We start from the raw sequence: 138,713 nt of genomic DNA on the forward strand, positions 1-138,713 counted from the left end.
ATGACTGAGGCACTGTCTTCCTATTTACATCATGGATTTGCATATTCTTCCCATAATTAAAAGAAGTAATATTTGTGACTCCAATCCTCATCTGCTACATTTCATATTATTCTTAGGCCTCTTATTGCCATCTACTCCCTGGTCCCTATGACACACAGAGAATGATGTTTGTGTATCTACAATTCTATGTGTCCTGAATTAAATTCCCCCACCCCCTTTTATCTCACATATACAGTACAGTACTTGTTTAATTTGCTATACCTAAAGGGGTATTCGCCTGTTAACCAACTTGCAGGCTGTGTTCTCTGTTCACTTCCTGGTTTTCTCTGTGAACTGGTGGGCAGGGTTTCACTTGCTCTGCTATCTCTCTTCATAGCAGTACATGTTTGCAAATAATGAGGGATGGTTGTAAATAAATTAGCACAGTATCACTGGAAGATGCACATTATGAAGCTGATGTAGCAGACCTGGATTTGACAGGTGATGAAAATCCCAAATTTAGATGCTACAGGACCAAGAGCCAGCTTGCAATAAACTCAATTTTAGGTCTGTGCTTACATACAGAGGCAACAGACTCCCTGTCTCAGCCATTATCAGCAAAAATCAATTAGCCGACCTAGTAACTGGAAGAGGGAGATAAACAGCTCAGAAATACAAGCACGGAGCACTCAGCTCCCCCTACCCTATCTGAGAGCAGGGAGCTAAGTCACTTGTCCTGGGCGGAGAGATAAGATAATCCCCAAGACCGTGGTTATGGAAACACAGTGTAAACAATGAAGTGAATAATCTCAGATAATAGCCAAACAAAGCCGTTTTGATGCAGCAATGTATTTAGGAAAAGTCTTAAATCCACATAAGCTAGCAGTATAGATAGGATCTTTGAGCTGGGACAACCCCTTTAAATACGAAAAAACTCAAAATATTTGATCAAGATAGTCAATGGCTTCTACTAGCCTATCCCAGGTTTACATAAGCGTAGGATATATAAAAAGATACTTGCCCTCTATTAATAGCCCCCATGAATACCATATGAGGTCCAGCATTTGGCCTTGGACAATTATTTATATCCCCAGTCATCTCTAAGAGTATGGTGTATGCCTAGAAGCAATGGGATTAGTATCAGTAATAGGAGTAATACTTCCTTTCTCATAGACAGCTGGTTTCAGGACCTTCTTGCAATGGCTGGCATGACCCCAAGTAGATTTTCCTTAAAAAAATAAAATAAATAATAATAATAATAATAACAACAATAATATATAATAATACATTTTATTTATATACCGCCAATATATTCCACAGCACTGTACAATTTGTAGGGTTCAAATACAGACAGAAAGATACAAAGAAAGTCATTTCACACAATGGGATTGACGGCCCTGCTCGCAAGAGCTTACAGTCTATGAGGTAGAGGGGGTGACACAAGAGGTAGCAGGGGCGGCATTGCTTATGCAGAGGTCAGACAGTTTTGTAATAGAGGTTACTGTCATTGCACAAATATAAAACTATATGAGCCGTCACCAGTTGTGTCCTTTAACATGTGGATGGTGCTTGGACATATAAAGTTAGCCTGAAATGGCATCATATCATGTGGGGAAATGTGGCAGCGGGGACAGAGAAGGGTTAAATTTTGGGGATTCTAATAACGGTACGGAAGGGTTTACATTAGGAATTGTGATAGGCCTGTCTGAAAAGATGTGTCATTAGTTTGCATTTGAAGCTGTAGAAATTGGGAGTTAATCTGATTGTCCGGGGTAGAGCATTCCAGAGAAGTAGTGCAGCTCGGGAGAAGTCTTGTTTACGAGCGTGGGAGGTTCTGATAATAGAGGATATAAGTGTTAGGTCATTGAGTGAACGGAGAGCACGGGTTGGGCGGTAGACAGAGATGAGGGAGGAAATGTAGGGAGGTGCAGCATTATGGAGAGCCTTGTGGATGAGGGGGATAACTTTATATTTTATTCTATAATGAATAGGCAGCCAGTGTAGTGACTGGCACAGACCAGAGACATCGCTGTAGCGTTTAGACTGATAGATGAGCCTGGTCGCTGCATTCAGAATAGATTGTAGAGGGGAGAGTTTTGTGAGGGGAAGACCGATTAGTAAGGAGTTACAGTAGTCAAGGAGAGAATGAATCTGTTGTGGTCTGGGGATCTCTGACCATGGACCGGCCCCTGACTGATAACTTCTCAGTCAAGTTAAAGGGAAAATACAAAAGAAAAAACAAAATCAGGAGTATGGAATACTAGTGTGTGATACTCCTATACCCTGCCTTGCACACTAAAAGTAGCCATGGGCCCAACTAACTTGCCTGATAGGGCGCGGACACAGCCGGAGAAATAACTCACCTATTAGTGAAATAGAAACCCCTGACTAGTTTCACATTTATAAGGAGAGAAAAGATACAGAAAAGCCCCCACAGGTGTCCGACTGGACTAACGGTGAATATGAGGAACACAAAGTATAGAGGAGGAAATAAATGTGAAACACAGAAATACTGCCACTATGCAAAGGGATAGGATAAACAGAACTTAGTATTACACACAAAAACCACTACAATAATCCAAACCTCCAAACAGAAAATTAAGCTAGGGTTCACTGTACTGTTCAGAGCTATGGACAGTATTGTAAGGAGGGGCGTTCCTCACGGCCTAGCTAGACTGTCCGAAACGTACTTCTTAGGGTGCCTTCACACGGAGTTACACTCCGTGCTTTTTGTCCATTTTACACGTGTAAAAATACATGTGTAAAATGTAGTTAGCCATTGAGTTCAATGGCTTTTTTTTAACGCGCATCTATTTGTGTGCACAAAAAGACGCGTTATACTAAAAAAAATTGAACTCAATGGCTTACTACATTTCACACGTGAATTTTTACACGTGTAAAATGTAGCAAAATGAGCGGAGCGTTACTCTGTGTGAAGGCACCCTAACAGTGAAGAGATATTGGTAATGTTACCGATAGCTCTTTACCCGAGGCACATAACGGAAAAGCCTACAGTGCGCTGAATTCAGCGCACTGTTGGCTTTCTAGTGTTATATAAAACCGCATGTGCTATGGTGTTTAGCATGCAGGATAAATAATTTTATATTTTATTAGTTTTTATCTTTTTTTTTTGGACATTGTGATAACTAATAATATTTTATTCATTGTTTAACTAGATGTATTTTTTAATACTTTTTTAGAATTTTATTTTAGTTTCTAACTTATGATCACACTTCTAGTTTTCAGGGTATTGTGCTCAGATCAGCTTTCTGTTGCACTCGAGTGTGTAATAATGTCACAAAGGTGTAACTGCTGAGATGCCATGATCACAATTGTCTACAGCAAATGAGGAGTTAAACTACTGGTATCGAAATGTGTTCTTCTGGCATGTGTCTGCTGTGTAATACTGCCATCACCGGCCGGCCGTGAATGAAGCTGGCTCACCCTATAGTTTCAGTTTGATGTTATAGTATACGTGTGCCAAATGTTTGGAGTGTTTTGGAAAATGATGATTTTTTTTTGCCCCCTGGTTCTGGTTCTGCGACATATTGAAACAACGTAAGAAACAAGGGTAGTGTGAACCCAATCCATGCCAGGCATGCATTTACTTTCTGTTCAGTCCCTTTCACTTTCATTTTCCAGTAATGCTGCCTCTGAGAGGTAAGATTATACTCTTCTCCATAATATATGTGATCCATAAGGGAATTCGGAGAGGGATTAACCCTTACAGGTCTTGCGAGGACTGATATATCACATGCATTATTTCACAGGATTATCTGTACTTTCCACTGTTTGCAGGTTTGTCTTTCTTACGTCACATTTATAGACAATAGATGATACATAAAAATATACAAGTCTGCAAAGGGAAACTGCAGAGACCAATCATTTATATTAAAAATGCACATAGAATGCTAAATAATGTTATTACTTACTTTGTTTTTGGTTTATTTGCATGATCTTCATATACATGATATGTGCCACACCTCTGGAGTCCTCACCTATGGGGAGAATGAGGATCCCAATGAGAATAACTTGTTCATTTAGAGTACCAATGTTTGTTCCCAGACATCAATGCATAGTGGAAGGTTAGTAGCAGAGCTAGTTTAGTAGATCACGTCTGTCCGTGTAGTCACTGACTCTTTCCAAGGGCAACCAGCAGAGTATTAAATGCATCTCTAGATGAAGACAAAGTGAGAACATGGTGTGAAATAGCTCAAACTGGATAACAGCCCGTGGTTATTCCGTAAATTACTTTCATGTATATACTAGTACCGGTAGCATCTTAAGATGATGGCAATTATTGATCACGGCAAAAATTATACACATCTAATGTGGGACCTAAAGGGGGTTAATGTCTGTGAGGCAGCATTCACACTGAGTAACGCTGGCGTTTTTTGTGCTTATTTTTGCACATAGCGCCGCGTTAGCACTGCTGGTCTAGGGCAGTGAAGGAGGTAATATCAGTCAGCATACTTAGTGGTCTAGGATAGTGGAGGGGATAATGTAAAAATCCCTAGTGGTCTATGACAGGGAAGAACATCCTTAAATCTATTACTTTCAAGTCAACCATGATTTCCTTGTGTAGCAGCCACCAGTAGGTGGTTCGTCACAGTGGCACTTGCCATAGTCTTGTCATGGTAGCGGCTATCTTGTTTATCAGAGGCCTGGGGCGGTACAGTGATGCACCAATGATGAAGCTGGTGCTTATGGTTCCCTCAGGCACACCCTTGACTGATGTTCGATGTTAGGTGAGTTGTCCTTGAGGTTGAAATGGTTTTATGACCCAAATAGTCTTTTGTGCATGGCCCTCATGTGTACTTTGTGCTGTGTTTAGGTCCACACATAGTTTATATTCAGTTTCTGCAGACCATTTTCTTTTTGTAGCATTATGTATTGCCAAATCGGTTGTTTACATAGAGCACTTCTGCCCTGTGGCACTTTCACTCCTATCTAACTGCTCCCTGGGGGCCGAAAACTCCTCCCCGAACACTCCCTAGGTTCTTCAGTTAGGTCTGATCAATACACCCTCCAACTTCTGGTCTAGTCCACCCCTCACAGCTTAGACACTAAGACTGTCAGTCAAAGTCAGGTATTTGTGGCCCTGTCCAGCCTAATATGCTTCCATTCATCGCCTGTGATACATCCATCCACTTGCAGAAGTTCCAGGGCTCTGCTCATGGACGTGACAACAGTGGAAGCTCTGGGATCATGTTCTAGAGGGGCTTTGTAACCAGGTAGAGAAGTGGGGATTGGCACAGAATTGCAGTAGCACGTACATTACAAAGTTTTGTATTAGGAGGAGCTGGTTACCTACAGAAATGTTAGATTTGTCCTGGAAACCCATTGAAGTGCAATAAAGAGGAGAAAGGCCTCATGGTAGATAACATGCATAGGTCAGGGCACTTTTTTACTTTTTTTTTTTTTTTTAGTGACACTATTTCACACTATCCCATTATTCCACTTTTTTGGTAAGAGGGATGTGGTCTTTGAAGACAGTGATCTTCACCGCCACTTGTAATAACTAACTTCAACTGTCTCTATTTCAGAAGAGAAAGGGGCTGACCTAAATGTATAATGCAGTTAAAGGCACAGTATGAAATAGCACCAGTGCCAACTATTGTAAAATAGCATAGGATATATAGATATACATTTCTGTAGATCTCTCAGTTACATTACAAATACAGAGATGCATAAACCAAGCCACATCCTCTAAATATATAGATTAAAAGGGCTGCTATAATTTATTTGGTTTTTAGATTTTCCGTTGCAGATAGCATTGTGAAGTCTGGATGTTTTCTTTCTGGTTATTATATTTATAGATAGCACACGGTAAGCGAGGGCCACCTTGCAGATTTTCTATTAGGACAGAGGAGCTTAAAATTACACCTCTGCAGTGGGGCCCAAGAGTCTCTCTACAATATAAGAAGTCAGTATTATAGATAGCACACAGTAAGTGAGGGACACATTGCAGATTTTGCATTAAGGCTCCGTTCCCACGGAGTAATGCGGTGCTCATTGTGACACGTAAACACTAGCCGATCCGAACAGCACGCTCCCATAGAAATGAATGGAAGCACCTGCCGGCGGCCGCTTAACCCCCCGCGTGCCAGCCGCTTCCATTCATTTCTATCTGAACAGTGTTCGCTCATCTCTAGTAAACACGTGTCAGAGTGAGCGTTGTAAAAGAGAATCCCATTGACTTCAATGGGTGCCGTCTTACACGCCTACACATTGAAGTCAATGGGTTAAAAAATCAACGGGATTCTGTTTTACAGCGCTCACTCTACACGTGTTTCACCTGTAGAGTTAAGAAACTGCACTACAAACTATATCAAAAGTACTTGCATGTTTTTCTGATGCTGTTTTAATGCAGTTTTAACTGCACCCAACTACACCAAGTGATGCAGACATATAAGTCACATATCATTTTAAGCCTATGACATGATTCACAATGATGTGGCATTAAGGTACCGTACCGTACGCCATGAAATAACCTGCAGCACTGAACCAGTTAAATGATTGTCAGTTGCAAAGCTAAATGTTAAGTGAAACCGAAAATCCTGCACACATAACATACAACCTATTGTCTGAGCACAACTGAACGGCAATTCACCTTCTCTGCCTGGTTTGAAGATTTAACAAAAAAAGAAAGAGAAACACAATGAAAATCTTTTTTCCTTTTTTATAATTTTTAGCTTTTTTTCCGAACATATCTAATGAGCGATTCTACCACTTAGTATCATATAAAGTCACACCCTTTTCAACCAGGACGGGGCTTTCCATCTTTTATTTTGCTTTCTCTTTCCATGTATTAATAACTTGGCTGTGAAGGTAGAGAAATGCACCATATACATCATACAAAAAAATAATAGTAAGTACAAATTCTGTGTTTTATTGTGTTCATGTATAACTGGATGAACTCAGACAGTGGTTTGTCTCTGCTCCATTCTCAAACACATTACCAGACATATCCATGTGTCTAAGTTACTCTTCCCCAGAAGCAATTGTTGTAGGGGAGAACACCGGGATACAATTATTGCCAAAAGAACGTGAAATTGTAGACAACAGACATACAGTACGGCCCTATATAAACCTATAAGTTCCCTGTTACGGTTGTACGAAGCACTAATGTGACCATGTAGATGAGTATGTGCATGTGTAAATTGTCCTAAACTGGATTTTACCTTGAAGCTTAGACAATATATTATAGACTAGCTGTTACCCGCGACTTCATCTGCGGTGATTGTAGAAGTGGGTATATACAGGCGTGGGTAAGGTTTTCGTACTGTGTATAAGGTATGGGATATGAAATGTAAGTTTGTATCTTGTTTTTGCTGTAATTCAGAGAATACATGAGACTTTTGTGTTGAAGTTAATTTGTATTTGAGCTGCTATATGGTGTTGTGAGAAACTTTACATAGTGACTTTGGGACAGAGGTATTTGAAGTTAACCCTTTACCGCCGATGGCATTTTGATTTTCATTTTTGACTCCCCTCCTTCTAAACCCTATAACTTTTTTATTTCTCCACTCCCAGAGCCATATGCATTTCTGCAGCTTTCTTACGGGCTTTGGTTTTATGGCGTTCACTGTGCAACCAAAATGACATGTCCCCTGTATTCTGTGTTTCGTTACGATTCCGGGGATACCAAATTTATATGGTTTTATTTACATTTTGACCCCTTAAAAAAAATCCAAAACTGTGTTAAAAAATAATTTTTTGAAAAGTCGCCATATTCCGACAGCCGTAACTTTTTTATACGTGCGTGTACAGGTATGTATAGGGCGTCTTTTTTTGCGGGACCGGGTGTACTTTGTAGTTCCTACCATTTTCGGGAAATGTTATTGCTTTGATCACTTTTTATTCAATTTTTTATCAGAATCAAAACAGTGAAAAAATGGCGGTTTGGCACTTTTGACCATTTTTTCTGCTACGTCGTTTACCGAGTAGGAAAAATATTTGTATAGCTTTGTAGAGCGGGCGATTTTGGACGTGGTGATACCTAACATGTATGTGTTTCACAGTTTTTAACTACTTTTATATGTGTTCTAGGGAAAGGGGGGTGATTTGAATTTTTAATCCTTTTTATTTTTTTTTAATATTTTTTTTTTACTTTTTTTAAACTTTTTTTTTTTGCATTTATTAGACCGCCTAGGGGTATTGACATGGGTGGGCGGTGTCACGGATTGTTAGAGCGGTGGGGGTCGGCAAACATGGCTGCTCTGGAGCATTAAAGAGAGCCCCCTGGAGTATCATTAAGGTGAGGGGCAAAGTGGTAAAGTATATGTACACTCACCGGCCACTTTATTAGGTACACCTGTCCAACTGCTCGTTAACACTTAATTTCTAATCAGCCAATCACATGGCAGCAACTCAGTGCATTTAGGCATGTAGACATGGTCAAGACAATCTCCTGCAGTTCAAACCGAGCATCAGTATGGGGAAGAAAGGTGATTTGAGTGCCTTTGAACGTGGCATGGTTGTTGGTGCCAGAAGGGCTGGTCTGAGTATTTCAGAAACTGCTGATCTACTGGGATTTTCACGCACAACCATCTCTAGGGTTTACAGAGAATGGTCCGAAAAAGAAAAAACATCCAGTGAGCGGCAGTTCTGTGGGCGGAAATGCGTTGTTGATGCCAGAGGTCAGAGGAGAATGGCCAGACTGGTTCGAGCTGATAGAAAGGCAACAGTGACTCAAATAGCCACCCGTTACAACCAAGGTAGCCAGAAGAGCATCTCTGAACGCACAGTACGTCGAACTTTGAGGCAGGTGGGCTACAGCAGCAGAAGACCACACCGGGTGCCACTCCTTTCAGCTAAGAACAGGAAACTGAGGCTACAATTTGCACAAGCTCATCGAAATTGGACAATTGAAGATTGGAAAAACGTTGCCTGGTCTGATGAGTCTCGATTTCTGCTGCGACATTCGGATGGTAGGGTCAGAATTTAGCGTCAACAACATGAAAGCATGGATCCATCCTGCCTTGTATCAACGGTTCAGGCTGGTGGTGGTGCTGTCATGGTGGTGTGGGGAATATTTTCTTGGCACTCTTTGGGCCCCTTGGTACCAATTGAGCATCGTTGCAACGCCAAAGCCTACCTGAGTATTGTTGCTCACTATGTCCATCCCTTTATGACCACAATGTACCCAACATCTGATGGCTACTTTCAGCAGGATAATGCAATGCCATGTCATAAAGCTGGAATCATCTCAGACTGGTTTCTTGAACATGACAATGAGTTCACTGTACTCCAATGGCCACCACAGTCACCAGATCTCAATCCAATAGAGCATCTTTGGGATGTGATGGAACGGGAGATTCGCATCATGGATGTGCAGCCGACAAATCTGCGGCAACTGTGTGATGCCATCATGTCAATATGGACCAAAATCTCTGAGGAATGCTTCCAGCACCTTGTTGAATCTATGCCACGAAGAATTGAGGCAGTTCTGAAGGCAAAAGGGGGTCCAACCCGTTACTAGCATGGTGTACCTAATAAAGTGGCCGGTGAGTGTATATGTGATTGTGTGGGGTTAGGGGCTAGGCTGTAGAGGGTAATATGAATTTTGTGGCTTGCTATGGTCCAAAGTGTGTGAGATTGCAGAGATGGTGGTGTGAGTTTGAGTTTTGTGGGGGTCCTGGCACAAACGTATGTGCGTTATTGTGACGAAAAGTAGCCTATTGCGCAATCGGGTGTATTAACTATGTTTGTGGAAAATTTCAGCCAAATCGGTGGAGCGGTTTTTCCGTGATTGAGGAACAAACATCCAAACATGCAAACATCCAAACACACAAACCCACAAACTCACAAACTTTCACATTTATAATATTAATAGGATTATACTCTACTTAATTTTTATTGTGATGCTGTCTTATTGGTAATGACTTTGGTGTATACACCTTGTTGTATAGATATATTACCATGTCTTTACTATTATTTTTGTTAATATCTGTAAAGTGATGGGGTATTTGGTCTAATGCTATACAGGATATGCCACAATTGACATGTCTGATAGATGTGGGTCCTACTGTAGAGGTGCGGGCCTCTCTAGTTAGCAACCCTAGGTAGGTAAACATTGATGGCAGTATACTGTACCCTTACCCAAGACAGGTTAGCAATCCCTTTCTAGCTATGTAGTGTTATGTTTGTTTTACTTAAGTTTGATTTGTTGTCTTTCGTTAGCGGTTGCTAGTGGTGAGGCAGAACTGTGGTTGTGCATAGGTGTTGAACAATTTGGGGGAGTTACTTGTTGCACAGGCAGCTTGTTATTTGGGTTACGCCATAGTACCGGCTCATTGTATGACGCTGGGTTCACAATAGCACTTGTACTACATTTGGGGATTCTGTTCCCCCTCCGCATTTTTTGCCCTTTTCGAGTGAAAACCTAGCGAACCACATGGACCCCATTATAGTCTATGGGGTCTGTGGGCTTCCTAAGGTAACCACTTTTTATGCAGATTAGGTTTATGTTTGGGGAGTCTCAAAGCTGGCTTCCCGAACAAAAAACGAATGCAGATGTGAACCTAGACTTAGGGAAATTTCTTGCATTTTGATGGTATTTGGCGCTCCAGCCACCTGTTGTTCCTATCTGGTCTGCGTCATCCCCGGAAACAGCCTGCTACACTGCAAAACACTGGAGAACTGAGTCTGTGAGAGTGAGTGTGAGTGTTCTCTGTGAGAACAGTCGCCTTATGCAAAATCCGGGTAGACGTTGTTTTAGAGTGTTGCGACACTTTTCATGCTAATGCTCTGCAGGCTCTCCCCCTGCTCAACAGTCTATGTAGTCCAAGACACTACCCTGAAAGGGAACAACCCAGTGACATTTGCAATTGCAATTCAAGGTGGAGTAAAACTTTTATTTTCTGGGCCATCTAAGTATCATGTCCTTCAACCCAGGATGGTTTAGGCTGAGTTCAGACAGAGTATTTTGATCAGGATTTTGAGGCGGAATCCACCTCAAAATCCTGACCAAAAAAACGGCTCCCATTGAAATCAATGGGAGCCGGTCATTTCTTTTTTCCGTGAGTAGTATGTTCGGGGTCTCCCGGAAAAAAAGAAGCGACATGCTCATTCTTCAGGCATCCGTGTCTGGGCGTCTGCCTGAAGACACTCCCTCCCGACTAGGCCCATTCACTTGGGCCTAATCCAGAGCGGAGTGCCGCGGCTGGATGCCAATGCACTGCATCAGCATCCAGTCATGGCTACCCATTTTTTGGTCTGGAATCTGAGGCATCCTCCGCGTCAAATTCCAGACTAAAAAATTCTGTCTGAACTCAGCCTAAGACTGCTTTAGCCTCATCATCTAGTGCTATCACCTGGGGTTAAACTGTTGACATACACACTTTAGGGGGGGGGGGGGGAGGCACATAAGGTCAAAACCTATGGTTTTGTCAATGGACATTTTGTACAAGCATGGTGTATATGGATAAGTATATAAAACAAACTAGTTGTTCTTTGTCTCAGCCATTACACCTTTGACACAAAAGTTCAGCACATAGTGTATAATTATTTAGGGGACGTTCATTATGACCATTCATTGCTGTCATCCATCTTAGGATAAGAGCAACAGACTTTAACAGTGAAACAATGACGGACACAGATGGAGCCCCATCCCATGACAGGAAAAAGCTTCTGTTATTTTCTTTTAACATGAAAATGCAAATGGACACCAGATGTTGGGTTCTCCATCTGCATTCTATGGTAAATGTCCATTGCTCTCATCCTTTAATGGATGAGACCAACAGACATTAATAATGGCAATGTGAACCTAATCTTAGAGCATAAGCTATAGGGTTATCTAAATGTAGAACTCAACAATGCAGGTAAAATCATAGAAATTGTTAAAAGGTTTTTAAGCTATTGTTATATTAATCAATATTTTAAACATTTGAATTTTGTACTAAAAATAATAAAGTATCATTAACATCCATAAAAATCCATCATTTTTCTTACAGTGTTAGGATGGAAGACACAGAAGTACAAGGAGAAATAGATATTATTATGCCGCAACTGGTAGACTTTCTTTGTCAAGATGTAGACTGGGTGTTTGGCAAGGTACAGGCCTTGGTGCCTAACGTAGATCTTACTTATCATTTACCAAAAACTGATGATGACAAAGAAAAAGTATCCACAATTCTTCAGATGCTATGGAAATCTGATACAGCAGCCTGGAAGTCACTGATAGGAACCATCTGCATGGAGTGTGCGCTTCCCATGGATCTAGAGGTCCCATTACTAAGTCTAACAGGAGAAGGTTAGCACCTAAAGTTTCACTTATATTAAGGATGACCTGTCATTTTAGCTTAGGTGCCTAAGGTAGTAAATGCTTGAAGTTTCTATAAAATGACTATTCTGGACCATCTTTTTGTAGAACTCTTCAATATGTCCTCCTCTTGCTTGAAATCTATGAATTGACAACTGACCATTGGAAATACAATGTTTTACTAAAAAAAAAAAATGTCAAGTTTAGGTGACAGATCCTCTTTAAATGTAATAATAATAATAATAATAATAATAATAATAATAATAAATTTTATTTATATAGCGCCAACATATTCCGCAGCGCTGTACAATTTGTAGGGATTGTATGATTTTTATGAGCTATGTAGTATTATCTTTATTAAAGGGGATGATTGAAATTAGAATTTTTTTCCCCCAGGATCAGCACTTGACAATGTTTGTCCTATCTAAGGGCAGCATGTCACATGTAGTGGTGGTCACCATGTTACAGCATTTTATCACTTACATGTTTTCCTCCATTACTCAGATAGGGCAGCATAAACCTGGTGACAGATTTCTTGTAAAGTAAATACGACTGAGCTGCCATATTAGACTCTTCCCATGCACCACAGTATCAGTGTTTCTAGACAAGAACTATAAAGGCCCAAGTAGGTTTTGGCTTTTGAGTAGGTACCTATCTTTTAGATTATTTAAGTAAAAGTTAAGTTTTATCCGCTCTGCTATTTTGATGTCAGTGTTTCTACAACCAACCCAACCCTCTTTCCTAGTTTTATTCCACCCTTTTACTTTAAAGGAGCTATTCAGTTTCTAATATTGATGACCTATCCTTAGGGTAGATCATCAATATTAGATCTCCGAGGATCCAACTCTAGCGACCCGTACAGATGTGCCGTTTGGGGACATCACAGTTCCCAGTAATGTTTATGCTTAGTAGCCGTGGGGTTTGGTGCTCCAACGATACTCCATAGACTTCAATACCTAAAGCCACCACCACAGCTTGTGTGGCAAGTGAGGAATCTGTGCTGTCCTGGAGTAGGTTATCTGTGAAGGTCCCAGGTCTCGGACCCTCGCAGATCTAATATTAATAACCTATCCTAAGGATAGACCATCAATATTAGAATCTGCATAATCCCTTTAATCTAGATACTTGTAAACATAAGAAATACCTAAATACTTGTGTATGGCACCTAAAAGCACGACAATGGAAACAAGTCATTAGAAGGTTGTTCATACATCATATAGAACATCTTTATAGTTGTAATATTACCAATGTGACGTTCCTACATTTTAAACTGTACTTTAGGGTCAAATGAAGTGGGTTGGAGAAACTGTTTGTCATATGAAGAAGACAGACAGAGAAGACTACAAGGTAATTCCGGAACGTCCATGTGCTACCGGTTCCATGTAATTGACATTATTTCCTTGTGCTAAATGTTAATAACTGTTTATTCTCTTAGAATCGACAAAACGCTACAAACAGCAAATCATAGATTCCCTGCTGGTAAAGTATTGCTTTAAGGATGTACGAGATCCTAGAGGACAGTGTAACCCAATGTTTGTTGAACCACTGATTAAAGGAACCAAAATGGCCAAGAATAAACCAAGAGGTAGGGAAGATCCAGAAAAATCCTCAGTTATGGAGGAAATCTTTGACACTGTAAAAACAAACAATCTCTTCAGGAGAATGAGCTTAGTTAAGACACATGTTATTCTTCTGGTGGGTATGCCTGGCACTGGAAAGACAATGTTGACCCATCGAATCTGCTACGATTGGGCACGTGGAAATTTCACTCAGTTTATGCTGACATTTCTATTTGAGTTTCGTCAGCTAAATCTGATCAATAGGGATTTGACTCTCAGGGAACTTCTCTTTGATTTGTTTCTGACGCCCGACCTATATTCAGAAGAAGTGTTGGACTACATCATCAAGAACCCCATGAAAGTTCTGATCATATTTGATGGCTTGGATGAGTTTTTGGGTCATTTTACAGACAATTCCCCAACTAATCATGACATTTTGCAAAATACTTCCATTTCTCAATTGTTTACGAACATTTTTTATGGTACAGTTCTACAAGGATGTACCGTCATTGTCACGTGCAGGCCAAAACTATTAAACAGTGTTCCACTATATTCTGTAGACCACGTAGCCGAGGTTCTGGGCTTTGACAAAAAAAGAGTTGAACTGTATATTGATGACTTTTTCTACTTGAATCCCTTGAAAGACAAAGTGTTATCTTATCTAAGAGACAATAACAAGTTGATGCACATGTGCTTTGTTCCTGCCTTATGTCACATTATATGTGTTTGCTTGGAACATTTGCAAAGCACTTTCTCTTTCTCCCAACTTCCTCAGACAATTACACAGTTCTATGTAAAAATGCTGATTATTTTCATTCAGAAAAGGATGACGCAGTGTATGGAGGAAGCGGCAATAATAAAAACATTCAGTTCTCTCATCCTTGAGTTGTCTTCTGTTGCACTTAATGGACTTAATAAGAAGAAGTCAGTCTTTTACACTGAACAAATTTCCAAGGACCTTCACGGATTTGCTACAAGTCATGGACTTCTATCAATTTTTGATGTCAAAAAGTTTGACAGCTGCACTGATGTTGGATACTCCTTTGTACACCTAAGTTCCCAGGAGTTTTTTGCAGCATTGCATTTGATGGTTAGCGAGACAATCACAGAGGACAAACTACAAAAAAAGCTGTCTCTAAAGTCAAAGTGGTCCTTGAAGCAAAATGCTACCGGTGAACTCACGGATAATCTTCATATATTCCTTTCTGGGCTGTCAGCCAAAGATTGTCAGACGTTTTTGTATGAGTTAGGGGGCCCGAAGAATCTGATATTAAAGAAACAAAATGTTATTACAGAATTTCTCAAGAGACTGGCGGACACGCAACTCACCGGGCCCAAGCTTATTGAGTTGTGTCACTGCGTTTACGAAACTCAGAACGAACTCCTAGCCCAATATGTTGGAAAGTTCACAGCTATGAAATATGAGCTAAGAAATTTTAGGATTTCACCAGTTGATATGACTGCTTTGATGTTTGTTGTTAAACATGGATCGTGTTTAGTTTCATTAGATTTTGCAGGTTGTCCAATGGAGCTAGAGTGCTTAAATATTCTTGCAACATGTAAACTGATACAGACTTTAAGGTAAAGTGGCAACTTCTTCACATCTCAAACATCTAAGCCAAAGTGTTACTTATGCTTATGTTCACATTAGCAATGACATTATGCTGTATAGATCTCCTCCAATTAGTAATAAGATAAGATAAGATAATCCTTTAATAGTCACGCAGTGGGGAAATTTCAGTATGTTACAGCAGCATAGTAATACATATACAGGATAATACACAGTAATATATTACAGAAGTAGGCACACAAATGCTGAGAAGAGAAGATATACTAGGAGTCCATAGCAGCTAAGGAACGGAAGAGAAAGAAGGAAGACTTCATAGTCACATTAGTTTTCTGTGCGGAGTGATCTTCGCTTGGACTGATGTAGATTATACAGCCTGGTCGCGGTTGGAAGGAAGGACTTGCGATAACGCTCCTTCTCACACTTGGGGTGAAGCAGACGGTCGCTTATTTTAGCAATTGGCTATAACTTATAGTGGGAAATCCTCCTAGGGATATGTTCTCACAGTATAATTTGGAGCTGATTTTAGGCTGATTCTATCTTAAAATCAACTGCAAACTCTGAATTCCCATTACCTCCCATTGTTTTCAATAAGAAGCTGCATATTTTTTTTTTTAAATTTGATCCAACATTTCTGACCCCTGACATCTGCAGGCAAACAACAATCAGGAGGCATCTATATATAGTTGTTGGATAATCCCCTAGAATTTGATAGTCTCCTAGAACCTGTTCAGATTTACAGTATTTATCAGCTTTAGTATAATACAGGAACTTTATTTAGTAGAGTTGTTTAGGAGTGCAGGAGATGGTTTTACTGACATGGTAAAACTGGAGGAAGTCATCTGTTTTCTCATGTGATTGTGACTACTAAAGCCTGGTTCACATCCGCGTTCAGTATTCTGTTCAGGGAGTCCACTTGGGGATACCCCAAACGGAATACTGATCGTATTGACAAGCAGTGAGCTAAGAAAGCACATGGACCCCATAAACTAAAATCGGGTCCACGGTGTCCGCACGGAGCATGCAGAGAGAAAAGTACTTCATGATCTACTTTCCTCTCCGCATGACTTGTGCGGACACCGTGCAGAAAACAAATGGACCCCATTATAGTCTGTGGGGTCTATACGCTTTCATCGCTCACCACTTGTCAAAGCATTAGATATTCCGTTCGGCGGTCCCCAAGCGGACTCCCCGAACAGAATACCGAACGCAGATGTGAACCAGGCCTAAGAAATATTCCACATAAGGGTAGAAAAGGTTATTGAAATGTGCATTATTATCTAATATACAGTATGTTGGTTGCTTCATTTTCTCCTGTATCATGTATGCTAACTTGTACATATTTGGCTTAGTTTCAGACACCGCAAGTATGGGGATGTATTTGTGCAAGCTCTTTCCCCTGTGATATCTGGCAATGAAAAGATGAAGAAAATCAGGTACTTTACAGACCGCAAGCCTTTTACCTTCTCACACACAAACATGGAAAACAAAAAAAACTTTGCAAGTCTTCAGTAGGTGATACCTTTTTTAATGGCTAACTCATAATGATGACAGAATATGACGTTTCGAAGCTTTCCTCTGAGCTTCTTCTTCAGATATAACATATGTTATATCTGAAGAAGAAGCTCAGAGGAAAGCTTCGAAACGTCATATTCTGTCATCATTATGAGTTAGCCATTAAAAAAGGTATCACCTACTGAAGACTTGCAAAGTTTTTTTTGTTTTTTATATTTTATAACCACTGGCTAACACGGTACCAAAACATACATTTTCCTTTTACACAAACATGGAGTGTAGGACTATATTTTAGGCTTTAAGCTTTTATCAAAGGGTGAAATACATTTCTTGCCTCTTCCTTTACTATGCAGTAAATCATTTTATATTGCTTTACAAGTGGTCATTTATTGTATAATGAAGCAGCTACACGGTCATTGTAAAAGAACATTAAAAGCAGAAAATACATCCATGAGACATCAGCCATGTCCCCCTCCTCCCTGTCCTGTGTCTGGTGGTAGAACAACTGTCTGGAGCAGGAGTCCTCTCAATGCTTTGTGTACATTAAGACAAAAAAATTGTTAACCCCTTCCTTCTTGGCTAAGCCCCACCCCTCACTAGCTCAAATGTAACTCATCAGTATCAAATTAACCCCTGTGTTTCCTCATGGATTGCTACGAGATCATGACAGTGGTATAAACATTATCTGCATTTTTAACTGTTGTCCTTCAATCCATGTTTAGTGTTGCTTTTATATTCTGTTTACATCTGGACTATATTCAAATAAGAATTTTAATCTACTTAAAAAGAAATCATGTTAGCATATTTCTCCTGCTATAATTGATGCAAAAATAAATAAGGAAATCTATAGAGTTTTTATACGTGTCACTAAAAAAGCACATAGTAAATAGACATTTCCGTTGTACAGTTCTCTTTTCATCAGAACCATAAAGATAGAATATTATCATTACGTCACCTACCATCAGTGGTGTAACTACCGCCATAGAGACTGCTATGGGGTCCAGGACCTTAGGCTGGCCCCCGCTATATATATATATATATATATATATATTTTAATATTTTGATACCTGCTGGACTAATTCAGCAGGAAACGGATGAATTTCACTTACCTATGCTTATGCATACCTATGTGTATGACTATTACGTCCTGCACATCGTGCCCTGATGCTCTTCAGCATCAAGACGTAACATGCAATGCCCCATGCAGGCCTGAGTGGAGGCAGCCATGGACAGGAGCAGGAATAGAAAAGTGAAAATCGGTTGCTACCTTCCAGAGAAATCCACTAGCTAACAGCCTAAGGTTACTCTGTGGAGCCTGTATGGTGGGGCACTATATATACTATGTATATGGGGGCCTGTAACATATGACATTACTGCATGGGGACCTGTAATGGAGACTTTACTGTAAGGGAGCCTGTAAAACAATGGGCTTTGTTGGCTTCTTGACACAGATTCACTTCATTTTCCTGTGGCCACCACTAGGGAGAGAATGGTGTAATGAGATCTTTGCAGTGTACAGTTCAGTAGTAGTTGTATTAATCCATATGCAGTCAGCTCCCACTAGTGACGGCCGTAGGCAGCAAATATTTTTAATCACAGCTATATAAAGGACATTATCAATGTATTATACAAGTTTTTTTCTGTCTGTTGTAAATATATTGAACAATATGAGAGCTGATTTGTACAAAGCATGTCAAAATAGTAATCTTTGGTGCACATGAATAAAATGGCAACTTTTACCCTATTTATTCATAATGATTTTAATATAATTCTGGCACATTTCACTCCAATATGGCTGTTCATTATGAGTGGCATACTATACTCCAGTCTTAATAAATCGGCCTCATGGTGTTCATAATGGGCCATTCTGAGTGTGATTTTTTTTTTGTTATCCTTGGCTTTATAAAAACTTAACGGACAGAGCAAGGATGTACTACAATTCACATTTGTTTCTGCATTAGATTTTTCCATTACAAGAGGATGGGGTTAAATTAACAAAAATGGGTAGTTTAAAGTGAACCTATGTAGTAATTTATTCTGCCCTGTCTCTGTAAACCCACAGGGAACCTCATATGGACAGCATGGAGGGGTTTCCCATTGATCCCTACTTCTATAATTTAGACTGGGGAGTAGTAAGAGAGGGAAGCCATTAATATGAATGAATGTAATACTTTGCTATAGTAACATGTTTGATCTTCCATTTAGTAATAGACAAGTGGTTGTGTTCATGAGTCAACCTCCTTCACATTATGTAGACCTATTCACCCGTCAGTCAAATTAGGAACATTTGCCAGAAGAGGCTACAAAGGAAAAATACCAAACCTATTCTTTGGAAAAAAAATTTGTTTCATCTTCTTCTTCCATAAGCCTTTTTGTCAGTAACATAACATTTTGGAATGGTTTTCTGAATTTCTTTAATATACCCTTTAAGTTTCTCTATGTCTGGTACTGCACAGAGATATTAAATTCACCTAACAGAGCAGGAGATGGGTATGACATAGGCGGTATACTAATATAAGCTCTACTTCTTCTTGTTTCCTCAGCGTGACAGTGGGGCGGCTCACGAAGGATGGAGTTAGCACTCTGATGCAGTCTTTTCCTCTCTGTTCATCACTACAGGAAATCAAGTAACTGCCTTCTATACTTGTGAAATATACTGTACAACTACACTATTATTTGCATCAAACTTGTATGCAATAATACGCAGACATATTGTACTAGGAACGGAAACTAGATATGAATGTAAAGTCATTTGCAAATGTGAAAATCTTATTATCAATTTTTACTTCCTGGTTTCAGTAAATTTCTGAATTTCCCTATAGAAAATAATACAAGAGGGGATGCACATTATCCCACTAAATTATAGTTTATGAATGCATTGTCCACACCAGATCCCTCTAATATGAGCTGTTAGAAATGTGTATAGAAGTTGAAGTTGTACGTTTACATACACCATAGCCAAATTCCATAGATTTGAAAGTATGGTTCCAAAACAAAACGTGTTGTCCAGCAAGCAGATGATTTCAATGGTTAATAAAAAATAACTTTTAAATAAGAAAAAATGCTGATGCGTTTTGGACTTAGTGACGAAGGAGGAATATCCTCCGAAATGCGTCAGTGTTTTTTTCACTATTTTACTGCTCATGGAAATTTTGTGATTTTATTCACTTTTTTGTGATGTTCATTTAATTAAAAGTTGTGTTTTAGTAATCATTGAAATCATTTGCTTGTTTAACACCACATTTTTGTTTTGGATTCATCCTTCACCTTTGGCTGGGAAGGTTTTTCAGACTGTCTATCAGAGACCTCACGAGGACGGAGCTTTCTTTGATATGTGTCAGTGTGAGTTGGGCTGAGTGTTTTTATCTTCAAATTTGAAAATATTTTTGGGGTCATTTTCCATTTTGAATATCCATTTGTGCCCATGCTTTAACTTCATAGCTGATATCATGAGATGTTGCCTCAGTCTTCACATCGTGTTCTTCCTGCAGATTAATACTTCCACAACATGAAACTCCTCCGCCTCATTGTTGAGATAATGTTCTTTTTTCATGCAAGTCTACCTCATATTTCTCTATACTCAACAATGATGACTATAACCAAACAGTTCAATTTTTGTTTCAATAGACTGGAGGACATTTTTTCAAGTAATATTTTTATCCCCATGTGCAGTTGCGAATTGTAACTTCTTAAATGTCAGTTTTGGAGCAATGGTTCCTTGCTGAGCACCTTGTAGGTCATGTGTATAGGACATGCTTTACTGTTAATATGGATACTTACAGTTATGTATCTGTCCTCCATCTGTTGTTATTGGATTGACTTGCACGTTCTGTGTCTCCTTCCTAAATAGTACGATGGTTGAATGGTATATGGTGGTCTTGTGGTATTTGGTAACTTGTAAGTTATCAATCGAACAGATGAATGAGTTTGGGATCTTTACGAGTTTGGAAATTGTTCCAAGGATGCACCTCCAATGAATTAACTTGACTTCATTTATCAGAAGCTTGTAAAGCCATGATATTGTTTTCTGGAATCTTTTTTTTAACTATTTCACCCCTTTATACTCTGCTGTACTATTATATCATGCTGTGCATATATTTAACATTCAGCACTGTAAAGTATGGCACATTGCTGCAGCATGCACAAGAGCTTTGCCTGTTATATGGCTTCCGGGTTCCAGCTGTATTACACATTTGATGCTTGGTACTAGCTGCAGGAGTCAATAGCAATCATGGCATCTAGGTGGTTATGAGACATTCCCCCCCACACACCTATCATCCTGTTGGGTTCCCCACAGAAAGACTGCAGGGTCCAAGGTGTTGCCATGGCAGGTAGGAGACCTACCAATGGACTCCTGGTTGCATTTTTCTTTTACAGAATACATGTACTTTTTGTGCATACCATTTTGGAGAAAGTCTTTTGCTTTGATCACTTTTTATTAAAGGGATTCTATCATTAATTAGACTGATTAGTCTAATTCAGTGTCGCCAAGCACTATCACTGTGTTATAGAGGGTGCAACCACCCCTAATGTTATTCTTTGTCCATGTATTATGAAATTATTAGAGAACAAACTCGTGAGGAGTTACATTAGAATTTATGTTATCATCTGAAACAAATTCTCCTCTAGATTCCACCAATTATAATAAGTCAATTCAGGAGGTGTTACCAGAATGTTAGCATACATTCTATAGTGATTATAAATGTTTGTTCTCATTGAAAGTCCATCAACACACAGCCTTGCTTAGGGAACAGGGGTAACACTTCCAGTGCTCCGTGCAGGATAATTAGCATATCAAGAAAACCGGGTTGATTAAAAAAGAAATGGCTGCGAGGATCAATGAATGAAAGGTATGCCTAGAATGGCCTTTCTAAAGACTATGTAAAGATATACTTATTTAAAAAACGATCTAGCCAATAATAGACTCCCTTTAAGTATGTTTAAATGTTAATGCTAACATACAAAGCCATCCACAACCTGTCCCTTCCATACACCTAATCTCCAATCTTCCTAAATCTTCTATTCTGCTCTGTTCATATCCATTTTTCACACAACCGCTTCCAAGACGTGTCCCCCCCATACTGTGGAACTCGCTACCAAGACACATAAAATTGACCCCCACAATCATGCGCTTCAAAGACCACCCTGAATACTCACCTATTCAGGAAAGCCAGCAACCTCCAGAAACCCCTCCGCAACCACATCATCATCTGAACAGTCTCTTCCCTCAGCTACTGTCCATCCCCCTTCCTTCATAGATTGTAAGCCCTTGTGCCAGGGCCCTCTTTCACACAGTACCAGCTGATCACCATGTTAGTATTGTATTTGTTGTGGGTTTTTTTTGTGTTTTGTATGTAAATCTTCAAATTTTCAGCACCATAGAATTAACAGTGCTCCAAAAAGATATGGTAATGTTAATAAACAACTATGACTAGCCATGCTCATCAGAGAGAGTATTTGGCCCAAAACTGCCTTTCATGGCTTATCTTCCCAATAACAAAAGTATGGGTATGTTGAAACTGAACATGTCTGACCCTTCCTTCTCCTGACCTTTGTAGATGGAGAAAGGAGAGGTTCCCATACACTTTAGATTGGTTGGCTGTTCCCTCTAAATCAAAGGTTTAGCTAATATACATGTAATTTGTATGGCCATCTTGTCTCATATTAGAGAATTAAATATATCCATGAAATGTATATATACAAACAGCACAGTGGGCGATCTATTCATTTGAATATTTTTGTAACTCATTGGCATATATCCCTCTTCCCTAGCTTGCAAAATAACCATCTGAAGGTTGAGGACATGACTTCACTCATGGAATTGTTTTCACAGATGGCACAGTTGAGAGTCTTAGAGTAAGTGACATACAAAATCCTTTGTGTTATAGATTGTTGTAAATTTTCTTTTTATGAGTTATTAGAAACTATAGCTTATTAGATTACCCAGTGATGCCTAGACTTGACTTTTATATCAAATCCTCAAGGTCTACAGTTTATAGCATATAGTAGCTTCTGCTGCAGAAAAACTACAACCTGCCTATAGACAACTCCTGCCATTCACCCTATTATGGCATATGGCCATCATGTAGGGAGAGGCACAGTCTTGGAAGAATAGGATTGCATGGACAATCATTCTTCTGGAGTCTGGTGAAGTGTCTGGCCAGTAAAGGCTTCTCTCCATAAAATCAGCATATACTGGAAGAAATCCTATGAAGTTAAAGTTCAGTAAGAACAATTTACCGTTTATAATTATGCAAAGAATAGATGCAACAAGAGGGTGAGAAGCCATAATGCCAAGCTCCTGTGTGACTGGTGTTGTCATTTGTAGAAGTGCTGGTGAGACCTTAGGATGAGAAGTCCGGGAATAAAGACTACAAGGAGACATTCTTTCTAGCTTCATGTTTCTTGCTCTGACTGATTCACATTAATGAATCAGATTTCTAAGTGTCAAATGATTGTTTTAGTACCATTAGGTTACATTCGTATCACATTTATTCTCTGTTAGGGGCGATGCTGAATGTGCACACTGAATGTAGTGTCAACACAGTTTTATTCTTCACCATTACATCCATGGGCAAAATATATTTCCCTGGACAACATTTAAATGGGTATCTCATATCTAAAGTTGCCTACAGATAATTGACTGACAATAGATGCCCAGGTAGTCATTTCTGTCAATGCTGGCATGCTGTATGAGCAGTGTAATGTAGATAACCACTTCACCGCTAGGGTGTAATTGCGTCTCCCCCAAGAGAGTGGTCACAGCAGGGTACAAAGCTAAATAGAATTATATAACTCAAAAGGGAAAAAGGAAAATATATAAGTAAAGTATAACTTTTATTGCATCTAACATTAAAATGGCAAAAAAGGCTTTGCATTAAAAATTGTATTATATAAGAACAAAAAGCCTCAATAAGTGTGAGGTCCCCTAAAATCCAATCTGGACAGATTATATTTGTACTCCACCACGCCCAGGTAATGAGCAGGGCTTCAAACTCTTTCGCCCCTTACACCTCTGGGCCCAGTCTCTGTCGCCCCTCCTGTGACCTCGATCTTTACACCCCTGATGGAAGAACTTTGTAAAAACAAGAACGGAGCAATTGACTTATTTCTGGTTCCTAAGTCCCCAAACCCCAATGAATGTTATATATCATGTTTTGAGCGCAGTGACTAATGGTGCTACACAGACGGCTGGTCTCCTTTTACCCCCAATGAGAGGAGCTCCACAGACTGCTGGTAAGGGGAGAATAGAAAGCTTTCTGGTGACTCAGTATACATGACTATAGGTCATCTGAGGTTATAAATGGCAGCAGTTCCATCAAACGAGATACTATAGCTCCAGAACCTTCAAGAACAATGCTGTTGTGCAAAATATCAATATATGATGTTTTTAATATTGGTAGTGTTCTTTTCCCAGGGCTACTCATAGTCAATTATAAATGAGCTACGGACTGCAGCCAAACATATTCCATGAGCCCTGTTGAAATTACAGCAGTAAACTGAACTGGCTTGAATAACTGAGATATAAATAACACGGGTATGAGAAATGGGTCCTTAATAGAGATGAGCGAACAGTGTTCTATCGAACACATGTTCGATCGGATATCAGGGTGTTCGCCATGTTCGAATCGAATCGAACACCGCGTGGTAAAGTGCGCCAAAATTCGATTCCCCTCCCACCTTCCCTGGCGCCTTTTTTGCACCAATAACAGCGCAGGGGAGGTGGGACAGGAACTACGACACTGGGGGCATTGAAAAAAATTGGAAAAGTCATTGGCTGCCGAAATCAGGTGACCTCCATTTTAGACGAATAGTGGATTTCAAATCCGGGTCATATGAGAATGTGAACTTTGTGACTATGAGACAGGGATAGCTGTACAGGCAGGGATAGCTAGGGATAACCTTTATTTAGGGGGGAATGTTATTAAAAATAACTTTTTGGGGCTCTATCGGGTGTGTAATTGTGATTTTTGTGAGATAAACTTTTTCCCATAGGGATGCATTGGCCAGCGCTGATTGGCCGAATTCCGTACTCTGGCCAATCAGTGCTGGCCAATGCATTCTATTAGCTTGATGAAGCAGAGTGTGCACAAGGGTTCAAGCGCACCCTCGGCTCTGATGTAGCAGAGCTGAGGCTGCACAAGGGTTCAAGCGCACCCTCGGCTCTGATGTAGGAGAGCCGAGGGTGCACTTGAACCCTTGTGCACCCTCGGCTCTGCTACATCAGAGCCGAGGGTGCGCTTGAACCCTTGTGCACACTCTGCTTCATCAAGCTAATAGAATGCATTGGCCAGCGCTGATTGGCCAATGCATTCTATTAGCCCGATGAAGTAGAGCTGAATGTGTGTGCTAAGCACACACATTCAGCACTGCTTCATCACGCCAATACAATGCATTAGCCAGTGCTGATTGGCCAGAGTACGGAATTCGGCCAATCAGCGCTGGCTCTGCTGGAGGAGGCGGAGTCTAAGATCGCTCCACACCAGTCTCCATTCAGGTCCGACCTTAGACTCCGCCTCCTCCAGCAGAGCCAGCGCTGATTGGCCGAATTCCGTACTCTGGCCAATCAGCACTGGCTAATGCATTGTATTGGCGTGATGAAGCAGTGCTGAATGTGTGTGCTTAGCACACACATTCAGCTCTACTTCATCGGGCTAATAGAATGCATTGGCCAGCGCTGATTGGCCAGAGTACGGAATTCGGCCAATCAGCGCTGGCTCTGCTGGAGGAGGCGGAGTCTAAGATCGCTCCACACCAGTCTCCATTCAGGTCCGACCTTAGACTCCGCCTCCTCCAGCAGAGCCAGCGCTGATTGGCCGAATTCCGTACTCTGGCCAATCAGCACTGGCTAATGCATTGTATTGGCGTGATGAAGCAGTGCTGAATGTGTGTGCTTAGCACACACATTCAGCTCTACTTCATCGGGCTAATAGAATGCATTGGCCAGCGCTGATTGGCCAGAGTACGGAATTCGGCCAATCAGCGCTGGCTCTGCTGGAGGAGGCGGAGTCTAAGATCGCTCCACACCAGTCTCCATTCAGGTCCGACCTTAGACTCCGCCTCCTCCAGCAGAGCCAGCGCTGATTGGCCGAATTCCGTACTCTGGCCAATCAGCACTGGCTAATGCATTGTATTGGCGTGATGAAGCAGTGCTGAATGTGTGTGCTTAACACACACATTCAGCTCTACTTCATCGGGCTAATAGAATGCATTGGCCAATCAGCGCTGGCCAATGCATTCTATTAGCGTGAACTGAGATTGCACAGGGGTTCTAGTGCACCCTCGGCTCTGCTACATCAGATTGCTACATCTGATGTAGCAGTGCCGAGTGTGCATCAGATGTGTAGTTGAGCAAAACTGACTCAGCACTGCTAAGTCTCTGCATTCGCATAGGAATGCATTGGCCAGCCTTCGGCCAATCAGCGCTGGCTCTGCTGGAGGAGGCGGAGTCTAAGGTCGGACCTGAATGGAGACTGGTGTGGAGCGATCTTAGACTCCGCCTCCTCCAGCAGAGCCAGCGCTGATTGGTCGAGTTCCGTACTCTGGCCAATCAGCACTGGCCAATGCATTTCTATGGGGAAAAGTTAGCTTGCGAAAATCGCAAACTGACAGGGATTTCCATGAAATAAAGTGACTTTTATGCCCCCAGACATGCTTCCCCTGCTGTCCCAGTGTCATTCCAGGGTGTTGGTATCATTTCCTGGGGTGTCATAGTGGACTTGGTGACCCTCCAGACACGAATTTGGGTTTCCCCCTTAACGAGTTTATGTTCCCCATAGACTATAATGGGGTTCGAAACCCATTCGAACACTCGAACAGTGAGCGGCTGTTCGAATCGAATTTCGAACCTCGAACATTTTAGTGTTCGCTCATCTCTAGTCCTTAACTGTCCAAAAATGCCATTTGTAAATAAAGTAACTGAAACCTTACAACGTTATTCAACATTACTATATGTGCTAGAAAAAGTGGCTCATTGGCTTCATAAATTAACTGGTAAGCCCAAATGCAATATCTGTTATATATAACTGGGAAATGCAACCGTACAAAATCCAAGTTCAATATCTGTCCAAACGGCATAGGCACCTTTACTTATACAAATAATGAAATGTGTATTGCTAATGCTCCAGAGACTTGATAATAATGTTGAAGAATAACAGAAATCCACGATGAACAATAATTTCCTTGTATTCTATTCTCCAGCCTTAGCAACAATGAGATGAACGTAACGGGGATTCTAAAACTGCTGAGGTCAGCTGTTAATTGTCCCAGCATAACGGACATCCAGATAATGTGAGTAGTGGTACTTATATACAATGGACAACCAAATAATATGAGTAGTGGTACTTATATTCAATGGACAACCAAATAATATGAGTAGTGGTACTTATACTCAATGGATATCCAAATTGTATGAGTAGTGGTACTTATATTCAATGGACATCCAGATATCCAAATAATGTGAGTAGTAGTACTTATATTCAATAGATGTCCAAATAATGTGAGTATATTCAATGGACATCCAGATAATGTTAGTAATACATATATTGAATGATATCCAAATAATATTCTAATTAAAATGAATGTGATTAATATACGTGCATCCATTTCTGCTCTATAGAGGGGACACTGCCACCGCCATCTTCTCCTCGAAACATTTAGAAACTGTAAGGTAAAAAACAAAACCAGCCTATCTCTATTTTACAGTAAAACATGTCAAATGTATGCTAAGCTGAACATTTATAATGAAAAATCAGTATGAAAACATCCGACATTTATATTTTGCTTTACTGTCTATACTGAAAAATATAAAAGGCAAAACATAAGGTTTGAGGTTAAGTTCACGTTTGTGCCGTGGTCTCTGTTGTTTGGGACTGCCGATGGAGAGCTGTACACACGGACACTGGAGGACCCCATTAACAATAATGGCTTCCGTCTGGTGCCTGTCGTTTCAAAACAGAAAGCAGCGGAGAGAAAATTCCTCAGTGCAGGTCCTTTCTTTCTGCCAATTCTCGGCGGTTTCTGTGATAGAGTCTCGAATGGAGAACCCAGCCTAAGTTAAAAAAAAAAAACTTCACAACTTCTTTTTACATTTGTGGCCACAAGTATTTGCTCCTTTTTCTATATATTCTATCTCATTTCAGTGCTCCGAAGGTCAAAAAAGCTAGAGAAGAAAATACTGATATAAAAGTGAAAAAACTGAGGTAAATTCTCAGAGATGTGTAAGAGTATTGATAAATTTATATATAACAAGAATGTGACAAGTCTTCATGATGGCACCAACATGTTATAGAGCTGGGCCGATTGATATATAGTTTTGTGTATAACGTGTAATTTATTGATTGACATTAAAGGGGTTGTCCGGAAATTTTTTTTTTTTTTGCAAAACTTGATACTTACCGTTATTGTACATCTTTTCAGAACCCAGAGTATAATAGGTGAAGACCCAGAGGAGGTGACAAAAATAGAAAAACATTCATACTCATTTTCCGTTTTTGGGCCTCACGGTGTCCAGCGCTCTCTCTTTAGACCTAATTGGTGATATCATGTCTCCAGGGTCATTGCTGAGACCTGTGACCCATGCCCAATCACAGGCCTCGCCAGTGACCCTGGGCAAATGATGTCACCAGGACAGGCCCAGGGAGGTAACAGATGAGTATGAATTTTTTTTAAATGTTTGTCACCTACCCTGGGCCTTCACCTATTTTACTCTGTGGCGTGAAGAGACCCCAGAGCATAATTCGGCACACATTCTAGTTTACCTGAAACAAATCTCCTGACCATGACTTATGGTAGTCACCTTGACATCCTTACTCACCAGACAGCTATAAAGAGCTGTGGACCAGATTCATTCAGTTTCATAAAAAAAAAGAACAATTTGGAATATTCAGATCAAACCTGGCTTGATAAGAGTTCGTTCACCCATCTCTAGTCAAAACTAAAGAAACCTGACTACTACCAAGATCAGTAAGTGAGAACAGGTAAAATCACAGGTGGCAAACAGAGGGTTAAACCAGAAGCAAGATCATAGTCAGGAAGGGCTCATAAATCCAGCAGTCAGCAGGTAATTCATAAATATAGTGCAAAGGAGTTATACGACTTAATATAATAACTTGCAGTAAACCGGTGCATAGGGAGGATCTAGTAGAGCACCAAATACTATGACTGGTCCGCTGACAGAAGTCCTGGTTGACTATTGGCCATGCTCAGTTATGTGTGCTGTCTGGCGTCTCATAGGCATCACTTAGAGGGGACTGAGGACTGGAAGGGAGAGAAGGGAGCTAATTTTCACCTTAGGAGTTCAGTGTATGGTCCTAAACTGTGGCTGACAGTGATCTTTCTATGCATATATAGGGAAGGCTGTCAATGACTGACTCACTCATCCCAATGAATTACTAAACCCAGAATGAATAGGGATTTTAATGAATAATTTCCAAGTTATACTGAGTCTTATTACACAAAAGTATTCATACTGTATCTGTTCAGCCCCACATACTCTATAAAATGATGCTGATAGACAACAGATTGTAGGTGATGATACTAACAGTAGATATTACACAAGCTAGACTTCTATATGGTCATTTTACCATATGGACTGCTTTGTTTTTTTAAGAATTTGTGTTTTTAATTTAAGGTACAATACAGCACACATTTGTAAAGTTACAAGCATGTATAACATACAGTTTTTCCAAATCGTGAACCCTGTATAAATATTATGTAACAAATTTGGTGAACAAACATTAAGGGAGATAATACTGTCAGCAAAGAGAGATATATTAAGGTATAGGCTCGGTTCACATCTGCATTCGCGTTTCTGTTTGGGAAGTGCGCTTGGAGACTCAACTAATGGAAACCTATACACATTAAAAAGCAGATACCTTCAGGAAACCTGCGGTCCCCATAGACTATAATGGAGTCTGTGTAGCTTCCGCACGAAACATGCGGAGAGAATCGTGCGACTTGCAGGAGTTTTCTCTCCGCATGTTTAGTGCGGAAAACGGACAGAAACCACACAGACCCCATTATAGTCTATGGGGTTTGCAGGCTTCCCAGATAGCTGCTTTTTAATACATATAGGTTTCCATTTGGGGGTTCCCAAGCGCACTCCCTGAAAGGAAACCCGAACACAGATGTGAAGATGTGAATAGGGCCATACATGCAGGTAATTAAAGGAAATAAATAGTAATAAAAAGGAACTGGGTTAGAATTAAAATGGGAGCAGAGAGAAGCCAAAAATTCTAGGAATTTATAGGCTATATTGGCTACACATGTATATTTATTCATAGTGATAGTTTCTATTAATTCTTTGTAATATGTAATTTTCCATTGGGATGTTATTTGATTTCCAGTTCTGTGTTAGCCCTGAGACTGTTGTTACAAATATATGGCAAAGGAATGTTTTTTGGAATTGTATTAAAGAAGTTGTCCAGGTTTTTTTTTTTTTGTTTTTTTTTTTATGAGACCATTTATAGGTATGGGAATATTGTTTTCTACACTCTATTGACACTCATTTACATTGTTTGTTGTGGATATTGTTTCTTCCAGCCTTGAAAACTGCAGTCTGACCTCTGAAGACGTTCCTGCTCTGGCTGAGATACTCACAGGCCCCCAGTTTTCTGATGTGAAGTACGGAAATAATACTTAGCATGTCCTATAGTACAAATAAGCAGTGTGCCCATATGCATGTTACCGTATGTATTGTCAGTGTGCTAACTGTGTTTTTCACAGGTGTGGGTAATTGCTCTTAAAGGGGTACTCAAGGTAAAACTGATACATACTATGTTACTCGTAATTCAAGGGGACAGTATATCACTCAGGAATCTCTCTTTGGTGTTCTTTGAATTACTATATTACAGCGTACCTCTGATTATAAAATAACTTTACATAAATAACTAGTGTAAATTTGTAGGATCTCTTATTTAATCAATATGTTTCCTTCTTCATTTATCAAGTCACTCTTTATATATGCGTCTATAGAGAGTAGAGGGGAGCAAAGCTGCTGTTAAAGGGATTCTATCATTGGTGTCAGTGGTTTTGAGATAAAGACATTCCTGGATAGCCTTTAAAAAGCCTATTCTACTACTACCTTCTTTTTTTCGATTCTCCCTGTCATTCCATTGTAATCCTGGTTAATTAGATTATGTAAATGAGCCCACAGAGCACCCTGGGCCTTCTCCAGGGCCCACGAGCACCCCCCCCCCCGTCATACCTTTATTCACGACCCTCCATTGCTTGTCCCCCATCTGCCCTCTTCCTCCCTGGATGTTCTTCTGACAAATCGCGCTGCTGCATTTGAATTCTTGGGCATGCGCAGTTCTACTCTGTTCAGAGCAGTACTGTACATTCCTGAGTGCCATTTTGTGTAGCTACCTATAGGACTCAGCATACAGCTCAGTATGCTGTTCTATAGTGAGCTACACCAAAATGGCGCTCGGACACATGGTACTGGCCAGTTTGGTGTAGCTTGCTACAGAATCGTATACCGAGCAGTATGCTGAGTTCTATAGGTAGCTATAACAAAATGGTGCTCGGACATGTGCAGTACCGCTGTGAACAGAGTAGAACTGCGCATGCTCAAGAATTCAAATGCAGCAGCACGATTTGCCGGATTTGTCCCTCAATTAGGGGGGGAGAGAGGGAACATGTAAAAAGGTCGCTGAGCACTAACGTACAAACTACCCTGCGTCCCTAAAGGGTTAAACTCTGCTCCCACAGGCCCTGTATTATGTGCATGATATATTGGTTTGCCCTTGAGTGTTCCTTTAAATTTCTCATAAAATGGACAGAACAATTTCATCTAACTGTTGTGTTCATGTTAGTAAGGTGAGGCTGTACTGTATACATATTTAAAGTACATATATAAGATCTCACTTATTTTTCCTCTTTCAGTTTATCTGGTAATCCTTTTGGAGATCATGGCTGTAAGAAGTTAATAGACAGCCTTCCCAATATACACATATCAGAGAAACTAGAGTAAGTTTATTGCAAAGTTTGTTCTATATCCTTCAGTTATTACCCCGATGAATTGTGTTCTATCCTCCGTTACAATGACCAGCTCAGGAAAAGTATTGAATGACACCGTTCTCAATAAATGCACAATGCTGGGTTCCCAAGATCTGCTTTTGTAGAAATAGAAATATTACAGTCCCCATTTGTAGATTAGGGTTTACTGTATAATCTATGTACTGTATGTAATGTTTCCCCAGAATACACATTATATGTATGATGTTCCTAGGCTTAACAGGACAATGTTATCTGAAGAAGGAACATCACTTCTTCTTTCCTCCATGGTGACATGCCTCAATGTAAAAGTTGTAGAAGCCAGGTAAGTAATTTTGTGATAATCATAATTATCAATCCATGTAAATGGATCTGAAGGGGTCCTATTTTTTATTGAGAGGGGTCCGAAGCAAGTCATTATAATCTATAGTATAATCAATGTAACATAATTCCTCGGCTTTCATTTCTTGCTCTTCTTTTAAAGTGGATTGCACCAGACGGCAAAGGTCCTTTTCACTGCCAGTGAAGACTGCCATAGAGAAATCAGGTAACATTCTCTTTACTGACCAAAAGTGAGATATAATTTTTGGGTTTTGAAGACATACTGACCTTACTGATCTCCATCCACTCCTGTTCTGAATCTGGCCACATCTTTCTGAAGTCTGTAATTCATGGTACAGCAATGATGTCCTAACATAGACACTTGAACTCAAGCCCATTGCAGCTTGCAGCGGAGGCCCACTATAGCAAATGCTTTGGTTGCAGTGGTCCAACCACAAAGTATTAAATGGAAAACAGTCCCACATAGCAGATTGCAGCAAAAAAAAAGCACTGTGGGAAAAAACATGGGACAAACCGTGGCGGCAAAGCATTGTGGTTTTTCCCCCAGAAAGTCCCCAGAGGTTTCCTCTGCAGACTGGTCTCCTATAGGGAAACCACCAGCGTTTCCTTAGGTAGAACTGACATTTCTAAAACTGCAATGTATATTTTTCCTCAATATGAATATCACATCCACTTTACTGTAAAACGCCCTGGCCCCATTTTTAGTTCATCCATTAAAACAGATGCACTAAGCCAGTGATAGCGAACCTTTTAGAGACTGAGTGCCCAAACTGCAACCCAAAAGCCACTATTTTATCACAAAGTGCCAACACGGCGATTTAACCTTAATACTGTGCAGATCTACAATTGTGGACAGTATGCTTTACAGACCTGCAAAATACAGTTGTGTGAAGGCGGCTTTACAGAGCTTTCAATGATACAAAACACCTTTGTACTGAAGGACAAAAGTTTGCATTTTGCATAATTTTTAACAATTAATGTTCACTATTTACATTGCACAAGGTCTGTTTTATAGTTACCGTGTAATGATATTACAGTCTGTAATAATATCATATGTCTGTTACAAATCAGATACTGTGGAATGAAAAAAAAAATGAAGGACCCACACACAGTACAATCTGCACCACAGTAGCCCCCACATAGTACAATCTGCTCCACAGTGGCTCCAACGTACTACAATCTGCCCAACACTGGCCACCAAACAGTACAATCTGCTCCACAGTGATCCCCACACAGTACAATTTATTCCTCAGTGGCCCCCACACAGTACAATCTGCTGCAAAGTGACCCCAACACAGTATAATCTATTCCACAGATGGGTGCGAACAGAGAGTGCTTTGAGTGCCACCACGGCACTAAGATGATAGAATCATGGTTTTAGCATATCCTTACAAGGGTCTAACAAGTTTTTTTCTGAAATGTTGCACATGTGGGTATATGAAGTAGCCACCTCTTTGTACTGTAACACATTCTGTTGATTTTTGATTCTTTGTTCACATCTTCATTTTATGTTCTAGGATAACTGGTTTCAAGTATCACAAGAACGTGCTGGAGAAATTGTGTGCACTCCTTCCACAATGTAACAAGATAATACATTTGGAGTAAGGCCACATGATTTCTTAACATTTTTATACTGTATCTCACATTGTAATTCTCCATGATGTTGATATATAGGCTTCAGTAAAAGATTGCCTTCAATTTATTTCAGTTTATCTGACAACAGACTGGAAAATGCTGGAGTCACTGAAATATCTCAGATCTTGTCTACGCTAACATGGCTTCACTCAGTAAAGTAAGTTATGCTAGCATAGTTGTAATCCATTGTTCTCACATTTTAAACATTTTATTCATATAAGCCAAACCCTTGAGGACCCATTATTACTAGGGAGTGATACTCCAGCAGATAATAGGCAGCCTCTTATATGTTACTCCTTGTCTCGGTACTAACCTTGACTAGCAGAGCTGAGGGCTAAGAGGGCATTCACACGGAGTAAAGTGGCGCTCATTCTGCCATGATAACTCGCGGCAGCATCAGCACTGATAAAAAGCCTCCTATTGATTTCAAGGTGTTCCACATGGAAAACAGAACCCATTGAACTCAATGGGAGTCTTTTTTATCAGCACTGATTCTGCAGCGAGTTATCGTGGCAGAATCAGCGCCACTTTACTCTGTGTGACTGTCCCCTAATACATTGGTTTTGTGCAGACTTTATAGACCTGTGGAACAGTTGTAAAGTACTCAGTGAGGACAGCTGAAGTGTTTGCTCTTGGGGTAGTCAGGTAGAGATGTAAAGAGAACTTGTGTCTCTAGTAGTTTTGACTATCCCTATCTTCATTATCATGTAGAAAGTTACTTCCCCATCTTCTTTATCGTTTAAGAAAGTTACAACAGCTGAAGCTCTAGCTGTTGTACCTTGATACTGACCACAACTTTGTCAGGATCAACACAAGAAAGAGGATGGAGCAGTCTGCAGAAGGCATCTCAGTTACAAACCACACCTTGCACTGTTCATTGCAGCTCTTTCAACTCACGGTGATACGAGAGCTCTGCAATAGATGGAAATACGTGTAAATATATATGTGAGTGAAGTTACACAGTATGGGGATAAAGCGTTTTTTTTTAAAAGGTAAACAAATACCTAACTGCAGCTAGGGCATAGAGATTTTGATATCAATTTTTTGGAAATTTCCACCCGTTCTTGGAGAGTTGCCATTTATGAAGTAAAATACTTTGTTTGCTATTTGTTTTGGTTGCCCTAGTTCTGTTGGTGTTGAGAACTCGTGGACTTTGACACAGGTCTCAAACTCTGTACCTCAAACTTTACCAGGGCAGAAAACTCCCTTTCACTGTTGCCAGTACCATAAAGGTGTGCCAGCTTGAAGGAATAAATATAGTAGATATAAAGTGAGATCATCCATCATGTGACTACTTCTGGCAACTAGATTTTATTACTTCCTAGGAGCTCTAATCCCGAGAAAGATATCTAAAAAACTACGCCATACAAACTATTTATGTACCTATTTGCCTTAAATAGGTTTTTCCAAGAAAGCAAGTTACCCATAGGATAGGGCATTTCTTGCAGATCGGTGGTAGTCTGCCCATTCAGACCCCCACTGATCAACAGAATGGGGAACTTTTCAATAGCAGTTCCATAGACAACCAAAGTACAATGTCCAGCTATACCCAGCACTCTCACTAATATTAATTCAGCAATCCACATGTTGCACAACCACTGTTCCATTTAAAAGTCCCTTGTTTTCTTGATAAGTGGGGGTGTGAGTTATCGGACCCCCACCCATGGCAAAACCCTTTGAAGTAAAACAGTGCTAACTCCTTGCTTGCACTGTTTATGAAGGTACTCTGCTCATTCTGCTAATTACTTTAGGTATTCTGCTGCCATTGGTTTTGGCAGGTACTTCTGCTGACACTGTATTGGAGGCACTATGCCGCACTGTGTGTTGTTGTATATGGAGGCATTATAAAGATGGGACCTGTATTTATGAATGGACTTGATGGACGTGTGCTATGAATGCTTTACTGCAGGAACACCTATGGAAAGATATTGCATACATCATTTCAGTGGGACAATTCTAGTAATATTATTTTACAGGATGTTACAGCATGTTCATTATAGTTCATTCACTGAACCAATGCTACATGCCAGGAATTTCTATTGCAGATAATATTTACAAACCACAGTAGAAATTTCTATTGCAAATCCTATTGTATATCTTGACCATGTGAACCTTACTATTAAAATGCTTCTTTTGTCTTTTGCATTGTTTTTACACTTATATAATTTCTTTTGTTATAGTCTAAGTGGCAATAGGTTCTCTCTGGGTGGCATTATTTGTCTGGCGGAGTCTTTATCTACAGTGAAGAACCTGACTGATGTCTCCATTAGGCAAGTTCATGCTTTATTACCTCTTCTTTCAGATTGATATCTAGCTCAACATAAAAATTTTTTATTTTTTTTCTGTAGATTTGGAACTCATCGTAAAGTGCTGTTAACATTTTTAGAGAGTGACAGGTAAATATATATAAAAAAAAAAGTTATATGGAACGCAGTCATTAATGCTGAAATACTGTACGAGACAATTACTGGTGTCATGTTAGGTATTGCAAATGATATTCATATGTGCGGTGGGCAGAGATAACTACAGTGGTCACTGCAAGGTAGCTGTATTGTATCACATATTTGGAAATCTCCCATAGCAGCCAGAACGTACATAGAGGAGATGGAGCCCATGGCAAGAATAATTTACAGCCTGTATTGTTCTTGTTCATGTTTGTTCCATTCTCATAGAGATACCCCTGATATTATCTTGCTGAATATAGGTAATTGTATGACATCCTTGCTGCGTGTCAGGCAGGCAGGAAAGATACTTACCCTGGGATATATATGCACTTTTGGTCTTTTTACCTACTTTTTACTGTTATTACACGCTGGTATAAGTGCTGCTTTGATGTTTTTCACTGTGAAACTTCATGATACTGATGAAGACTGGGGACACACTTCGTGAAATCTCTGCAGATTAGTTACTGTGAATTGATTGATGGGTAACCTGTCTACAGTTGCAGCATAGCGGATGAGATTTAAATGAATCCTATTCACATGCTGCATAAAAAAAAAAAAAACTTAAACTACAGTCTATCTATTATTGCTGATGTTTTACTGGTAAATTTCAGCCATTGCAATACACAGGTTGAAAGCCATGGGGGAAGAGAAATCTTATAAAGGAAATCAGTGCTGAACTTCTTTGTGTACATTTGGCCACTGTATGTAGCCTCAGCCTAATAAAGAAGATTTTTTTTGGATTTTTTTTTAACTTTTACATGGCCTGCAGTTGTATATGGTAAACCTTAGCTTAGGTTCAGTTTGCATCTCCGTTTGGGGATTCTGTAGCCACACGGACCCCATTATAGTCCATGGAGTCCACGGGTTTCCCAAAATAACTGCATTTTTATGCAGATTAGGTTTTCGTAAGGGGGTCCCCAAGCGGACCCCCCAAAAAGAAACCCAAATGCAGATGTGAACCTAGCCTAAGCTGGCCGCTGAATTGAGGAATCTATTCACTTTGTTCTCTATATTGAAATAACAGAGACATTTCAACCACACAACTTTGCTTCTCAATAGTGGTAGTAGGGCCAATGGGTCTCTGTCAAATGTCATTTAACAAAGTGCTCAGTTGAGTGCTGTGCCCTTTCGGTTCTGAATGGTACTGCTTGGATCTCCTCTGATAGTGAATGGTGTGCACATTTACATAGACTTTCTATGAGCCAGTATACCGATCACTCCCCTCTCTGAGATAAGAATATAAGGGTGAGAGAACCATCCGAGGGCTCCTGACTATGCTTTTTAGAGATCTGCCCTCACATATCAAAACTTCTCAGAATGCCATGTTTTATTAAATGATAAAAGCCCTTTAACTGTTTTTGTTTTTATTTTTCTTTACAGGAAAGAATCTTTCCTGATCCAAAAGAAAACCAGATCAGCATCACCTCAGAAGTCCTTCAGGTGAACAGAGATCATACCTATAGTTTTTATGTTTTCTATGCATTCACATTGAGCAATGACTGTTCTGTTCACATTGACACATACAATTATTACAATAGTTCTTAAATGTAAATGGGCCTTATCCTATATTTACTCGATAGTGAAAATTTAATTCACCGTCTGTGAATGAGGACTATTGACATGACTGATATTTTGATGATCCATTGTGCCCTGTTTTTGTCCATTTTACAGATCCCTCCATACAGGGGTGAACTTACCTGTGTCACAGCCCGAGGCGGACGACAGAAAGCCGCCCCACCCCGAGGAGGGAGGGGCGGAGCGAAGGGGGGCGGGGAGGAGCGGCGTTAGCAGGCAGGGAGAGAACCTGCTCTCTGCCTGAGCATGAGGGGAGCCCGCTGGAGCAGCGCTACTCCAGCGGCCTCCCCAATCCACTGCTCAGTGACGGTGACGCTAAGCCAGTCCAGGACAGCTTGTCCTGGACTGGCTTAGCCTGGTAAGCAAAAATGCTGCCCTCCCCGAGGCCCTGGCATAGCGCCGCCTGAAACGGTTGCTTCAGGTCGCCTCATGGGAGGTGCGGCGCTGCCTCCCTATACTACAAACTATGAAAACAGGCGCCTCTTGGGTGTAAAATGGACCTTTTCCACAGCTGTTTTCACCCACAGCCATGAGAACGGATGATAATGCTAGCTTCACACATGCATTCAGGTTTCCACTCTTTGGGTCCACCTGTGTGCCCCAAAAAAAGAAACCCAAATCGCTTAAAAAGCAGTTACCCGCAGAAACCCATGGACCCCATGATTATAATAGGGTCTGCCCAAAAAATGTGGAGAGAAAAGTCCTGCTTGCAGGTTGCAGGTGTGAATCCAGCCTAGATGTGTCTGTTTACCTGGCAGATAAACCCTGGAGCTGGAGTTTAGTTACTCTATCATCCATTGAAAGACTACTATGGAAAATGTGTGAACAAGATAAGATAATCCTTTAATAGTCCCACAGTGGGGAAATTTCAGTATGTTACATCTGCAAAGTAATACAGATACAGGATAATACACAGTAATATATTACAGAAGTAGACACACATATGCTGAGAAAGATATACTAGGAGTCCATAGCAGCTAAGGAACAGAGAAGAAAGAAGGAGGACAACAAAGAACATTACAGTTATTAGGAATTCTGTCTTATATTCAGTCTTTACTTGTTTCATTTCAGCCTGACAGAATACCGCATGACTTCCCAGAAACTAAAGAGTCTCCTACTGGCACTGATCCAATGTTCTGATCTCACCCAGATAAAGTATGTACCAGTTTCACAATGTGGTTTCATACATGTAGAGGCACATTTTAAGTACGGCAGTTATATATTGTTATTACTCTTGCTTACATAGCGCCAACATATTTTGCAGTACTTTATACTCATTGTTATCACTCATCGTGTATAATAAGATTACCGTAATAATCTACATACCATATAGGTATGCTTTTTGGAGTTTGAGAAGAAACCTACTCAAACAGGGAGAAAAAAAAAATACAATCTTGATGCAGTTGTTATCCTTTGCCCGATTTTACCCCAGGCCCCCCAGCACCACAAGGCAACAATGCTAACCACTGAGTCACCATGCTGCCATGTGCAACGGGTGTTATATTGAGTGAGACAATACTATATCTTAAAGGGACTGTAACACTGTATAAAACCTTAAACAATACAAAACTTCAAAATGTAGAAATAAGCAATATATGTTATTCATACTGTCATGGGGACAGGGTTTGGCCTTCACTATAGCTTTAGCAGTAGGCATAATGTATATGCATGCACAATTGCAAACAGGGGAACCTATGGTCATTATGTGACTACTACTTTTGTTACATACAACTACCAGAGTTATATATAATATAGCCTTGTACCACAGTTTTCTTAGCAAATCATGAAAACCACGGAAAAAGAAAGCATACCTGGAGTTAAAGCAGCACTCCCATCTGAAGGGTATGGATTATATTCATGGAACACCATTTTTAATTACATTTTAAGTGCCATGACATCTTGTAGAAACTGTCCATCTTCCTTATATGACCTGATACCTAATGGTAATTGTTGATGCTCTACCAGGGGTGCAGCTGTAGTAATCGCTACCAGGCCCCTGACATTAATGGGGCTCCAAAGCTCCTTCTGCTACATAAAATATACCACTATTGTAAATAGCACAAGGTAAGTAAGGGCCCCACTACAGATCTTTCAGTAGGGGCTAAGGAGCTTCAAGATACGCCTTTGTGTTCAATATAATTAAATAGTCTCATATAAAGAAATACAGCAGAAGAAAAGATTATCACGACTCGCTAGATAATCCTAATCTTTATTAGAACCACTGACACCAAGTACCTTGGCATCCTGGTACCTGTGGTTCTAATACACCAGAACAGGATTAGCCAGTGACTTCCGCTACTCTCCTCTGCTGGATTTCAATTTGATAGATTGAGCCCCACTGTTAAGGTGGGCAGACACATTAGATTAATGTGAACTGAACCCAGCAAAGGTACTAGCAAAGGGTGTTTAGTGAAACTGACTGTCAATACAATTATTCAGCCAGCAGATATCTCTGTGTATGACCAGAGTTATTATGATCAGCAAATAATAAGGAAAAGTAAGCATGGTATATGGTAATATTTTCTATCCTATAGAGAATCCTTTAATGGAAGATACAGATGACCTGAAGTCATATCACTAAAAAGCTTCATACGTCATATTAGCAGTTATGTTGCAGATGTCACCACATATTATGAAATGAACACATCCGAAGCAAAGACTGTATAGTTCCTTTACATAGTTGGCAGGATTCCTGAGCGGCCTGGCATTTCAGTTTGTGGATTTTTTTTTACTGTCAATCGCTTCATTAAACGTTAATAAAGTTATTGTTTGAGGATGGACATGTCACCCAGCGTGATGTCACCACCGCCTCATGCTTTTTCAGATCTCGAACTATAGTTAGTAGATTACTACATCAACAATATCCACTGCAGTAAAAATTATATGTGGGTTAGTATACTGTAGGCTGTATATAATAAGAGTGACATACAGTACACACCTCCTAACATTGGCGATAATTTCACTAGTATCCCTATAACAGTACCAGCCGCTGTTATTGTTCTCCCATAATAGTCCCTCAGCTCCCTCACAACAGCTCTGTCTTTTCTAGTCTAGTCTTTTTATAACAGAGGATAAGAGGCCTGGTATGATAATATGGGGAGTCAAGTAAGGGAAGCATCACAGAGATCAAGTGGCCATACACATTAGATAACAGACCAGATAACCATTTAATGTGTATGGTGGTATCCCAACTTTTCTTTGATGGTAGATTTAAGGCCCAGTTCACATCTGCGCTCGGTATTCCGTTCGGGGAGTCCCTGAACAGAATACCGAAAGCATTAAAAAGTGTTTAGCTAAGAAACCACATGGACCCCATATACTATAATGGGGTCCGTGTGGTTTCCACGCGGGGTGTGTACGAATCATGCAGAGAGAAAAGCACTGCTTGCACTCCCCGAATGGAATACTGAATGTGAACCGGGCCTAAGGGAATGGAAGGATCAAGAATGTTGACTTAAAGAGGACCTTTCACCACTTTTGGGCACATGCAGTGTTATATACTGCTGGAAAGCTGACAGTGCGCTGAATTCAGCGCACTGTCGGCTTTCCCGATCTGTACCCGGTGTAAAGAGCTTACGGTGCCGGTACCGTAGTGCTCTATGGTCAGAAGGGCGTTTCTGACCATTAGCCAGAGACGTCCTTCTGCCTCGCGGCGCCAATCGCGCTGTGCTGTGGAGCAGGGAGGAACTCCCCCCTCCCTCTCCTGATAATGCTCGTCTATGGACGAGCTGTGTGAGCAGAGGGAGGGGGGAGTTCCTCCCCGCTCCACAGTACAGCGCGATTGGCGCCGCGAGGCAGAAGGACGTCTCTGGCTAATGGTCAGAAACGCCCTTCTGACCATAGAGCACTACGGTACCGGCACCGTAAGCTCTTTACACCGGGCACAGATCGGGACAGCCGACAGTGCGCTGAATTCAGCGCACTGTCAGCTTTCCAGCAGTATATAACACTGCATGTGCCCAAAAGTGGTGAAAGGTCCTCTTTAACATATGCAATTCTTTGTTCACAATAGCGATAACCCGCCATAAGTTTCTGCCAATAGCCTATGACCCATTGCTTACTGAGAACACATGTACACTTGGCAAAGTAGAATATACATATGTATAGGGAGGTCTGGAAAAATAGCTGTCGGCTCAATGGGTAAGGTTTGGTTCACACTAGCGCTTGTATTCCATCCGGAAGGAGTCCGAATGGACACCCCCAGGACGGAATACAATCGCAATTGCAAGCGTTTGTGCTGTCAAAGCACACGGACCCCATAGACTATAATGGGCCCCATGTGCTTGCCGTGCCCTGCCCGCATGAATGATTATAGTCTATGGGGTCCGTGTGCTTTGCCAGCACATCGCTCACAATTGCGATTGTATTCCGTCTGGGGGGGTGTCCATGCGGACTCCTTCCGAACGGAATACAAATGCTAATGTGAACCAACCCTAAGGGACAACATCTATCTAAAGATTCTGGCCAGATTTAGGATAGTCAGAAGAGTAGAGTTTTCCAGCATCCCAGAGTTCTTATGTTATGAAATAAGTATATACAGAATGCGATGTCTTATGTTTATATTCATTTCTGTCTGCAGTTTATCCAACAACGCACTAAACGCTGAAATGATCGACATCCTGCTAACTCACTTTCCACAACTCTCCCACCTGACAAAGCTCAAGTAAGACATCCACTATCTTTACCGTCAGTCAGTGTGCTAGTTGGTGCTCCATATTGTATGAAGCATGGACAGTAAAGGAGCACAAGTGCATTGCAATGTCTTACCAGGTTTTTACAGAAATAAATTGAATACACTGTTTTGTGTCATATTGTTCTATTATGTGAATCTGCAGAATCCACTGAAAAAAAGATCACAAATTTTAAGAAAGATGTGAGAACAGACTTATAAGATGATTGGCCGCAATGTCTTAAGCTGTGAGGCAATTGATAACAGATGTCCCAGGTATGGGGAAGGAGTAGCTTGGCAGATAGGACCTTGGGAAAGAAAGGTATGGGACTGGAGGCATATTAGCAAAGGAATGATTTGGCACAGAAGGGTTTTCCTCAATGACAAGAAGTAGGTGGTGCTATGAGAGTAGCAGTCTGTCATTGTCAGATAAGGCCTGAGGAAGGAGTGGGGTCGAAGATTAGGTTGGGAAGGAGTTGTCCAGCATATAGAAGGCTAAAAACGAGTTGTTGACCATATAGGTCCCAGGGAAGGAGTGATGTAGGAGATAGGAGAGCTAAGCAAGAGTAACATGACACATAGGAAAGTTGGCAGATAGGAGTCAGAAGAAGTGGGTTTGTGCAATGTTAATACAAACTTGTCTTGTACATATGAAATGTGTGAAGGAGCTGTCTGGAAGGAAGTGGTGTGCGCCTTAGGAGTTGTAGTTAAACTCTTATAGTACTAGCAACTGTCTTTTATGATAAAAATAAATATCTATATATAGTCTAAAATAAGAACAATGACCATTTGATTTTTGTAGGGTTGTCCGCTGCTTAGTAAAATGTTAGGATATTGATCATGTGGTATTTAGTAAAATAAATGACTGGTGAACCTTCCATAAGGAAATGTGCGTTACTTTTCTCTCTATAACTACTCGTGATAAAAATGTCTATAGGTGTGCGACAGCAACTTCTGAATAATTCACCCATAATTGTTTCTCTACTGGGTTCTTAGATTCAGTACCGGTGACCTGTCCCCAAACTGTGTGTTCTCACTGGCCAACTCTATTAACAATTGTGACCGGATTACTGAGGTTGTTGTGAGGTAAGTCGTGAGTTTTTTTTTATATTACATCTTATATCCTTATTCTCCAGCTTTTTTCGGATATGTCCACACAGGATGGTTACATTGCAAATTTTCAATCTAGATTTGTGAGTAGACAACCTGCAACATATTACAGTATTAGAGTTCCTTCACACAACGGACTCGGTCAGTGAATTTGACATCGATTCCGCCCCAAAATAGTGGTAGATTTCTCCCTGATGATTCTCTCGTCCATTGTATTAAATGCAAAGCAGTGATTGAAAAACAAAATAAAAAAATAAGTTCTGTTTGATCTTGCTGCGGACTTCATCCAAATACTGTGCAAAATATCAAAAATGGAAATAAACTTGCATTGTCAGTCTATAAACCTGCAGCATGTCAATTGATTCTCCAGATTTTCGCCACAGATTTCACCCTTTGCCGTGCAAAAAGTAAATTAAATGGGTAGTCTAACAATACACCAGATTTATCAAACAGAATCAGACACTTAGATAAATCTGACACAGCCTAAAGAGGGAAAAAATATTTTTAAAATAGGCTGAAGGAGGTGGGAAAAAAAACCCCCCAAACTCACCTGTCCCCGATGCTCCGGTGTGCTCCCACCACGGTTCAGTCTTTCTGCTGGGTTGTCTTCTGAAAGTGAAACTGCTCACTGGCTGTGACATTCTGGATCCCTTCCACTGAAGCCGCTGACCACATGACCACTGAGGCCAATCAGCGACCTCAGGAAGGGACCCCAGGACGTTAAAGGTAGTGACATCACATGTCCTTCACTGAGGCCTTTGTTTGGCCTCAGACATCATGTGTGTCGGGGACTTCCACTGGAAGATAACAATAGACCTACAGGACCGGTCTGAGCTGGGAGGCATTGGAGAATCGGGGAAAAGTGAGTATGATTTTATAATTTATTTATTTTTTTTACATTTTTCGCACTTTTCGCATTTTTCTAAAATTTAGACACTATTAATAAATCTGCCCCTCTGTTTGTTTTGACAAACAAATAGAATAAGCCATACATGCTTACAGTATTTAATGGTGGTCTGATGGCAAAGTCTGCCAAAAGTTTGATTAAAAGAGTGACTGCTCTTCTCAGAGAGTCATTGTAGGTAATTGCATTTTAAGGTGTTAGTACAGGGGCAGATTTATCATACCTCCCGACTTTCAAAGGACTGAAAGACAGACAGACTATGAAGTGCGCTGCGTGTACCACATAATTGAGCCCCACCCACTTCAACTTTGACTCTGCCAATTCTCAGCAATTACTCTTTGTGCCCCCACACAGTATAAGGCCCCTACAGTGACCCTCACATGATATCTCACAGCATAATGTGTCCCTCCAGCTGCCCCACAATGTCCACCTTCAGTTGCACCCACAGTACAAAAACCCCCACTGGCTATCCCCACAGTTTAATGTCTCCCTCCAGCTACCTCTACAGTATAAATTTCCCCTCTAGTGGTCCCCACATTTTAAGGTCACCCTGCAGTTGCCCCCACAGTATAAAGTCCCTCTGCTTTTGCCCCATAGTATAATGTCCCTCTCCTGCTGACCACATGGCATCATACACACAAAACAAAAAACTAATACTCACCTTTCCCCATTCCCCTGCTGTTCTGTTCTGTCTCTGCTCTTGGAGGCTCCTGGGAGCAGCAATCAGAATGTAAGTGATGTCCGTACATCATGTGTAGTGTTCCCATGACCCCGGGAGCAAAGACAGGGGCTGAATGGTAAAGCAGGAAGGAGACGTCTCCCTGCTTCACCATTGTATTCAAATCATCTGTGTCAGAAGAGGAGTTGAAGTAAGGACATACCTCCTACCGACTGGAACAGCACCCGGAATTCAGGATGGTTGGGAGGTAAGGATGTATTAAGACTGGTGTTTCATATGCCAGTCTTAATAAAGGCCCCACTGGCAAAGGGAACAAGTGATTTATGAAGAGGTTCCTGCCTCTTAAGAACTGGCACATACTTCCATTATAACTCATGCCAGAAAAGTAGTGTGAATTTCAATAAATATGGCACACCGCCACCAAGGCATCCCTACTCTCCCTACTCCCACCCAACTCGACTTACATTTGCACAGTGTGGTGAAGAAAGCACAGGGGGTTGGGGGTTGTGGTGCACATTTTGCTCAATAAAGGGCCTTGTGCCACAATCTCATTGATAATGCTCTTCCACTGTGCCTTAATAAAGTTTTCTGATTGTAGATCTGCTGAATACATCAGTTTGCGATTACAGAGGCAGCAGAAGGCCAATACTGTGATTTGTAGGTATGTAATACAAGGAAAAAAACACTCACACACAAGCTATTGTAGAAATGCAGCCTTGAAAAAAATTTGTGTATAAACAGAATCTATATCTGACACATGGTGGTAGCACTGCTGTAATTAGCTAAACAGGTCACATAATTTTAGAATATTTATTGCACATATTTATTTATTTTCAAATTCACTTTATTATTTTTTCAAATAAAAACAAAGATAGGACAAAGAGTCCAAGAACAAGGGAGTGTGTCAATCCGGGGGGGGGGGGGGGGGGGGGGAGATACAGAGTGCAGAACCTACAGATGTTTTTTAAAAGAAAATGGTTGGAAGGGTGGTGACCCTTGTGTTGGGGTGCTCACCTTGTAAGGTTGTGTCACAACAACAACAAAAAGTTTGATAGGTAGGGCCTGGGAATTTTGTGACCACTGATGAATGCTCCTGGAATCTTCACATAGAAGAGTATTCACATAATAATAGGGATGTGATTCAAAGGATTAATCATCAAAAATACTAGGCTGTGCCCTCTTTTCCAAATAATGGCATCCAATAATAGTATCCAAGATTGGCAATATTATCTCAAAAAGCTGCTTCATTAAACAGTCTAGTGATCACGTGTTTCAAGGTGTTCAGGAAAACCCTTCCTCATATCAAATGACAATATTTGAACAAGGGAGGGTGCAGACTGACAACAAAAACATGAACCAAATTAAACAGTTTGAGTGACAAAATGGAGAGGATGGAAGGGGGGGGGGGGGGGCCACCATGTTGAACACTTGGAAGGAAAAAGCTAATGACTACTTGGTGGCACCAGCGGGGCGCCAGACAAACCCCAGGATACAATAAGAGACGTGCCTCCAAAGAAGAGGTTAAAGCGCAAACCATAAATTAAGGAGATGGCGTGGAGGGAAGGAGAGGACGATATTACACACTTTTATCTATCAGTTTTCTATATATGTTTCATGATGACCACTAGAGGGGGATATGTACATTTTATATTTTCACAGCTTTGCAGCTGTATCAGAAAAAAAAAAATCAGGCTCACAATGTATTAATAGATATTTGCTCTAAAAAATAAAATTAATAGATGAACAAAAGTGAATATCAACTTGGTGACAACCTGTTAGTGAGCTATAATGGTGGTCATGTGGTTAACATTAATATAAGGCTAAATTCTCTTCTGCTTCTCTGATCTATTATAGGATTCAGAACAATAGACTGAAAAATGAATATAATAACGGATACAGATGAAGCACATTCTGTCTGTATTCATCATCCTTCACTCTAATGTAAAAAAAAAAAAAACAACAAACAGACGTTTTCTTCTGATGTGTTTGGATTTTGTCTTCCATCTGAAAAGTAAATTTTTACATTACAGTGAATGCAGATAGAATGTGCTCCATTTGTATTCACCATTATATTGGTTTGTTCTGATACTATGATGGATCAAACAATGGACTGAAATTTGGCTGATGTGAACTTAGCCTAACAGGTTACTGTCAGAATTTTTTTTTTAATCTTGTCAAATACATTATATGGGCATTTTGTTTCAGCTTGATAAATTGTAGCTACGGTATACATCCTAAACAGTGTGAAAACAGCAGACCACCTTTCATCTCATGTTATGCTAAATGTCATGTTTTGGTTGTATGTTGTAAAATTGTAAATGTGTGAATAAGCTGCCGAGAAGCAGAGAAGCAAAGTAGTATTACATGACAGAGCCTCAGTCAGAATGACAGCTACTAGATTTACTCTAACTACAATGGTGATAACATTGTTCTTATATTTTAGATTTAACAATTGTAAAATTGGCAAGAATGATATCCCTAACCTGATGAACATACTGCAGCAGAACCCTAACCTATCTGAAGTCAGGTACGTTCTTGTGTTCTCATGGGCTGCTTTTATTTAACATATTTTTCTTTTGTATGGTGTATTTATTAGGGGGTATTCACTCTACTGTTCGTAGTGTCTGTAGCTAGATGTTATCAATGGACATTAACAGATCCATCATAAATCTGTTAAAAATCCCAATGTATTTAATGGGACTTGATCTGTTATCCAATATGTTCCATTTTCACCAAATCCGTCACGTGTCTGTTATTTTAGCAGACATAATAATGGGGGGGTGCAGGACTTGTGTCCCTTCAAAATAATAGACTTGTGATGGACGTTGTAACGTAAATATCTGTGGCTAATGGAAGGTTGTCCATTACATTGTCCATTATTACTGTCTATTGTTGTTCCTTATTTCAGCGCATGTTCCGAAAGCAAAAAAACGGATGGTGTAATATTGTCATACCATCAGACATTAACGGAAAATAACTGATGTCAATGTGTCCGTTTTTTAAATTCATCCATTAAATGGATCAAATGACGGAGAGCCCAGCACAGGTGTGAACCTAGCTTTAGGCAACAAATCTGAGAATCACAGTACCATGGAGCAACATACAGTGCTGTGTGATATGTTATAAGCCCCATTTTCTATAGTCTCTCATCAGATACTTGAATCTATAAATAGTGTAATGTTTTTATGATAACATTGATTTAATTCCAACATTGACCAAAACATTTCACTATACAGTGATGAGAATATAAATAATACCGCAAATCAGTGACAGAATAATACTAAAACAAGGCTATAGTTATAGGAAGTACAAAAGTAGCAGTCGTACCTAAGCCCTGGTTCTTGAAGGGTCCGAAATGTCCATTCTGCAATATAACAATATACTGGTATTATAAATAACACATAGTAGATGGGAGCCCTGTTTGTACTGGCACCTAAGCGGTTCAAGTTATGTCTCTGTGCTAGCATACAATGCCTGAATAACACATACGCAATTTTTGTGACTTTTTACAAAGTTGCAATACACTCACAGATATGAATGGGAAGCGCTTGCGTGTACGGCTCGCTGTGTGAAGGGGCCCGGCGCTTGGCTCAGTCCGAGCCGTACACGCGAACGCTTCCCATTCACTTCAATGGGAGCGCTCGTAGAGTAAAAAGCAGCCCATTTATTTCAATGGAGAGCGCTCGTATGCCGGCTCCCATTGAAATGAATGGGATCTGCTTTATACGCACTGATTCTGAACGTGTTTTAACGTTCAGAATCAGTCAGTGTATCAGTAGTGTGAATGCACCCTTAAACGTAAAACTCTGTCCTATCTGCTTTCAGGGGGTTTTTTTAGTGAGAAGGCAAAAAAAATCTGAAAAATGTTATAAATCTGAAAACAGGAGTTGGTCAGAAAAATATTTGTATATATACAGTAGGTACTGGCCATTTGGAAATAGCTTGAACAGCAACTAGTTTATATAATATTATCAAAATTGTTCCACAGACTACATTCACATCCCTCATTGGAGTCTGTCGCAGCATGCGTCGTAAAATGTTCATTTTTCAGTTTAAAAGGACATATAAGTGATGAATCTCATTATAGTCAATGGGGGCATCAGGCAGTATTGGTGTCCGCTATTTTTATCGCTATTTTTGCCCCAATGGACCTGAACAATGGACATAGTGATGCAAGGCAGTCCATGTAAATACAGATTCCTTGCAAGTGTTCTAGGAAGGGTCAAATAATATAAAAGGCCTTTCATCAGTATTCTGTGAGTATATGACATTGCTGGCTAGGTCATTAAAAAGAGAGATATACATTTTTTTTTTTTTTTTAAGAATATTTCAGCTTTGTGCTGGTGGTTTATGGGGAGGCCGTGTCCCAACCCAATACTTGTCCATAAATGTAGTCTTCTCACCCCTGGGAGCTCTAAAAGATTTTTTTATGATGGTACCCAGAGCTCCGACTGCTATAGGCAGAATCTTGGCTTTGGTCCTCACATTCTGCTCACTTCGATCTTAAGATGTTTGCATGTCATTCTATCATTATTATTATTATTATTGGAATTATGTTTAAGCAATATTTATTGTGCATTCAATGCAATGATTTTTTCCAGCATGTGCTCAAACCATCTATCAGAGGACGGCATCCTGCAGTTGCTATCGTCTGTTAAAAATGTTACAGAGATCAGTGCCAGGTAAGAGGAATCCTTTCACAAAAACTCTAAAAGTAGTATTTTATTACATATCATATCAAGAAAACGTAAGGGCTCGTTCACATCTGCACCCGGAAATCCGTTCTGCAAGTTTCCGTTTCCTGCGCAAAACAGGGCAGGAGACGGAAACCTGGCGGCATCTTTCAATCCCATTCATTTGAAAGGGATTGAAAAGTGTCCGACCATGAGCGCTGGTAAGTGTTTTATGCGCTCCGGTTTTGCCACGGAGAACATAAAACACTCATGGCCGGACTCAGCATGCATGCAGAAGAAGGAAACCTGAGAACGGAGACCGGACGCTGGTGTGAACCCAACGTAATATAAATATAAAGATAAAGTGGAGCACTACAGCCTTATAGTAAGCAATAAGAAGTGAAATCTGGTTGCTATAAGTTGTTGTTTCACATGAGGTGTAGCAATAACTTCTGAATTGATTATGTCACTATTGTAACTGCTCTCACACCAGTGCTTGGCCAACAAGTAACCTCTGCAAAGAAGGGAATAGAATCAGGCAATACAGTGAAATAAATGGCTCATATAAATAAGATAGTAAGAAATAAGATAATCCTTTAATAGTCCCACCATGGGGAAATTCATTGTGGATAATACAATATAGTACAAGAAAAGAACACATACAAGCTCAGAATAGAAAATAGAGAAGATATTAGGAGTCATAGCAACTAAAAAGAAATGAAAGACTCAGGATCATTTAGTTCTCTGCGTGGAATGATCTCCGCTTAGCCTGATATAGATTATACAGCCTGACCATGGTTGGGAGGAAGAATCTCTGATAGTGCTCCTTCTCACACTTGGGGTGAAGCAGTTGGTCACTGACAGTACTGTCACGGTCTCATACATGGGATGGGAGTTATTCTCCACCATGTAACTCACCACAGACAGTATTCTTCCATCACCCACCAAATTGTGATCATACATGCAACATGAAGTATGTTCATTATGTTACACAAAACAAACACTTATTTACACTCACCCTTCCTTCCATCGCTCCCTCGCCGCTCCTCTCTCTGACGCTCCTCTCACTCCACTGACAGGTGTAAGCGCGATGTGACGTCATCACATCGCGCCTACACACGCCGAAGCCGAGCGCAGCATTAAAGCAGGAGCTGAGCTGAGCTCCTGCTTTAATCGCCTGTGTATTCAGCTCATCGGCATCCGATGGACGCCGATGAGCTGAAATCGGGACAGGCAAGTGCCGGGGGGCCCCAAGAGGCTCTGTGGGCCCCGGCACTTGCCCAACTATACTACAGTGATGCCGGCCCAGGGCACAATTGCTGCCAAAACCGGGCCCCCCCCCATTTTTCAATTTGGCCAGGCCCCTGACGCCAGTAGCAGTAATACTGGCCTATCAGCGGCCCTGACCCCACATGATATGATGTCTTTTCAGGCTAACTTTATTTGTCCAAGCTCCATCCACATGTTACAGGACACCACTAGTGATGGCTCATAAAGTTTTGTTTGTGTAATGACAGTAACCTCTATTACAAAATTGTCTGAATACTGTATAAGCAATGCCGCCCCTGCTATCTCTTGTGTCACCCCCTCTACCTCATAGATTGTAAGTCTTGCGAGCAGGGCCCTCAGTCCCATTGTGTGAAATGATGTTCTTTGTTATGTATCTGTCTGTATTTGAACCCTAAAAATTGTACAGTGCTGCGGAATATGTTGGCACTATATAAATAAAATTTATTATTATTATTATTATTATTATTAAGGCACAGGTTGTTATGGTCTGGGGATCTCCGACCATGGACTGGCCCCTGACTGATAAGTTCTCAGCAGTGGCGTAACTAGGAATGGCGGGGCCCTTTTGACATAGGGCTCCCCCCCCAAGGTCGTAGACCTTGACCGACCGACCCCCCCCCCCATTCCTGAGCGCTCTATTACGTCCCTCAGTGGCCCCTGCACACAGTATTATACCCAGGGCTGCACCTCTAATGAAGCGACGTGAGGCAGCCACTTCAGGGAGGCAGTTTGGGAGGGGCGAAGCCATGGGACCTTTTTTTTTTTTTTTACCTAAATAGTATTAAAATTTAAAGGACCTTTGATGATGTCAGTGATGATGTCATCAAAGGTCCTGTTGCAATTCGCCATCTATCCGGGGTCGGTGTTAGGAGGAGAGGCAGGGGCAAACATCCTCAGGGGCCCCATACAAATTCCATCAGGATTACATCGGCAGCAGATAAATCACTGTCATTTGCAGGGGCTGCCCATTGCTATTTGTAAAAGTTTCCTTGCACACATCAGCTTGCTGTGCCGCCGCTCCCCCTCAGCATCGGAGTGTGAGGGGAGAAGTCTATTGCAATGTCACAGCCAGGCAGAGCTGCACAGGAGTTTCCTCCATGTCCTGTGCACCCAGGTAAGTATTTGTTCTTGGGTAAAATATGTGTATATGTATTTACATTATGTGTCTTATATACTGTGTGAGTCCTGTATGTGTGTAGATAGGTGTGTGTATGTTGTATATGACTGTATGTGTGTGAGTAGATGGGTATATGTGTAAATATATACAACTATCTATCCATCTATCTTTATTTGCTTCTATACATGTCTACCATTATAAATACTAAAATTGTATTTTAGAATGTGATGCTTAGGCCCGGTTCACATCTGCGTTCAGGTTTCCGTTCGGGGAGTCTGCTTGGACACTTCCCAAACAGAAATCTATATGCACCCCCTGCGTCATACCTTCAAACCGCCCTGTCTTGCTTGCACTCCGAAAATTCCTCTTTCTCTCCCCTTGTAACCGCCTCCAGCGTCTCTCATCCCCATTTCTTGCGTGCTTTCTTCGTCTGTCCACAAGAAAATGGCGCTTGGGCATGTGCAGTAGTGCTCAGAAGGGAGTGTTACTGCGCATGCCTGAGATTTCAATGTACAGGAGTGAGATGAGAGACGCTGGAGGCGGTTACAGGGGGAGAGGAGGAGTAATTCTCAGCGCACAAGCTAAAGAGGGGCCGGTTTGAAGGTATGACGCAGGGGGGTGCACAGTGGCTTGGAGGAATGCCCAGGGTGCACAGACAGGCTCATTTACATATCAGTTTTACTGGTATGTTATAAAAAGGGGGGGGCGGTCCTTTGAAAAAAAAAAAAAAAAAAAGAGTAGCAGCGTCTCTCTGCAACCACTATTATGCCTCACAGCGGCTGTGGAGCATAATAGAGTTGGGTGGGCAACTGTGGGGCATAATAGAGGTTTCAGGGGGCCGCTGTGGGACATAATATATAGACGCACACCTTCCCCTGCTATCTGCTATTTGATTGACCACCTCAGGCAGCAGAGGGGCTAGGTTCACCACTGATTATACCCCACTGTGATATAAGATAAGATATGCACAAGGATGAAGGCGTGAAGTACTCGGGTTCCTTTGAGAAAGAACAGCTCTTGCTCCTATATTGGAGGCATCAACGTCCACAATGAAGGGAAGTTCCAGATCAGGCTGTCTAAGAACCAGATCTCAATGGGTACTGACTGCTACAATTTTGACAAAATAAACTAAATTTAGCATAAAACATAACCTTTAATATAGTCAGCTAAAAACATTGGACAATGTAGCTAGGGCTAAAAACAAAAAACAGATACACGAATGGGGACAACATAAGGGTGTTTCTTTCCTCCTATGTCCCTCCTGTTAAGCACCAAGAATGTAATTAGATAGTTGAGCTTCAGGGAAAAGTAAACCCCAACTTTGCAGGTACTAGTCAAAGCTGGTAGGTACGCCTCAACAATAATGTAACCTGACTGATATCGTTGGTGTATAGCGTGATTTCCTCTTTCCCCCGCTCAGATCTCAATTAAACTGTCCTAGAGCGTCCGCTCATATACACAGCTTACTGACACCTAAGCACACTGAATAAATCCCTGCCTGTTCTGATCTTTGACAGGACATCTGGGTTCTCACTTTGTGTGCATCTCAAGTCACTACTCTCCACGCGTTTCAAATTCTCATTCTCATCAGGAGAGGATGATGGTGTCAACAAAATAATAAAGATATTGCGGTTAAAACCGCATTTCCCGGTTCCCTGATGGTGGGAGCCAGTACTGAGTGTAAAAACAGAGAACCCAGAACACCAACGATATCAGTCAGGTTACATTATTGTTGGGGCGTACCTACCAGCTTTGACTAGTACCTGCAAAGTTGGCGTTTACTTTTCCCTGAAGCTCAACTATCTAATTACATTCTTGGTGCTTAACAGCAGGGGCGGACCCAGGGCCGGGCGAGCCGGGCAACCGCCTGGGGCCCCGCGCCCAGCGGGGCCCCGCGGCAGGGCCCGGACCTAACAAAACTTGGGACGGTCGGCAGGGCAATTGTCGAGGGCCCCAGCACTTGCAGGGGCCCCCTGTTGGTCCTCTATCAGTAGCTGCAGCTCCCTGCACACAGCGTGCTTCACACATATACTTTCCCTATTAGGAAGTATATGTCGGAAGAACACTGTGTACCTGCAGCGGCTAATAGACAGCAGCCAGCCAGGGAGCTGCAGCTACTGATAGAGGACGCTCCCTCCTCACCCCCCTTCTCTGGCTGCCCTCTGTCAACCAATGAGAGGGTGAGGAGAGCCCTGTCCCTCACATTAACCCCCTGTGTACTTCACCATAAGGGTTACTGATGTGTGAGATATATGGGGTACTAATCATGAAGATACTTCATTATTACCTCCATGTCTCTCACATATCAGTAACTCTTATGTGAGGCACACAGGGGGTTAACTGCTAATAATATGAGGCACATGGAGTATCTTAGGGGCGTTCACACTACCGTCAGTGTCCGCTGCTAATGTCGTGCACTGACATTAGCAGCGGACACTAGCTGTGTCCGTGACATTCTGCATTCATTTAAAGGGGCTCTATCAGCAAAATTCTGCTAATAGAGCCCCACATATGCGTGAATAGTCTTTAAAAAGGCCCCATAAATATTATATTAAACCCCGGTTCCATTTTTAAATAAAAGCATTAAAACATATATGCTAATCGTACCTGAACGTGCACCATGGGCGGGGATGCACGATGCTACGTTATCTTCGGGCACGCCTGCCTCTTCTGTCTTCTTGTAGTTACGCCCTCTGGTTCCGTGTCTTCTTCCGTCTTCTTGTCTTCATATCCCGCGCCTGCGTAGTAGCGCTTCCCTCCGGAGCACTACTGCGCAGGCTCACTTGCCAGTCCCCGTAGAACTACACGAGCGTACTGCACGCTTGCAAACTGCCATTAAGTAAAATGGCGGGTGAGCCTGTGCAGTAGCGTTCCGGAGGGAAGCGCTACTACGCAGGCGCGAGATTTGAAGACCTCAAGCCGGAAAAAGACCAATAGGAAGCCGGCAGAAGAGACGGGACCAGAGGGCGTCGCTCCAAGAAGACAGAAGAGGCAGGCGTGCCCGAAGATGATGCGGCATCGTGCATCACCGCCCTCGGTGCATGTTCAGTAAGATTTGCATATATGTTTTTATGCTTTTATTTAAAAACGGGACCGAGGGTTAATATAACATTTATGGTGCCTGAATAGCCTTTTTAAAGGCTATTCACGCATATGTGGGGCTCTATTAGCAGAATTTTGCTGATAGAGCCCCTTTAAATGGACATCAGGTGCATTGTTTTATATTCTGTGCCTGTCCTAAAGATGTCTGACTTTTCAAGCGGACAGAAAAAACCTACTTGTCGGGTTTTTGTAAGTAGGGCCCCACCACAGTCAATTGCCCAGGGCCCCGCAAAGCCTAGATCCGCCACTGCTTAACAGGAGGGACATAGGAGGAAAGAAACACCCTTATGTTGTCCCCATTCGTGTATCTGTTTTTTGTTTTTAGCCCTAGCAACATTGTCCAATGTTTTTAGCTGACTATATTAACCCCTTCCCGACATGCGCCGTAATAGTACGGCGCATGTCGGGTCTGTAACTATGGCGACCGCCCGGGAGCCGGGCGGCCGTCATAGCCGCCGGGTGTCTACTGCTTTAAGCAGTAGACAACCGGCTTTAATGTCTCCGATTGGTCCCCGGACCGATCGGAGGCATTAACCCCTCCGGTGCTGCGATCAAAGGCGCCGGAGGCGCCATTTTCCCGGCGGCGCATGGGCGCCGCCATTTGGCCGGGATCGCCGGCTCCTGGAGCATGCTCCAGGGCTGACGTCCCGTTGCCATGGCAGCCGGGAGCCTTGTACAGGCTCCCAGGCTTGTCTGCAAATCCTCTCTTTTGCAGGCTGGTCTATGCAGCCTGCAAAAGAAAGGATGCTTTTTTGCAATGCATTGCAATGCATTAGCATTGTAATGCATTGCATTAGTGATCAGACCCCCTGGGGTTCAACACCCCTAGGGGGTCTAATAAATGCAAAAAAAAAATAAAAAAAAAAAAGTTACAAAAAAATATAAAAAAATATAAAAAGAATTAAAAGTTCAAATCACCCCCCTTTCCCTAGAACACATATAAAAGTAGTTAAAAACTGTGAAACATATACATGTTAGGTATCCCTGCGTCCGAAATCGCCCGCTCTACAAATCTATAAAAATATTTTTCCTGTTCGGTAAACGCCGTAGCGGGAAAAATAGTCGAAAGTGTCAAACCGCCGTTTTTTCACTGTTTTGATTCTGATAAAAATTTGAATAAAAAGTGATCAAAGCAATAACATTTCCCGAAAATGGCAGAACTAAAAAGTACACCCCGCACCGCAAAAAAAGACGCCCTATGCATCCCCGTACACTTACGTATAAAAAAGTTACGGCCGTCGGAATATGGCGACTTTTAGAAAAAAAATTTTTTAACACAGTTTTGGAATTTTTTTTAGGGGTCAAAATGTAAATAAAAACATATAAATTTGGTATCCCTGGAACCGTACCGAAACACAGAATATAGGGGACATGTCATTTTGGCTGCACAGTGAACGCCGTAAAACCAAAGCCCGTAAGAAAGTCGCAGAAATGCATTTTTTCTTCAAATCCACCCCATTCTGAATTTTTTTCCTGCTTCCCAGTACATTATATAGAATAATTAATGGTAGCATCATGAAGAAAAATTTGTCCCGCAAAAATTAAGACCTCATATGGCTCTGGGAGCGGAGAAATAAAAAAGTTATGGGGTTTTGAAGGAGGGGAGTCAAAAACGAAAATCAAAAAATGCCATCGGCGGGAAGGGGTTAAAGGTTATGTTTTATGCTAAATTTAGTTTATTTTGTCTAAGAACCAGAGTTGTCTGGAAGGCCTCCTTAAGCAGCTCAAAGGAACGGATGGCCTCAGGGGACCAATTCTCCAAATCTGAATCTTTCTTAGTCATATCAGTCAGTCAAAGGCTTAGCAATTAAGAAGAACCCCTTAATACACTTCCTATAAAAATTAGCAAAGCCCAAAAAGCTCTGTAGGGCTTTTAAGGAAGTAGGATGAACCCAATCCCGCATTGCCTTAACCTTGTCTGGGTCCATCTTTAAACTAGTGGGGGCCAAAACATATCCCAGAAAAGTAACCTCCTGTACCCCAAAAAGACATTTTGGACCTTTGACATACAAATGATTCTCTTTAAGAACCTGAAAAGTTTACCTGATATGCTGAACATGTGACTCCCCAGTAGGAGAGTATATAAGGATATCATCTAAGTAGACAACCATGAACCTTCCCACATACTCTCGGAACAAATAGTTTACAAAAGACTGGAAAACTGCAGGTGCATTTGACAGTCCAAAAGGCATCACCAGATATTTGAAGTGACCTTCTAGAGTGTTGAACGCAGTCTTCCACTCATCACCCTCTTTAATGCTAATCAGATTATATGCACCTCGCAGGTCTAACTTAGTAAACCAGCGGGCACCCCGAACTTGATTAAACAGATCAGAAATCAGAGGGACAGGGTATTGATATTTGATGGTGATTTTATTCAACTGCCGATAATCTATACAAGGTCTCAGGGAGCCATCCATTTTAGCCACAAAAAAAGAATCCCGCACCCATAGGTGACACCGAGGGGCGGATATGACCTTTTTCCAGACTCTCCTTGAGGTTATCTTTCATGGCTTCATGTACAGGCAGAGACGAGTTAAATATCCTTCCTTTAGGATACTTAGCCCCAGGAAGTAGTTCAATGGCGCAGTAATATTCCCTGTGAGGAGGTAGCTTTTCAGATTGAGATTTGGAGAAAAAAAAATCAGATAAGTAATCTGGAATTTGATCACTTTCAGGAAGTATGGAAGACATAGTGACAGGCAAATCCATACACTTACAGCCCCAGCTGGTTAATTTCTGGGACCGTCAGTCAAACACAGGATGGTGAGGCTGCAGCCAGGTATACCCCAAAATTACCTTATTTAGGAGTCCCTGCAAAACCAAGAAGGTACATCGTTCCTCATGTGTCCCTTCAGTAAGCATTTTCAGTTGCACTAAGAACTGAGGCTTAGAGTCAGCAATTGCAGAGGAATAAATAGCCTGAAGAGTGATATACTGAGTTATCGGGGTAAGAGAGAAATTATAGTGACGTGCAAAATCATAATTCGTGACATTAATCATAGCCCCAGAATCAACTAAAGCCATAGTTGTACCTGAAGAGGACACACCGGAACAGCCAGGAAAAGTCAGACAAGCAGAAGCGAGAGGGTGGCCCAAGACAAACCTGAGGATTGGACTTTACTGGAGTGCGTTTTATGCATTGCGAGATAAGATGACCTGGATCTCCACAATAGAAAACACATTTTATCTATATGCTGATAGTCCAACCGTTGTTCGGGAGTTCTGAAATTATCTACTTGCACGGACTCAAGAACATCTTCATTTATAGACGGTAACCCCGAGTTGTTTGTTCTCTGTCATAATCGGTGGTGTACCTGTATGGCTAAAGACAGATTCATTCAGAGATTTAGGTTTTGGAAACCCCAACATGAAGTCTTTAACTGGATCAGACAACCCTTTTTTGAAAATGGCTGCCAGCGAGGAGTCATGCCATGTAGTCTGAACAGCCCACTTTCTAAATTTCTGACAATATAATTCCACATTATCAGAACCCTGCTGTAAATTAATGAGAGCATGTTCAGCATCAGGTTCAGAATAAATTAAGCCAAGGCTTTCAAAAAATGAATCTAGATTTAGCAAAGCTGGGTCATTAGGAAGTAAAGAATACACCTATTGCTGGGCATCACCTCGCAGCAAGGAGATGATGACCTGAACCCGTTACTGAGGTGTTCCAGCAGAGCGAGTTTTAACAGAAAAATAAGTCCGACAGCTATTCTTGAAACTATCAAACTGAGTATAATCTCCTGAAAAATAGTCAGGTAACTTTATTTTAGGTTCCACACATTGTGGCAAACCCGCAGTCTCAAGCACTTTCATACGCTGACCTAATTTCTGAGTTGAGTCAGTCTTTTCACCTGCTCAAAGAACCAATTGCTTCAGCCATATCAGAAAAATTTTGAAGGATCCCACTTCCCAAAAAAAATAAAATAAAAAAATAAATAAATTTTAAGGAAGAAAAGGTCAGCGCAGTATTTTATGGCCAGTCTTACTGTTATGGTCTGGGGATCTCTGACCATGGACTGGCCCCTGACTGATAAGGTCTCAGTCAAATTAAAAAGAAAAAAAAAAAAGAAAGAAAAAAAGTCAGGAGTATGAGCAGTTTGGAATAGCTAGTGTGTGATACTCCTATACCCTGCCTTGCACACTAGAAGTAGCCGTGGGCCCGACTAACTTGCCGGAGTGGGCGCGGACACAGCCAGAGAAATAACTCAAGGCTCGTTCATATCTGCGTTGTGGTGTCCGTACTGCAGGTTTCCGTTTCCTGCCTAAAACAGAGGCAGGAGACGGAAACCTGCAGGAGTCTCTCTCACCCATTCATTTGAATGGGTGAGAGAGATGTCCGGCTGTGAGCGGCGGTGAGCGTTTTGCGCTCTCCGCCGCGAAACCGGGTTTTATAATCCAGACACAGAGTCGGACATGCAGTACTCTGTGTCCGGATAAAAAAATCCGGTTTCGCGGCGGAGAGCATAAAACGCTCACCGCCGCTCACGGCCGGACCCGGTCTGTGCTTTCCGTCTTCTGGCATGCAGAAGACGGAAAGCACAGAACGGAAAGAAGAACGCAGGTGTGAACCTAGCGATACCTATTAGTGAAAGAGAAACCCCTGACTAGTTTCACATTTATGAGGAGAGAGAAGATACAGAAAAAGCCCCCACAGATGTCCGACTGGACTAACGGTGAATATGAGGAACACAAAGTATAGGAGGAAATAAATGTGATACACAGAAATACTGATACTAGGCAAAGGGATAGGATAAACAGAACTTAGTATCACACACCAAAAACCCTACAAAAATTCCAAACATCCAAGCATAAAAAAAAGACTAGGGTTCACTGCACTCAGAACAACTATGCTTGGATAAAGAAGCTCAATACTTAGCTGTAATTCAGGATAATGTGAACAGGCAGCAAGGAAGCAGAATGGGCCAGGACTCAGATGCAGATGGAATAGCAGGCTTCAGACAAACAGACCATGTCTGGGACACAGGAGCTGAAGATTAAGACCGGCATCAGACAGCATGAACAGCGGATCTAAATAGGAAAGAGCAGGTCTCAGAACCCCCCACAGCCTGTAATAGCCCTCAGCACTGCAGGGGACTTAACCCCTTCAGAGGCCAAGACACACCAACCATTGATCCACAAGGCATCTCATCATGTGATCCATGCTTGAGTGCTACTGCAGAAACAGCTTGCTTAGTGTGAACATACCCCTGTGGTGCATTAGATGATCCATGCACAGAATGCCGTTCAGACACTCTATGCCCGCCTGAACCTAACAGGCTGAGACCGCAGAGACTGGGTCATAACATTAGTAAACCAAGATTAAAACTCTATGGTATCTTTTTTTTTTAAATAAAAGATTGCTCTGATCCTCTATAACAGTGGTGGGCAATTAATTTTCCCATGGGGCCACATGAGAAACTGAAATGGTTCTTGAGGACTATGCGTGTTGCAGCAAATTTAGCTCCACCCACTTCTACATTGACTCCGCCTGTTCTGATCTATTTTTCCATGTACTTCCACACAGTATAATCCTCCTACAGTCACCCTAACATTATATGCCCCCACATTATAATGTTACCCTCCAAATGCCCCACAGCATGAAGTCCCTCTCCTCATGATCCACTGTTTAAACTGGCAGATGGAGGGGGACATTAAACAGTAGGTTTATTGTCCTCCTCCATTTGACCCAACTTTAATGTCACCCTCAATCTGCCCCCCCCAGTTTAATGTCCCACCTCCATCTGCCTTCAGTTTAATTGCCCCCTACATCTGCCCCAGTTCCCTTTTCTTGCTCACACATACTGTCTCTTCTCTCCTCCTTATCTTCCATCAGTCTCCGTTTCCGGCAGCTTGCTCTTTCTGGGTAACACCAACCACACAGTCCTGTATAATGCAGAATAGCTCTGCCCACCCAAGAGTCTGATCATATCCTAGTGGGCATGACATCATTAAAGTGGTCATGACATCATTAAAGGTCCTTTTGCCCACTAGGATTAATCATCTACCTTTAGCCTACCATTTAGCCTATACCCTGCCCTGGCAGGTCAGAGACAGTTAGAGGGCCAGATTTGTCCCACGGCCCATACAATGCTCAGGTCTGCTGTATAAAGAGGTTGAGCAAGAATATAGACAGGTATATAGATATTTTCCATGTTCTGGCATGTATGCCAAATGATCCCTCACACCAGGTTAGACTACTTGCCTCTATAGTATACTGTAGCTTTAAAAATAAATCTCAGTACTCGAACCCAATGATATATAAGTTAAACATCACTCATCTTGGGTATACTGAGAAATAAATATCCTGCCAGGCCCATCTGTCCTGTAAAATGAAGCCTGCATAAGACAATACAGACACATTGATTCTTTGGGCTGATTCAGCCTATGACACCAAACAAGAGTGTTCTCATCTAGCAGATGGGTGTGATAAATATGCACATACTGCACTTATTTAATATCCTTTTGCTTAAAATGAGACTGCTAATGAGCTTGGTAAGAGGCCAGAAGTTGTGAGAAACCTTTGCATTGACATGGGGATGGCAAGTATTAACCCTTCAGCAAACAGAAACATAGAACAGACTTTAAGATTATGTTGTGGTGTACCTCAGTTACAATAGAGTTTGGACTAGCCTACTAGAGTACCCGAGAATCCTCCTGTGGGTCCCTATCCAAAAGTCCAGCAGAAGGCAACCCCATTTAGAAATGACTTAGGATCTAAGGTCTATCTCTTATGGGTTAATTGACAAATAGTGTGTTATTATCTCGTACTGATGATATGTCCCATAGGTGCATTTGTGTTCAATGATAACAACAAAAATTACAATGCCGCTTCATATGTTCTGCATAGTTGGAGTCTCTTCCTATCCTAAAGTTACAGTATGACACTACTTGTTGAATTCCTGAGGCACTTGAGCTTCATTTGTATATTTCTAAAATTGCCTTTTTGAGGAAATAGTGCATCTATTGGATTATCTGAAGGTACAATGGTGCAGAGCATAATATCCCTACAATGCACTGTTACTGGTTTAATATTGAGTTTCCTGGTACAAGACTTCATTTAAAGGAGTTTTGAATGGGACAAAGCTGCACTACCCTGCACAGCTACTATTGAGTAGATACCAAGCAAGCGTATGGAGCAGTCTGATCAATGAAACAAATGCTGCAGATCACTTAGAGAGTCCAACTCTCGCCAATTGTATATTGATGGCCTATCATAAGTATAGTATATTGATATTGTGAACCTGGAAAATCCCTTTAAATGGTCACTAACTTTTCAGACAAGTTAGTATCATTTCATAGAGCATGTGATTCTGGGCCAACATGCAATGCACTTTTATTAGAAATGTGACTGCTTTGTGCCTGAAAAGCCTCTCTAAAGTACCTGCCACTAGGTGTCTTTCTTCTAGCTAATTTGCAGTTCACTCTCTGTTGCTAGGGCAAGTCTGTCCATAGTGAGTCACCAACTTCAGCCTCCAAATTTCAAATAACGTCTGCCTAGAGGGGAACTGGGATTTAATGCAATTTATTAAAACCAGGTGGACCATCTTCTTAATCTTGGGACCCTTATCCCCTAAAAATGTTTGTTAAGGGACCTTCCAATATCCCCTTTAAAGGTGGTTTTATTAGCCCATATTGATTTTTCATACTGATGACTTATAGTTCATTAGACTAATGACTAATAATCTAGACTGATGACTAATAGTGACTAATGACTGATGACTAATAGTTCATTAGATTGTGAACTGCAGAGGTCCAACCCCCAGACCCTGAAAGATCAGCTGTTCCGGCAACCTCTGGGTGCCAAAAGATGCTAACGGACAGGGAGAATTGCCAATGCTGGACAGTTCAGGCAAGGTACACTTCTATAGCATTGTGTTAGTATTGCAGATGACATAATTGCCTTACATAACTTACAATAAAGATTAACTAATGGCCATCTTAATGGGTGTTTTTTTTTAGTTCTAGCCCAGATGAAGCAATCCGTGTTGTTTTCTCATCTTCTGCAGGCTCGGCCAGAAAAATAGGGTAATTATTAAGTCTTACAATTATTGTGCCATTCTTTGTAATGCTTTGAAGCTCATTTTGATTCTTTGACACCATGTGAATGTTTTTTCTCTCCAGACGTTCTTTTTTATGTGTGAGCTCCCATCCCTTATATTGCTGGTGGTTTCTTAAGTCTTTATCAACATCAAAGTACAAGGGCCATCGCACATTTCCTGCCTCTCTTCCTATTGCTCTATTTTCGCAGAGACTTATCTTTGCATTTATCCAGACATCATTGTATTTGATGATATTTTCCAGGGCTTTCATTGCTACCCTAACACATTTCTTAACTGCTGCTCTTTTGCTTCCTATTTCAGATTATCTGGATATACTTTTCATGCAGACCATCTTAAGAAGCTCTGTGCTGTGTTGGAAAACAGTGAACATGTTAACCATTTGAAGTAAGTTTATGAAACATAATATTTCAGGGTATGGGTATTGGGTGCCAGTAGATGCACCAACAAGCCACTGTGCCTTGGCTAGGATATTGTGATACAGGGTTCAGGCAGCAACCACACATGAAAATTCTCAACATATACCAGACATCTTCTTCATGCCATTAGAAGTAGGTGCCCTCTTTGTTCACCATGAACCACTGACATCTTTGAATCCTAATGAACTTGATGAATGTATTCTTAAAGCAGGGGCGTAGCTGGGAAGGGTGGGCAACAGTGGTATGTGCCCCAGGAGCTGAATAAGGGGGGTTCATCCAGTCTCTTTGCCTCAGTCAGAGTATTTAAATACAGGGCTAGGGCCGAAAACTTTTCCTTTGCCCAGATTCAAGAAATTCTAGCTCTAATTCTAGGCTCATCTGTGCAAGTCTCCTGTAGCACTTATTATGTATTCTGTTTTTGCCTTTATGAAGAAGTTCAGCATTTATTATTTAGTATCAGCCAAGAATTGTAGAATTTCTGTCAATGGTTTGGATAGACATTGAAGTCATTGTTGACTTCAGTTTCCCTAACTTGTATATGAGAGACCAGGACAGGCCATCAGTCACTTGCAGTTTATAACCATAGCATGGATAAAATACACTTTTTTAGGTTCTGTTTTCTGTTTAACTGCAGATATAGGCCTGTAGAGGGATTCAAAGCAAAGCTTTATAGATCATGAGCCCACTCTATATACCGTACATACTTAACCACATCTATATTGGTAATATAGGGATGTTTAAACCCTGGCCCCAAATCACCAGGGGCCATTGATTTTGGGCATTGTTTTTAAGGGTCATGGCAAGGATATGTCAAATTTGTCAATATTATTTCCAAAAATATTGCATTGTACTAGGAAATTCATACAATTTTCAACTGTATATATGTGTGTCATAATTCAAGAAACTCAGGAAAAACATCCTTTATTCATCCCTGACGCCCTCTTAATTGTTTTTGACACGGTGCACTGGTTCTATGCGTTTTATTGCACTGTATGCAGTTTCCGGTCCTCTACCTTATGGTCTACCTTATGTGATGATGTGTTCCAATCTACAGTAGCCTTGGACTTGGTCGGCTGTCAAATCAAATCAAATAAGCTTTATTGGCACGTCCGAATAGACATTTGGCACTGCCAAAGCAAATAGTGTGGTGTTTGTGGGGGGGTTTGGGTTGGCGGAGGTAGTGGTAGGTATGGGGGGATGGGTTTAGGCATACATGAGGTGGATGGGTGGGTGATTGGGGGGTGACGGTAATGGTATTGCAGTCCATGGGTTCTAGGGTATCATCTTTCCGTCAGTTGGTGGCAGGAGGACATGTATTGGGCGCCGATCTCCAGAGTGGACTCCTCTTCTCCTAGTAAAATGTAGAGTTTCCTCTACCTCATCTACAGAGGTGAAATCCAGGATGTAGGCAGAGAGTCTTTGGAAGTAGAGGGCCCTCACAGCTGACTATTTGGTGCAGGGTAGCAGGAAGTGGGCCTCGTCTTCTAGGGCCCCCTAGTCACAGTGCTGGCACAGTCTGTTCTCTTGTTCAGCTTGTACGTCTGCCTGTGCCGCCCCGTCTCCATCTCCAGGCTGTGGGTGCTCAGTCTGTACAGGCTCAGGGTCTGTCTGTATTTGGGATGGGTATCTTCTCTAGATAGGTGGCCATGGTGTAGTCCCTTTGCAGTGACTGTTACACGGTGAGTTTCTTGGAGTCGTTTATTGCGTTTCTCCATTCTTTGACGTACCGCTCTTTGCCTCTTTCTATGGCCACCTCTACTTGGACTTTCCCCTAAACATATGTAGGGCTTGCATGTCAGGTAATAGAGGCAGAGTGGGGGTATTTCAAGCACAGTTGAGACCTCTTTAGAGGTTTTTGTAATACAGTCCCTTTGTTATATGTTAGGGTCACTGCATAGAACTAGGGGTAGAGATGCATGGGTTTTGAATTTTAAGGATTTTATATGATTAAGGGGCTGAAAGCCATTACTGGGATTCATGAAAGAATGAGAAATGTATTTCACATAAATTTGGCTATTAGTATCAATGCTAATTGAAATAATGTATACATGCAGATTAAAGAAGAACAACATGTCTCCGAAAGAACTGGTGCAGATTGTTACAGTTCTGTCAAAAAGGCCTCATTGTTTCACCTTAAGGTGAGAAAAAATCTAAAAGCAAATCTCCATACCTTGTGACAGTCCTCCGTCAGCGATACCATGAACTCATTGGTGGGCTGTGATCTACTGATGTTTCTTTTTGTTTCAGTATGGATGAGCCATGGGTGGGTGGAGAACATTTAATGTCACTTATGCATCATTTTATTCACTTTCTTTTACGACTTCATTGTATCAGGTAAGTGCAAAGTAGAGATATTGTCATAAACCTTCCTAGAGAAGCTTGAAAAAAAGGGCTTAGAGGGAAATTTACAAGAACACAAAGTCTGTAAGGTTAGGGTGCAAAACCTTAAAAAGTAACAATTTAAATTTTTTTCATTTTTTTTGCAAATGAATAGTTCAGTTGAATACAATATATTTTAGCAGAGAAAAGAGCTCCTATTTGCTGTTATCAGCTCTTCTTCTCTATGGAGCCATAGTAATGGATGGGTCAGTGTGCCAGCTGTGAAAATATGGCTGGCACACTGACAATGGACATGAATGTGCATGAAGCCCCATAGATTTCTATTAACCACAGTCTCTATCTCAGTTTACCGGGCAGGGGGGAAGTCTGATAACAGCAGATATGATCACTTTCCTCTCATAAGATATATTACAAAGTTTCTTATATTATATTTCTTGTATTACCTGAACAAAAGCAAAGAATATAGGGAAGGAACAATCCTTACTGGTATGATTCCTCCCCCTTTACCCGTATTGATTATAGGCACTACTATTAAGCTATATTCATACAGCCATGTGATGCCCGTTCTTTTTATGGCTGTGACACTGTTTGGGGGCTATTCACATGACCATTATTTTGATGGTTTTATTTTTGTCTGTTTTCATGGATCACCCCATACACTGTTAAGCATAGGGAATCTGTGAAAACGGCTGCCCCTCATGTTCAAGATGGCTGTGAAAAATGGACAGTTTTGCACCTTGGTCAAGTGAAAGGAGCCCCTCAGACAGGGAAATGGAACTGTGAATAATACAGTTTATCACAAGGCCACTTCCATTAATAGCCTATTAAGGTGGGATAGTTTCCATCCGTTACTCTTGAAGCGAGGGATGCAGAAAAACTGTATGGGAATCTGGGAATTTGAACATAAAGCCAGGGATCTTGAAAATATGTTAAAACACATGGTTTACCCACCAGATATTATTAAACAGGAACATAAACACGGTATGGCCAGGAATAGGAAAGATCTTCTTACCCTCAGAGAAAAAGAGAAAACACCGAGCAACCCAAAATAGTGTACTGTAGATCCGTTGTGTCTTTAGGATCAAAGATTAATTAAAATAAAAAAAGACCATGGGCCCCTCACCTGGAGGGGTTGTGATACGTCACAACTAGAGATGAGCAAGTACTGTTCGGATCAGCCAATCCGAACAGCACGCTCGCATAGAAATGAACAGTACTCGCTCATCTCTAGTCACAACCACATCAGAAGCATATAGCAGTAGTACAGGCAGAGGAGGCAGCAGACCCCACTGAGGACACCAAGACCACCACATGAACGGGAAATGCAATGGGTATATACCAGGAGAACAGGGGAGCGCACTCTGGTCAAGGAAGTCGAACCCACGTGGAAAATTGCGTACACTTTATTGGAAGGTGCCTTCCAATAAATTGTATGCAATTTTCTATATGAGTCCGACTTCCTTGACCAGAGTGCGCACCCCTGATCTCCTAAAGTCCCTGAGGGACTTTAGAACCAAAGAAAAGGTTATATGCCTTATAGGTACCTATGTTTATCAGCATGAGGATATCAGAAAGATTCTAGATTGCTATTGGAAATTTTATTGTTGGACCCGCATTTTCAGGGCCATATTGCCCCTCATCCAACAATTTCCTTCCGAGGAGATAAAAACGTAAAGCACAGGCTAACACTCAGTGACCTATCCCTGGCTATGGTGGAGTTCACACTACTGTTGGATGTCCATTCTGATAGAGTATCTTTAAAAAAAATGGATGCCTATGATAACAGACATTAATGGATACTAATTGATGTTAATGTGTCTTTTTTTTTAACTGATCCATTCAATGGACACATTAGTATCAGTTAGTATCTGTTAATGTCCAATTTTATACTGTCCATTTTTTTACTTTTTTTGTTTTGTTTTGCTTTCTGAGCATGTGCAGAACAAATACATAGACAGTATAACCATCCGTTATCCATAGAAATTAACGAGGTTGGCCACTGTCAGACCAATATTGAGAGACAAATGTTATGGTTTGTATAACAAAAAGTTGTACAATTTTCCAATATACTTTCTGTATCTATTCCTCACGGTTTTCTAGATCTCTTACTTTCATTCATTCTGTTACTTCTAGTGAATACAAGTCTGACCATGGTCATGTGATATACAGTCCATGGTCATGCAGGCATTATTATGTTCTCTAAAATAATGGATATGTGACGGATTTGGTGAAAATGGACACTAATGGACAACAGATCAAATGTCATTGAAATCAATGTAATTTTAACAGATTTATGTTGGATCTGCTAGAGGCTCTTGTTAATTTTGTAACTGGTACTAGCAATGGACGTTACTAACGGTAGTGTGAATGTCCCCTAAGAACACAGGAACCTGGCCAGATAGAAATGTGCCTTGTGGTACATCTAAGCGTGGGATATGTAGGGCAAGTGAGTATGTGACCAAAAGGACCACCTACCTTTAAGAGTATTACAGTGGGGGCCACATAAAATACTGTAACTGTAAGTCCTCAGATTTTGGTTATCTGGCAAACCACACCTGCCCTAAAAATTACTTAGCGAAGACGATTTGTGAATTTAGAAGACACATATAGGACCATGTTGAGAACATCAATCAGAGAGAAGACCAAGCCCTCCGTAGACATGTCTGGGATGTTCATGAAGGGGATTCAAAAAGTCTCATTTTTTCAAGGTATTGAAAATATCTGACTCTCCATTAAAGGGGGAAATTTGGACAAGAGGATATTACAGAAGGGGATCCAAGGGACATATAGGCTTAATAGTATGAGGGGCTGAATGATAATATATCATGTTCTCCTTTTATCTGAAAAATATTGCAAGAACATTTAATTCAAAGAAAAAAACATCCATACACAGTCCATGAAGGGGTTTGTGACAAGGTCTGGGCCTCACAATAGAGGTTAGATGTCAAGCTGACATACAGTGGAGAACTATGTGAACAGTATTCAGTAGCTTGGGCTTTTGACGAAAGTATAGCTACTATAGTGTGACAGGCAAACATTTAGTGTAATTTAGGTATTTCCGGATATTTTGTGATTTAGGTGGAATGTGGTAGCACAGTCACGATCCCAATTGTGGAATGGAGACCTGAGTGTATTTCATATCCCACTTGGACTGAGACCCAAATGTATCTCATATTTCATTAGAAACACATTACAAGAGAGACAGGAAGAGACCTGAGGATATGTTACATGTGTATCTCTACTGGACTTCCTCTGGCTGTGTAGAGGGATATGCAATAATTTAATTCCCTTATACCTATATAGTTTGGGATTCCTCCAGTAGAATTTATCACTATTGTGAATATGTGGTTTATAAATTACTGGGGATTCTACTGGGGAAATTTTGCTTTTAGTTTTTTTTTTGTTTTTTTTTAAATGTAGATTGTGAGCCCCACAAGAGAGCTCACAATGTACATTTTTCCCTATCAGTATGTCTTTTTGGAATATGGGATGGAAATCCATGCAAACACGGGGAGAACATACAAACTCCTTGCAGATGGTTTTATGCCCTTGGCGGGATTTGAACACCAGGACTCCAGCGCTGCAAGGCTACAGTGCTAACCACTGAGCCACCGTGTGGCCCCTTTGCTTTTAGTATGTTGAGGGGTGAGACGGAAGAAATAAATGTATATGCCATTCCTCCTATAAATATCCTACGTGTTATTGTTCTCTGATTTCAGTTATATCCTAGTATCATCTGCACATTTTATCCCTTATATCAAATGTGTGTGAATGTCTGTGCAAATATTATGACCCAGCGTCATATGAGCGTTTCTATGAATGCTTATTCACGATAATTGGTCTAATGATTTGGCCATCTATAGGCGCTTAGGGTTTGTTCATCTGCTCAGGATCTGTCAAAGACCCACCAGCCGATCTACAATATAGACTGAATAATTGACTTCTTCATTTCTATGCAGTCATCCAACAAAAAACCATAACACATAGGAAATTCTTCTTAAGCACATAAACATCAGACGAATGTCAACCAAATACGCCAATTCTGATGGGTTCAGTGGAATAGCTAATGTGTTTAATGTCCTCCTGACTCTGCTTGACAGCTAATGTTTGGGCAGATAAGAATTAGGCAATTAGATTTCAATGGCCCAAAAAATTTAGTTCAAAGGAAGATAAATGGCTGTCTGGCAGCAGCTTTGTCCCCTCTCCTATTCAGTATACATGCACTGCTCAGGAGTGCCAAGTGTGCACACATATAGGGAATAGCTGTTGTAACCTTGTAGGATGAATACAGGGTTATACACATCTGTCAAACAAATATAATTATGTATAGCTCGAATTATCTCAGTTTACATCCATAAGTAAAATATATATTTTTTATTTTTATTATAGCATATTTCAGAATAAGTTGACTATAAAAGTGAATGATGTGGAAAGTGAAGATGAAAGGTAAAAAACTCTCAACACATTGGATTGAAAACCACTGATGTATCATAAAACTTAAATTTTTATAGTCCATTTTGCTACAGGGCAAATGATCACGTCACACAATGTTTGATGAATTTGACATGTTTATAAATTTGACGCTTTCGTCTTCAGATGTTACTCCACTATGTAGACCACCCACTCACTGGAATGAGATTGCTGTACACCATCAAAGGGGTGGAATGTGATAAATCTGGTGTACAGACAACTAGACAGGATAACTGAACCCACGTTTCCAAAGTGGAGTGACTGGTGTTAAAATGAAAAATGTCACAAAATGTTTGTACAAATAAGCTCAAAAAGTCACACAATCCTGGTCTACTTTACATTTTATGCCATAACTTTGGAGTGCAAAAATTTCCCTCATAATAAATTTCTCCCTTGGGATCTATCAGATGCAGTTACTGTAGCAGGTTCCCATTAATTGGGTAATAAAGGTCTAGACTGTTATGTCAGACTGCTATGTGATCAAATATATGGCTGTTAATATTCAGTCAAACTATATATACATTGTAAAAATTGCACTGTAGGGGATTTTGTCTGTTGTAGGAAAATTCCTTGAAGCAGGATCAGAGGAGTAGCACGGGGTTGAGCATGGGTGGGTGTGGGGGAAGGGGACGAAGATGTCCAACTGAGCTCATGTAAACTTATCATTACACTTATATTGTGTAGGGCTGCTATATGTCATTATACAGTAACAATATAATGACATATACCAGCCCTACACAGGTCTGTGAAGACTATTTAGGTGAATACAGTACAGGAAAAATGTAGTGACTTACTGGTAACATCTCTGACTGTAATCATTCCCATTCCTCGTCTCTTCCACTTGGACCGCCATGTCCATTTGTTCCTGCTGTGACTTATTTCTGTTAAGTTTGCAGCACAGGCAACTTTAGCCTGCACAAAGTCGCCTTAAATCAATAATGCCCCTGAGTGCCACCTAAAATTGATACTCCCCAATTCCCCTATCATTAATTATATCCTATTATGTCTCCTTGTATAAATTATGCCATCTTAGATAAATATTGCATCCTAATGCCTCCCTTGTATTAATATTGCCTGTTAATAGACCCTTTGTGTTAAAGGGGTTGTCCAGGAATTGTACAAGTCTCAGAGGAGGCCTGGGTAGGTGCTCTGGTGTCCACTGAGGAGCATGCTATGACTTGCTAGTATGAAGTCCTGCGCCATATGTGACTGCTGAGGCCACTGATTGGCCTCAACAATGGCAAGTAAGGATCCAGTGATGTATGTGATTGATGTCATTGGGTCCTTTCCAGCGGTAACGTGTGGTCAGGGGCTTAATTTGAGGGGATGCAGAGGGTGTAGCTGCATTGAGGCCTAGAAGCCTCAGGGGGCCCACAAGCACTGGCACCAGTATTGAGATTGCAGCTTCCATTCCAGGAGACCCACAGATTACCCTAACAACACTAAGGTGGATTAAACTCCTTAGCACTCGTAACCATCACTATCAAGAATTCACTGTAGGGATGAGTTAGGGGGCCCCAGACAAAAGATTGCACAAGGGTCCACAAGCCTTTAGTTACGCGTCAGCGTGCGGTGCAGATCTTACAGCAGGGATGGTGCGTGCCTAAGCAGACAGTGCCAGTGAACAGCAGAGCGCTGGGGAAAGGTGCGTATTTTTGAGGATTTTATCTTCTCCCTTCTTCCTCCTCTACATTTTGTCAAAATCCTAGATAACCCTTTTAAAGGGCTTACAGGGAGAATATTAAAGCTTACCAATAAGGTTCTTCCTTAAATTTACAATGTCCCCAATTTCCCACTTATATGTATTCCCCTCTCTATTAAAATGCCCAATATTCGTAAGAAAAAAACATGATCCCCTGATGCCGCTGTTCACTGTAAAGCACCTGGAAGTCTGAGTTCTGTCTTAGGGCAGCTCGTCGGCCACAGACCTGAAGTGGCTTGTGGCTTACCAACCACTTGCTAGTAGAGCAGGAAGCAAGACGCCAATGTAGTTGATGTCTCGCCTCAGACAAGGGCCTCTTACACACCTGTATACTGCTAGAAAAACCTGTGATTGTTTATTGTGTCTGGCATAAACCTTATGTTATGTTACTATAAATACAAAGATTTCCTTCTTAATTCCCATTTGTTCCATCTTATTACTACTGTGAATCCTATTAATATTATAAATGTGAAAGTTTGTGGGTTTGTGTGTTTGGATGTTTGCATGTTCGGATGTTTGTTCCTCAATCACGCAAAAACCGCTCGACCAATTTGGCTGAAATTTTCCACAAACATAGTTAATACACCCGATTAAACAATAGGCTACTTTTCGTCACAATAGCGCACATACGTTTTTCCCAGGACCCCCACAAACCTCAAACTCACATCACTATCTCTGCAATCTTACACACTTTGGACCATAGCAAGCCACAAAATTCATATTGCCCTCTACAGCCTAGCCCCTAACCCCACACAATCACATATACATATACTTTACCACTTTGCCCCTCACCTTAACGATACTCCAGGAGGCGCGCTTTAACGCTCCGGAGCAGCCATGTTTGCCGACCCCCACCGCTCTGACAATCCGTGACACCGCCCACCCATGTCAATACCCCTAGGGGGTCTAATAAATGCAAAAAAAAAAAGTTTAAAAAAAGTAAAAACAAATATAAAAAAATAAATAAAAAGGATTAAAAATTCAAATCACCCCCCTTTCCCTAGAACACATATAAAAGTAGTTAAAAACTGTGAAACCCATACATGTTAGGTATCCCCGTGTCCGAAATCGCCCGCTCTACAAAGTTATACAAATATTTTTCCTGTTCAGTAAACGCCGTAGCGGGAAAAATGGTCACAAGTGCCAAACTGCCGTTTTTTCACTGTTTTAATTCTGATAAAAATTTGAATAAAAAGTGATCAAAGCAATAACATTTCCCGAAAATGGTAGAACTACAAAGTAGACCCGGTCTCGCAAAAAAAGACGCCCTATGCATCTCCGTACAGGCACGTATAAAAAAGTTACGGCTGTCGGAATATGGCGACTTTTCAAAAAAAAATTTTTTAACACACTTTTGGATTTTTTTTAAGGGGTCAAAATGTAAATAAAACCGTATAAATTTGGTATCCCCGGAATCGTAACGAAACACAGAATACAGGGGACATGTCATTTTGGTTGCACAGTGAACGCCGTAAAACCAAAGCCCGTAAGAAAGTCGCAGATATGCATTTTTTCTTCAAATCCACCCCATTCTGAATTTTTTCCCTGCTTCCCAGTACATTATATAGAATAATTAATGGTGGCATCATGAAGAAAAATTTGTCCCGCAAAAATTAAGACCTCATATGGCTCTGGGAGCGGAGAAATAAAAAAGTTATGGGGTTTAGAAGGAGGGGAGTCAAAAACGAAAATCAAAAAATGCCATCGGCGGGAAAGGGTTAACTTCAAATACCTCTGGCCCAAAGTCACTATGTAAAGTTTCTCACAACACTGTATAGCAGCTCTAATACAAATTACATCCAACACAAAAGTCTCACGTATTCTCTGAATTACAGCAAAAACAAGATACACAGTTACATTTTATATCCCATCCCTTATACACAGTACGAAAACCTTACCCGCGCCTGTATATACCCACTGCTACAATCACTGCAGACGAAGTCGCGGGTACCAGCTAGTATAATATAAAGAGTCATGCACCTTGTCTCTCAGAGATATATTTATGGTATAAAGAAAATTTGGAATTTATACAAAGGTGTGAATTGAGTTCAAAGTAACCACAGTATGACTTTTTGTGAGTTGTGTAGTTGTGTGTGGAAAAATGTTCTATATTTGTTTCCATTTTACCTTTCTTATTGTCTTTCCTTTTAATTCTGGATTTCAGCATTGCTGCAGGTTTTCAGGCTCTCAAATTATTAAGGTAAGAATTGGTTATATTATAGATCGAGATGGGTGAATCTGTTTGTACTGGGCCAGGTGTGACCCAAATATATCAACTTGTTTTTATGAAACTGAACAAATAGAGATTCGTCTTGGGCAAAATAAAACGGCCACTACATTATACTCTGGCATCTCTTCAGACCCCAGAGTAGAATAGATGGCCAAGAGAGGCGAAAAAAATATATTCATACGTTTCCTTACTTCACCGTATCCGGCTCCCTTCTGTGATGTCATCAGCGCGGTTTCACCGCTGAGGCCTGTGATTGGACCTCAGCAGTGACATAAGCAGACCGGTCGTCATTTTATTTTTCACGTTATAATGGATTATAATACACAATGCCCATACAATGATCGCTTTGCCCTGTATTCACACATACATTGTTCATGGCCATGTGTGGGATGTATTTTTTATTTTTTTTTAATGGTTGTCACATTTCTATATTGAAATCAATGAATATGAATGGGGCTACTGGTGTGACCTGTTTTTGATGGTTTGTTTTAATGGACTGTCAAAATATTGGACATGTCCTATATTTGCCATTTTCAGGGATCTCTCAACAGACTCAAAACTATAAAGGATCTGTGAAAACGTGTGCCCCATGGATGCAAAATGGCTGTGTAGAATGTCTAATTTACATGCCCATTTTGCACATCATTCATCTAAATACATTGTTACATTAAGAAACAAAGGAAACAATTTAAAAACACATTGAAGACTCCAATGCTCCTTAATCCATACTAAAATGAAATAGTTTTCTTAGTCCACCGACTATAAGCTAAAAATATGTGAGAGCTGTAGAAATCTATTCCATATTATGCATAAGTCATATTATCAGATCTTGTGTCACAAATGTGTTTGTGCTTCAGGATGAATGAATGCAGACTGGGAATGGATGACTTGAAGTCTCTAGATCCTGTGATTAACCACGGCACAAGTCTTACTGAGCTAAGGTAAGAGAAATCCTTATGTTGAAGACACAATCTCAGAAGTCTCAGAAAGATGGGTGTCACCCAAAGATAACCTTTATGAGTTACTAAGTCATCCTGGAAGGTCATACTGGTATGGATCAGTCTGGAAAGGAAATGGAAGTCACTACCAAACACCATATACAATAATAATATTAGATGACTGTCTATATACTATATATCATTTACTGTTCTTGTATTATTTATTGTAGATTCAGAATTAGAACCTCATAATATATATAGGGTGAAAGCTATACAACTGGTCTATCTTCACACAATACCCCGTTGTTGGATAAATATATACATGAAAGAATGTATTTGACATTGTTCAACAATACTTTTCTATATAGCTATGTGCACACAGTCATAGTACGCCATTACTAGGACGGCTTTGTTCCCTCTTCAGTACATCACCAGCATCTTTTCCAATACAGTAAAACTCCTGGAAGCTGGTTTTATTACACAGATAAAAACACAACTGAATCACAAAGGAGGGAATTTGACATCCCCTTTTGCTGACAGTGAATTGGGGGAACATTCTTGGTTTTATCCATAAGCTGACACTACTCATGCAGGTACAAGACATACTCAGAGCTCTCTGTTGTACCATATCATGCACCTGTGCATGGGACAGATTAATGTATGAGGAGCCACTAGGGGAAAGCTGATAATGTCGGATACCTCTGCAGGGGCATTTGATAGTGTGATTGGTCCCTGAGGGGTCCCTGAGGGGCATTATATTGTATGGGACCACTAAGGAGGCATTATACTGTATGAGGGCCACTAAGGGGTATTATACCATGTGGAAGCCACTGACGGGGCATTATAAATTGTGCAGGTAAGATATTTATGAAGGGCGATGATGGGGAGGCCCATTTATGAAACCTGTGCACTGGGCTCAACAATTTGTTAAAGCGGTGCTGCAACTACCAAAAGGGGAGACTACGTGTTTTCTGTGTACTTTTTGCACATTAAATTTAGTGTTAAAACAGTATGCAATGAACTCACAACTTCAAAACACTATAAATAAGGCATGCTGTGGTTTTAGTCCCTGCTGTGTTTTTAGTCCCTGTGGTGGTTTTAGTCCCTTCTATCCCAACTATCCAAAATTACCATTATTTATCCCATATGGTGGACACTGTAAAAAAAATATACTGCAATGAGCATAATGATATATTTGGGTCACCCTGCTTTCCCCAAAAAGTAACAATAAAAAGTGATCAAAAAGCTATACATAACAATAATAAGTACAACTTACCCAGCAAATAAAGAGCTATGATAAATATCCATCAACAAAACAGTAAAACAGTTAGGGCCAGTTCACACGGAGTTAACGCACTCGCATTCTGGCATGTATACACGTGTTGGAATGTGAGCACTCAAAACAGATCCCATTCATTTCAATGGGTCATTACGGGCGTATAACGCTCGTAATTTTGCGCTCGCAATTTTGCGGCCACAGAATTGCGCATGCAAAATTATGCGCATTATACGCCTGTAACAACACATTGAAATGAATGGGATCTGTTTTGAGCGCCCACATTCTGACACGTGTATACGTGCCAGAATGCGAACGTGTTAACTCCGTGTGAACTGGCCCTTATAGGTGTGAGAATATATTGCAGTACGAAAAGCATTTTGAAAAAGTGACGTTTTATTTGTAAAAGTAGTAAAACATAATAAATATGGTATTGTCGTAATCATAATGACCTGCCAGACAAAGCTGCCATGTCTTTTTTAATGCAGAGTGAACAAAGTAAAAACAAAATTCAAAAACTTATGATAGAGTTTTGGGGGGAGGGGGTTTAGCATGGACTCCCAAAAAAAGTGAATAAAACCTAATCAAAGCATTATATTACCCCTAGGTCTTCCCCTGGCAGGCGTTTTAGATGTTGGGTCTACGCATTGGCTAGAATCATTACTATTACTGCTGCCACCACCCTCTTCCTCTAATGTCAACTTGTCACCCTAACCCGTTTGCCATGTCCTACCTGCAAAAAAATAATTTTCAACAATGTCATTATCTTCCCCACTTTTTTTCTGACTTATCATAGCCATGGAATTCTTGCACATGCTCATAATTTCGGCCTCCAGATTTCCCTCTAATGGCCCTATCAGCACAACTACCAGTACCATAACCCCTGCCACTACTACCTCCATCATCATCAGTCATGCCTTCCTCTTCCACCTCTGCCTCTTCTACTTCCAAAAACACTGACTGTTCTCATCCAACTAATTAAAAAGAGGAGGAAGACTCAGACTAGGAGAAAAGTCAGGTGGCACATCACTACTAGGAATCTGTGTCATTGAAGATGAAGAAGACATGCTTGACAGTCCAGAAAGGCCCTGCGGTAAATTAGGTGATATAACAGAGATGATGAAGGAAGCCTGACTCAATATTATTATTCTGTGTATATCTTTATTATTATGAGTACAAAAAAACTCTATTTTAATAAAATTAGCAAAGCACTAAAAGGGTGACCTGGTCAGTATAAGTGAGAGTATTAGGCTAAAATGTACTGTGTGATAATGCCAGTTCTCTGAATTGGTTAACAACAGTACTATTGCAAAAAAAAACCTCTTAAGAAAATAAGATTTTGCATTAAAGAGTACAACACCCTGCTTAAACCAGTTTTTTTTTTGTTTGGTTGTTTTTTTTTTGCTATGATAACAGCACAGGTATTGGTTTACAAAAATCGCTATGATAAACCTTTAGGAAAATGAGCTTTTGTACTAAAGACTACAACACACTGCAGGAGTCAGTGCCACGATAACACTCAGAGCTTTTTATACCTTGGATAACAAAAAACACTATTGCCTTAAAAAAAAAAAAAAAAAAAAAAAAACTTATGAAAAATTTTCTAAATTGTGCTCCATAAACACTAAAACACATTGCATAAAGTTAGCTTTTTTTTTTTTTTTTGCATGATAATGAAACTTTGTATGCATTGGTTAAAATTTGAAAAAAAAATGCCCCAAAAAACCTTAAAAAGAGATTTTGCACTATAGACTACAACGCACCATGTCAGTCAGCTTGTTTTTTTGCTCTGATAGTAGGACTGTTTATCTATTGGTTAACAAAAACACTATTGCCAAAAAAAACTTCACAAAATTAGATTTTGCACTAAAATAACTGACTTTGTCAGTAAAAACCATGCAAGTCATTCTGTGCTCTGATGCAAAAAAAATAAAATTGGATTATTGGAAATGAAAGGGTGAACTGTCCATGTCATCATCATCTCAGCATCATGGCTGCGCGGTTACACACAGTACTGTCAGGAGAGGCGTTCCCAGCTAGACTGTCAGGAACACACTTCTGACAGTGGGCAGAGATCAGTAATGGCACCGATAGCTCTTCCACCGGGGGTACATAATGGTAAAGCCGATAGTACACTGAATTCAGCGCGCTGTCGGCTTTCTAGCGGTATATAAAACCGCATATGCCCCAGGGCATGAAAGGTCCTCTTTAACACAGTGAAAACTGCAGTCAAATTCTCCCTCCTCCTACTCCTATGATTTTTCTGTCTAATTAAATAAATCTAACTAAACTATACTCCACTAGTCTACCTCCTATGATTCTGTAGTCCTATGGCAATGTTGGTATTGTTTTCCCACTAGCAATAACAAAAATTGCTTTGGATCATGCAGTGATGATACCACATCTGTCCCTTAGCTTTTAAGTATCACAAAATGGTCATGTTATTCCTGCCCACATGACCTTATGTTCTGTATGAGACATTAGCACTGTAACCTCTGCACCTACCACCTACCAGAATTGGCTGAGAGACTGTCAGGTGATACCAGAAGCTCGCCTAGGTCACAGAGACCTTGTGATCCTCTGTCTCTTCTGTAGTTTAACTGCATTTTACATGTCGGACAGGCCTATTTTATTTCCCCCGGGACGAATTGCAAAGGTTACCATTTTGTCAAAAAACTAAATGTTTTTAAAACTTCAGGTTGAATCTGGTTTGTTCCAAATCAGTCTACTCATCTCTATTCATTACATAAACTCAGGTGGATTCAATCTTGCAAAGCTCATTGAAATGAATGGTGAAAAAAAAAGTGACATGGTTTTTGACACTTTTTCTTATATATTTTTTTAAAGCTTTTCCCCCTGCTTTTCAATGTTTGAAAGTCAGGCGGGGCTTTGCATGGCAGAATCCACTTGAAGAATCGTCATGATACCTTTGTGTCCAAATAGCTGAAAAAATCTGAAATAAATGGGAGAATTGGGAGGCAGATTTTGGGTTGGATTCTATGTAAGAAATTGACCTAAAGAACATACCAGTAGGGTACTTATTCGACATAAGGTAGTCCATGACATGGTACTTTCCTTCACAGTGTACTTAATTCCATCACAAGGTATTTATTTCTACATAAGGAACCTATTCTGTAACACAGTACTTTTTCCTTCACAAGGAGCTTATTCCATCACAAAGTACTTATTCTTTCACAGGGTACTTATTCCTTTACAGAGTACTTATACCATCACAAGATACTTATTTCTTCATAAGGGATTTATTCTGTCACAAAGAGTACATTTTCTTTCAAAGACTTATACTTATTTCTTTACAGGGAACTAATTCCTTTACCAGATACTTACTCCTCCACAAAGTACTTATTTCTTCATAAGGGCTCGTTCACATCTGCGCCCGATCTCCGTTCTGCAGGTTTCCGTTTCCTGCAAAAAACAGAGGCAGGAGACGGAAACCTGCAGGACTATTTCTCACCCATTCATAGGACTCTGTGTCCGATTTAAAAAAAAAAAAAAACGGTTTTGCACCAGAGAGCATAAAACACCTCTGCTCACGGCTGGACCTAGTCTGACAGCTTTCCGTCTTCTACATGCAGAAGATGGAAAGCTGAGAACGGATTGCCGAACGCTAGTGTGAACCCAGCGTCAGTTGCATATTCCATCACAGGGTACATACTTCATCTCAAGGTACTTATTCCTTCACAGGGAACTTATTCCTTTATAGGGTACTTATTCTATCACAAGATACTTATTCCTGTACAAGGAAGATAACACATACGTATCACAAGATACTTATTCCTCCAATAGTTTAATGGTTTGTATGTAGATAACAAAAAATAGAAACCTATAGTTCTACTAATGTTCTTAAGCTGAGGCCCCACATTGTGGAAATGCAGCTTTTATTGTTGCGTTTTTTTTTTTTTACCAAAAGCCAGGACTGGATTAATCAGAAGGTAGAAGTATAAGATCTTCTTGTATATTTCCCATTCTCATAGTAGCCATTCTTGGCTTTGGTTCAAAAAACCACAACAAAAAAAGCTGAGTTTCTGCAATGTGGTGCCTGAGCCATAAAACCCTTCTAGTACAGACCCATGTTCTCCTGGCAGGATAGCTTTGTGTTCAGTTCTGTTTAAAAGCGGGAATTGTTCCATTCTTGTTGTCACAGTTTTTCAAGAACCAACCTTGGTGATGCAGGAGTTGAAATTGTTTCCAGTTTCCTATCGTCACTTCCATCTCTGAAGATCCTTAAGTAGGTGACATATCTTCAGTTGTAGTCTGTAAAGTAATCATTTGTCTACCTTAGTACAGTTACGGATTTGCCACTTTTTATACACCAATTTATCACACAAGATAATGATAAAATCTCCTTATATTGATAAGATATATATGTAGTGCTCATTGTTCTTGTACGATAACTGTGGGGTGTGAAAACAAAGAGAGATTATAGATTCAGCCCACTGAGCTGTTGTGGGCTACATGGATGGAAATGGGGGCACCTCAGGTTTTGCCATCCATCCTTCTCATGGTGTAATCTTAAGAGCTCTGCCTCTCCAATATTAGCAAATAAAGGTGTAGGAAAACTGTTCTGCTGTCTGATGGGATTGTAAGACAAAAAAAAAAAAAATACTAGTCCAGTTTAGTCATGATGACAGTGGAATTATACTACTAAGAAGGGCGGTTCATTTTTGATTTTTCTAAGGGATCTATACACAAATTCTACAAATCTACACAACTCTACGTACATAGCAGTGGTCTATGGGGGCCATACTGTAGTTCTAAATGCCTGTCAGAGAACAACATTTTGGCAAGCTTCATTAGATGTCATATGGAGGCACAATATGGTGGTAGTAATGCAGATTTTGTTTGTACAGCTCTATAATACAAGGAGGAATATAGAAAGATGTGAGTCCTTCAAAATCCTTAGTGTCTTCTTCGTGGTTTCTGGGATACTATTACCCATTGTGTTGCTGATCGGATTCCTCTTTTCCTTAAACTCTTCCTGGATCTTCTCATAAAAACAGTTAGGGCTAAGTTAAAGAGGACCTTTCACCGATTTGGGCACAGGCAGTTCTATATACTGCTGGAAAGCCGACAGTGCGCTGAATTCAGCCCACTATCGGCTTTCCCGATCTGTGCCCTGGGTAAAGTGCTATCGGTCCCAGTACCGTAGCGCTTTACAGTCAGAAGGGCGTTTCTGACAGTCAGTCAGGTACGTCCTTCTCCAGAGCAGCGCCTATTGCGCTGTACAGTGTGAGCGGGAAGGAACGCCCCCTCCCTCTGCTCACAGTGCTCGTCCATAGACTAGTATTATCAGGAGGGGAGGGGGCGTTCCTCCCCGCTCCACTGTACAGTGCGATAGGCGCTGCTATGGAGAAGGACGTTCCTGACTGACTGTCAGAAACGCCCTTCTGACTGTAAAGAGCTACGGTACCGGGACCGATAGCGCTTTACCCAGGGCACAGATCAGGAATTCAGCTCACTGTCGGCTTTCCAGCAGTATATAGAACTGCCTGTGCCCAATCTGATGAAAGGTCCTCTTTAAGGTTCAGTGTGCTTGAAGAGACTTGAGTATGTTGAGTATGCCTCAATACCTACACTGAAAAACATCCATCAATATAAAGTATAACCTTCCTTCTCCTTCAATAACAGATTAGCCTCAGTAAACATGTACATTAACGGCTTGATCCACCTCACAGAAAGCCTGAAGCGCTGCATATCAATCCAAGATATTGAGTAAGTACTATTCACCCCTAGGCTCTTCATAAACCCTCTTCAGGGAGACAATGTCACTCTTCTTTCTTCTACCAAACCACATTAGCAATAAAAAATAAATCTATTTTATAATCTCCATACATGCAGTTGATAGCACCTATAGCTAGGCAGCCAATGGAACTTATATGAATATTACAACTACTCTTCTATTGCCCCAAAGATCTAGCAAAAGGCAATCCCTCTGGAGATGACTTTGGTTCCAATCACTTGCCATATATATTGTTGCAGCTTAATTCATGAACAACCCAGTATAGACATCTATATATGCAGTGTGTACAACCCTATCAGCAAAGGTTACAATGCAATTCCAAGTGTCTGTGCACTAGTTTTGTATAAAAGCTGTCTAGGATACACTCATATGACCATAAACAGTATTTACTTGTGGTTGTATGGTATATACATATTGTGGTGGGTTAGGGGTACATACTCATTACACAATATGGTACACTTTAAAAGAAAACTTTAAGACTATTTGTTCTGGAGTTTGTGTTATATACTGTACTGTAATTGGTTTTACTACTCATCATACGTATTTCTCAGTTTGTCCAATAATGCCATTGGCGAAAATGGAGCAAAATGTCTGACACATTTACTGACACAGAGGAGGAATCTCCACGCCATAAAGTAAGTATCATAGAAAGGGCCAATGATTATAATATTAAAAAGATCTACTGTAGATGCTTGAAGTGCCTTGTTTTTTCTCAGTCTTCTAGATACACTGGTCCAGTTTTGATATCCTACCCCTTCTGTCAATTATATTTAGTCTGTAAACTCTTATAGTGAAAAGGTACTTATTCTGGGGGCCTACCCAACAGCTTTCTGGTAATGGCTACGTCACAGCTCCTTCACTGAAATCTTGTATACGTGCTGACAACCCAACAACCAGCCCTGCTCAGTATTCTCAGTGCGTTGTCTTCTCCTATAGTACTGTGCATGCCCCATAGTACTCCACGCACGTGCAAGATTTTAGTGAGGGAGCTATGATACAGGCATAGCACACTGTGGCAAAGTGGCGCTACTCTACTGTACTAGAGCAAGCAGGCTTCTATTGGAAAGAACTTACATCACATGGTGACGGGCAGTGGTTCAACTAAAGTCTTGTGGGCCCTGGTGCAATCTTTTGTCTGGGGCCCCCTACCTCATCCCTACAGCGAATTCTTGTTAGTGATGGTTACGGGAGCTAAGGAGTTTAATCCACCTTAGTGTGGTTAGGATAATCTGTGGGTCTCCTTGGTTTATGGGCCAGATGGAAGCTGCAATCTCACTACTGATGCCAGTGCTTATGGGCCCCTAAGGCTCCTGGGCCCCGATGCGACTGCTTCCTCTGCACCCCCTCAAGTTATGCCCCTGGTCCTGGGCCCCTTTCCTTTCTTTAAATATGTTTAGGATGCCTGAAAATAACTGAATATCATGTCTGTTTTGTAGTGTGTGCGGCTGTGGCTTTTCAGCGACTTCAGAAGAAGGAAAACAGTTTATTGCCGAATTATCTATTTGTCCTGATCTTCAGGTGATAAAGTAAGAAAACAGATTAGGTTGGTCATACACATTAGATAAATTATTCACTGTTGACTGCCTGTGGATGTCTGCTATCTGGGAATGTAAGATCCAGGTATTCTTTATTTCATCATGGACACATTTTCTTCCCCATTATATGTTTACGATGAAACGTTATCTTATGACGTACGCTGACGTACATATATATATATATATATATATATATATATATGTAACACATTTATATGTATACATATGACATATGTATATGTCATACGTATATATGACTCTGTCTTCTCTTTTGGCCAGTTTGCAGCATATGTTACTGGATGATGACTCTTTCCTAGTTCTGTGCCAAGCACTTCCACAGATGTTATCCATAAAGGAACTAATGTAAGTATGTAAGCTGGTCATTCCTGTAAATTAATGGAATTATAAAGAAGAATTTTAATGATCGGTAAAAAATAAATAAATTGACTTTGGTAGTGACTACAATACAGCATTTTCTTCATTAGTTTTACATTTGAGACACACGGGGTTACACAATAGCAAATATTGGGTCCAACAGCGGAAGGAAGGCTAATGCCCAAACTGTTCTCCAAGACAGGAATCAGAACAGGGGTAATATGTAAAGCCAATTCGCTTTCTTTTTCTGTAAGATCGTTATGATGCATATCAATTGTAAATTTAGTAGTAAAACAATTAATGTGAAAATTCAGTGTGATGAAAGTTTAATCCGCAGTCACCTAGTAACTAGAGCAATTTTCTGTTTAGTTGGACAGTGTGTCTTATGGTCTGAGTGTATTACTGCAAACAATTATTTTAGTACCAGTTAGTGCTAAAATAATGTTGCCATTCATTGAACAAATATTGCCGCCATACAATGCCCACATAATACCTCCACACTGTGCTAATGTAGTTCTAATGTAAGGTGCAAATATAATATTGGCATAAACAATAACAGTGTATAGTTTTACAGCAGTGACTTCAAGATAAGGATACACATCTGATCCATTGAAGAAGTTATTTGTATGCTACAAATTATTTGAGCACCACTAGCATTTAACCGCAGGCTGCTAGTGTGAGTCTTTAGATCTGAGGTTAGGGCAGGACTTTCAGTCACCTGTCCTTCAGATCACCAGTGATGTAGCCACTTATCCCCTGTCCTGTGGATTGCCGACAAGTTTCCATAATGGTACAACCACTTTAATCTTTAGCATCTCCATGAACAGTCAGTGAAAATCCCAGTTTTGATTAATTTAGTGCAATATAGTGACGATTTTCCCCCAGTGAATCCACAGGTCCTAAAACATGATGGCTATAGCATTTAATAGATCTCAAACCATTTTATATTCCAAACCCAAAGCAAAATAAATCACTGACCTTCATATCACACTTGCTGTTATATCAAGATCAGCAATGATGTCACAATATGTTTTTCCTTCATATGGACACAAGTTATAAGAAAAAAGTTTTCATGTTATTTGCTCACTAATTACTATACACTAAAGACATAAACTCTAAGTAAAAGTGATCTTGATCTCCTTATCTAAGAGGGGGAATCTATATGGCTAAATCTCATTGGTCAGTTATCACATTGGGGTAACTTGTCTTATACCCTAAATGGGTAAAAAACCAAAACAAACAAAAGCTGTTGTTGTTCAGAGGAGACATGAAATCATTTGTTCTTCTATTATATTTTACAGGCTCGCCAACAACAAATTAACCGACAAAGGTGTTTGTTACTTGTGTGACAGTATCACCCATTGTACCACTATAGAGAGTATAGAGTAAGTCTGACTACACTGCGACACTATTACACTTCGACAGGTTATCAGGCACTAGACATTTCATAACTGGTTTTTTTTTTCTCAGAATTCCACTTTTATGCAGATGCAATCTAATATATATCAGTATATGTATGCTCAGATGAATTTGGAAATGATCTATGGTCTCATGAAGACCATGACTGACCACAGTTTTCCTTGTCAAAATCAGTTGTTTGCATGAGGGTGCCAAGAGCAGGACCAGAGCATGCACCTGATTTTGAAATGGAATGTCTCTGAGATACCTTTAAGGGGGTTATACGATGAAAATTACTTAGGATAGAAGATAAATTGCTGATTGGTGGGGGTCCAACTGCTGAGCCCCCCACTGATCCTGAGAACAGGGGGGGGGGGGGTATTCCAATTGAGAATATAGCCATGGTGGATGCAGATGCACTTTCACTCTATTAATTTCAATGGGAGTGCCAGAGATAATCTGGTGCCATACTTCAGCTATCTCTGTCAATCCCATTGAAATGAATGCAGTGGGAGCATGCTTATGTATGTCTTAGATGAAAAAATCGGTAGGTTGGGAAAGATCGACAGCAAACGACAGGTGTGACACTCGAGGTGGGCGCACGGTATATCAAAATCATAACAAGTAAGGGACCCATGTCAAGGTAACCCCGTACATGTTGTGAGAAGGGGCAATAAAAGAAAAGGAAAGGAAGAGGAAGACAAACAAGAATACAAGACATAAAGAGGAAGGGGGAAGACAGGAGACAAGTAGGAAGAGGGATAGGGCTTCACCTGAGAGTAGGCTAAACGCTAAGTAAAAGTGATCTTGCTCAATGGTTTATGATCTGCTTTTCTATGAGGGGTTCAAACAGGGTATTGAGGTCAGGAGATTTCCTGAACCACCACGCATGGCTGCCAAGGATTGTAAAATTTAGAGGAGTCAATGGAATCCTCTGCCACAATAGTCTCCATCCTTCATATGCGAAAGAACTCCTTGAGTCATTCAATCAGTGTGAGGGCCATGGAGCTATGCCAGTGCCTAGGAATTACTGTACTGGCATCTGTAAGGGAGTGCTACAGTAGGACACCCTTTACTCTTGACATCTTACCAGGAACATAATATAACAGAAGGGAGTGTGAGCTGGGGGGAGGGCACCTGGGATCAACCACTAACTTTAGAGTCGAAGATGGAGGACTAGAAGGGCTGGGTTGCCTCACATATCCACCAAATATGGAGAATAGTACCTACTAATGAAATAACAGAAAATGTTGTACTCAACCCCAAAATTACTGTGTCTGTCTTTGTTTCAGATGCTCTGAAACTCTGGCACTGACCACAGTTGTGACATGTTGACCTCACTGACATTGCTGCAGCCAGTGATTGGAAAGAAATCGGGGACAGCAGAAATACAAAAGTAGTTTGTAATGAGAGAGACATATAGGTCTTTAGATGCAGTTCTGTTATAGGTAATGTCTCATCCATGGTTTTGATCGGGTACTTGCAGAGGATTCTGATGCAGTTTTTGTTTTGCAGTTTGAGTTGCAATAGCATTGGAGATGTTAGTATGGAAAGACTTGTTGTGTGTTTATCGAGGTTAAAGAGCTTGAAGAAAATTAAGTAAGTTCTGTTCCTTTTATATACAAAAATGTAAAGAGGTTAACCTTTTCCCGTACTACTTGTTTTCAAACATTGTACCTTCGCATGATAACCCATCATATATAGTAGCTCACATTGGCATCTAAGCCGCACTCACAGTGTTTTGTCCTTTGCACCAATGCCGGCAAGACTACCCTTTTCGGACAACTTAATTTTATTTCATAAAGCATGTGAATCTGGACCAAAATGTAATGCATTTTATACAAAAATGTGGCTGCTTTCTACCTGAAACACCTCTCTAAAGTTCCTGCCATTAGGTTTCTCCCTACTAGCTAATTTGCAGTTCACTCCCTGTTGCTAGTCAAGGTCCGTCCATAGATACACTAGATAAGCAAGACATCTTCAAAAGCATTATTTATCCCTTTTCCACCTACAGCCATATTTTAAAGTGACAAGTGATTTTGCAGGCTTCTGTGTTTCCATTTCTACCTTCCTATCGGTGCCCTAGTTACACTTAGTGCCCTAGTCATACAAATGGTAGGAATAGGCGTATTGCCAATTCTGCTCTATTTTCGAGTATCTCTTAATGCCGGACTGAGGTTTGTTGTAACCAGTGAATTATATTTTGCAGATTCTCACAGTGTAATATCAGCTCGGCGGGTGGACTAAAGCTAGCAGAAGCCCTAAGACAGTGCCCACTTGTGGAAGATATTGAGTGAGTCACCTACAGATATCCTGTATTTTAATAAATAAAGAAAAGTGTCCTTTTGCAATATTTTGGTCGGTAAAACTTTTCAACTAAAGGGAATAGTAGTTTTTATTGTTATGGATTGGGAATGAACATAATGTAGCATTGTTTAGGGGGAAATGATTCTTAGTTACCCTTAACATCACATCAGGACAAACTCTTTACCAAAGAGGTTTCTGTTGAAGATCGACTGTCAAAAAGCTTAAGCTTTTGACAATCTGTAATTGTAGCGGGTTGTAGAGGATTCTGGAAACATCTGGTATCACATAGAACATATTGTAATGAAATGGTGACCGTTATACACAGTCAGTACAGGTGCTATATACTGTATGTTATAACCTGGAGGAACCAGGCCAGGAGAACATCTGAGATCGAAATCACTTCAAGATTCTCCTACAGATTTACAATTATCAATTTTTGGTTCAATATTTTTTGTTGAAAGTGCCTATTAGCATAGACCAGGAGATTATTATATGGATACAGTATTTTTGTATCACTTGTGTATGACATAACTACAATGTATTGCATGTTTTTTTTCAGTTTGTCAGGAAATCATTTTGAAAACAAAGCCACGTGTCCTTTAGTCTCTGCTTTGTCCCAATTGCAGCACTTAAAGGTTCTACAGTAAGTAAAAATAATTTGTACAATTTCTACTGTATATCAGATGAATTGAGACTTTTAGGCCGGGGCCGCACATGGTATTTCACAGTCCCTGTAAAGTGGCTGGGATTCTAGTGAATCCCATTCACACATTGCAAAGAAATACGCACAGCAGAAATGCAGCGATTTCCAAAACCGTTACGGTTTTGGAAATTGTAGTATATCAGTTATACCTATGGAAATGCTGGCAGTTTTCCTATAGGTATAATAGAAGCAGAAAGTCCTCAGAGTGATAAGCGCTGTTGCGATATGTTTCCAGCACGTTTTTTCCTGCATCGCTTTTTTGCTGCGGCTCACTACGTGGAGCCTTGCCTTAGAGTAACTTGTCACATATTATAGTAGTGGGTTATTAAGGTAGTACTTGCATTATAGGCTATGAACACCTTGGTGATATTTTTAATGTGTTGCAATGTACTCATGTTAGTCTAATAAAACTTTCTTCCAATAGGTCTTTATTAAAAATATACAGAGTTTGTATTCTGCAGCCTGCATGTTTTACATACATTGATGGCTACTCAGTCCTCTTTTCATGGAAATCCATTAGGGGCTGTCTGATGGCTCAGGCTGAAGCTCTTTTATCTGTTCTTCTGAGGGCTAATAAATAGAGATGAGCGAACAGTGAAATGTTCGAAGTTCGATTCGAGTAGCTGCTCAATACTTGACTGTTCGATCGAACATTGAACCCCATTATAGTCTATGGGGAATAAATACTCATTTAGGGGGAAACCACTATTCGACTCAGGAGGGTCACCACGTCCAATATGAAACCCCAGGAAATGACGCCAACACCCTCGAATGCAACTGGGACAGCAGGGGAAGCATGCCTGGGGGCATCTAACATGCCCAAGTCACTGTATTATGTCGGGATCCCTGTCAGCTTGCGATATGCGGGAGCTGACTTTTCCCCATAGGAATGCATTCACCAGCGTTGATTGGCCGAATGCCATACAGAGTACAGCATTCTGCCAATGAACGCTGGTTTTGCCGGAGGCTCATCTGTGAGGAGGCGGAGTCTAAGATTGGACTAGAATGGAGACGGCTGTGGACCGATCTTGGACTCTGCCTCCTCTGGCAGAACCAATGTTGATTGGCCGAATGCTGTACTCTGTATGGCATTCACCAATCAACGCTGGTCAGTGCATTCCTATGCCGAGATGTAGCAGTGCTGGCCGTGCGCTCAGCTCGACTACTCTGGAGATGAGCCGAGACGAGCGCACGGCCAGCACTGCTACACCGGAGATGTATCAGTGCTGGCTGTGCGCTCAGCTCGGCTACTCCGGAAATGCAGCCAAACTGAGTGCACGGTCAACACTGCTACACCGGATAACCGCTGAACCTTGCTGCACACTCAAGCCACTACTGACTTTGGCTCAAAAAAAAAAAAAAAACGCAGCAAAATCTACAACAAAAAACACTGTATTTCCACAACATGGTGCCTTAGCTTAAAGGTTATAGATTCAATTAGGGTCATTTTTATTATTTTAGCCAAAATATCTTTTTTTCCTAAACATTAAAAATGTTGCTTCCATATGTCTTCTGCAGCCTGCTTATTTTCACCTACATTGTTGGCTGCTTTGCCTTGATCAATAATAAAAACTGGTCAGAGAAGCTGTCTGATGCCTCAGCCTGTAGCCATAAGCTACAAGAATTCAGCCTAAATAATGGTTTATTAGTAGAGATGAGTGAACAGCGTTCGATTGAGAACATGTTCGATCGGATATCAGGCTGATTCCCTTTGACATAAATACTGGGCCTCTAATGCCCCCTAATAGCCCTTGTATAAATGACCCCCTTATGATCACAATGTCCCTTATATAAATGACCTTCCCATCATCCTAATGCCGCCTAATTAATCCTCCCTTATAGTTAGAATTGCCTCCTTATTCTATTAATACACCCACAACAACAAAAAAATATACTCACCTACCTGCAATCCTGATGAATGGAGCTGATGCTGACCCACGCTCAGTGGCGTAACTACCGCCGTAGCAGCAGAGGCAGCTTCCACAGGGCCCAGGACATTAGGGGCCGCTACCACTGCATTTTTTAAAAAAATTTTTTTAAATAGGCTGTCTTTTCGGACCCCCGAGTATAACGATTGGAGGCCGGGGAGAGGTAAGATAACATAAAAGACTGTGTTACTTACCTCTCCAGGCAGGCTTCAGCCTACTTGCGTGACGTCATATGACCTGCAACGAAGGGCCCCGGTCACATGAAGTCCCGTAAGATGGCCGACAGCGACGGAGAATGCAGGGTAGTCGGGAGATAGGTAAGTAACAGTAATTTGTTGTTTGTATCCCTCTGGTTCTCCGATTATTATACTCTGGGGTCTGAAAAGACCCCAGAGTATAATAATTGTTCATGGGTGTCCACAATGGGACATAATACTGTGTACTGGGGCCAGTATGGGGACATAATACTGTGTACTGGAGCCACTATGGGGACATAATACTGTGTACTGGTGCCACTATGGGGACATAATACTGTGTGCAGGGGCCAGTATGGGGACATAATACTGTGTACTGGTGCCACTATGGGGACATAATACTGTGTGCAGGGGCCAGTATGGGGACATAATACTGTGTACTGGTGCCACTATGGGGACATAATACTGTGTACTGGGGCCAGTATGGGGACATAATACTGTGTACTGGTGCCACTATGGGGACATAATACTGTGTACTGGGGCCAGTATGGGGACATAATACTGTGTACTGGTGCCACTATGGGGACATAATACTGTGTACTGGGGCCAGTATGGGGACATAATACTGTGTACTGGTGCCACTATGGGGACATAATACTGTGTACTGGGGCCAGTATGGGGACATAATACTGTGTACTGGTGCCACTATGGGGACATAATACTGTGTACTGGGGCCAGTATGGGGACATAATACTGTGTACTGGTGCCACTATGGGGACATAATACTGTGTACTGGGGCCAGTATGGGGACATAATACTGTGTACTGGTGCCACTATGGGGACATAATACTGTGTACTGGGGCCAGTATGGGGACACAATACTGTGTACTGGGGCCACTATGGGGACATAATACTGTGTGCAGGGGCCAGTATGGGGACATAATACTGTGTACTGGTGCCACTATGGGGACATAATACTGTGTACTGGGGCCACTATGGGGACATAATACTGTGTACTGGGGCCACTATGGGGACACAATACTGTGTACTGGGGCCAGTATGGGGACATAATACTGTGTACTGGGGCCACTATGGGGACATAATACTGTGTGCATTGGCCAATATAGGATATTATAGTGTGCGCAGAAATGCGCACGGGGGGGGGGGGGGGGGCGGCGTTAGGGGTCAGTTGGTCGAGGTATTCAGCTTCGGTCCAGGCGGGGGGCATGTCAGAAGTTCGGCATTCATAGTTACGCCACTGCCCACTCTCTATGTGCAGGGTCCACACCTAGCTTCTCGGCACAGTAGGTGCAATGCTATGATGTCATCGCACCCGCCTGTGCCAAGAGCAGACGTGTTCTATCTGGCCTTGGTGTCTTGTAAACCTCAGGCCTGAAGTGGCTGGCAGTTTACAAGACAGTTAATGCAGGATAGGCTTTAACTAGATTGCTGACTGCAGACATGTATTAATGGTGGCCCAGGGGAGGGCCCCACAGAGTCAGTGGGCCCAGGGCAGCCGCCCCCTCTGCCCCCATGCTAGCTATGCTTCTGCCTATAGGGAAACATTGGCCCAGATTTACTAACAGTTAAAAAATGTCAGATCATCAAAGTGGATAATGCTGGATTATAAATCTTATGTATCTTTAGACTATCTTGTCTATGTTTATACCATCTTTTAGGTGGCTTACATTGACCCATAATCTTCTCATGCTATTTTGGCGCATCTTATGTGCATTATGTCACATTTAAGCCAAGCCCTCTTTTTTGAGAACCCACACCCACACGTCTAACATGTAAAGATATTTTATCCTAAAGAAGATGTGTCAAGATTTACCAAAGATGCACCACATTGAGCTGAAGATGCGGCATGTACACGGCAGTGTCTAGTTGTGATCACAATAGTAAGCCTAGCCCTTTGAGTTCATGATGTCCAGACTTCTGACAACTTGGCAGGAGACTCTGTGACTTTGTATTTCCACAGTCATGTAAATTGTTAATAGAACAGAGTCCAAAAGGGAGAAAAGGGAATTGAGTTTTCTTCGCATCTATCTATAGAGTTATTTGCATCTGGTACCTAAATGTTCTTCATTTGTGCGCTGCTGTATCAAGAATCGACACACGCTCTTAGTGTTAATGTGAAATACATTGCTGCCACAAAAAGTGACATGATTGTCATAAATGAGGAATTATCGACATTCCAGGCTTTGCATATAATGCTGCCATTCATTCCGCAGTCACAACTTAGCGCTGGTTATTATTACGAATAGTTCAGCTCTAGAAGGGGTCTCGGTGACCCCTGGCGTACGATGGTGGTACTAGGTGCTGCCGCACAATTGTTTATGTAACCCACACACTTCCTATCGGCTTGCCTATGTCAGCTGCTGTTTATTTCATGGGCTTGTAGTCCTGGGGCATCTGATGACATCACCAGTGAGGCGTATACACAGGCACTGACAGGTTGCTATAGCAACTTCCTTTTTAGCAGCAAGTGAAAAGAACATTTTATTTTGTTAGCTGTGCATGCCAGAGCTAATATCCTGTGTGCTGACCTATGTTATTGCCAAGCGCAGCCTGCACCCAGCACCAGGCTTCTGTCATTGTGGCTTAAATCGTTCTCAGAGAATAATGCCGCACAACACTGCATTCATGTGGATCGTACACAGTGAACTTATGTGCTTATAAAGCATGGCGTACTCGATTAACGCTACTGAATTAGCTGCAATAATTCTGTTTAAGGGGTCTCTGTGCTAAGACATTGCAGTACATTTACCTGCAGTCCTAGGGCAACATTACTTCTGTATCTTACAAAACATCTTCTACATACGTGAGCACACAAAGTGATGTATCATAGGGCATGTGCCCATGTCAGAAGAAACGGTATTTACTGTATTACAATGTGTTTAGTTTGTATATTAGGCTGGTGTGTTTGTATACCCTGTGTTTATTATCGGGTTATCCGGCTTTTAAAGCAGAAGTGGACACATATGGGCAATAAACAATGCGGTCACGGATGTCTAAGACCTTTATGGGAAGCAAATGTCTGGAGCACAAACAATGCACATGTGTACGAATACTACTGTCTAGTCTCCTGGCAATGGAACGGCGCAGCAGGAGGTGCTATTGACCCACAGAAAGAGAAGGCACTATGGATGCCCGCCGCACATTGTGCTAGGCATGAACTCTCCATAAAGGTCAATTATCCCGTCACTTGGAGTATTTTTACTTTTTATGCCTGATGGTTATCTGACCCTGTCTGGGAAATAGGATGGAGCTGAGACAACAGCACACGAATCTAAATGTACATGTATCACATCGATCATGAAAACAATCATATAAATAATCTGCAGGCTAAGACTTTATCTAAACTGTTACCCTACTACAGTTTCACCTGCACCATAGACATGATGATCAGAGAATTTATTATGTAATGGTAAAAGGATGAGTATTTATGACAGACGTGTTTGTATATGCATGTCCAATGTATGAATAAAATTGGTGCTTTAGACTAGTCCATCAAGGGGTTGTCCTACAAACTCTACAGGATAGATAATACATATGTGATCGTTGGGGTACCAAGTCCCCATCTCACTTCCTTGCTTGACATGCATTTAAATGGAGTGGTGGTCATGCATGGGGGCTGTCACTTCATTCTACAGTAGGTCTATTGGGCCACTGGGTTATTTTCATCGGTCCCATTGACATTGACTGCCCCCTGCAGTCACCCCTTACAATTGACTTGATGCCCCTGGTTCCTCCTTCCTACACAAGTGGGAGTGACTAATACAATATTATATACTATATACATTACTATTCTACCCCCAGAACAGAGGATTTTAACAGTGCCTTATTGTGTGCAGTGGTGGGAGTCATTTCCTGGTTCTGTTATCTTCACAGGGACCAAAAAGCCCTTTGCCACTGTCCTAGATGTTTTGGGGTTCTAGTGCTTTAGGTTTTTGCAAAAAATTGGAAAAAATTAAAAAATATACATGAAAAAAAATAGACTATGACCGTATACTACTGGCATTCATGGTGTAGAATAGGCTCAGGTAACTTTTGCCTTGTCAGTTGCCTTTAGGACTACAAGTATCAGCATACACTGTCGGACTTGCAAGGGAAGCTGGGACAGTCAAGGGTTACTTGGATCTGGTGTATTATGTTCCAGTACTACTTTATGAATGGAGTATTTGTGCTTAGAAGATGTGTGGGTGTAAAATGGAAATGTAATGGATAAATTAAAATTTGTATGTAGTACACTTATGGTGTTTATGTGAGTACATAATGTTGGCTCACAGTGTGTATTATGGCGCATGTTACATGTTTGCTTAACAATTGGAGGCAGGTCTCGAGGTCTGTTTTGCAGCAAGATGTGTTTCTTTGTACAGAAATGTTTTTCTATGATAATAAAATATGATGACATCTAATTTCCACCATTATATGACAATGTGTTTATACAGTCTGCGCTCCTGTGGTTTCGGAGTGAAATTTGAGAGTGCACTTATGGAAGCTTTGGGCTCGTGTCAACAAATGGAAGACATCAGGTAAATGCAACAAATGTTTTTTTCATTCTGTATTTTCTAATATATAATTTAGCAATCTGATCAGAACAAATTGCTACGAGCTACAAAAGATATAAGAATATGTACCTCTTATAAGATATTAGGAAAGTCTACCTCTTATAAGATATTGGAGCATTTACCTCTTATACGATATTAGGAACATCTACCTCTTATAAGATATTGGAGCATCTACCTCTTATAAGATATTTGGAACATCTACCTCTTATAAGACATTGGAGCATCTACCTCTTTTAAGATATTAGGAACAGCGACTTCTTATAAGATATTATGAGCATCTACCTCTTATAAGATATTTGGAATATTTACCTCTTATAAGATATTGGGGCATCTACCTCTTGTGAGATATCAGGAACATCTACCTATTATAAGATATTAAGAATATTTACCTCTTACCATCATGCTATATATTACTAGCTCTTTAACTGTAAGGGTTGGTACACCACATACTGCACTTTCCCACTAAATCAAATCTGGCACGCATACTTTACCCTCTGACCACTAGTACAGTGCACATATGGGCTGTGACTCAGCTTACCCAAACAATATTGAGCAAAATCACAGCACACCTTTGTTGTTTTATAAGTTTTGTGTTTTTTTATTGAATAGGTCGTTAATATCAGATGGGTAGGTGTTGTCTGGCGGCTGCATTGGTCAGCTGTAGGGGACTGCATCTGGCGCCTACAGCATACACAACACAGGGCCAAAATCAGTGGTAGTGAATGGGCACTGGTACTGCAGCTCAGTTCCCATTGAAGTTAGTGAGAGCTGACCTGCAGTACTAGCACTCATCGACCTCATACAGCTCCCCCTACTGATCAGGAGCATAGTTAGGTACAAGGAGATCATATGCTGACTGCTGGAGTGAAAAACGTGGGCATGCGGAATGCTAACAAGTCTTTCTGTCCTGACCTGGGTATTTAACTACAAGGCTAGAGGAGTCAAATGTATGCCTCAGGTGAAGAAAGTCTGTCAAATGAGAAACTAGATCCTTGTGCAACTGCTACACTTTTCTCTTGTACTTTTGCCAGGTTCACACTAGTGTTCGGGTGAATCCACCCGAGATTCTGCCTTCAGTATAAAATTGGTGGAAACTGGGCCAACACCTGGTGGACCCCATTTTAGCTTATGGGGTCTGCTGGTAACCACTGTTTTAGGTGGACAGGGTTTCCTTCTCTTGGGTCCTGAAGGTCCTGAAGTGCTAGTGTGAACCCAGCCTTATGTGAATACATTTCCTCCTATGCTTTTTAGGTAACATTTGTGATGTGTGTATTGTATTTGTACTGTATTTTAATATGTATTTGCATTAATATTAATATGTTTTGCACAGTTTATCAGAAAACCCATTTACGGAGCAGTGCTTACTGAAACTTGCAGAACAATTTCCACATTTAAGATTGCTAAAAAAACTTGAGTAAGTACACAGTCTTTTGAAATACTAGTTGCTGACTTGGTTCTTGAAGTCTCACTGATATACATTCTCTGTCACACCTTTACTTTACAAGATCCTATGGAGACAAACCATACAGTATGATTTTATGCTCATCTTCATAGACTGGATATCAAAGATGAGCTTTCTATAGCAGCCAATCAGTCTGGATTTTATTGGGAACTGCTGATGTAAAGTAGATGTGCCCTCCTGACAGTCCCATGTCTCTTATATGGACTGCTTTAAAAGGAACATCTTACACATTAGACCAAGGTTGGAGTTGTCTGGTACACATAATAACAGTGCAAGAAGTCTTGCAGCCATTCAGTGTTTGGAATGGGAATCCTTGGGTCCACTAGAGAAAATAGTTCTAGGGACCACCGTACATCTGTAAGGTGGTATGGACACACACCCTAACTAGTTAGCTGTTCTTTCCTCAGTTGGCACAATAGTTGTATAGATATAGTGGAGGGACTCAACTGAACCTGCGGGTTGATTGATGCATGTCCTTGGGGCAGTGTGACATGACTTGGTTTACTCTAGCCATTGTTACTCAGGTAGTATTGTATGTTGTACTGTGTTCATATATGACGTGTACTGGTTTAATATGTTTATTGGTATGTGGACTGGTGCTGGTCATTCCACTACTTTGGTAAGTTTCTAGACGATTGAACAAAATATGCAGGACAGAGTTGCATCTTGGGGGAAGTTGTTTGTTACTGTACTATCATGCCACCCACTGACATAAATAATTACCCAGAATACCCATAGCGGGAAGGAGCATGCTATTTAGGGCCTGTTCCTGCGCTGTGGGGAGGAGGTGGAGTTGGTGTAGCAGTCAGAAGAGGGCTGCTTGGAAGGCAGTATACATGGCACCTGGTTCCAGAGAACTACTGTAACTGGTTCCTGGAACCAGACCATAGGCCAGATTCTCTTTGAACATTGGCCAGACAGATGGTACATTGGCTAGTAAATAGTGCAGCCCAGGGTGAGGCTCACATTGCGCTCCATCCCAACTGGCATGTGTGGCCAAACTGTGGTGTGCACCAGTTACACAACTATGCAGCGCATATGCAAGTCCACTAAAATTCATTGTAATCGTTGTCATTACTTCATACAGAAGACATATTATTATTGAGGGATAATAAAGTATTATTTGTGAGTTAATTCATGAAAAACCGATCCATTCCCTCGATTACGGGGGCGTCAGGTGGTAGCCTAACGGACCCACATCATATAGCGGAGGAGTTTGCACGGTTTTACCGTCAACTCTACAATCTCTCCCCCCCTTCCCTTTCCGGCCTCCTCTGTCCCCTCCCCTCTCCCCGCCATCCGAAAATATCTGGAGGCTTCAGGTCTCCCCAGGTTTCCTGATGATGTTCTGGCCGCGCTCGATCTTCCCATAATTGGAGAGGAAATTGTGTAGGCTCTCCATATGATGCAACCTAGCAAGGCCCCTGGACCTGACGACTTACCTGCTTCTTATTATAAGAAGTATTTGTCCATTCTCCTGGGCCCCCTGGCACGTGCCCTGAATTCCCTGTCGGCGGGTGGCTTCCTCCCCCAGATTTGACCAGAGCTCATATTGCCGTCATCCATAAGGAGGGGAAGGACCCTGTGCTCTGTGCCAGCTATAGGCCCATCTCCCTCTTTAATGTTGACCTAAAGTTTTTTTCTAAAGTCCTGGCTACCAGACTGGCCCCTCTCCTCCCTGACCTGGTGCATTCCGATCAAGTTGGTTTTATCCCCACTTGAGAAGCCAGGGACAACACCGTGAAAGTTATCCATTCCATTCATTATGCCCGCTCTCGTAACCTCCCACTCTGTCTTCTTTCCATGGATGCTGAGAAGGCATTCGACTGGGTTGTTTGGCCTTTCTTGTTTGCAGTGTGGGACCATATTGGCTTGGGCCCTACTATGCGTGCCTGGATCTCTTCCCTTTATTCCAATCTGTCGGCATCCACCAGAGTCAACGGGATTCTGTCATCCCCCTTCCCGATAGGGAACGGCACACATCAGGACTGCCATCTCTCTCCCCTTATATTTGTTTTGACCCTGGAGCCCTTGCTTCATAGGATTAGGGCCAATCCCGGGCTTTGTAATGAGGGGTATGCAACTCAAGATCGCCACTTATGCGGACGATCTCCTCTTCTTTTTGCTGGACCCCTCCTCTTCTCTCCCTGCCTTGATGTTCGATCTTCAGGAGTTCTATCATCTCACCAACTTTAAAATTAATTACCAAAAGTCGGAGACACTTAACATCTCTCTCCTAGGCGGACTCCAGTCCTCCCTTGAGTCCGCTTTCCCCTTCAAATCGTCTAGCTCGGTCATTCGTTACTTGGGAGTCTGGACTTCGGGGGATCTTGGTGACCTCTATTCTAAGAACTACCTCTCCCTGCTTCGGGTTATCCGAACGGACCTGAAGAGGTGGCCTAGGGACATGAACACTTGGTTTGGCCACTATGCTATCTATAAGATGATCGTTATGCCTCGTTTTCCTTACTTGCTCCAAACCCTGCCAATACATGTCCCTCCCATCTTTTTCAGGGTTACTGTACAGTAACCTCCTGAACTTCGTGTGGCAGGGTAATCTTGCCAGACTGGCCCACTTGATCCTCACTCTACCGAAGCAGTGTGTGTGTGTGTGTGTGGGGGGGGGGGGGGTAGCTGGGTCTCCCTGATCCTTGCAGGTATTATGAGGCTTCGGTATTACAGAGAGTGTTAGATTGGTGCCACCACTCCTCCTTCAAACAGTGGATATTGCTGGAGGGCTCATTTTCGGGCCCCCCCTCCATCTGCTCCCCTGGCTTGACTCTATCCCCACCCCCTCCCTGTGGATGCACTCTATTAATGGTCCCACTTTGAGGGTATGCAAATCGCTTTTTTGCAAAGAGCAGATCTCCCCCTCCCCTTCCCCCATGTTCCTGGTTTTAGGTAATCCCACCTTCCCCGGCAAGCCTCTCCCCAGGGCCATTCCAGCAATGGCATGAAGCAGGCAGGTTGAGGGCTATGGCGACCTACTTGCTGACCCTGACCTCCCCCAATAGGCCATTGGCGGGTGTTGCAGCTCTCCCACTATCTTTCCTCGCTGCCTTGTTATGATAGACCTCTCACGAGCTTTGAGAAGGCATGTTTTGGTTCCAGCTTACTCAAACACTCTCTTTTGGATTTTTACTTGCTCCTGGTCTCCCCTCCTCTGGGCCACAGACCTCTCTTCCTCTCTAAATGGGAGTTGGACTTGGATCTTTCCTTCTCCGACTTGCAATGTGCCAGGATTCTTGAGTTTGCCCACAAGAGTTCGGTGGCTACAGGCGGGCTACAAGATTCTGACTAGGTGGTACCAAGTTCCATCTAAGCTCCACAGGCTATTCCCGTTCTCCTGTTCTTTCTGTTGGCGCTGTGGCACGGAGGAGGGAACACTGTTGCACATATGCCATATGCTTCTCTATGCCATTGGATTTGTAAAGTTGAGGACATTCAGAACATGAAGGGTGGATTCTCTTCCAGGGTTCACAATTATACAGAGATGTGATGGGCTGAGGCCTTGTGGGGGGCCTTGCTCCCCATTTTTGGGGTTCGGAGTTGCTCACTCTCTCTCCTTTCCCCCCCTCTTTTTTTTTTCCTCGTCTTCTTTGTCTCTCTCCTCTTTCATTCCTTTTCCCTACTCTCCTCCCTCTTCCCCCTGGTTCTGTTTTGCCCTGGGTCCCCCTTGGGCTTACCAACACTTGACTCTATTTGTTTGGACCTGTTTCGTGGTTATTTGTTTTGCCTTGTTTTGCTTCTGGTACCCGGATTTGTGACTGGGCCATTTGCCGTACTGATTTTTGTTGTTTAATTTGTTTATTTCGTTATAAATAAAGAATTTAAAAAAAAAAAGAAAAAAGAAAAACCGACCCAGGATGCTAAATAATTTTTAAATGGGGTTATTTTCTTCTGTAGTTGACTGGGGTGACTGTAGGATCTTCAGATACACTGTTGGATCAGTCTGTAGCCATTTTGCAGTTGCAGAAAGATTAAAGTGTCTTTTCTGTTGGAGCTGACTCTTCATAAAATGTCAGGGGCTGACATTTCATTTTTGTACAATTCCTGGTAGTGGGTAAAAGCTGAAAACTACCACATCTACACTCACCGGCCACTTTAATAGGTACACCTGTCCAACTGCTCGTTAACACTTAATTTCTAATCAGCCAATCACATGGCGGCAACTCAGTGCATTTAGGCATGTAGACATGGTCAAGACAATCTCCTGCAGTTCAAACCGAGCATCAGTATGGGGAAGAAAGGTGATTTGAGTGCCTTTGAACGTGGCATGGTTGTTGGTGCCAGAAGGGCTGGTCTGAGTATTTCAGAAACTGCTGATCTACTGGGATTTTCACGCACAACCATCTCTAGGGTTTACAGAGAATGGTCCGAAAAAGAAAAAACATCCAGTGAGCGGCAGTTCTGTGGGCGGAAATGCGTTGTTGATGCCAGAGGTCAGAGGAGAATGGCCAGACTGGTTCAAGCTGATAGAAAGGCAACAGTGACTCAAATAGTCACCCGTTACAACCAAGGTAGCCAGAAGAGCATCTCTGAACGCACAGTACGTCGAACTTTGAGGCAGATGGGCTACAGCAGCAGAAGACCACACCGGGTGCCACTCCTTTCAGCTAAGAACAGGAGACTGAGGCTACAATTTGCACAAGCTCATCGAAATTGGACAATTGAAGATTGGAAAAACGTTGCCTGGTCTGATGAGTCTCGATTTCTGCTGCGACATTCGGATGGTAGGGTCAGAATTTGGCGTCAACAACATGAAAGCATGGATCCATCCTGCCTTGTATCAACGGTTCAGGCTGGTGGTGGTGGTGTCATGGTGTGGGGAATATTTTCTTGGCACTCTTTGGGCCCCTTGGTACCAATTGAGCATCGTTGCAACGCCAAAGCCTACTTGAGTATTGTTGCTGACCATGTCCATCCCTTTATGACCACAATGTACCCAACATCTGATGGCTACTTTCAGCAGGATAATGCGCCATGTCATAAAGCTGGAATCATCTCAGACTGGTTTCTTGAACATGACAATGAGTTCACTGTACTCCAATGGCCTCCACAGTCACCAGATCTCAATCCAATAGAGCATCTTTGGGATGTGGTGGAACGGGAGATTCGCATCATGGATGTGCAGCCGACAAATCTGCGGCAACTGTGTGATGCCATCATGTCAATATGGACCAAAATCTCTGAGGAATGCTTCCAGCACCTTGTTCAATCTATGCCACGAAGAATTGAGGCAGTTCTGAAGGCAAAAGGGGGTCCAACCCGTTACTAGCATGGTGTACCTAATAAAGTGGCCGGTGAGTGTACATATTGTGCCAGCAACACATGCCCTGGAATAACCTGATGTTATATTGTGTGATCACTTGGGCCATATACAGACTTTAAAGTTTTTTATTTTTCCAAACATTGCTGTGAATTGTAGGAAAAATGGTGAATAACTTCTTACTACATTTGGTTTAGCCACATTAAAGGGGCTCTATCATTGGAAAAAGTAATTTTTAACTAATCACATCCTTGCATAGTCTTTAGAAAAGCTATTCCACACATACCTTTAGTATGTAAATTTTCTCAGTAGTTTTTGAATGACACTGTTTTTACTCATATGCTAATTAGCCTTCTCTGTGCACCCCTGGAAGTCTCTGTGTGCACTGTTTGCTGTGTATACAGCACAGGCTGCTGCTACTGCTGCTGACTCCTCCTCCCACACAACACACAGCAGGGAGAGGAGAGCTGGTGACAATTTCCTGTGCACCGAGGAGCCTAATTAGCATGTGAATAAAAGCTGACTTATTCAGAAACTACTGAAGCAATTTACATACTAAAGGTAGGTGTGGAATAGACTTTCTAAAGCCTATGCAAGTATGTGATTAGTTTAAAAAGTCTTTTCCCAATGATAGAGCCCATTTAAGGACAATGGTTTGTAAGTATACAGGTATAGAAAGAGGGACCGAACATGTGATGTGCTGGAGAGATCTTAGCAAAGTTTTAGGTGCCATAGTGCATCGATAGGAATCAGTCACCTTAACAATATAACAGATCTCTCCCATTACAATCCCACCTCCTATAGTGCCTCCATTATACAACAGAACACAGTACCCCTATAACATTAAAAGCCTGAAAGAGTACCCTCACAAAATAGGAAACCTGTAGTAGCAGTGGGGGCGAAAAGAATCAAGGCCAGCAGCATCACATTGAGAACATTTAGACCTGTGGCATACACCCCTTACATATACCTCAGGTTGTGGAATTCTCTTCTGTAGTATATTACCCCATTAGGTAAAGACTGACATCATCTCCAGTCCAACAGTTCTGCTTCTACGATAAAACATGCTTCACTAACCCTGGTTTGTATGCATTGCTGAATTCACTTTAACCCCTTCATCTGTGTTTCCACAGCCTAAAATTATGTGGAGTATCTGACAGTGTTTGCAAATCTCTGGCAGAAGTGCTCGGATGCTGTCAGAACCTGGAAGAAATCATGTAAGTATGCAAAATGTGTAGAGAATAGAACAACTTGTGCATACAAAACACACGTAGATATGAAAATCATCTAAATAAACAGGTTGTAGGAAAGACGTGAGCTTGTGAGACAATTCCAATAAGCCTTGTAGCAGAACTTTTGTCTGTTTAATGTGCTAAATTCTAGTCTGGTTTTATATAATGTTACTTAATACTATAGTACTGGATGGTCATTACTATAACTGAGAGGAAAGTCATATAGAAAAACTGCATATTATACATAGTGTAACTATTACTTGGCTCCCTTGTTATGATATTGCATCTTTTTCTCATATGATTGGCAAATGGGCACGAGCTGATGTCATATGGGCAGTCTTCACTGTATAGGTCAGCTGGTGTATGGATACGTATAGAGACATACGTATAGGTACTTGAATTGAAAATGAATTAGATCATTTGCTAGAGCTCATCCACATGACTGTACTTGTATGGAACATGTGGTCAAAATATTTGGGGGCTTGATGGAGTTTTATGGGAAGGAAAGGGTAGACACTATTCATTTAGGGAGATTTGTCAGTGCTAAGACGGACAGGTAAGAGACAACTACTATTGGCGCCGAAACGGCGGTGACATTTATTGCCAACTACGTTTTCCTGAAACTAAGGAACAACTTCAATGAATATAAAATGTTACTAAAATACAAGTAAATAAAAGGACTACAGTCCACTCTTGTGATTTTCTAGTCATACATTTTTTTAGAGTAAATCATTACCTTATGATCCCACAATGTCGTCTGTCCCCCTATTGGCAACACCCCCAACTATTTGTCACATATCCTCCCCTCTACCGTGTCACACTCAGAATATATTCAGATTTGGTAATATACATTGACTCCAATTAATGAAAATATTATTGTAGATTATCATGGAACCGAATTGGAGATGACGGATCGTGTGCTCTTTCTGCTTCTCTGAAACACATGAGAAGACTAAAGAAGTTGGAGTAGGTGGAACATTTAAGTACTGGATACACTTATGCCAGGGCCCCACGGGACGGAAACACCACTAAAATTGTGAAGTTTTACAGTACAAGCAAAGTGGATGGGATTCTAGAGAATCTCATGCCCACTTTGCAGTAAAAACCAGAATGGTTTTGAAAATCTCAGCTGGTCAATTATACTTACGGAAACGCTGGCGGTTTCCCCATAGTTATAATTGCAACAGAAAATCCACAGGGGAAAACTCTGTAAACTTTCTGTTTAAAGTGCTGCGGGAAGAACCGCGATGCTATCCCGCCGTATTTTCTTCCCCAGAAGCACTTTATTGCTGTGGGATGTCCTGTGGGGCCTTAGCCTTATGGTGTAGATTGATATTTCTAAGCTTTAGCTTTGCTTTGGCTAATGTTGGGTTGCATCATAGCAATGATAGTCTATAGGTCCGTTATAAAAAGAAAACAGAACACAGACATCGGTGTTTTTCACAGAGCCAGGGATATATAAAATATAAAAATGAAACAAAAAAAATTTGATCTGCTTTTTGTCTACATGAAAAGCGGATTAAACACACACAGCACAACACCTCACAAATCCACCAATGCGAATGTGTGAATAAGGCCTAAAACTGTGGTGGGAAATGCACCATGGACTATTATAAATCCAAGTGCTGTCCATTGTGCACTCAGACCAAATACACGACCTACTGATTTAGCCCTGAATGGGTCTGTTATTTCCATGAAGAAAGGGACGGTGATAAGTGACTGTCAAATACATATGGCTTCTCTTGTGAGGAATCAAAGGCTCCCACAGTATAAAATCAAACCCAATCCAGTTAGGGACACTGTGGGAAGTTTATTCATAGACATAGAATCATGATAAAAAAAATCTGTTCTGTACAAGGAGTAAACCCATCTGATATATCCCAATTATTCTTTTCTTAAAGTCTTGAGAAAAACCAGATCAGAGTGAAAGGTGCAGAAGCAATGGCCCAGGCTTTAAGTATCTGTCTATGGATAAAAAAGATAAGGTAAGTGAGAAATAGTAGATGAGTTAATAACTCTAAACCCAATGGAGAATGTACAGCAGTGGAGGTTTTAGCTTACATACCCTCCATCTTTATTCTCGCGAGTTTATCATGATAGCTGTTGGATGGACTATCAATCATTTATTTGCTTCTCCTTCTTCACTATTCCTTAAAGGGATTCTCCAGGATATTTTTATATTAGGCCTCATTCACATCTGCATCGGTAATCCGTTTGAGGGAGTCCGCATGGGGACGGACTACCGAACGGACTACCGAACGCATTTGCAAGCGGTGTGCAGTGAAAGCACACAGATACCCATAGACTATAATGGGGTCCGTGTGCTTGCCACGAGATCTCTGCAGGGAACATGTGGAGAGAAAAGTACTTCACTTCATTGGAAGAAAACAGATTAGCAGGACAGCACTTGGAGACAGCAGAGCACAGGGACAAGTGAGTATGGGTTTAAAAAAAAATAAATGATCCTGGTCAACCCCTTTAATGTTCTTGTTTATAATACAGTACATGTTCTTCTGTGCCCCTCTACACATCTGCTATTTGTAATACAGGACTATCTGGCCACGCTACAAAATATCTGTAGTAGGGTTTGCCACTTATGCATCTCCTCTCCTGGCTTTATCCTTCCATACTATATACACACTGCTACCTGACACTCTCTTCATCATACACTTTGCTCAAAAGGAAGTGTTGACTGTCTATTATGGGCACCTGCCAAAGAGAAAAGGTCTATTTCCTTGTGACAGGTACAAGTCCCTCAAGAATGTGTTAAATGGAACCAATGGGTTTGTGAGCTGCCGGCCCTGATTGAATGGCATGGGTGGTACGCGGATGTTATCCATGTGCTGCCCGTGCACTGGCTGGGCTTCCATAGCCCTAGTGGCATAACTGGAAATGGCAGGGTCCCAAGTCAAACATTTGCTGCATGAGGCGTTAGCCTTATACAGAGGTTTCTGCATTGTCATTGTGCACGGTGAAAGATCTCTGGTGTTCACTTCCAGCACGCTATGACAGGTTCCTGACATTCAATAAGTAATGTATATTTTGACCAAATGTCAATAAAATGTTCATGAAATGTTCATTACTCCTGGAGTTCCAGACGCCTTTCTGTGTCTCCAACAAGTGGGGCACCTTGTTATGTAGATTCGGAGATATCTGGCCGAGTTAGATACGGATTTGAGTGAAGAAGTTTAGTCAATACTGTTCACCATGTAGACCCATGATGATTCCTTATGTTGTAGATGTGGTGAGGCAAGGGTTAGCGCTAATGTCTTTATCCCGCTTCCATTATTGCTGTCATTGATTCCTTCTTAATTGTCAATAAGCACAATGTTGATTTAACATTCTTGTGTATTTTTCAGCTTGTGGGGCAATCTAGTAACAAAGGAGATGAAAGAAAAACTACACAAAGAAAATGCAAGGCTGGGGTTTTGAATAGACTTTAAAGGCTTTCAATGCATCTTCTAACACAAATAATGGAGCAACTTTGCAAATAGCCTTGATTCAAGAATCCAGATCCTACAGATCCTCCCATGTTACTTTCTTCCATCTGGCCCCTCTTCTACATTCTTGTAAATTAGCAACAAAAAGTGGTAGATAGAATGAAATAACACAGATCATACTATGGCGATTCATAGGGCTGCATGAGAGCTGAATACAAAACTTTAACTTTTTTAATGAAGTCTAAAGCTGGTCAGATAACTATCAGCCGAATATATATTCAGTCAACAGGTATCTTCCAAAGACGTGTACACTCAACATGTGTTTTGAATTGCAAATACTGAGAAGGCCGCTTATCTTCCCCTGCTTTGGATGAAGAGTTATAGGATGCCACCACACACAATAGATGGTCGCTTGAGTCCTCTGAAATCTGTGGGTTCAGCTCATATACATTTAATGTGTATAACCAGCCGACAAGTTGCTTCATTTCTGTAGTCAGTACAGTAGGCCTGCAGATCAAAGCACGTAATATATAATATGCCTGTTCACTTCAATTGATCATTGTGGAGTTACTGCTTGTTACGTGTGATTTTTTTTAAACTGTTGTTCACACACTTTTTGCCAAAAAGAACCCATTCCCTGCATTTGTCTTTTTTATTGGCTCCAGTATGGTAGAGAGCAGCTGAAAGTCAGTACCGTATAGCAAAGTGTGAACACAGCTTTATGATTTATTTTTTTAAAGTGATGTTTTAGCACAGTATTTATAATGGGCCTTATTAAAAAAAAAATTGTGTGATCAAATAATGGAAAGTGTGACCCATTACAGCTGGTCAAAATCTGTCAATGTGATGCGGTTACTAAGGACAAGTATTTGACTACACTAATTTTCATGAAGGAGGCCAATATGTTTACATGAAGTTTGTATTGATTTTTATAGGAACATGTGCACATTTATATAATGTAGATAGGAATGTTGATGGATCGGCAGCTATGAACCTTCAGGGTAATATGAACATGCACTTTTACTTGATATATAGCTTGATGATGATGTGGATAATACTGATTTACTGCAGGGTTGTAATGACACATTTAATCTTTTCAGCCATGTTGTAGGCAGACCTGATCCCTGGAATTGGCTGCTTTCTTGTGGTTGGTGATTCAGCCCATGAGGAACCTCAGTGATTTCTTGAATTTCTAGAGAATTAGGATGTATTCTATAAAGAAAATTTGCACTATCTGTCTGCACTATTTAGATTTTTGTTAAATTATTGCTTTACCAAGCTTATAGAGTCAGATTTGTCAAAGTGGTCAGATTATTATATGCCAGTAATTGCTTGCAACATTTCCATATTCCAGTTTGAGACACAAAACCAAACGCTCTTAACTTCCTTAGGATGAAATCACACATACAGTTTTTGTGCCAGTCATTTGAGACAAATATAAGGGAGGCTTTAAAGGGGCTCTATCATTGCCATAACATGTTTTGAGCCACTCATATGCCTGAATAGCCTTTAAAAAGGCTATTCAGGTGCTGCCCTCAGTTGTTCCAAAGACCCCCTGTTTTTCTTAACAATCGGTAAAACCGATATGCTAATGATGCTTACCGTGCACCTTGGGCATTCCCCAGGGTCAGCGAGCACCCCTGTGCCATACCTCTTTCATGTCCCTCCGTGGCTTGTGGTGTGTTATGCCCTCCTTCACACTTGCTGTAACCGCCTCCATCCTTCATCCAGTCTCGCTCCTGCACTTCAAATCCCATGCATGTGCAGTAACGCTCCATTCTTAGTGCTACTGCGCATGCCCAAGTGCCATTTTCTTATAGAACTCAGCATACTGCTCAAGAAAATGGCGCTCTGGCATGCGCTGTAGCGCTCAGAATGGAGCATTACTGCACATGCACGGGATTTCAAGTGCAGGAGCGAGACTGCATGGAGGCAGTTACAGCAAGTGTGGAGGAGGAGGGCATAACGCACCACAAGCCAAGGAGGGGTGTGGAAGAGGTATGACGCAGGGGGGTGCTCACTCGCCCTGGGAAACGCCCAGGGTGCTCAATGAGCATCATTACTATATTGGTTTTACCGATTTTTAAGAAAAATGGGGGGTCATTGGAAAAACTGGGGGCAGCACCTGAATAGCCTTTTTAAAGGCTATTCAGGCATATGAGTACCTCAAAACACGTTTTGACAATGACAGTGCCCCTTTACGAACAATGAAAACTATAAAGGAAATATTAAAATTCTCCTCTCTATCGTGTTTGGTCCAAAAATGGCTTCACAAGTTCATGTGTGATTCCAGAGTAGGAATTCTCCTTTTTTTGGGTTATACAGTACATCTGCCAAAATCTCATTGTTTCTTGTTGCTTCCAAACTGTCCATCTTTTGCAGTTAAATTTTTTGCAATAAATATATTGTGTTTCTTCAGGATCTATCTGTCTGGTTCTTATTAGTAGTATATACCTTGTATATTCATGGTTCAGTACTATGCAGGGTCATATATTTGTATATTCAGCTGATTTTAGTGCTAAGTCTCATTTAGGCAGGTGTGTTGTACCCTTAAAGTGTCACTAAACTTTCGGACAACTTTTGATTTTCTGGCAATATTTGTCATAAATACATTTCGTAATATACTTTATAAAGAAAATTCTCACTGCATTTTTCACTCTTTCCTTCACAGAAAGGATCCCAATTTTTTTTTTTTTATAAAGTATGTTACAAAACCTATTAATGACACAAATACTGCCAGAAAATCAAATGTTGTCTGACAGTTTAGTTACACTTTAACATCTAAACATGTAAACCCAACTGCGTTTTCACAACATTATTATTATTATTATTATTATTATTATTATTATTGTTGTTGTTTAGTTATATAGCACCATTAATTCCATGGTGCTTTACATTATTATAATAATTCCATGGTGCTTTACATTTGGGGTTTACATACAGTACACAAAATATACAAACAAATATAATACTAACAGTGATCAACTGGCACAGTGGGGTAGAGGGTCCTGCCTGCAAGGGCTTACAATCTATGAGCAAGGGCTTACAATCTATGAGCAAGGGCTTACAATCTATGAGACCCTAGCCTATAGGTTTATTAATCATAGAACTGAAGAAAACTTATACTAGACTATACAATGGTGCAGCGGATTTCAGGGATACCATCCCCTTTCTTAAGCATATGATGAAGCAGTGTGAATAAACCCTAACTTGCTGCCCCAATTTAGGATGAATAAGCTCTAAGTAGAAACTTCTTTTCCTTTTTCTATTGAAATAAACATGCAATCTCTGCCAAAGTAGCATGCATGGTTATGGTAGAGTCAAGGAATAGAGTCAGTGGAAAGATCATTACCAGAAACATTCCTATTGCTCAAGCTTTTCCTTTTTGCCTTGAAGTCCTTGACATAAAAATGTCAAGATAAAACGCAGCAATCTGCGGGGACATTAACCCGTGATTCAGCCGGAAAGTTTCTAATCCAGAGTGACTGTAATTACATTCTGATCCCAACAAGAAACATATTTACAGATCTTTCTTCTTTTAACTCTAATCTCTTCAAAATTCCAGATTAGCATGTGGTGCGGGCACAAAGTGAATGAAAAGTGGATATTACACAAAATATGTCATTTGTAAATGGGCAGATCCACAACGGCTAGGATTAAGAAATGAACGTAATGGTTTCATACTGACTTCATTCTCCCAAAATTTCAGCATGAATGGAGATACACACTCAAGGATATTCTGCTCGCGTGTGTTTTTCATGACTACAAGAATATATGTTTGCGTAATTCTAAGCACTTCTAGTTGTAAGTATACTATGATCCAATGACAGTAAATATAGTGCAATATATACGGTAAGTGCCTATGGAGCAGAGATGATTATTATCTTTATTACTGTGTATAGTACATAGCTCCTCCTGGACAGAGAAAAAGTAGTTTCAGGTTCCAGTCCAAAATACGAGGTAGCTGCGTCTGGATGGGAGTCGTCTTTTTGGTCAGGATTTTGAAGTGAATACGGCCTCCAAATCCTGACCAAAAAACTCTGTGTGAACTCAGCCTTAGGGAGCCTTCACACGGAGTAAACGCTCTGCTCATTCTGAACGTAAACTCGTTCAGAGTGAGCGGCGTTAAAACAGATCCCATTGATTTCTATGGGTGCCGACATACGCGTGCTCCCCATTGAACTCAATGGGAGGCTTTTTTACCTATTACTTTCAATGTGATACGTGCGTATGCCGGCACTCATAGAAATCAATGGGATCTGTTTTAACGCCGCTCACTCTGAACGAGTTTACGTTCAGAATGAGCAGAGCGTTTACTCCATGTGAAGGCTCCCTTAAAGGGGTTGTCCCATGAAAAGCATTCTGTCTATACTGCTAGTTTATGTGGATATAAGACTGCTCCTAAATACATTGCTTTATCAAAACTGCTTTGTTTGGCCGCTATCTTAATTTATTCACTTCATTGTTGACACTGCGTTTCTATGGCCACTGGGCTTATCTGCTCATTTCCCAAGTGATGTAGCTGCCTGCTCTCAGGGGGGAGGGAGGGGCTGACAAGCAACGGAGCTCCTCAGATAGGGGAGGGGGGGGTGAGAGCTCTGGGATTACTGTGCTGTCTATCTTCAGCTTTTCCACTTATCAGCCGGTTTAATTGAATTTGGCTGATAAGGGCTGAGATAAGGAGTCTGTTACCTCTGTATGTAATGCAAGCTGACTCAAATCCAGCTCTGCTACATCAGTTTCCACATCAGCTTCATACTGTGGTAATGCATAGCAGAGAGTAGAGCAAGTGAAACTCCGCCCACCAATGTGCCAAGAAATACAGGAAGTGAAGAGAACACAGAGCCTTCAGGCTGCAGAACAAGAGTTATGGGAATACCCTTTTAATGTAAAGAAAGAGTTGTCCTTAGAAAACCTCATTCATTCTGAAAAACTGTACTTATGGTAGCCTGCACATATTGAAGCAGATGGAAGCAGCTTGACATAACCATTTAACATGGAACCTATAGTACTTGCAGAGAGTGATCTACTTCTATAGATAGTAGACATTCTATGAAACGTTAGCAGCCATCAGTGTTTTGACCACAGGTAAACTCCATCCACATAGAAATATTTCTAGATGTAACCTCAGTAGTACACAGATTTCTCTATATGCCATATGGACTTGTTTTTTCTCCCTTAGTGAATCTCATATTTTTTGCCAACCTCAAGTATATGTGCTTTCCCAGTTCTGCGATACGTACAGGCTCTGGATATGACACACCAGCTTGCCTTATCACTGTTGATTTGGGACTGTTTTGTTTTTTTCTTATTATGATTCTAAATACTTAAGAACAAATATATAAAAAATGACATTTGTGCCAGAGGAACCAGGAATACATTACCCTGTAATTCATGCAGGCTCATGATGTCTGAAGCCAAGTAAAGAAATAAAAAAATAGACTGATTCAGTGCACCTTATTTTTACCCTTCATTCAGGCCCTTGTTCAATGCATCATGCTGTGTGTGCAGGATTTATCTTTCTTTTGCACCTTTATTCATGACTTTTCTACAAGGCTTGTCACTTTACTATTTGGTGGGGAAAGTGGATGTGGTTTGTCTGGAGTAACATTTTGAAAAAAAAAAAAAAGAAAGTTGAATAAATTTTTATCTTGAGGTAAATTTGCACAAGAATATGTCACATTGTGCACCCTTTTAGTAAATTAGGAAATACACCTCAGAAAAAAAGGCAAATGAAACAAGAATGGTGCAAAAAAAATAATACAAATAATAAATTCTCCCATTGTCTCCCTTTGTGCCCTACATTTGTAACTGATTTTAAAAGGTACAAGTCCTAGCCCTGTACAGATGCCAGAGCTTGCAGAGACAGGAAATGTAACCCATAGACAAATTACCCGACCGCAAACAATTAGATTTGCAAGTGGCTTCTGAGGAAGTGTCCTGTATATCTACATAGACTATATTCTTCCACCATTGAGAAAGCACTATTAATAGTTTATAAACTCACTAGCTTTTACCCGCGACTTCGTCCGCGGAACCCTGACCCCCTGCGGGACCCACCTGGAGCGGTGCGCAGGCTTGTTCCTTTGCCTTGTGTCTGCAGCGGGCCCTTCCTACACCTGTGGGTCCATGGACGCTCGGGGCCCACCCTGCGGCCCGCTGGAACTGTTTACCTCCTCTCCCTCCTGGCGCCCGCCACCCCCCTTTCTCCCTACCCGCTTCCCCATGTGGTCACTCCTTCCGCCTACCCCATGCCCCTTTGCCCCCCAGGAACATGCCCCCTAACCCCATGCCCCCTTCTCCCGTGTTATTTACTCCATGCCCCCTTTTTCCCCATGCCCCCTTCCCCTGTCTTACCTACCCCGTGCCCCCCCCCCCACCCTGCTGGAACGCTTTACCTGGTCTCCCTCCTGGCACCCGCCACCCCCCCTTTGTCCCTACCCACTTCCCCATGTGGTCCCTCCTTCCTCTTACCCCATGCCCCCTTCCCCCGTCTTACCTACCCCATGCCCCCTTTTTCCCCCACCAGACCCTGCCGACTGTATGTCCCCGTTCCCCCTACCAACCTGTGGCCCCGTCCTCACCACACCTTTTTCCTGCAGTGCTTGTTTGCTGTTTGGGACTTTAGAGTCTGTCAGCAGAACCTAGCATACCAACCGAGTCAGATAGATAGATAGATAGATAGATAGATAGATAGATAGATAGATAGACAAAATATATATACGACCGCACCAGTATAGGCATAGGGTGCTCACCAATGGGAAAAGGATTGGTCCTGTACAATATAACTCCAAAAAAGCAGGTGGCACTCCAAAAATATGAGAAAAAGAGTGAACGAGGTTTATCGCCTCATGCTGTGATGTTTTGGCTCCAAGAGCATGTTTCAAGCATGCAGAAATGCAGCTTTTTTATTGCAGATTTTGATGCCGGTTTTTTGAGCCAAAGCAAGGAATGGATTGAGTAGAAGGCAGAAATGTAAGCATTTCCTATATATTTCCCATTCCTTTTGTAGCCATTCTTGGATTTGGCTCAAAAAACTGCAGCAAAATCTGTAACAAAAAACCCTGTGTATCTTCAATGTGGGGCCTCAGCTTAAAGGGGTTATCCAAGAGTAAAAGTTACCTGGCCTATTAACCCGTTTATGCCTAGTGTTCCATTATTGGAACTCAAAAATATATAGCCTCCGGCATAAATAGGTTAACATGTAATCAGTTTTAATTGTTGATCAATGGGATCCAAACCCACAGCAATCATCTATTCTGAGCTTAATGGGGTAAATTTTTCAATGTTTTGCACCAGAAAGAGCGAAAAGTTTTCCTTTTTTTGGTGCATGATCCTTTGCACTAATAAAAATACTCCACTTGACCTTGTTCTACCAAACTCTCCACTTTTGTAAAAAAAGGACAGGGGTCAAAATAGGCCAGGGTGAGCACACCCCCAGCCCATAACATTTAGTATATAGTCATATGCACACGACCGGTGTGTGATGGCTGTCTGTAGAACACATTCATTTCACGTGTTTATTTTTTTTGACGGTCCATTTTAATAAAATGTGAATTAAAAGGACTTGTCCTATTTTTGTCCATTTTCTCAGATTCTTCAATAGATTCAAATTCCTTCAGCAGATCAGTTACATCTGTTTTTAACATCTGTTTTTTTTTTCAACATTTATTTGCATGAGGCTTTATGTAGGAGGCTGGAAGCCCCTAGTCTAACAAAAAAAAAAACTGGTGTGAGTTATTTATATACCTGAAATCTATGTCAGTCCTGACATATGTTTCAGTTCTAGTGCACAGGAACTCCTCAGGGCTTGTTCACATCTGCGCCCGGGGTCTCCGCTTTCAGGTTTCCGTTTCCTTCAAATTAATGGGTTTGAAAAATGTCCGATCGTGAGCGCCGGTGAGCGTTTTGTGCTCCCCGCTGCAAAACCGTTGTTTTTTAACCGGACACAGAGTTGGACATGCAGGACTTTGTGTCCGTTTTAAAAAAAATTGTTTTGCCGCAGAAAGCTCAAAATGCTCCACGGCGCTCACGGCTGGACCCGGGTCTGACAGGTTTCTTTTTTTTTTTTTTTTAAATGTAGATTGTGAGCCCCACATAGAGCTCACTATGTACATTTTTCCCTATCAGTATGTCTTTTTTTGGAATATGGGATGGAAATCCATGCAAACACGGGGAGAACATACAAACTCCTTGCAGATGGTTTTTTGCCCTTGGCGGGATTTGAACACCAGGACTCCAGCGCTGCAGTGCTAACCACTGAGCCACCGTGTGGCCCCTGGTCTGACAGGTTTCTGTCTTCTGAAACCTCAGAATGGAGACCGGACGCTGGTGTGAACCCAGCATAAGATGCACCAGAATTATTATGAGGTCGGAGCTTTTTAAAGGGAATCTAACACCTCCTCTAAGCATATTCAACTGTTACTACTGTGTTAGAGTGCATTTACATATGTATGCCAAAGCTATCAATTTCCCTCCAGTGTGGTGCACATGAGGGGGAGGGAAACTGATGCCAGAATGGATCTTACAGTTTTCTATGGGATTGGTACTGGCACAAGAGGCATCAGTTTTGGTGCCGTATGACACCATATTTTTGCATCAGCCAGATGGAAAAATGCTACCAGCAGTGTTTTTTTCCATCTGGCTCTCTTAAAATTCTTTCAGCACCGGATGCTCGCTGGGTGCTGCCTGAAGATGGATGCAGCAACCCCCGACGTTCTACGCAGTCTATGTACAGTAGTGAAGCTGGCCGGTTTCACTGCTGTACCCAAGCAGGGGTTGCTCTGCTGGGCATCTCCTCTTGTAGGTGCTGTGGTCCAAACCCCCACTCATCTAGTAGTGAAGTATTTGCCAAATTCACTACTGTACCAGAGTAGGGGGCTGCCTGCTATCTGGACCCCTGCCTTCCGGCACTTACATTTTGACAACAGGAGGGAGATAAAGGTCTCCCTCTCCAAGCCCCGATCCCCTGCACTAGTGGTAGCAGGGATCGGGATCAGTAATCATCCCCACACAAATAAACTCGTGTAGGCAGCAGGAACGATTGCCGATCCGATGCCAATGTTAATCACCCTTGGCCAAATCCTAATTTTTCCAGTCTAAACCTATTCGAAACAGCCATTTTGAATAGCACGTTCCCATAGAAATGAATAAACGCTAATCTCTACTTTAGATTAATAGTGGATGGAGTGATTTCATGCCCTATTCCTGTGCAGTAGCCAGATTTAATCCTACAGGTCCCTAAATAATACAAGTATAGTAGTTTGCCCTGGTGTGTTAAATTTGGTCCATCAACTTACCTTACACTATCCTCAAATGCTCAGTCCACTGAAAGGGTATGTTCTATAAATCTCTAAATACAGAGATAGGGAACTCACTCTGGTTTGAGTGAATCCCTCACTGTCCTAAAAAGGACAATCAGTCAGTATCGAGGAGGTCACTGACTAGTGGCATATGCAATCTACCCAACATGGATCCTACTTTGATTCAGATAGTTTGGACTCATTCTGTTATTTCCGGGGAGGGACAGAAAGTTTGCATAGGAAAATTGGACTTTTTGGCTGCAGCACGCTACATTGGTTCTTAGACGTAAAGTTTATAGTAGCCGTTTAATCAATAGAATACTAAGAGGCTGAGCTAACATTGTGATTGATAAAATTACTTAAATAACCATGTGAATATATTAAGATAAGACTAATCTACAGAACAGACTACCTTTAGACTTTAACTGGTATATTTGGAACTTGCTTTACCAACAATTCGTTTACAACATTGGATTTACAAGCCAAAATAAATCTGTCCATTTTTCACTGCAGTTTTGTACCATGTTTGTGTGAATACTAGGGCCAAGTGGGGGCATTATATTGCAGAATTTCCAATAGGGAAATTGGAATCAAAACGGGGCGGTTTTTGCTGTGGCTCATCTGTAGGTTTTTCTGCAGGCTACATTTAGCTTTTAACCTTTTGATTGCAAAGGTTTATAGCCATGGGAGAAACCTGCAGCAATGTTTGACATACACAGTTACTTTGTGCTGCAGGGTTTAGTTGCAGCATGAGGGTGAGATTTGTATAAATCTGGTCCACAATGCTACTACAGCCCATCACAATAGGTTTACTACCAGCAGGTCACAGAGGCTGACACACTGCAATCCCTCCCTGTGTAATCTTAGCCTGATAGGTTTAATATCAGAATCGCTCCCACTTTTAAACAGACGTATACTGTTAATAATAAAGCATTTGGATCAATTATTATGTTCATTGAATTGTCACTTGAACAAACAGAACGGTTACACAGCAAGGCATCCTGTTAAAAGGAGAATTCCAAGGAGACCTGCCCACACAGCAAGCACTGATGTACAATAATCTACATAGGGAATGAGGAGATACCCTGCTTATGTCCTTCCAGGTTATAAACGTATAGAGAATTCTGATGTCCAGTGATGATATCTCTGCCATCATAGGAAAATCCAGTGACTAAAAATTGGAGGCAACAAGGCATCATGTTGAGATACTTATAGAAACAAAGGAGAGAAAGGAAGAAAGGGTCAGGTAGTCCAATAATGCAGCAAGTCAGGTGTTGTTCTGAACGCCATCCGGTTGTTAAGTGTATCTGATAGGTAATAATTTCCTCTGTTCACATCAAAGCATTATGCTCATTGATTTACATTGATGCAATGGATGTGAGGAAAATGCTTCAAGTTGCTATTGTTGTTCAGTTGCAGTCTATTGTTTCTTTTGCTGGTGACTACAGTTTGCTATTTCATATTAGATTAGTTGTGGTGGGACCACCCATCATCTAATACATATGGTGGTGTCCTGACTTTGTCCTGATGGCAGATGTTGGGGGAAAGAAGGCTGGGGCTGTTACGTGTCAACATGACCAATCGTTGAGTTTTCACTAAGGTTTCTGTCTGCAGTTTTCTTTCCTCTCCCTGTTCAGAAAAACATGCATAGATGCAACTGTATGGGAAGGGGGGGTCAAAAGGTAGGTGAAGACCAATTGTGTCCAAATAACTTCCCTTACAGCTTGTATACCTGCAGGCAGAGTCCTTTTTCCTACTTGTCTCAGGTTAGTAATTTTGTTAATTTTGTGTACATTACACTTGCTGTTGTATTTGTACTATGTACATAAACCCCTCCACAAATGTACAGCGCCATGGAATTACTGGTGCTATACAAATAAACAATAAGAAGGAATATTTGAGGTCCAAGGATGGTAGTTGGACAATGGCCTATTATTAGATAACTTGCTGGTACTCCAACTGATCAACTGAAATCTGGAAGAACCTAGAAATAAGATTTCAATTCCCCTGCACCCCTGGCCCACTTTCTGGTGAGTTGCTCCTCAGATTACAGTTGATCAGAGGAAGGTTCTCTGGATGCATTTTTTCAGAATGGGGAGAGGGTGGAAAGCTGCTGCCAGACCCCTCTAGCAGTAACATATATGCAGTTATTTCGAATCCCAATAGTCTAAACCTTCTTTCCCCTGAGCCAGTAAAGTACCATAAGATGGTCAGTCAGTCCCACATGTGCAGCAATCCTACTGATGTAGGCTCAAGAGCTGATACCACAGATACAGATTGGGTGCAGGCTATGTTATATGGCTGACACATGCTTACCATTCCAGGATTGGTGATAACACTTGGGCTAGGGTAGATAAGTGGACGTAATTCTCAACTGTAACACTGTCCACCTCTGATTGGACAGAGAGAGCTAAGAGTCACAGTCCTTGCCTGGCTTGAGCTTGCCTGTGATCGCCCACTTGACAGTATAAAGCCTAAATACCATACCAGGCATCAAAACTAACTGCATTGATTGCTCAGGACTGGTGAGGGCTTGAGAATTCCAAATGCATTTGTATCAGTGGTGTAATGTTAGAACTGGAGTTCATGGAGGTGGTGAAAGGTCCTCCTTAATGATACTCAAGGGATGGTGGGTAGAGCTGGCTGCCATTCTGTGTCTGTAGTATCTCTCAGAAGACTATGAAGTAAAGGGATTGTCCAAGTCAAAATAGATATCGATGTTCTTAGGATAGGTCATCAGTATCAGATTGGTGGGGATCAGACACTCGGGACACCCACAAATCAGCTGCTGTAGCCCACCATTTCTGTACAGCATGTAGTGCCACAAGCAGACAACTCCATAATGTGTGTATTGTACATGCTGTGTTATTGCAGCTCATCCTAAGGTTAGGCCATTGATAGCAAGTCTTGGTCAATGCCTTTACAGGGAGTCTGACGTGAAAAGCAGTTATTAACTAAACAGCTAGTATTGTAGGGCAGATCACACAGATTCCAATGGCACCTTTTTTATTGAGGGCCAATGCTGGAATTTTTTTAGAAATATAAAAATGAGTCCCTAAGTGCAGATTCAAGAGCACCACAGTACTATGGAGTGATTTATTATTATTAAGTTCATTGTACATACTTGTACAATACTTGGCAGCATGGATGACAGCCGATCTAAGCTGCCACTGTATTGTCATTGCAAGGGAAACAGACTTTCCCCGACTGCTGTCATGATGCCGCTGGCTGAGGGCCCCAGTCATCTTCAGCTGGCTGCGGGTCCCCTACCCCTCTGGGCCTGGTAGCAGTTGCACCCACTATAAGCATGATGCCCTGTTACCCACTTTAGGCAATCCTGCTATTACTGCATCCATCTTGAGATAGAGAAGAACGAGTAAAGTGCTTTACATACCACCAACAGTTAAGGAAGGAGAATTTTGCTATATCTTATATAGAATTTGACGGGCACATTATTTATTCCTGGTGACTTTTGATTAGATGTGTTTTGTGTAACGTCCATTTTATCTATTCCTCACAGATAAAACTAGAGTCAGATATTGTGATCACTTATGATAACAGTTCAAGTAATACACATTTCACTGCTGAAAAAGAGACATTTTTAGATTAATTCCTGGTTTAATGACATATATCTCACTAATAACAGGAGGTATGAATAGTTTATAGACATAATGAAGCATATCTATACATTTTATTTTATCCAAACCTTTAACTCAGCTGCTTTCCATGAAAAAATGCTTTTAATTGGCTCTCGGCTAAAAGAGACGCTTCCAAATCTTGAGTCATCAATGTCATAATCTGAGATGGATTTGTAGACGCACTGGCATATTTTGCTATAAAAATAAACAGGGGGAGATAATGAGTGAGCAAAGCAGCAAGGCTTTAAGCATTCCTGCTGGTATTACAACAAATCTCCGTTCAGCAGTCAGCTCTTGGGGGGTATTCAGAGCCATACAAACAGGTTAACTGGTTCACTGATCAAATAAGTGACAGTGCTTTAAATTTTCCCTATCAACATTTGTCTCTGCACTATACAACTTGCTATCCACATGTGTTTACATCAATCACTGAGATTAAGAAAACTAGTAAGATTCCTAACCTCCTTGGATAAATATTGTTTCCTGTTTTTCTCTAACTTGTGACAATCATAATGAAATTCTTACCGTCAAGGAAGCCTTTAGTTTGCAAGTGAGCTGTAATAATGCTCCAACTACGCTGCAACTCACAGGTCACCAGAGTCCTGGACAAGCAGTTACATATGTACAAATTAATATAATATCCTAAAGTCAGGGCCGGTTTTAGACAAAGTGGGGGCTCCCATATCCTGAGATACCAACACCATCATATTCAGTCATTTCAGAAGTCAGGGCTGCACTTCCAGTGGCAATGATATAGTCTTAAAAGATCAGGAATACATTAAGCGTTTAAGCATTGGGGTCACCCCAGTGCTGCGAGAGAACTCATTTGCATACAGAAGAAAACCAGGATTTCTACCGAATGGCGGAGCGGAGAAGATATCTAAAGGTAGGAGAAGAATAGCCTTTCTTAAGGCTATTCCTACGTGTTAGGGAGAAAAAATTGAATTTTAATGATAGGATCCCTTTAATAAGGCTGGGGGAATTATTATTAATTAACCCCTTCCCGCCGATGGCATTTTTTGATTTTCGTTTTTCGTTTTTGACTCCCCTCCTTCTAAACCCCTTTTTTATTTCTCCGCTCCCAGAGCCATATGAGGTCTTAATTTTTGCGGGACAAATTTTTCTTCATGATGCTACCATTAATTATTCTATATAATGTACTGGGAAGCAGGAAAAAAATTCAGAATGGGGTGGATTTGAAGAAAAAATGCATTTCTGCGACTTTCTTACGGGCTTTGGTTTTACGGCGTTCACTGTGCAGCCAAAATGACATGTCCCCTGTATTCTGTGTTTCGGTACGGTTCCAGGGATACCAAATTTATATGGTTTTATTTACATTTTGACCCCTAAAAAAATTTCCAAAACGGTGTTAAAATTTTTTTTTTCTAAAAGTCGCCATATTCCGACGGCCGTAACTTTTTTATACATAGGTGTACGGGGATGCATAGGGCGTCTTTTTTTGCGGGGCCGGGTGTACTTTTCAGTTCTACCATTTTCGGGAAATGTTATTGCTTTGATCACTTTTTATTCAAATTTTTATCAGAATCAAAACAGTGAAAAAATGGCGGTTTGGCACTTTTGACTATTTTTCCTGCTACGGCGTTTACCGAACAGGAAAAATATTTTTATAGATTTGTAGAGCGGGCGATTTCGGACGCGGGGATACCTAACATGTATATGTTTCACAGTTTTTAACTACTTTTATATTTGTTCTAGGGAAAGGGGGGTGATTTGAACTTGTAATGCTTTTTATATTTTTTTTTACTTTTTTTTTAATTTTTTTTTTGCATTTATTAGACCCCCTAGGGGTGTTGAACCCCAGGGGGTCTGATCACTAATGCAATGCATTACATTGCTAATGCATTGCAATGCACTGCAAAAAATCATCATCTCTTTTGCAGGCTGCATAGACCAGCCTGCAAAAGAGAGAATTTGCAGACTGGCTGGGAGCCTTTAACAAGACTCCCAGCTGTCATGGCAATATGACGTCGGCCCTGGAGCATGCTCCAGGAGCCGGCGATCCCTGCCAAAATGGTGGCGCCCATGCGCCGCCGGGAAAATGGCACCTCCGGCGCCTTTGACAGCAGCGCCGGAGGGGTTAATGCCTCCGATCGGTCCGGGGACCGATCGGAGGCATTAGAGCCGGTTGTCTACTGCTTAAAGCAGTAGACACCCGGCGGCTATGACGGCCGCCCGGCTCCCGGGCATTCGCCATAGTTACAGACCCGACACGCGCCGTACTATTACGGCGCATGTCGGGAAGGGGTTAATAGGATAAGGAGGGGCTAATAGTTCCCTTAGCTTTACGCCCAGTTCACATCTACAGTGAGCTTATGAAAGCACACAGATCCCATAGACTATAATGGGGTCTGTGTGTTTTCCGCACGCTGTCCACATGAGTCATGAAAGTAATTCATGACTTGAACAGACACTGCACAGGAAACACACAGACCCCATTATAGTCTATGGGATCTGTGTGCTTTCATAAACTCACCACTTGTCACGCCAAGACATTTGTAACTAGGGCTCCCCTGATCTAGAGCATCAGACCAAACGTCTGGTGCTGTGGATACCGGGGACCCTTTGGAGTCGGGGGCCCTGGGCAATTGCCCAGTTTTCCCCCCTTCCTTAACGCTGGCCCTGCATAAAGTAACACAATTGTAATATCTGTCGGTAAATCACCAAGTTATCTTTGGTTAAACTTAATTTTAAAGGGTTGGGTCCTAAGTGCTGTAGAACCATAAGGTCATATGGACATCATAGAGATGAGTTTTCCACTCAAGACCCACCTCTATAAGCCAGAAAGGAGAGCTGCACTGTATAAGCAGTGTGTGTTCTGGAATACTGAAGTCATCCTTGTATTAAATGGATGGTCATTCATCTGAAAGGTTGTTGTATAATACCATGTATCCCCTGCAGTCACCAGCTATGGCTCTGAGTACGGTGAGAGTTCAGGTAGCAGGAAATAGGGAGATCAGCTGATTGCTGCAAAGTTTTGAATTGTGGTGACAAGACAAATATTTCAAATGAGTAAAAAGGTATACTAGGGTGATGAAAATATACCAGACCATTCTTTGTCCCACCCATGTATGATACGGAAATTGAAGCTCCTGCGCTCCACTGCAAAATCTGTAATGCAGCCCCCACTTGATGTAATGCTACTTTAATGTGTGATGGACATCCAAAGAGGAAAGCTGTGTTGTAGCTCTGCTGTGAGAGAAAGAGAGTAAAGCCCAAAATATAACTGCTGCAACCCTGACACAGGGAAAGAATATTGCTGACAGTCCTTCACCTTCATTTCCCTCTGCTCCTCTAAGAGTTAAGTTTTGTTTTTCCCTGTGATTGACAGCCTGCCTTCCTATTGAGGGCAGGTTCTTCCTCCCTATTTATTCTTGGCTCACATTCACATGGATGCTTGCTATTGCTCTTGCGTGCTGGCTTTTTCTGTTGCTGTTTATTCGTGTATTCTGATTCTTGACCTCTGGCTTTCCTATTGACTACTCTTTTGGATATCGATTTTGACACTGCATCGCTCGTCTGTTACATAGGATAGGACTAGGCAAGCAGGAAGGGACAGTGGGGGGCTTCAGCTTAGGGCTCACTGTCTCTTGTGCCCCTTCCTCCAGGGTTCAGCAGCTACTGGGGAATTGTTGTCCTAACAATTCCCTAACAGATAGTTTGTAACCTCGATTAAAACATAGGCTACTTTATATCCTGGTAAATGAAATGGCTTCATGACTGTTATGAATTTATGTTCATGTACTATATTACACTGCTCTTGCTGCAGGGACTATCAGTTAATTGCACTTTGTTGATAAAGCCAAGTCTGTTAGCTCTCTATGTAAACACACAGCTAACCCTCAGTCCATTGTGTACAAGCATTTCCATATTATCTGATCTACTCCAGGCACTGCTGACACATTGGATGGGAAAACACCTTTAATCCAAATTGGCAGTTTGCAAATTTTAAATATGCTGGGAAAAAGAAAATGTAATTTGTCGCAAAATTCTAAAACAACGAGAGGCAGCCAGAAGCCAATAGAGTTCTCCTCAAGCAGAGCTGAGGGTGATCATCGACGCCAACAACACACTCATTATATGGCATCCAAGCGAGCTGCTGAGATGCCGGAGCAATCAGGGGCACAGTGCAAGGAACAAGTTCAGTGGCAGGACAGCTTGAGAGCTCCCGAAAAGCCAGATCATCAGCACCAACAACACACTCATTATAAGGCATCTCAGCCAGCTGCTGAGATGCCAGAACAATCACAGGTACAGTGTGAGCAACAAGTTCAGCAGCAGGACAGCTTGAGAGCTCCCGAAACGCCAGAGCAGGCAAACCATTGACATCAGCAATTTGCTGAATATAGGGAATCATCGATGTCAACAACATTCAGGTTGCTCTTGCATCATTTTCAGTAAAGTGTCAACCTGTTACACTGGCATCTAGTCACGCACTTTGCTCCAGATTAGGCCCAAATGAATGGGCCTAGTCGGGAGGGAGTGTCTTCAGGTGAATGTCGCGAGGCGAATCCGCCTGAAAGAATGAGCATCTCGCTTCTTGATTTCAATGGGAGCCGTCTTTTTGGTTAGGATTTTGAGGATACGGCCTCCCTGTGTGAACTTACCCTAAGTGAGTATGGGCTGAAAAATGGACAGGTACAGTACGTGTCTGGACTTTTGACCAGGACTCATGCCCCCATACACCCCATACACAAACTTGTGATAATACACAGGTTTGTGAATGGGGTAACAAGTATATAATGGCCAGCACACTGCACATGTTATCCAGTCCTCTTGTTTCTTCATGCATCTCTTATTTGCAGACAATCCCACCACTTTTCATATGACATGAGGCATGTAAAATAAATTGAATTAACTGAACAAATGTTTATCGGTCCTATTAAAGGGGTTTTCTGGCCCCAAATCAGTTTTTTCATATTGATGACTTATCCACAGGATAGGTCATTAGTATGTAATCTGTGGGGTTTGACAATTGGACATGTCAGGTGTTGCAGCAATCTCTATTTGCCGTAAGCTGCTAGTGGATGAGAAGCGCATGCAGCACCACTCCTATTAAAATAATAGGATGGGCGTAGCAGTGGTTCCAGGGAATTGCAGCACTGTCCCTATTACTTAAATAGGAGTGGTGCTCCCCTGCTTTCCATATCCATGTGTGCCAGTAGCTACTGCAACAGCTGATTATGTATGGCACAGATCACTTACTGATGACCTATTTTGTGGATAGGTCATCAGTATGAAAAATCTATTTGAGGCTGATAAACCCATTTAAAGGGTTTGTCCAGGATATATATATTTTTTTACATGAGGCCGGGGAAGGTGAAAAACATAAAAGACAAACACACTTACCCGTCCCGGTGCTCTGGTGTCTCCCTGCATGGTCCGATCCTGCTGCACTAGTGTCTTGTTTTGGTGACGTCCCATGTTCTCTCCTTAGTATGTGAGAGTAAGAGTATGTTTTAATGTTTTTATTCTTTAATTTTTTTCACCTTCCCTGGCCTCTTCTAAAAAAAATGTTTATCCCAGACAACCCCTTTAAGGAAGTGTACTGAAGACCAGAAGCCTCATGGTAATGAATGTGTATACTAAATGTACGGTATAGAGTTATGCAATTTTTTAAACAGTTGATTCAACAAGGGTGCTGAAAAGTGTACTTTAGTTCAGTGAGAAAGGAAATAACTTCTCCTTTTACTTTCTACAAAAATCACTATAGCTAGACACAGAAGTACAGATATAGTGACTGTAAAAATCCAAGGCCACCAGAAAATCAAGATTTCTGTTGGCAGCAGGAGAAGGCACTCTTTATAGTATTCTGAAAATGAGTAGCCTACAGCTGATGGGGATTACAAAAGCACGTGTAAGTGTAAGGTAATGCAGACTGTGCCTGGGAGCGTAACAAGAGTGCAGTGTTAATACAGTTAGTGCACCAAATATATGCTGTACCAGGACAAGGACCCCAAACATCCAGCCAAAGTTATTAAGAAAATCAGCATAAAGAAGAACAAGGAGTCCTGGAAGTGGTGACATCGCCCATACAAAGTCCTGATCTCAACATTTATTCTGTCTAGGATTACATGAAGGGACAGAATATTATATATATATATATATACACTCACCGGCCACTTTATTAGGTACACCATGCTAGTAACGGGTTGGACCCCCTTTTGCCTTCAGAACTGCCTCAATTCTTCGTGGCATAGATTCAACAAGGTGCTGGAAGCATGCCTCAGAGATTTTGGTCCATATTGACATGATGGCATCACACAGTTGCCGCAGATTTGTCGGCTGCACATCCATGATGTGAATCTCCCGTTCCACCACATCCCAAAGATGCTCTATTGGATTGAGATCTGGTGACTGTGGAGGCCATTGGAGTACAGTGAACTCATTGTCATGTTCAAGAAACCAGTCTGAGATGATTCCAGCTTTATGACATGGCGCATTATCCTGCTGAAAGTAGCCATCAGATGTTGGGTACATTGTGGTCATAAAGGGATGGACATGGTCAGCAACAATACTCAGGTAGGCTTTGGCGTTGCAACGATGCTCAATTGGTACCAAGGGGCCCAAAGAGAGCCAAGAAAATATTCCCCACACCATGACACCACCACCACCAGCCTGAACCGTTGATACAAGGCAGGATGGCTCCATGCTTTCATGTTGTTGACGCCAAATTCTGACCCTACCATCCGAATGTCGCAGCAGAAATCGAGACTCATCAGACCAGGCAACGTTTTCCAATCTTCAATTGTCCAATTTCGATGAGCTTGTGCAAATTGTAGCCTCAGTTTCCTGTTCTTAGCTGAAAGGAGTGGCACCCGGTGTGGTCTTCTGCTGCTGTAGCCCATCTGCCTCAAAGTTGGACGTACTGTGCGTTCAGAGATGCTCTTCTGGCTACCTTGGTTGTAACGGGTGGCTATTTGAGTCACTGTTGCCTTTCTATCAGCTCGAACCAGTCTGGCCATTGTCCTCTGACCTCTGGCATCAACAACGCATTTCCGCCCACAGAACTGCCGCTCACTGGATGTTTTTTCTTTTTCGGACCATTCTCTGTAAACCCTAGAGATGGTTGTGCGTGAAAATCCCAGTAGATCAGCAGTTTCTGAAATACTCAGACCAGCCCTTCTGGCACCAACAACCATGCCACGTTCAAAGGCACTCAAATCACCTTTCTTCCCCATACTGATGCTCGGTTTGAACTGCAGGAGATTGTCTTGACCATGTCTACATGCCTAAATGCACTGAGTTGCCGCCATGTGATTGGCTGATTAGAAATTAAGTGTTAACGAGCAGTTGGACAGGTGTACCTAATAAAGTGGCCGGTGAGTGTATATATATATATATATATATATATATATATATATATATTATATATTGTAAAGGCAATAGGCTACTTGTATGTGGGCTGTTTCCTAGAAAATGTAATATACTCTTATTCTTGTTTTTTGACTTTCACGGCATTCATCAGCCTACAGAAACAGATGGGAGCGTTATTCTGCCACAAACTGGCATCATGCACTGAACTAATTGGAACCAGACTCTGCTTTGTAACACTGGATACAATCACCCATTATGAGCTTACTTGTGAAATTTCCAGCAAATCACTTGACTTCGGAAGGAAAGGGGCGAGTCATTCACAGTGACTAGTTTGTCAAGGGAACATCATACTCATTTTTCAATATGCTATTATTTAGGTTAGTTATGATACATTAGTCTTAACTTTTTTTGCATCAACCTCATAAGAAATTATAGCAAACTGTAAAAATAAAAAGATAAATAAATAAAAAATAAGATAAAAAAAATTCATTGATGTGTATAAAGATAGAGTCTTCAGTAATTTATACCTTTTTAAAGGGGCTCTACCATTGGCAAAAGTCATTTTTTAACTAATGACATACTTGCATAGGCTTTAGAAAGGCTATTCCACACCTACCATTTGTATGTAAATGGCCTCAGTGGTTTTTGAATAAGTCTGTTTTTATTCATATGCTAATTAGCCTCCTCGGTGCACTGGAAGTTGTCAGTCAGCTCTCCTCTCCCTGCTATGTTCTATGTGTCTGTGTGTGAGAGTAGGGAGGAGGACTCAGCAGCAGCAGCCTGTGCTGTATACACAGGAGACAGTGCACCAAGAGACTTCCGTGGTGCACAGAGAGGCTAATTAGCATATGAATAAAAACAGACTAATTCAAAAACTACTGAGGCCATTTACAAACAAATGGTAGGTGTGGAATAGCCTTTCTAAAGCCTATGCAATGATGTGATTTGTTAAATTAGACTTTTCCCAATGATAGAGCCCCTTTAATGGATAACAAAAATGATGACAGATTGCAAGCTTTTGAGACTATTAGGCCTCTTCATCAGCCATAGTATGACACAATTTTTGAAGGCATGCATACTTATACACAAAAAGGGCACAGGAATCAAGTGACAAGTGATGGAAAGCAGTACACACAAATAAATAAGTAAATCATCAGATCAAAGGATGGCCCTGAGTTTTATGATCCCTTTGATTAGTGATGTGATGCCTAGTTGTTGTAAAATTACATAAAACCATGGAAAACGTTTGTTTTTCGTACTGTGTTAGCCATGGGACATAAAACCATGGGACAGATTTAACTCCCTCTGGAATGTGTCAAAAGTGGTCATGAGTTTATATTCCCATAGTCTTCTGTTTCTCATCGATTTGAAATTCCCCCTTAAAACCAACATCTTCATGTCATTATGATATTGATTGCAGAAGTGTTTTGACACAGGGAGGTCCATTCTCTGCTCTGTAATCGTGTGGTGGTGTGAGTTCATCTGCAATCTGAGTGTCTGTCCTGTCTCTCCTACATAAAGGAATATAAACTCATGACCACCTTTAACACATTCCAGAGGGGGTTAAATCTGTCCCATGGTTTTATGTTATTGATTGATGTCAAGATTGATTTTAAAAAATTAATTTACCCATTGAAAAGGTATGGACCCTAGAAGCTTATATATAGATATACTTCTATTCTCAAAATGGGCGGTAACCTTTATTTTCTGACAGCACACAAATAGACACAACCCCAAAGAATATAATAAGTTATTGACCACTTTAAGAATAAAAGGTAATTTACATGTTAACTTCCAGGGGCCATATCTTGAGAATGTGTGGCTGGATATATTAAAGAAACAAACCCCAAATTTATCAGGGGCACACCAAATATCAAATGATGTGTGTTATTTAGCATTTTGCATTTGATGATAGGTCCTTCTTAACATCAGATTTGTGGTGTCAAACATTCAGCATCCCCACTGATTACTGATATCAGCAGTCACAGAACTTATAGTGTACAGAGCTGGAAACACACAGCGCAGTATTCTGTGTAGTGGCCTCAACGCTGCGAAAGAACTCATTTGCATACCGACAAAAAACGGGAAAAATGGCGACGCGGAGAAGACGTAAAGGTAGGAAAAGACTAGCCTTTCTTAAGGCTATTCCTACGTGTTAGTCACAAAAAATTGTGTTTTAATGATAGGATCCCTTTAGGTAGGTATAGAATTCAGACGTCTATGCAAGCTGTATTAGCTATCCTTTTAGAGCCTTCACATGGAGTAAACACGCGTGTATTTTTGCAAAATACACGTGTAAAAATACACGTGTAAAAATAAGACTCCCATTGACTTCAATGATATTTTTTACACGTTTAAAAATACGCCTGTAAAATGTCATTGAAGTCAATGGGAGTCTTATTTTTACATGTGCTTATTTTTACATGAGCTTCATCAGAAATACAGTTAGCTAAGAACAGGCTGAGTAGAATAACTAGCTCATTTACTAAAAAGTATGGTACTCATATTTACCAGGGATGTTTTCTTACTTCCCAAGAAATGTTCTTAACAGGCTTTGGCAGAATTAGACCATCACATTTGTTTCTAATTAGAAAGGATCCAAGATTACATCTATTAAAGAATATCAGGTTTTTTTTAACTCTCTTTTTTTTTTGGGTTGTACATGATCCATTTTTATATCATCTATTCAGAAACTTAGAGAACTAGGCAGCTCTTACGGTATGTTCAGAGTTTTTTGCAGTCTGAAAAATCTGCTTCAGCAATTAGGCAACTTTTTCTGGTGCATGTTTTTCTTTATATGATATGCTTTTTGCAGTGGTTTTTGAGCTTTTTTTTAATACTTTTGTGTTGCTGGTTTTATGATGTGTTTTTTTACTGTAGCACACTGTAAGAACCTGGATACTTCACTTTAACAAAAAAAATGCTAGCGGTTTTGGATACATTTTTGCAAAAACAGGGTAAAAAAAAAAAAAAAAGGATTGCGTTTTTTTTCCATCTCCGTAGTTTTAGGCTGGGGCCCCACGCGACAGAAACACCGCGAATTGCCCATTGCGGAAACACCACAGGAAAAATCAGAGCGTTTTACAGTAAAGGCAAAGAGGATGGGATTCTTATGAATTCCATTCCCACTTTGCGGGAAAAACCGTGATGCGGACCTACGGAAACTCCAGAGGTTTCCCCATAGGTATAATTGTAACAGAAAGTCCATGGAGGAAACTCTGCAAACTTTCTGTCTAAAGCGCTGCGAGAAGAACCGCGATGTGTAGCCGCCGTGATTTTTCCCACAGCCTTTTCCCATGGGGCCTTAGCCTTAAATGGGTTTTCAAGGTGGAATCCACCTGAAGATACTGTAGGTTATGTTGCTTTTTTCCCCTCTAGCTGAAAAAAATCAGCTGGAGGAAAACAACTGCTACTGACTCCTATTGAAATTTTCATTCCAATTCTGCCTCAAAATCAGCCTGCAAAAAAACTCCATGTGAACATATCCTTACTTTGTAGATTCTGGCACTTCCATTCATCAGTCTATGTTCACATTTGCCGGATTCAATGTACTTGGCCCAATGCAAAGAAATTGGATAAGGGTCCATTCACACTGAGTTTTTGGTGAGGATTTTGGTGCTGAATCCAAGTCAGAATCCACGTGGGAAAAAGCCTCCCCATAGAGTTCTATGGGTTCTGCTAGCTATTTTTTTCCACTAGCGGATTTTTTATGCTAGCAGAAAAAAAGCTTCCTTCAGGCGGATTCTGCCTGCAAAAACCAACGCAGTCAATAGGAGGTGGAAAATCCTCATGGAATTGGCAAAAATCTACATGAAATTGGCAAAAATCCACGTGGAATTGGAAAATTTCCTAACTCCTGAATCGGATTTTTTCCTTGCCAAAAAACTTGTTGTGAATGGACCCTAAGAAAGGCAAACACATAAAGGAGATCTCTGGGTGCAGTATCACCCAGCATCACAATCATCCATAAGGGGACATTCACATGGAGTTTCCGTGCGTTGATTCTGGCGCAGAATTCGCATCAGCATCTGTGCGGAAATAAAGCCTCCCATTGACTTCAATGGGTTCTGAGTGGAAAATGTAACCCACTGAAGTCAATAGGAGGCTTATAAGGATATAACGAAGGATCTCAGTATTCTGTCCACATAAATGGAAATACCAGTAGAAATATTATCGATCCCAGAGACGATTGGCATCCCCTTTAGGTCATTTACCCCTTTATGAATTTTGGTGAGACAATAAAATGTTGGTATAACTGGTTTCTTCGGTTAAGAAATGTCCGTGGGTTCCCGTCCGCATATCAGCTCATTTTATGGCGGGCTTACTTGTGACCTAGACCCGAATAAATGGCTTGAGAAAGCCACAACTGTTTTTTCTGAAAATGAGCTTCCATTAACTAAACAACCTATTTCTATCAAAATAGTGTTTAAAAATCTAACTAAAACCTACAGACATGTTAGGTCATGGTGGGAAATTTAAGGGTTAAAGAGATATATTGAGCACAAGATTGTCCCAAGAGGCCTTAGATATCCCATTCTCCCAACTGAAAGACTAAGATCTTCAGCTTTCATGGTAAAATGGGAAGAGGAGATTACGTCAAGCTCCATTAAATTGATGGGCCTTCTGTTAGAAGAAGAAGAGTCAGCATTAGCCAAGTATAGTGTGTCACTTAAGGAATTGATACAGAAAGCTAAAACTTTTCCAAGTGAAGCGGACTTTGAAAAATGGGAGAAAACTCTCCAAGATAATATCAAAAGATACACGTCCATGATAAAGAATCGCAAATACTACCAATTCCACCGAGCATATCAAACATCTGGTCCTATTGTTGACTCTGGTGCTTCAACCTCTGACATTGATACGTCAGATACAGACAGACCCAATAGGAGTCTACCTAGACCATCTAGGGGTAGAGGTGGATTTAGCAACAGGAGCAGACAGGAACAGGGAAATCATAGGGATAAACCTATGAAAGAACCAACTGGGTTTTTTAGCGGAAGGCCCACAAATATCTACCTACTTCCTGAGAGGGATAACACAGACAGACTCCTCTAGACAATTGAGATCTATGGGTATGGATAGAAACCTGGTGGACATAGCTGAGATTGCTCAAGAACCCCACAATACAATTGAACCACATAGATTACAATGTAGAAAAAAAGTTATTTGCCGCTCACCATATCCTGAATGTTCATCTGGGAGTCAAGAAGCTGGAAGGACTCTCTCCAGTAAATATGTAGAAATAGCTTGTAAAATTCAGCTCCAACCAGATAAACATGAATATCCAAAGTCCGAAAAAGTTATTTAAAAACTTCCAAATTTATTATTAATCCATTAAAAAAGATACAAAACGACCAACAAAGTCCAGAACAATAGCTATGCGTTTCCGTGCATTGCACCTTCTTCACGGCACACACGGAACCACATAGATATTCTGATACTTTACAGACTATCAATTTATCCAAACGGATGATTACATCACTAGAAAGGGAAGTCCTAACCAAGGGTTTATCCTTTGTGCCCACCTCTAAATTCGATGAATTTGGATGGGTTAAAGACATTATGCTGTTTACCCGGAAATTAAAATGGGCCAAATTCTTGACAATATCTAATGTCCAAAAATGTATAGAGCTGGGTATTAGTGAGGAGGAATTACCCGATCTAGCCGTATTAGAATCTCTGTGGGATGAGGGACAAGGGGGAGTAATAGCACATACAGACTTGAGACCAAAAAGTAATAAGAATCCCCCTATTTTTGACACCAGGTTTATTAACACCTTTGAACAACTTGTAATTCAAGATCTAGCACGACTAGGGTAATATGCTTACCCAGTCAGGAATAATCTTTCCACGGAACAATTGGAGGCTCTCAAAAGTTTGGCAACGGATGAATCCGTGGTGATAAAGCTGTCAGACAAGGGGGGGGGGGAATATTGTGATCATGGATTGTAACAAATACAAAACCATGAGTCTCGATATAGTTTCTATTACCCCTCAGCTTATCGTATCCTTAAGGAGTATCCCATGGATACCTTCTCAATGAAGCTATGTGCTATTCTTGATCGAGCATTGGATGAGGGGGTTATCTCACACAAAGAACGGGCATTTCTCCAACCGAAGAAACCGGTTATACCAACATTTTATTGTCTCCCCAAAATTCATAAAGGGGTAAATCCCTTAAAAGGATGCCTATCGTGTCTGGGATCGATAGGATTTCTACCGGTATTTCCATCTATGGACAGAATTCTGAGACCCTTCGTTCTATCCCTACAATCTTTTGCGATACGATGGATGTCCTCAGGCGCCTCGACGGAACCTCATTTCCTGCTGGCACTTACATCGCCAGCCTTGATGTAGAGGCGCTCTACAGCTCCATACCCCATGAAAAGGAGTGTGGAGCATTGGGCTATTTCTTGGAGAGGAGGATCAGTCAATTTTCATCTCACAACCAATTCGTGGTGGACTTATTACAGTTCATACTTACCTGCAACTATTTTATTTTTGACAGCTGCTTCCTCCTCCAGTCAATAGGGACCGCTATGGGAAGTCCCGCTGCACCAGCTTTCGCAAACTTATATCTTGGCTGGTGGGAGGAGCATCTTGTCTTTGCGGAGGATATGGATATGTGGACATCCATGATCCATATTTGGCTGATGATATCCTCGTATTCTGGTCGGGTACTGAGTCACAATTTTATGCATTTGTGGATATACTTAATAGAAATTATCTAAATTTGAACTTTACGGCAAACAGCAGCAGCCAGGAACTCACATTCCTAGATCTATGCATAAAAATTGATGCGTTAGGTTGTGTTTCCAACAAAGTATACAGAAAGGAGACTGCCACTAACAACTTACTGGCCTGGGACAGTCATCATCCCCTTTCGCTATGGAAGGGCTTCCCTAAGGGCCAGTACCTTAGGATGAGACGCAACTGCTCATCCCTCTCTGGGGACTTGACAAACCGCTTTAAGAAGCGGGGTTACCCGGAGGATCTTCTGTCCACATCTTTTGAATATGCTCTCATACAGAATCGGGCCACCATTCTGAACCCTCGTCCTAAGGATCTCTCGGATAACACCTTGAGAGTTATTGGGACTTACGATCATCTACTACATAAGGAAGTGAGATCTATCCTTAATTCCCACTGGAATATCCTTAAATTGGATACGGATATCAATAAGTTGATCACGAATTCACTGCTCTGTGGTTTAAGCGGGGAGGGTTCTTTGGGGGTTTCATCATATGCCCAAACCCTGATCCAGTGTCACTTAATCAGGGTCCCTGAATTATCACATGGGGTCTCTGGTTGTGTAATTTTATCCATGAGAAGTATTACCTCATAAAGATTTACTAGTTTGTTTGTGTTTGAGGCGGTTTGATTTTGCTGGTTTTGGAAATCGCAGCATTTCTGCTGTGGCTATTTTTCTACAATGTGTGGATGGGATTCACTACTGTAGACTGTAGAATGCTGTGGTTTTTGCCACAGTGATTTTTGTTATGGTTTTACCACTGGGGCCAAACCACAATGTTTATGCCACATGGAGCCCGGTTTTCAGTCCCTTATGGATTTTTAATACTGATGATCTATCCATAGTGTCAGACTGGGGTGCCTAGAGCCTACAGTCCTATGAAAAAGTTTGGGCACCCCTATTAATTTTAATCATTTTTAGTTCTAAATATTTTGGTGTTTGCAACAGCCATTTCAGTTTGATATATCTAATAACTGATGGACACAGTAATATTTCAGGATTGAAATGAGGTTTATTGTACTAACAGAAAATGTGCAATATGCATTAAACCAAAATTTGACTGGTGCAAAAGTATGGGCACCTCAACAGAAAAGTGACATTAATATTTAGTGGATCCTCCTTTTGCAAAGATAACAGCCTCTAGTCGCTTCCTGTATCTTTTAATCAGTTCCTGGATCCTGGATGAAGGTATTTTGGACCATTCCTCTTTACAAAACAATTCAAGTTCAGTTAAGTTTGATGGTCGCCGAGCATGGACAGCCCGCTTCAAATCATCCCACAGATGTTCAATGATATTCAGGTCTGGGGACTGGGATGGCCATTTCAGAACATTGTAATTGTTCCTCTGCATGAATACCTGAGTCGATTTGGAGCGGTGTTTTGGATCATTGTCTTGCTGAAATATTCATCCCCGGCGTAACTTCAACTTCGTCACTGATTCTTGAACATTATTCTCAAGAATCTGCTGATACTGAGTGGAATCCATGCGACCCTCAACTTTAACAAGATTCCCGGTGCCGGCATTGGCCACTCAGCCCCAAAGCATGATGGAACCTCCACCAAATTTTACAGTGGGTAGCAAGTGTTTTTCTTGCTTTGGACGCCATGCATAACACCTTTTTGTATGACCAAACAACTCAAACTTTGTTTCATCAGACCACAGGATCTTCTTCCAAAATGAAGCTGGCTTGTCCAAATGTGCTTTTGCGTACCTCAGGCGACTCTGTTTGTGGCATGCTTGCAGAAACGGCTTCTTTCTCATCACTCTCCCATACAGCTTCTCCTTGTGCAAAGTGCGCTGTGTTGTTGACCGATGCACAGTGACTCCATCTGCAGCAAGATGATGCTGCAGCTCTTTGGAGGTGGTCTGTGGATTGTCCTTGACTGTTCTCACCATTCTTCTTCTCTGCCTTTCTGATATTTTTCTTGGCCTGCCACATCAGGGTTTAACAAGATCTGTCCCTGTGGTCTTCCATTTCCTTACTATGTTCCTCACAGTGGAAACTGACAGGTTAAATCTCTGAGACAACGTTTTGTATCCTTCCCCTGAACAACTATGTTGAACAATCTTTGTTTTCAGATCATTTGAGAGCGGGCTGTCCATGCTCGGCGACCATCAAACTTAACTGAACTTGAATTGTTTTGTAAAGAGGAATGGTCCAAAATACTTTCATCCAGGATCCAGGAACTGATTAAAAGCTACAGGAAGCGACCAGAGGCTGTTATCTTTCCAAAAGGAGGATCTACTAAATATTAATGTCACTTTTCTGTTGAGGTGTCCATAATTTTGCACCGGTCAAATTTTGGTTTAATGCATATTGCACATTTTCTGTTAGTACAATAAACCTCATTTCAATCCTGAAATATTACTGTGTCCATCAGTTATTAGATATATCAAACTGAAATGGCTGTTGTATACACCAAAATGTTTAGAACTAAAAATTATTAAGATTAATAGGGGTGCCCAAACTTTTTCATAGGACTGTATCTGTAGAAATCACTCTGGAAGCCTAATATAGAGATAAATGCAAAACTGTACTGACACACTTATTTTCAGTATTGGCTGGCGACCTAGCCCTTACCTTGGACCATTGTCCAGTGGTCCTTGCTGTAGCCTGCTGCCTAACTTTTACCTTAGATATATGGCCTCCTTAGCCATGTGTGCAAGATAAAAGGTGATGAGGGCTGTTCAGCAACAGTAAGGAGACTGGGCCCAGGAGGAAAGATAGTGCTTGACCTGCCTCTTTGCCATCTCAACTACCCAACAAATTTAAATATAAAACTGGATAGTTAATTAAATATTCTACCCAGTTTACTGTATAGGCACAAAGGCGGCATGACATGTGAAAGTACTGCAGTGAGTATACTGTGTCATGTACCACTCTTGCAGGGGTAGGTCCCAGCAGAGAATTCATCTGCTTCCCTGTGGGTAAGTCCATACCTGTCTATCCACAAGATAGCTCATCAGTATCTGATCTTTGGAGGTCACACACAGGGACCCAGTACAGATCAGCTGTTCAAGCAGACTCCAGGCTATGAAAACTGATGTAGTGGACAGAGAGCATGTGCAAGAAATAGGAGGAGCATTGTAATTCCTCTGAACCAGCACCATACAGTAGATGGGGCTGCAGCACTGTTCCTCTTACTTGACTATGAGCAGTCTGCACGTCCTCCTCTTCCTTTACAGCTGCATTCAGCACCTGGAGGCTGCCAGAACAGCTGATCTGTGCGGGGTTCAGGTGTTGAACCCCCACGGATCACACACACTGTTGAATTATCTTGTGAATAGGTCATAAGTATGAGAAATCCATTTGGTGCCATGGTGCCAACCCTCCCCTTAAGCTAAGGCACCGGATCGCAGAAAAGAAGCCTTTTTTTTGCATATTTTGCTTTGTTTTTTGAACCAAACCCTGGAGTAGCTACACACCAACACTGAATACTGTTGCGTGACACCCATTAAAAAAAACTAACGTCACATGGCCATTAATCACTGTCAAGCCTTAGCCTAAAGATCACAAAAGAGCTGCCCACTGGAGGAATGATTTAAAGGCACAAAAAAGAGAACAAAGAAACATCTTCTAGCACTGTTCTTATTCCAATTAGATTCAGGAGTAATCTGGAAACATCCAAATAAAAAATACTCATTTTTATTTCCTAAAAGAAAAATTGAATACAACACATTTTTGCTCCAGAGCGCTGAATAATTCTGGCACATCTAGCACCAGTGGTGGCATTAAGACTGGTGAACGATATGCCAGTCTTACTAGATCACGTGCCATGTGCACAGATGGCTGGCCATTTTAGTATCCATTTTTATAGATGTAAAAAATGGAGTCATGACATTTCTGACATTTTTATATGGTGAATGCACTTGTTTATTGTGTATAAATCCCTTCAAATGTATAATATATATTTATATGTATATACATTGTAGGTGAATTGTCATGGCATGCACAAAAGGGAGTTCACAGTATCAGACTGTGCAGTGGTCCTGTACACAAGCTCTCATTTCTGTACCATCATACCAACTAGTAAGTGAACTATGCGATTTTACAGTCACAGTCCTGCTGCATCTGACAAACTCATCTCTGTATCTTCTGACAGAATTATCTTTCCTGCATTTTGCCAACTCTGCATCTTCTTTATGAGCAAATATACTGAAAATGTGATTATTTTTTGATAATTTTGCACCTTTTCTCTCACATGACGAGTGTTTTACTGAGTATCATATTAGGGCCAAATACTTTCTAATTTGCATATAACAACAATTATTGAGTGGGAAGGGCCATATGACACACACAGGTCTGCAATTGGCTGGATTTTGGCACTCGTGAGTTGTCATTTCTTTCTTCCTGAGAGGAATCCAAGGCTGGGGATTCATCCAGCATGAATTTCTGGATTAAAATATATTTCACTTCCAGCAATTTCATACGTTGGAACATTTGTGAAATCCGCTCACCCACTTGTATATGAACTGTATTATAATGTGTAGTGCAGCTGTGTGGTGAGCAATCTCAGCAGTATCAAAGCTCATTAAATGTAAAGGGCATCTTTATACAAAAAAATGTCAAAATTAGACAATATAGTAAAACTCTGAAACTACAAAGAGCATGCAAATTGTGTGGTATTACCATTGGAAGAAACAAATAGCC

General features: G+C 41.3%; 1 protein-coding gene across 1 annotated transcript; it reads left to right on the forward strand.

The window, feature by feature from the left end:
* The first annotated feature begins 11,935 nt into the window (after positions 1-11,935).
* NLRC5 (NLR family CARD domain containing 5) lies at positions 11,936-107,270 on the forward strand. The gene is made up of 46 exons (XM_075281856.1): positions 11,936-12,235; positions 13,526-13,591; positions 13,680-15,384; positions 16,723-16,806; positions 19,429-19,512; positions 22,658-22,741; positions 27,086-27,175; positions 27,504-27,554; positions 28,027-28,086; positions 30,428-30,508; positions 31,772-31,855; positions 32,118-32,207; positions 32,367-32,429; positions 33,742-33,825; positions 33,933-34,016; positions 36,040-36,129; positions 36,208-36,255; positions 37,684-37,743; positions 38,950-39,033; positions 42,458-42,541; positions 43,544-43,633; positions 45,839-45,901; positions 47,684-47,767; positions 49,842-49,922; positions 63,388-63,453; positions 63,789-63,872; positions 65,959-66,042; positions 66,152-66,238; positions 70,634-70,690; positions 74,581-74,616; positions 75,504-75,587; positions 81,023-81,106; positions 82,507-82,590; positions 83,170-83,253; positions 84,055-84,144; positions 84,433-84,516; positions 85,830-85,913; positions 87,442-87,525; positions 88,136-88,219; positions 88,793-88,876; positions 95,513-95,596; positions 96,963-97,046; positions 103,497-103,580; positions 104,478-104,561; positions 105,497-105,580; positions 106,955-107,270. The coding sequence occupies exons 1-46, from the start codon at positions 11,944-11,946 to the stop codon at positions 107,025-107,027; spliced, it is 5,439 nt and encodes a 1,812-aa protein (XP_075137957.1). The 5' UTR covers positions 11,936-11,943; the 3' UTR covers positions 107,028-107,270.
* Positions 107,271-138,713: the final 31,443 nt, after the last annotated feature.

This window comes from Leptodactylus fuscus, chromosome 7, assembly GCF_031893055.1.
Source record: "Leptodactylus fuscus isolate aLepFus1 chromosome 7, aLepFus1.hap2, whole genome shotgun sequence".
Classification (NCBI taxonomy): Eukaryota; Metazoa; Chordata; class Amphibia; order Anura; family Leptodactylidae; genus Leptodactylus; species Leptodactylus fuscus.

Coding starts and splice junctions, on each gene's coding strand:
- NLRC5 (XM_075281856.1), top strand. CDS start 11,944: ATGGAAGACACAGAAGTACAAGGAGAAATAGATATTATTATGCCGCAA. Junction 33,826..33,932: donor AACAAGATAATACATTTGGA/GTAAGGCCACAT, acceptor AATTTATTTCAG/TTTATCTGACAACAGACTGG. Junction 49,923..63,387: donor GTTACAGAGATCAGTGCCAG/GTAAGAGGAATC, acceptor GTTTTTTTTTAG/TTCTAGCCCAGATGAAGCAA.